Source organism: Benincasa hispida, chromosome 2 (genome assembly GCF_009727055.1).
Source record: "Benincasa hispida cultivar B227 chromosome 2, ASM972705v1, whole genome shotgun sequence".
NCBI classification, from domain to species: Eukaryota; Viridiplantae; Streptophyta; class Magnoliopsida; order Cucurbitales; family Cucurbitaceae; genus Benincasa; species Benincasa hispida.
In genome coordinates this window covers 44,327,425-44,471,603 of record NC_052350.1, presented here as the reverse complement: position 1 = coordinate 44,471,603, position 144,179 = coordinate 44,327,425, and the positions used below count along the sequence as shown (strand labels likewise).

The following is a 144,179-nucleotide window of genomic DNA, read 5'->3' as shown; positions in this document are numbered from 1 at the left end:
AAAGCTGCACACCACCATATATTCCAATCACAATTACATATAGTCTGAACATCACTCTTTCTGCATTTGGTTTACTCCCCTCCTGAAGAGCTTTCCTGTAACAGAATAGATAAAAATAAGACTAAACGTCTTGTGGAGAAAACAAGACAGCAAAAAGATTAACGCAAGAATACATACACATAAAGAAAGGTTATCGAAGCTGATGCAATACTGAACCAAAGAAAACGCAGAAAAATTCGAGAAACAGCAAGACGCCTTGAAGTAGAGTATGCACCATACATCATTAGGATATCGAGAACACCTGGGTCAAGTACATGCAGTAGAATAGAAAATTGTTAGAACAACAAAGAAAGTTATTTCAATCTATTGCACACAAGATAATTGAACACATCAGCTTCAAACAATTCCAGTAGAAACAACTAGAACAGCACATACTCTCAATAAACTTCATTACAACAAATGTCGGACCAAGACTCAGAACTTCCAGCAGTGTCTTTATATTAAAGCTTCCATCGTTAAATGCAACTATGGTCAGAGCCTGTAAGAATAACAATGTGATAAATAATAATTAAATGAACTTCCAGCAGGGTCTCTCATTTCTCACTTATCACCAGCTTCCCCTTTAAATGAGCATTTGGAGAAAGCTTTGTGGAAATCTAAGAGTCCTCATTGGGTGAACATAACGGTTTGGATTATGCTATTTGGGTATTTAAACTGCTCTTCTATTATGCAAAAGAAGCTTCCTTCACATTGTTTGTCACCACACATTTGCTCTCTCTGTTTGGCAGCCGGGGAGGATTTACAGCATGTGTTTTTTGTATGCAGCTATGCTGAGAAGTGTTGGCACCGTCTTTTTGCTTGTTTTAACTTAAGATGGCCTTTTGGGAATGATTTTCGTGAGAATGTTTTGCAGATTCTGGTTGGTCCAAAGCTCAAGTCATCCCCAAAACTACTTTGAAATAATGCGGTCAAAACCTTGCTTTGCTGAAATATTGTTTGAAAGGAACCAAAGAGTGTTTCATGAAAAGAACACTCCTTGGTTAGATCGGTTTGAGGCAGCTCGGCTTAATGCTTCCTCTTAGTGCACCATTTCCAAGTCTGCAAGTCTTTTGCAGACTTTTCTATCAAAGATCTAAGTCTAAATTGGAAGGCTTTTATTTTTCCAGCACATTAGCTATAGTTTAGCAATTGTTTCTAACTTGGCATTGTAATGGAGGACATATTTCTAATATTATCATTGTATGTCCGGTTGGTGATTTGTATTGGAGATGATGGCGATGCTAAGGGCGTATCAACCTAGTTGAGATTCCTAGGTGCACCTTCTGATCTCTAGGATTGTTTTGGTTGTTGGTTGTTGTTCTAGTTTTTCTCTTGATGTATGTTTTTTCATTATATCAATAAAAAGCCTTGTTTCCTTTTCAAAAAAATAATGATAATTAAATATATGAAAGTACAGATATCCCAGTCCTAATCCTTTGGATTAGATTTCTAGGATCACCATCTCTTTTGTCATTTAGGCTAGGGGTGAGCAAGCAAATCCAAAAAACCGAGTCAAACGACCAAAACCAGCCGAACCGACGACAGTCGGCCGGTTTATTAGTATGAGCCGTCGATGGTCGGTTTTATTGTGTAAAAAACCAACCAGTCCGCCGGCCGGTCAAGGAAACTTTCAATTTCCGACCACAACCGGCTGACGCTATTAACAGTATCAAAATAAAACCCTCCCGTGGTGATTGGCTTCCCAATGCATGCAGACCATGGGAAGACGATCTCTTCCCAAGGTGAGTTTCATTTAAAATATATATATATTAATTTTATTTTGTTTTATGTTATTTTATTTGTTTATTTTATTATATGCTTAAAACATTTTTATTTTTCTAAACTTTCCTTTATCACGTTTTTTTCTTCTATGAGTTGAGTTCTTCCTCATTTCTTTCTTTTTTTCAATTGCTTCTCTATTTGTTCTTTCCTTTTTCTCTTCTTCCTTTCCTTTCTTCTCTGTCCTTTTCTGGTTTGATTTTTTCATCTTCTTCCCCATTTGTCTTTTTTCTTTCCTGTTACCTTTTTCTCTGTTTTTTCCTTCTAGTTTCTTACATTCCCTTATCAAAATCGTGAAAAACGACCAAACTCAACCGACCGTTAATGTATTCAAGACCGAGGGGAACCGACCGCCCGAAACCAATTAGTCAGTGGTCGGCACCGGTTTGAGTCCAAAACCGACGTCAACCGACAGATGATCACCCCTAATTTAGGCTACACCACATAAACAAAAACAAAAGAAATTTCCCAAGCATCAAGACACAGGTTAGCAAATTTTAGTTATCAGGACTAAGGATAATAAAAAGCATTTAAAAAGCCCATATACCTGGAACATCATAACCAAAAATATCCATAAACGATGGAAACTATGATAAAGATGAAGAAAAGTCCGATGCTCAACAAATGACGTTTTCCCTTGATGACGACTTCTACCAAGCATATTCTGAAAAAGAAATAATAATGATAAGGAAAGGGAAAATTACTCAACATTCTCGTATGAGCACATCACAAAGAAAAAATTAAAGTACTAAACATGCCATGGCTAATGCACCACACTGAAGGCATGAAACCCAATATCACGTGGTTTTTTCCAATATATAATTTCATCAGGAAACTAAACATTTAAATGCAAAATAACCCTCACAGAAAAATAAATAAAATTAAGAAACTAATTTTCAGTTATAAAAGAACAAAAATAAAAGCACGACCGGTAAAATGTTTGTTAGCCAACAAGTACCTTTTGTTCATCAGAATCACGATAGTTCTATTAATAAAGAATAAGATATATGTACACAAATAGAATTTGGCTGTGATAGACAATGACACCAGTCTCTTGCTCAACCAGAAGCTGCGTTCAACCCGATGCATTTTTTTTTTTCAAGAAACAATTCCTTTAATGGAATTGATGAAATTACAAGAAAGGCCAAGCCCCAAGCCAAAAGAAGTTTAAAAAAACCCTTTAAATTGGCAGCAAGAAACGTAATGCTGTAGTTACAAACAGGAGGTGATAATTTACAACATGGAAGAGCTGGAAAGGTAAGTGATTCAAAAAGACCTATCAAAACAGTCCCATTTTTCGTTGAAAATCCGATGGCTTCTCTCAAGCCACTACGACCAGTAAAAAGGATGACTCATAAAACCAAAGGCTATGGAAGTACATAATTGAACAGAGAGAATTGATCTTCAACAACACTGTGAGCATTATTGGTAACAGAATTTGTTAAAGCTCAAGGTGCAATGGTCTTCTGGAGCTTAAGCGCAAGCTTTTTTTGTGTTTAATTAGGATAACAATAATCTTAATCATCTTCCATTTCTCCTTGATTAATTAGGACAACAGTAACCATAATCATCGACAATTGCATCAATATAGACCAGGCCTAAAAGCAACAAAATTTCAAAATTAGGGCAAAGGGTGAGGGTAACAAGCCTAAAAGTAGCCTACTCAAATGAACCACCAATAGTTTGATATTTCTCTAAGTTGGAGGGTAAAAAATTGTATATGCACACAGGACCACCTAAAAAGTTGCATATCGCAATTCAAGAATTCTTTGGGTTCAAGAAAATAATATAGATTCAAAACCCTGAAAACCACCTGCTAAATCAGACTTTTCACTCCCAAATGTTTATGAGAAAACAACAATCTCACGTAAGGAATTATACAGCACAGAAAAATCTATCTTCGCCAACTCAAACCAATCAGTACAACAAATAGTTTATAAATACCACAGTATAACTGAGTTGAAGGAAAAAAGATAAAATAATAATAATAATAAAAGAAGTACAAGAAGAATGATAGGTTTTGTTAAAATTAAGCAAAGCATGCAAACCACCTTCGACTTTGGTGTTGGCTTTTGGAAAAAAGATTTGCCTTTATGCCATGGCCAACTGAGTTCAAAGCATCTAAGCGACCTGATAAAAAAAATGGACAGCACTCCATAACTTCATCAGTATGAACTGTTCATTACAAATCAAACATACAGCATTTTGCAACTAACCAGAAATACTCGTTAAAATCGTCATAGTTTCTCCATGCAGAATGAGGTGCCCGCCCATTATTATTGTTTGCAGCTTCCTGAGAATTTAATAATTAGGCCTTATCAATTGGCAGCTCAAGAAAGCAGACTAGATATTCAAGGAACATACTTCAAATATAAAATTCAATTGTCTTTTCTGTGATTTTGTGAAATCCCACTAAAGCGCGTTACTTCAACAATAAACAGGGAGAGTACACCTCCATGAAATTGGAAACCAGTTCTTTAACTTCTGTAAACTTAGCACCTTGAAACTAACCTTTCCATTCCTTTTTCCTTGTTTGAAGAAAACAGAAACTTCTTAAAATGAAAGACTACAATAATAGATGCAACAACTCGCAAAAGAAAAGAGAAAAAAAAAACCCCCGAAAACAAAAATGGATTAAAAAGAACCCCAAAGACCCCTCCATACATAAAGATCACCCACGGAAGAAAAATAAAACCAAGAGAAAACACCAAAGAATTAAACTGTAGCTGAACCACGCCTATCAGAAAATTTTCACCTTTTGAACTCCATTTCTCAAATTTTAGCAGAAGATTTCCAGATGCCACTCGAGGTCAACTACTCATATGGACACATTCACTCCTAATCTTTTGAGAAAAGAAAGAAAAAAAATCCTACTGTTCCATTAGAAATTTTAGGAGACAAGAAATAGAAAAGAACATACCGCAGCCAGAACCTCATAAAGAGGACAGATAACTTGATCAAGGAAAGAAACACCATCTTTAGACTCGCAGCTCTTAGCTGGCTGCGCAATCTGATGCCTCAATATCTCATCCATTTCCCGAACCATCTGGATACAAATTTAAGGGTAAGACAATGAAGCTCATGGGAGAAGATAAAAATTACATAACTACAAAATATAAAAAATCATCTAGGGAACAGGTGTGGAAATGGAGACATCCAAATACATGTGCAGCACACGAAAAATGGTATTCGTTTTTAAATTTTCAAATATGTTCAGAACAGGTCAAAATGGGGAGGCACGTGGACACATCAACCTGAAACAAATTTGATGAAAGAGAAACAAGCACATCTTTTAGAAAATCAAGCTAGTCCATTACTTACCTTACTACTCTCCCCTCTCATACAAGAACATTTTGTGGAAAATCAGGCTGTAATTTAGTGATCTTATTCAGCAATTATTTCCTTGTATATGCTTATAGTTCTCTTCCGGTATATATTTTTTGAAACAGAAACAACCCTCTTCATTGATATAATGAATGAGACTAATGCTCAAAATAGAAGGTAAGGAATCACGGAAACAAAAAGGGACTAAAATCAATGCTCAAAGTACAAAGTAAAGAACCAAGGAAACAAAAAGGCCCTAGAACCAAAATCAAAACACTAGGGATCAGTAGGTGCACCCAGGCATCTCAACTATGTCGACACTCCAATAGCATCCTCCATCATATCCTAATTTTTTTTAAAACGGAAACAAGCCTCATTCATTGAATTAATGAAAAGAGACTAATGCTCAAAGTAAAATAAAGAGATACAACGAAACAAAAAGAACCCAAGGATCAGGAAGTGCATCCGAGAAACTCAACTAGGTTGACACCCCTAAACACCCTCATCATGACCAAGCAAACTATTCAACAGACAAAGCATTCCAAAAAGAGCAAATACAACTCAACAAAATAAAAGGACAATACATCACAACTGTAACCCTAGCTATAAGAAGAAGTTACAATAATCTGGAAAGATAAAAGTACTCCAATTAGGACAAATATCTGACATGAAGAAGACTTCAAAAGATTTGGAAAGAGAGCACCAAGCAGAAGCGTTCAAGCGAGCTATTCCGAGTTGATCTAATCAACCAAATTTACTATCTTGAAATACCCTTTGAATTCTTTCAAACCAAAGCTTCTCAAGCAATTCCTTAGATGCATTAGCCCAAAACAACCAAGGGCTCTTCTTTAAAGCTGGACCAATAAGAATCTGCACAACATTATCACTGAAGCTGCTGCCAAACACCCACACAATATTGAAAACAGAGAACAACCAACGCCAACAACCTTGCAAACATGCTTGAACAAAAACCAAAAATGCCGTGATAATCCAGCAGAAGCAACCAAGACAATGAGAGGGGGGGGAAAGGAAAAAGCTCTGCTGAATTATTGCAACTTCCCTCAACGACCCCATCATATCCTAATACAAACTAACTATCAATGTAGTACATGAGGCGATCCAAAAAGAGACAGGACAAGTCAATAAAGACAACATTATGATGAAAAAATGAAAGCTATCCGATTTGGACATAGATCTTGAATGGAAAATTTTGCAGGAAATGCAGGACATGCTTCAACAGTTGAGGCTCGATAAGAAGAAGATTGGGAAGCTTTTGAAAGCCAAAGATGAGATGCTTAAACAGAAGGATGAAGAGCTTAAAACGAGAGATAAAGAACAGGAAAAGCCTCCACATCGAATTGAAGAAGTTGCAGAAGTTGAAGGTGCAGGACATGCTTCAACAGTTGAGGCTTGATAAGGAGAAGATTGGGAAGCTTTTGAAGGCCAAAGATGAGATGCTTAAACAGAAGGATGAAGAGCTTAAAACAAGAGATAAAGAACAGGAAAAGCTCCAGATCGAATTGAAGAAGTTGCAGAAGTTGAAGGAATTCAAACCAACTATGAATTTCCCTATGATTCAAATATTGAAAGACAAGGAACAAGATAAGAAAGAGAAGTAATGCATAGAAAAGAAGAGACCGGCTCCACCTTACACCTTATAGTGCAAAGATCAATGGAACAAGATCAAGAAGAAGAATCCGAAGGTGGAGTTTAAGGAAATTTCAAACATTTTGGGGGCAAAATAGAAGAGTGTTTCAGCAGAAAAGAAGAAGCCAGATGAAGAGAGGTATCAAGCTGAAAAAGAATACTATTTGCTAATCACTTCTAAACAGAAACGTGAGAGTGAGGCGATGAGGTTAGAAGAAGAGCAGAAGCAGAAGACAGCCATGGAACTACTTGAGCAGTACCTTCAATTCAAAGAGGAATCAGAGAAGGAGAAAAAGAAGAAGAAAGAGAAAGATCCATTGAAGCCTAAACAACCCATGTCTGCATTCTTTCTCTTTTCAAATGAGAGGCATGCATCTCTTCTTGCTTAAAACAAGAATGTTCAGGAGGTAGCGAAGATAACAGGGAGTGGGAGAAAATGACAGAGGAGTGGAGAAGTCCTTACAAAGAGATGGCAAAGAAGAACAGGGAAAAGACTTACAGGAAATGGAAATTTCCAAGCAGAAAAAGGAGGAAGAAGCAATCCTGAAGAAGGAAGAGGAAGAGCAAATGAAGGTTCAGAAACATGAGGCTTTACTACTGCTAAAGAAGAAAGAGAAAACTGTAACAATTATAAAGAAAACAAAGGAGGAGCACGGAAGAAGACTGTTAATCATAATAAAAAGCCTCGGAAAACATAAGCACAAGGGAATCAAACATATCAATTGATCGTAAATCTAAAATAACCAATTCAAAGTTTGGAATCAAAGGCCTTGGGATTGAAGGGTTGTGTGTCCAACATAAACTATCAACAAGTGAGTACTTGCAAAAGAATCTCACCGACTCACGCCTATGTAGAATGTAAACCAAAACATCAACCATGCTAGCCATACTAAGAAGAATCCTTCACAAACTTCAAATCAGTAAAGCATAAGGATGACTTTAATCAAGATCAAAGTAAAAAGCGAGACAAAACCAAGCTCGCAACATCTAAATCTCCTCAAACATCAATCAACACCACCACAAACACCAAACATGTTAACACTGTCAGACGAAGCCAAAACAAATCTCCAAAAATGACCGGAACAAAAAAGAACTCAATCCACAAACTTGATCTTATGAATCACCCCAATCTTCAACATTGTCTACATTGGAATATAACAAAAATAAAAGAAGAATAAAGCTTTCTGCCTACTCCTCGGGAAAGATGAAGGTAATCTCTTTAAATTGCATACTATACACCCCTTGATTAAAGAGGAAAACCTTTTTCAGTTGGGAGTTCGTAACAACTAAAGTTCAATCCTCACCTATATCTTCTTCACAAAGACTACTATGATGTTGAAAGTCAATTTCCACGCTACTTACAAAGCTACACTAACATCATATATACAATCCAAGTCCTCAATATAGGGAGAAAAGATCATTGTGGGGTGAGTTTTTTTTTATAGAAACAACTACTTTCATTGAGAAAAATGAAAGAATATACGGACATACAAAAAATCAAGCCCACAAAAGAACCCCCTAGAGAAAGGGTTTCCAACTAAGCAACATATTACCTATGGAAGATAATAAAACCTTATCAAAGAGTGAACCATTGAGCCTAATATTACAGTGTTCCCCACTTAGGTTATGTGATGAATCCTGAGGAAGTTCTTGCTTTGAGTTTTCATACAAAGTTGTACAAGCTTCTTCAACGATATCGCCATTAAGTAGGGAGACAGTTGGATCTTGAGTACACTAAGGAACATGGTCTTTTTTACAAATGTAAGATTTAGTGAAGAATTCACAAAAATGATCACTGCTTTCTTTGATCCTCTTTTATTCTTGTAAATGCACTTTGTTGTGCATATTTGCATTAAACATTACAACTTTTGATCCAATAACTTATTCATTCTCGATTATAGAAATTCTGCACCATTGAAAGATCATTTTTAACCTCCAAACATGGTTAAAATAATTAAAAGAAAACAAAAGACGGCGGCAGAAAGCAACTACATCAGATGGCGACAACGACGAAGAAGACGACTGAAGCGACGTGAAGGTCTAGGCGGAAAATCTTTTCCTTTGAATGAAAAGACTTTGGTATATAGCGATTATGAAATTTTCATTAAATTCTGGATGTGTAAAACTGTAACCCAAATTTTTCATGGTCAGGTGGTTAGGTCTATTCTCTAAGGGTTGTTTGGATGGGGCAATTTTTCATTCCAAAAAATTAGATTAGATTAAAAAAGTGTCACAAATCAATCCAACCCATGAACATAATTTATAATTACGAAAGAAGCCTTTGCAAGAAAATAAATACTGAACATAAATTTATTTCAAGTCGTATGTTGGATCAACTTCAAGGTCAAAAATAAAAGAGGTGAACATAATCCAATAAAATAAAAATTGAAGTCCACAGTTACATACATGGTGAAAGATGTAGCATAAGCATTCGGGAAGAAATCTGACGTTGGATGCTTCCCCCCATATCAGAAAGTACAAGGAAATAAATAGTAGCTTTTTTTCCTTGCTAACAGCAGACAAACTGCAAAATAAAAAAAAAAAATAGAATACTTGTAATAATTTTTTTTGGAACTGAAATAAGACTTAAGACTCCATTCAAAAAAAAATTCTTCTACGAGGAATCAAATTCACAAATTCATTGTTGAAAAATAAAAATATGAGATAAACTTAAGACTCCATTCAAAAAATAACAAGAGTAAGTTACAAAGACCAAACCTGCTCCAAACAGGTTGAATGCATAAATATTCACACCATTTAACGTAGTTTTCCAGAGACTTCTTAAAAACACCCTCCACAGCAGCTTCGTCCAATTTCTGAAGCCAGGAAAAATAAAAAATAAAAAATAAAATGAGAGCTCTAGAAAATAGATGTACATTTCATAGTTGAGCATCTGTACATTAATAATTCACATGAACTAAATTTATGGAGGATATTAGTTTGAGCACTAAGCACGGGTGCTTGTGAATCCATTCAGTGAATAGACCTTTTATTTGTTAGAAAGAACATAAAAGCGAGAGCTAAAAGTTCTGTAAACTCAGAATTTTTTTGGTTGTTACTATGCTGTTTGCTCATGACAGCCTAGTAATGGATGAAATAACTCCCCAATGTTTAATATTTTGGAAAATGAAAGCTTTTTAGGTAATTATCATTCGAAAATTCTAATGATGTGGAAAAAAGCATTCTCGTCCAGATTTAAGTGAGGGGTATGGAGGTTGGATCCCTATTAAGAAGTAACCTTTTCACTTGTTGGGAACATAGCACTTTTGAGGCAATACACAAATACCTTGAAGGACTTGTTAGTATCTCTTCGAAAATTAATCTACTGGATTGCACTTAGGCTTGCATAGAAGTCGAGAAAAAAATTTGAACAAGAAACAAAACTTTCCATCGAAATAATGAACAGAGACTAACCCTCAAATGATACTCCTGAACTTCAAAGGTTTCATTAATACCCTTATCTCCTTTCAAAGGTATTCAGAAGTCAACCCACCATTATCACAATGGAAATAGATAATATTTCAGCAGATAAACTTAATTTGGAGGTATTGTCAATGTTACTCGATGGGCTCCAGAAAATTTTCCAATAGGAAGCCAAACTAAAGGAATGATAAATTTTAACAAATTCATCAATAATTCGGACTTTTGGAGACGCCTCTCTTTATTGGCTGGTTAACTTGGTCTTGGAGTTTTTAGAATTCTACTCATTCCCTTATTGATAGATTTTCTGTCTCTAAAGAATAATATCCTTGGGTCTCAAAGCAAGCTACAACTTTTTCCGGATCATTTTCCTCTATTTTTGGAAGCTGGTTAAGTACAGTTGGGTCCTTCACTTTTTCACTGTAGTTGGTCGCAACCCTTATGATTGAGAATTCTCTGGTAAAGATCACGTGTTTGGGCCGACCATGTTATGAGTTCTAATCTCAGAAAGATAAAATATGTATTTAATTGCTGGTTTACTGGTTATGAGGTCAATCAAAAAACAAAAAGGAAACGAAAAGAAAAATCTTTTTGCTGAGCGCTTGAGTCTTTTTATGCTAAAGAAAATTCTACTGAGATTTCCAAATCTCATTGGAACGTATTATTGGATAAGCTATTAAAGGGGAATTCGTTGAGTTATTTTCCACAGAAGAAAGGAATCCAATTAAAACATATAAGCTTAATTGGTTGAAGTTAGGAATTGAGATTCCCAACTTTTTTCATAGTTTCTAGGCGGCCAAAAAAAGATGTTTTGGATTACTGGTCTTTTATCCAACAATGGGTTGAGGCACTAAATGTGAAAGTTTGGGCTTTTTCTCATTCCTTATTTCGACTGTCCTCTCTGCATGGCGAATAATAAAGGGCTTCTACATCTTTTTTTTAGTGCTATTATTGGTTGTATCCAATTGTAATGGTTGTAATTATTTTATTTTACTTTATTGTGTTTCATTGCATTTTAAGCACTAGTCTCTTTTTATTTTGCATTTTGCACTGACCTTATACTATGGAACACCAAAGCAAGTCTATTCCTCCAGTTTCATTATTCTTCTGTTCCTTTTTTCCACGGTAGCCTTATATTATTAATGAAATGAGACTAATTCTCAAAAAACAAACTAAGATACAATAGTACAAAGAGCTACAGGATCAGTGGACACATCCATGAATCTCAACGAGGTTGATAATCCCATAGCACTCTCATAATGACCAAATACAAGAACCAAGTTATCACCAATGGTGGACAAAGGAATACAAAAGAAAAGGGAGAAGTCTTTACAAGGCCCAATTCTAGACCATGTGCACTGACCTTACACTATGGAACACCAAAGCAAGTTTATTCCTCCAGTTTCATTTTTCTTTTGTTCCTTTTTTCCATGGTAGCCTTACACTATTAATGAAATGGGACTAATGCTCAAAAAACTAACTAAGATACAATAGTACAAAGAGCTAAAGGATCAGTGGACACATCCGGGGATCTCAACTAGGTTCACAATCTCATAGCACCCTCATAATGACCAAATACAAGAAACGAGCTATCACCAACAATGGACAAAGGAATATAAAAGAAAATACTAATATCCAACAATACAATTCAAAAATATCTTCAATACATCAATAATTCGAAAAAGTAAAATTAAAGCGCTCCAATGTAAGGCACAAGACTTGGATGGAGAGATCAACAAAAGCTTTGGAAAGAGTACACCACGAGGAAACACTAATCCAAGCAACTTCAACACGAACTGTCCAAGTAAGGACATTCCATGAAACACCAAAGTCTTGTGTTTAGTAATTAAAGCAAGTAATTATACTATGGAACACCAAAGCAAGTAATTATTCATTCACTTTCATTATTCTTCTGTTCCTTTTTTCCACTAACTCCGCTCTTTCTAGGCTTCCAGCAGACATACACTTAATTTAGGGTCAACTTTCCTCTAAAGACTCTAAGCCTCTCTCTGATTCTCTCTTACAAAATTAAATCCCCCATTCCCTCTCAATCTCTCGTTCTTAAGCCAAAAATTCTTTTATGCTCTTCTAAATTTTTGTGGTTTTCAAATATTCTCCTGTCAGAGAGCACCAAGAAGAAGCACTAATCCAAGCAATTTAAGAATAAATCTTGGATGGAAAGCTCCACAAAAAAAAAACTTGGAAAGAGAGCACCGAGGAAGAAGCATTAATCCTAGCAATTTCAAAATAATCAATCCATGCCAATGATTTATTTTGGAAGACTCTAATTTCTTTCGAACCAAATTTCAGTAAGGATTGCTTTAATCATGTTGGACCATAACAACTAAGACTTTGGCTTTAAAAAAGGACCAACCAAATCTGAATAACATCATCTTCAAACTCCTCATAAAAACACCCACTAAATATTAAAATGGAGAGCATACGACCCCACAACATCTTGAAAAGCTGCAATCAAAAAAATGGTACAGAAGATCTTCACCATTTTCCATACAAAGAAGACAAATAGAAGGTGATAAACTGTGAGAGGGAAACTTCCTTTGAAGAGTGAAGGAGCAATTCAAAGTTCCAAAGAACGATATCCAGTTAAGAATATTAACTTCACAAAGGCTCTTAGAGTTCCAACGAGCTTTAAAAACCACCAAATCCAAGGGATGAGAAACCTTCAAATGATTAGAAAGAGATTTTACTAAAAAAGTTCCCAAAGGCTTCAAAGACCAACCAAATACGTCGATCAGGTTGAGCAACCACCATTCTATCATCCTGAGTCTTATTTTTTAAAAGGAAACCAATCTTTTTATTAATGCATAAAAAGAAAGTACAAGAGATGTATACTTGAAAGAGAACGATACATGACTCGGGATCCGGAGACGCACCCAGGCATCTCAACTAGGTTGACACCCCCTTAGCGTCCTCATCACATTCATAATAACTCAAACACATCGGAATGAAAAGATCTTACAAAAAGACTGAATACAAAGAAGAGGGTGAATCCTCCTTCTAAAAACGTAATACAAGGCAAAAGAAAAACAGGAACATAAATCTAAGCTACTTGAATCCTCTTGATTGGAGAGGAGTGACCCTTCACTTTAAAAATCAATCAATCTGGGTGGATGAAAGCTTGCCAATTTAGACGGATGTTTTGGAGAGAGTATGCTGCAAAATATTTAGAAAGAGAACACTATTGGGAAGCATTTAGTTTAGCAGCCTCATACGAGTGAACCAAGGATGTTCTTTATCTTGGAAGACTCTTTGATTTCTTTCAAACCATATTTCAACTAGCAAGGCTTTTACTGCATTGATCCAAATCAGATTTGAGGTTTTTTTTTAGGATAGGACCTATAAGAATCTGCTGCACATTGTTTCTAAAAATGTTGTCGAATGACCAGCTCATGTTGAAAGTTGTAAAAAGGGCTCTCCAACAGTTTCTGGCATAAAGACAGTCAAAGAACAAATGTTGAAGCTCTTCTCCTTCTGATTTACATAAGACACACTGATTGGGAGAAAGAAAATGGGAAGGCAGCTTGTGTTGCAAGACTGAAGAGCAGTTTAGAGCTCCAAAAAGCATGATCCATACTGTAATGTTCACTCTTCGAGGGCTATTGGACTTCCATAGAGCTTTTTGTAGGCGAATGTCAAGAGGTGGGTCCAAAGCGAGATGGTTAGTTAATGATTTTACCGTGAAGGATCCACTGGCTTCTAAGGACCAAGTACGAGAGTCAGATCTGTTTGAAGGCTCCTTGTTGGACACCAAGGAGAGCAGATTCTGAAAATCTGAAATTTCATCTTCTTTTAAGAGTCTTCTAAAGAATAAAGACCAAGAATGAGTTTGAGAATCCCAATGATCCAAAACAGAGCCATTTTGGTTGGAAGCAATTCTGAACAAGGAAGAAAAACTGTTTTTGAGGGGAGTATTATCAATCCAAGGGTCATGCCAGAAAGCAATGCTGCTGCCATTTCCTAGATTGAAGACTGCCAATGATTCTACTTTCAACCAAATTTGTGAGATGCTGATCCAAGGGCAACGAAGACGGCAAAGTGTCTTCCCAGAAGTGTGCCAATCACTAATATTTCTGCTGTGAATACTCTTAACTTGTCTCCAAAGAGAGGAGTTATCTTGCATAAAGCACCACCCCCATTTGGCTAGAAGAGCCAAGTTTCTTCTTTTTAAACCTCCTAGAGCCAGACCACCATCTTCCATCTTTTTAGAGACAATTTCCCATTTTACCAAATGATTTAGCTTCCCACCTTTATGTCCTTCCCAAAAGAAGTTTCTCATAATTCTTTCTATATAAGAAATTACCTTTTCTGGCATTAAGAAGGAAGACATAATAAATTGGTAAATTTGAGAGAACTGAATTGCTTAAAGTTGCCTACCACCTCTTGAAAGGTTATACCTTCTCCATTTGTCTAGTGTACACTGAAGTTTATCAATAACCGGCTGTCAAAAGTCCACTCTTTTTGGATATCCACCCAAGGGAAGACCTAGATACAAAAAAGGAAGCTGCAAAGTTTTACAACCTAGCCTTGAGGCTACGGCTTCTTGCTTGGATTCTTCAATGTTGATTCCACAAATGGCCGACTTTTCCCAATTTATTTTCTGTCCGAAGCACCACTCGAATAGTGCAAGAGTTTTTCGAAGAGTCTCTAACATTCCATCATCATATCAACAAAATAAAAGGGTGTCATCTACAAATTGAAGAATGGAGATATGGATGTTATCATTTCCTATCACAAAACCTTCAAACAAGCCTTTTTCATAAATTCTGTTGACCAGAGATGTTAGGACTTCACTAACTAGGAGAAAAAGAAAGGGAGAGAGTGGGTCTCCTTGTCGAATTCCTCTTGTGGCCATAATTCTTCCTCTAGGTCTTCCATGGATGAATATGGAAAATTTAGGATTGGATATGCAGTCCATAATCCAAGAAATCCATTTTCCTCAGTCTGATTGGAATGCAATGGTGATTGTCCAACGTTGGTGATTCAGGTCAGAAATTCGAGAATCCCACCAAGCATCTCTCATCTAGCTGTTCTATTAACCCTCTCTCTAATGATAAAGCCATGTTTTGAGTTTATGGTGCAGAATTATCTCATAACTGTGTACAAACAGGGATTGGATCACCATAGACTAATGGAAACTTATGTTTCTTTCTCCATCCTTGCCCTCACCATTTCAATAGCAAATGGTCACATCAAATGTTGGATGGATTGATGTCTTTCATCTCCCAATTATTCACCGGACAGAAACCATCTTCAGATATATTGGTGCATGTGTGGCGATTATCTTCATCCATCCAATCAAATGGAAACAGGTTTCTACCTCTCCTTTGCACGTTTAAAGTTAAAAGAAAATACTAGAGGCATCATTCCGTGTGAATTGACATGGAGTTGGCCGACGTCGAAATCAACATTAGAATCCAAGTTGTGGTTGTCGAAGCACAAGGCTGACAGAGAGAACCAAAACCGTCACAAGAATTAGCATTAAACAAGACGCTGAGTTTGCCTTGATTCGCCGGTTGAATCAAATCATTTAAATTTGCCCCCTCACTCTCCATATTTAATGCATCAATCAAATATCCTAAAATAAAGGAGCATCCAAATCTACAATCTATCCTCTCTCCTTTGCCTAATCCTTCGGTGGACCCACCAAATAATTCATTAATTCCCCCCAATTTAGCTGAAAAGCCGAGCTCTTCCATGCTAATCAAATCCACCCCCACCCTTCAGCTTTCAAAACCAAAACCCTAATTTAGTCAAAAACTCTAGCTCTACCTTACTAATCGAATCAATCCCATCCTTCAGCCTCCAAAACCAAAACCCTAGCCCTAGAAAATCGGCTTCTCCATCGTTTACACAGCCGTCTCTCTCCACTTTCACTTTTGGAGAGGGACCAAAGATAGGGCCGAATCAAAACCCTAGCCTTAACAATTCGGCCTTCAGTGACCATTGCAATTAAATCCTTAAATTTTCAATTTTAATATCGAACCTTTAAAATTATATGAGTGTTAAAACTAACTAATATAATTGTATAAACTATAACGTTTGCATAAGTATGAGGATTCAAGTTTTATTATTTATGGAACACTTCCTTGTCACAACCCTCTCTTTCCACTATTACCTTCCGGGAAGGCCCACCACCCTCCCAGCTAGCAACAAATTTTCCACCTCAGCCAATAAAACTAATATTCCATTTGCTAGTTCCAATACAGAAGGATATCTATCTAGCCCTACCAAAGATCCAGATTTTACCAAACATCCTCTTGATATGACTATCTTTGGAGACGAATCAGATGAATCCAATCAACTGCCATTATACTCTCTTCCTCCCCTCCCAATGGACTTAAGTTCTAGCCACACCATCCCTTCGCCAATAGATGACAACCAAATTGTTGCTTTGCTATTGACTCACCACATTCATTCCCCCATTCTTTTACACAACCACGGATCATGGCCTCACCTTCCTTACCTTTCAGCCTTCGAGATTCAACTTCCTTATTGACTGAACATGGCCTTTGTGTTGCAATTTCAACCAACCTCCGTCCCTCTAAAACCAAGAAATCGCAAACTACTGTTGGCAAAAAGCCAAAGCTTCAGAGAGAATTACAAGGATTATACACATCGATCCACTATGACAAATCAGCCACCTTGGCTGTTCAAGAGGGTGCATCGAATCACCAATGAAGTTCCTTACTTGGAACATAAGGGGCCTCAATTCTTGGAGGAGGAGTACCTTGGTTTTTCAGCACAACTATGGCATTGTTCTCCTGTGTGAAACACAATTTTTTTAAAAAAACATAAACAATCCTTTCATTAATGTAATGAAAAGAGTCTAGTGCTCAAGGTACAATGATATATAAGAGCTAGTTACAACTTAAAGAATAGAGATCAGTAGGCACACCCGGCTATCTCAACTAGGTTGACACACCCATAGCGCCCTCATCACATCCCAATAGAAAGAAGTGCATCAAAGAGAAATACAACTAAAACCATAACAAAAGTCTAAAACAGAAAATATAATTAAGGTGAAACAATAAAAGCATTCCAATTTAAGTAAATATCCTGGATGGAGTAGTTCTCGCAGGCCTTGGAGAGGGAACACCATGTAGAAGCTAAGAGTTGAATAGTTCCATAACGGCCTGACCAATCTGTCGTTTTGTCATGAAAAACCCTTTGATTTCGTTCAAACCATATTTTGGAAATTAATGTCTTTATAGCAGTAGACCATAGCATTTGAGCTTTGAAAGATAATCGAGGTCCCATCAAGAGTTGAAGCATATTATCCTGTACTGTGTTGCTGAAAATCCAATGGAGATTAAAGGATGAAAGTAGTTTTTGCCAGCAGCTACTAGAGAAGGAACAATCAAATAATAGGTGGTGTAAATCCTCACTGTTTGCTAAACAAGGACAAATAGTTGGGGAAAGATGGTTTGACTGTGGTTAAGCAATTGAGAGAACCAAACAATAATATTAATCCTTTTTGGACTTTTTGATTTCCATCGCGCCTGAAATAATTTTTTGTCAAGGTGACATGTGGAATTCAAGTGCCTTGAAAAAAATTTGACAGAGTACTTACCCGAGGCATCCAAAGACCAGCTTCTAAAATCAGGGAAATATGATGGAGATTTACCCAATAGGCTTTTCGATCAATTACGTGAAACACAATTGTCAACAGGGGATTCCTTTTCGATCAATTCAATATGGAGCTCTTCTTGCATTAGACATCTTGGCTCCATTGTTGGTGGGTCATCCTTTTGGTGGTACAAAAAGACGATTTGGTTGGCTCTGACACGTGCTTTCTTTTCGAGTTTACGGGGCAAAAGGATTAGAAGCCTTTTTTTCGTGATTCTTTCTCTTTTCTTTGTTTTATGGAGTTCGTTTTGTCTACTAATATTCATGGTGTAAATCAAACACACTTTCTCTCATGTTACCTTATCTTTTCTAGTCATAAATTGGTACTCTCCTTTGTGATCACCTTTAGGTGTTTGGGGTTCTCCCCTAATTTCATTCATCAGTGAAATGTTTCTATTACAAGAAAAAAAAAAAAAAAAAAAAAAAAAAACTACTCTAAACCACCTTACACCAAAGAGAAATTTCTACATTGTAATATCTCCATCCCCATTTAATAAGTAGTGCCACATATCTTGCACCACCAAAATCGAGACCACCATCCAGAATAGAATTGGAGACTAACTTCCATCCACATTAACTTTGTTCCCTTCCCAAAAGAAATTTTTCATAATTCGCTCAAAGAAGGAAATAACCTTAGAAGCCATTAGAAAAGGAGACATAAAATCTCTTCCATCTATCAAACTTCTTTAGGATCCTATTCATAGCCGGCTGCCAAAAAGAGACCTTTTTTTTTATACCCTCCAAGTGGAAGATCAGGGTATGAAAAAGGTAGATGCTCAACCATGAAATGCGGATGAGCTGCGATGGATAACTACTTATCTGGATGAACTCCACATAAAGCTGATTTCTCCCAATTTACCCTTTGCCCGGAACACCATTCACACACCTCAATCGTTCTGATAACAGTGTCCAACATTCCATCATCACATTGCAAAATAATAAAGTATCATCGACAAATTGTAGGATTGAACATGAATCTTGTCTTTTCCCAGAATGAAACCCTCAGGCATCTCTTTAAGCTTCACTTACTAAGAGAAATAGAAAATGAGAAAGAGAGTCTCCTTGCCTAATTCCCCCAAAAGCAACAATTCCGCACCATGGTCTGCCATTAAATAAAGATTGAATATTTAGAGTTTCGAACAGAACCCACTGTCCATGTAAACTATTAGGAATTGAAACCTTTCTAAACTAGATTTTCTCAAGGAAGTTCCAATCCACTTGATCAAATGCTTTTTCCAGTCAAACTTTAGAAACCAACCTTTTTTTTTTTTTTAACGACAATCCTCCACGAGTTCATTTACTACCATAATAGGATCCAAGATTTGCCTCCCACCAGTGAAAGTACTCTGAGAAGGTGAAATAATGCTTGACATGACCCAACTTGAACCATTCTGCAAGAACCTTAGCAATAATCTTGTAAATTGAGATAGTGAGGCTAATTGGTCGAAAATCTTTAACAAACATCTTTTTTTTAATCAAACAAATAACATTTTCCTTAATATAAGCATTTAATCGTCCATTGCCTTTTAAGAGCCTAAATGAAACAAATCCCAAACTTTGAGAAAGAATTCCATAGTAAAGCTATCTGGAGTGGGAGCTTTATTCTTGCCAAGGGCTTCCATAGCTTTTCTAATTTCATTAGAAGAAAACATTCTTGCGAGCATAGCATTTTGAGCTTCAGTAACTTGAGACCATCGAACATTCATAGAACTAATCAAAACCCCAGAAATTACAAATATAAACAGGAGAAAACCCCCAAACATTTCCACTTCAATATCACGAAAAGAATTGATAGAAACCCCTTGATTAGTTATTAACTCTGTGATCAAATTCTTTCTTTTCTTTGCTGAGCTCCATCAACGCGACTTTAATCATAGCTCTAATGTCCATCTCTAAATTAGAAAAACCAGTAGTTTCAGCTTAGTATCAAAGAAATTCAATTCAGCCAGAAGAATTTTTTCTTTTCTTAATTTGAATGCCATGATTTAATAGCAGCTTTTATTTTCCTAAGCTTAGCATCCATGATAAAACCCACCCATCCTTGAACACTAACTTCAGCAAAGGCTCGTTCAACAGCAGAACAACAACAATCTTGGTTCAATAACCAGCTATTACAAAAGCGAGAAGGTGAAGGACCCCACTGAACAACCCCAACTAAAAACCAGTATTAAATCAAGAGCCTTTAAGTACCATTCTTCCAATTTCGTCATTGTTGTTAATGATCCTTCTCACAACCACGAGGCATCTGTGCTTCCAAGACGCCTTTTAACATTCCATTTTTGTTCCTCGATTCAACAAGTCCATAAAGTATACAAGAAGTCAAGAATCCATTTATTGAAACTTATTCTCTGTTTTATTCTCGGTAAAAAGGTGTTGACTCTTCGTTTCCCACCATCTTTAAGAACACTACTTCAATTCAAATACAATATAAGAATCACGTTCAAGTGTCCTGGTTCCCCTCACTTAAGCACACACTGAATCGACATACTAAATTAATTGAGCCCCCATTGAAGTTCCTTTTGTTGGTTTGGAGACAATTTTTCAAAGGAGGTTTCCGTCCATACAAAAGACCCCTTTGTCCCTCAATCTTCTTCTCTTCCATGTGCAGATGAATCTGACGTGGACGTCAGCATGAGTAACATGGAGTTAGATTTGCAGCCTATGTGTAATGTTTTAGATGAAGCTCTTGAATTATCTTATACAGAAGCTTGTGGGTTAATCTTTAAGGACTCTGGACAGGAGTCGTCTTCTCCTAAATTAGATCTTCCTAATTCTAATTCGAATGCTCCTACATCAACTTCAAGTAAAACCAAACAAATTTTTATACCTCTTTCGAGAAACTCCTTCCATGTTATCAGAAGAGGCACAGATGGTCTGCTATTCGTGGTGATTACTTTTTTTATAAGAAACAACAACAGAATATATTAAAAAAAAAAAAATACAGCCGTGGTTTAGAAGATGCTAACAAAATGCTTTTGTTGAAGAAATTTCTACAACAGTAGCTTTCAAAGTCATTGGAACGTTTGGCAACCTTTTGCAGCTTTAATGACTGTTGGTGGAGGTTGAGAATTTCTGGCCAAATTTGCATGGGTTGCCATTGGTGGGAGGTGAGGTTTTAATTGGTGAGTTTCATTCTGTGCCATGGGTGAAAGTAGTCTCAGTTGGTGTTTTGCATGAAGAGCAATTGGTGGAAGCTGAACCAATGAATGTGAATTCGTTGGTAAAGGCAGAGAATTTTTTTTCTAGGAACGGAAACGAACTTTTCATTGATATGATAAAAAGAGACTATTGCTCAAGATACAAAGTTCAAAATGCAAGATACAAAATGAACATATAAATCTCGAGATCTGGGGATCAATAGGTACAACTGGAAATCTCAATTAGATTGACATCCCCATAGCACCTCCATCATATCCGTTTACAAGATGGAACTATTAAAGCAATAAACAAGAGACAAACTAGCTTGATTACAATGGTAAAGGCAGAGAAGTTAATAGGTGCTTTGCATGACGAATTCGTCACCAAGCTTTAGCACTGACGAAGGAAAAATAAACTAGAAACTAGATATCAAGTACCCAATAAACATAATATACAATTAGCCAACAACTGATACATCAATTAGTTAAGATAGAAAACAACCTTCAATAGAACGACCTCATAGAAAGATAGTGGCTTGAACCTCCGACCAGAGCCAAATTACAAGAAGCAGAACCAATTGCTAACAATTAAAAGTACACTAAACCATCCATCAATGTTCAGTGATGAGAATATAGCACTTACTGGTTCAGTTTCTTCAGGAATACGAAGGCGCGATTGTTCGTTGGCAAGTAGGTGCACTACATGTTCGCGCTGATTAGACACATTGTCTTTCTAAAAGCCATCAAATTTCAACGTTAGATAAATTAAATTAACTATTAAAAGAAATAACCAAGCCATGCAATTTCAAAGTTAAACATATTAAATTAAACATCCAACAGAAACAACAATGGTTACCAATAAAAACCAATAGACTACATGAGGGTAAATAAACATAACTCCATTCCAATAGCAAAGGTGTAAAAGTAACAAGATTCAGAACCATAGAATTGTCAGAGAGGCAGAAGTTTGGCCCTCCAACTTGAGTTGAGTTGGTTAAAAAAAACCTAGTGTTTGGCTCACCAACTTCAAAACTCAGTGTTAAATAACTCAACACCACCAACTTCAACAGTATTGACTACTGAAGTCGGCACATTTATCTACAAACTTCATTTTCATCTCTTTCTCTCTCACCCTCCCTCCAATATTTCCAATGATCACCCGCCAGCCTCCAGCAACAACCATCGTTGGTGATTACTGTCGCCTCACTCCGACAACAATCATTGTAGATAACGTGCTTTGTCAACCACCTCGACTGGCTAACTCCCACGACGAATACCTTCAGTGAATACCACCTCCAGTGATCAATTTCGATGACCACCTCTAATGCCAAACTCCAGCAGCCACTTTGACGATCACTGTTGACAACCATCTCCAGCAACAACTAACGTCAGCCACTACCGTTGCCTCCCTCTAACAACAATCATCACCAATAACATGCTCCAACGACTAACTTAAGCACCAACTACCTTCAACAAAGGCCACATTTGACGCCAAACTCCTGTAACTATCGTTGCCTCACATTGGCAACAATCATCGCCAACAACATGCTCCAACGACCACCACCAACAATCACCTCCAACACAAAGCACATCCGACAATCGATTTCAGTGACCTCTACTGACACCAAACTCCAACAGCCACCTCCGATGTCCAACTTCGACAAACGCCGTCAACAACCAACTTTGACAACCACCACCGTCAGAGACTACCACCTTCTCACTTCAACAATAAAAATCACCAATGATATGCGCCAACATCTAACTCTAGCGGTCAATTTCCACGATCACCACCAACAACCAACTCCATTAATCATCTCCTACAACTAACTCTAATAACCAACTCAGTCAATCAGATACCCCCCTCCCAAAAAAAAAAATCGATTGGTGGAAGTTTTATAAAATACAAATTTGAAAGTATTGTTTTATAGCATTTAATAGTCTTCTTTTGTAGTAATTTGACATCTATAGATACACTTTGAGTATATATATAGCAAACCAAACAAACTTGTTTTTAACGACACTTTTTGAGAAAATGTACCCAAACACATAAGTGTTTATTTTAAACAATTTTTTTCCCTAAAAAAGGGGTTTAAATGAAAATGACCTTTTAAAAAACATTTTTCCCCCAAAAATCCAAATAGGCCATAATGTAAGTTTCTATCATGTAAAAATAAAAACAAATGGTATATTAAAAAAGAAAATCAACATTCCCTATCTTTTTAACCATAAAGATATTCTATATTTCATAAGAAAATTGAGATGCATTTTTTAAAACATGCATTCTCAATTTGACATAATGTTGTCAAAATTTCCTATGGCATGTTTATGAATAGTGACACATATAATACTCCAAACCAACAAACATACATGCATGCTAAACTTACAATTTGACATAAGATGCCATAAAAACCCTACAACCTTTTGATGACCTACTTCTTTTTTCATTTAGGGTGTGCATATACATACATTCTATGTGAAAATATATTGTAATTTTGTTGTTCGTATGAAACGAAGGTATTTTGTTGCCTCAAGTACAATGTAACCAGAAAATTGTAAAATATAAGCAAAGTTTTTAAATTGATATATCACCCTGAGTGTTGAAAATTTGGAAAAATATGTGTGGAATTGAAGTGATTGAGCAAAAGGTTAATATTAGAATCGAAGTTTCATTTCACACCCACAAAAATTTGCACATTGATTGACATTGAAATATATGTATATAAAGTGTAATGATGTGTACATAAAAGAGTTGGAGAAGAAAAGGAAACTCAAATTCTAAACCTGATCTTCTCCTACATTCCTACACTGTTTTTCTACATCTTTCCTTCCCCCAAATCTCCATTGTTCAGGTTCCCCAGTATTTTTGTTATGCTATTGCCTTCTTGAAGAGCCATAGCATCACACAAACAAAAATAGCCAACAAACTTTTTTAGGTTGCAAAAATTTGCACAAAATGCCCCTAACTTAATGACTCAACTCTACACCCCCAACACAGACTTCCTAACTCCCCTTTGTTCCCTCAGTTCCCTCAAAGATAAACAAAAATAGTTAACAGAATGGAAGTCTAGCTTATATAAAATCAACTTTTAAAGGATGGTTGTCTCGTTAATCAGAAAATAAAATTATACAACAGAAAAGTTCCTTGAGGGTTATTATATCTTTGAACCTCAGTCTATTCAAGTGGGCTTTTAAATAAAATGGATCGTCAGATGGACTTTAAGTGGCTAGGCTTAAATTTGGAAAAAGAAAAATAACACAATGCATCCCCTTCACATATCTAGAAGGATATACGTGTATCTAAAAATTAGAAATAAGAAAAATATACATAAAGAAAATTCAAATACTTCAAATCACGTATCAGCCACGTATTTGGACGTATCTAAATCAAATGTATATCTAATACCGATTCTTTGTACAATTAGAAGTAGTTCAATACAATGCAATATAGTTAGTAGACTGGATTGGGTTCTATACAACCACCCAACATAGAAATTCAAACCTGAAATCCAAAAATGAAGTGTAGAAAGTCAAGTATATCAGGACTCCTGGTCTCCGGAATTGAAAATTCTGCAGGCAACTTTGGAAGGCCACTGAAATACTTTAAAGCTGACACTGCTGCTTGCACCTAACCATAAAGTTCAGTTTCAAGGTGAGAAGAAACGGGCAAAACTTTCACAATCCAAATAAGAAAAATGTAATCTTAAAGACCTCAGCCAAGGACCCAATAGCATTTGTCGTAGAAGGAGCATCTAATGGAATAATATTATATGCAATTAGGTCCTCTGTCATTGCTGCATCCGATTCCATGAGTCTTTTCATCTGCAAGAAAATAAATCATATTAATTATATGAAGAGATGCAAAACGCAGAATTTATCTTTTCAAACAAAGGAGACACATAGATCTTCCTCCCTATTTTTCGATGATGCATCTAAAGATGAACAGCCCACATCAAATGCATTTCACTGAGCCAATCTAAAGCATCAACGTTTTAGTTTTTCCTCATTTTTCCAATCATCATCCATTTCTTTTTTTTTTTAACAAGAAAATAAACTTTTCATTGATAAAAGGAAAAAAGACTAATGCTCAAAAGATACCAACTTTAATCATCCAATATTTCGCTCAGTTAGAACAAAATTCATCATACGAGCGGGAGTTTTCAAACAGAGTCTGCCTTTGTGTCCTTTGTTGACTCTAAGTTCCCAATCCGATGCCCACTCAAAATGATAGGAACCGTACTAACTGCAATGACACTATGACATTAATAGTTGAACTCCAAGGAGAACCACCATAGCCATTTAGCCAAATGGGCCTCATCACATCACCTCAAGTTACTAATGCCTAGGTCCTCAGATCAAACAATCTCCACGACTACCCAACTTAGACAGACCCCTCAGCTTCAATGAAACCCTTCCCACAAAAAATCTCCCATGACCTCCAAAGTTCTTGCTAACCACGATAGGGAGCTGAAACATGGAAAGGAATGTTGAGAAAACTTAGATGCCCCATGTCCACTTTAGCTCAACGTAAGCATAGTTTTCTTTTTGGAATAGGCTAGTGAGAAACAACTGCATCTTTAACTAGATATTCAAGTCTTTTGAATCCTTTAAGTTAGATCGGACTTTACATCGCATTTGTGTAAATGTAATCCTCAATTTTGCAAATGGAGTCTAAAAAAATCTTTTGGCCAAATGATTCTATTTGTAATCCTTTTGGCTTCAGGTATCTCCCCCCCTTCTGTAACTTCGTTTACTAATGAAATGATTATTCATTTCTTACTGTTTTCTTCGTTTAAACAAATATTATAAAAAACAAAAACAAAGGTTCAACTTTATATTTACAAAACAATGGTCCTTAAAATACTTACACCAATCATTTTTATATACGTATAATACCAAAAGATAATTGTAAGGCCAACCTCTTCAGGGATTGCATCACTGAGCTGCTCCAGTACCATGGCTAATACTTTCAGGGTTGCAAAGACTTTTTTTCGCTTCAACGTTTTTCGTTCCAACCTTAAAAATTAATTGAAAACAAAATTATTACCCATCCATCATACAAGATAATTAACTACTCAGAAATATATGTAGGTCACAAGTGACACGTGTTAGCCAAGAACCATGTATGCAAAATAAACTAAGAAAAATTTGGGGAGTTGTCTGGATGTATTTTCAAGACTAGTTTTTCATTGCATATCCGTACTTTTTTTATAAAAAGATGTTGGATAAGAAACAGGTAACTTTATATTAAATATCCAACAGAAAACAGCCTAAGGAGTTTAAGAAAAGCAGAAAATGCTTTCAAATATTAACCAGCCTATAAGAGATATGTTGCTCCCCTGCTTTTTTTTTTTCTAGAGTGCAATTGGGAGTAGGGAGATTTGAACCAAAGATCTTACAGTTAGTAACACATTCATATGTCATTTCAGCTATGCTCACTTTTTTCCCTGCTTTTTTTTAATAAAAATAACGACTTTAAGGAAAAATGAAAGAATACACGGGCATACGAAAAACTCTACCCACAAAAAACACCTCCCCTAGAAAGGACTCCAACTATGCAATATAACACCTATAGAATAGTTACCAAAAGATCTTTGAAACCAACGCCCACAAAGAATCATGAAAGCTAACAAGGGACCAAACCTCACTGGGGTCCTTGACACGGAAAGGTTTTCTAAGTTTGAAAATTAGTGTGAAAGTTTTTCTATTGCAACTTTACACGGAAAAGATTCATTGAAAAATAAAGTTAAATAATAAATAATAAAATGAAATAATTCTAAGGTACGAGAAGCAGAAACCGAAAAGGTGCATCAATAACAAGAGGAAACAAAAAAGTTCTAACCAAAGGAATATTTATCTCATTGAACCTCCAAAATAATAAATGTTCAATCCAAACCATTAAAAACCAGGAATACCAACAAGAGTACATAATGCATGGGGGTTAGGGCCTAGATAACTGAATAACACTAGTTGTGTTGCAAAAGTTTTATAGTGATTTGCCTCCAATCATTCCATCACAAGACAGAAACAACATTTAATGTTATCAAATCTAATAAATTTCTTAAATTGCATGACCCATATAAATATACCGTTGAAAACTATTAACTTTTGTAGAATTTTTAAAAAGACACTGCAATAGAATCAATTATCACGGCAGGATTATAATAAAAAAAGAAATTGAATAGAAACTTCTTGTTAATGTTTGAGAAGTTACAATAAAGAATAGAAGTCGAATGTAAAGTAGTGAGACGTGTTCGAGAAAACAAGAGTAGCTAATAAAAGACAGCATGAAGGATGACAAGAGTTTTGTCAATGAACTTACTCTCCAAGATTACCACTGAAAGCACCAGATTCCCTCAATTTCATTTCATCTTCCCGAAGCTTATCTACATTGTTTTTCTCTCGGTATAGTTTGTAGAACTCCTGTAACCGAGTAATGTCCTGGCTTCTATCTATGGTTCCACCCTCCCTCTTGGCTAGCTTTTGCTGAAAAATATCTCTCAAACAATCAAGAATTAGACAAGATTAAAATAAACGATAACATAAGTCAAAATGGCTACCATATAAAAGTCAAAAATGCAAACAGGTAGATGGCTCAAATTCTCAAACAATAAAAAGTGAAAAGCATAAATTTTATGTGAAAAGAAAATGATAAGAGGTTGACAAGATATCTAACCACCATAGATCAACCTACACTCAAAAAATTTTACAACAAAGAACGTACCTTGATGACAGACATCAAACCAGTTTTGAATTGCAAAACACCTCTTCCTTCACTATTAGGATCCAGATTTTGCGCAAGTGAATATGCATGCTCACATACTACAGGCAAACAAAATATAGAATCTTATATGAAAGGAAACAAACGAAGCTTAAAGAGCTTAGGAATGATATAGATGTATAAAAACAATAAAATATTGTATCAAAGGAAAGGAAACATAAGGAGTTCCAAGTGTTTACAAATTGTACATCGAATCTTATTTTGCAATTGTTCCAAAATGATAAATTATAATTGCCAACAGGAATGTTTGCGTTTGAGCTCCATTTCTACCCTCCTATTGTGAAAGGGTACAAAGTAAACTTAAAACCATCTCACTGGCCACTGCTAATGCCGAAGAAGCAAAATACAAATAAGAAAATTTATGGATTCAATTAATATATTTATAAATCACAATAAATAGTAAACCCGGCCTACTATATAAATTATAATAATAAAATATAATTTTATAATTATATTGATTAAATTAATAGAAGTTTTATTTAAGAAATAAATAAAAAACTTACCTATGGAATGAATGAGACAAACAACAAGTTAAGTGGAGAAATCTTACACCCAGTCACCGACCAAGAGGAAATGATGACCAGGTGAAGAAACCTTACACCCCACTCACCGCTTGGCTAAAATATGAAGGAGAAGCCGAAAAGTTCATGGCAAGGCTTTATGTAGGCCTTCTTCCTGGGCTTAATAGATTTGGTTTATTGGTTAACAAGCATATGGGGGAAAATTGCAGCAGAATGGTTGGGTACACACCTTCGCCAATGGCAAAGGTGCCCAAAGGCACATTGAGGCACTGTCGAGCGAGCGCCTGATTGAAGATGCCCATCCAGGCACTTCAAGAGGATACCAGACCCCAGGTCACCTCAACTCTTGCGTTAGGTGTGCAACTGGGGTCGCCTTAATAACACTGGTTTCAAGAGGAGTAGAGAAGGGTCTTATCATGGCCTTTTAGGTCAGGAAGGAGAATCACACCTCCAGTTGACTGATGACACGATTTTCTTCTATTCAAGGAAGGAGGAGTCCTTTATTAATATTAACCAAATTTTGAAATTCTTTGGCTCAACTTTTGAGGTTTTTTTTTAAAGGAAACACAGCTTTTCATTGATAAAATGGAATAAACAAAACGACGCAAATACAACCAAATAAAGCCCATGACTGCACTTATCCAAAAAAGTAAAGAAAAAGTCAAATACAACCCAAAATGGAACAGGAGGGCTCTTGAACAAAAAGCACTAAATCTAAAACTATTAGAACAAACAACCATGTGATGAGGGCAAAAAATAAGAGGCAGACCAACAGAGACAAAGCCAACAAGAAAACCAGCAACCCATAAAACCAAAACCATATTTGAAGACCAACTCAACAAACAAAACCATTGAATTATAAGCAGCTATAAAAACCAAAAGAGTCCAAAGGAACTTGAAGAGGGAAGAATCCATCCATCAACTTTGACAACTCAATAATAAGGCCACTCTCATCAAGCAAGAGAAATATCGACTACTTGCCCATAGAATTTGGTGTAGATGTCTGAAAGCTCCAATAAGTGTTGCTCGAAATTTTCAATCTTCAGTTTGAGGAACTTTATTTAACACAGAAGCTTCTCCTTCTACATTTGCTCCAATTCTTTGTCAAGATGAGCTATCCATACCGATAAGGTTAGACTAGGATCAATATTAGATTCCATAAGAAATTTTGGACATAATACCGATAAGGTTAGACTAGGATCAATATTAGGCGGATGAAGGAAGAACTCCCCGATCGCCACTCTAATATCCCGCTAACCAGCTATCTTAACGTCAAATTCCTGTAAGCAAATCCACTCAGATCTTGCAAGCTGACAGCCCCAGAGCAGGTGATCCAAGTTTTCCTACACCTTTCGAAAGAGAATACAGCAGAAATGACCCATTGACGAGGTCATCTTCTTAGCAAGCCTATCTAACGTGTTCACGCGGCTAAGCAAGACTTGCCAAGTAAAGAACTTAACTTTTTTTGGTATCATAATCCTCCACATCAAGTCAAAGACCGACTCACAAGCAGGAGAGGGATCCAACAAATGTCTAAAAAAAGATTTACAAAAGAAGCCTTCAAGAGGATTAGGCTTCAAATCTGAATATCCCTTTTCCCCTCCCTAAAATTGCACTTCTCCAACAACGAAAGAAGAGAGGCCACCTCCGTCGTATCCCTATTGACAAATGATGACGAAACCCAAAAGAAAAGGACATTGAGCTCCTCGACTAAACCAAAAAGTCAGAGACTGACGATTTTTAAAGGAGGATAAGTGATAAAGATGAGGGAACACAAAACAAAGGGGGCTCTCCCCAACCCAATGATCTTCCTAAAACTACATATCCTGACCATCCCCCATAATGCAATGAACCAAAAGGGAAAAAGTGGGGAGCTCAATCACGATATCTTTCCGAGGATTCCAGTGTGTGTCTTTAACCCCTTCGCCACCCATTCTAAGGGATGAGTACCGTGCTTACTACCTATGATTTCACGCCACAAGGATTCAAGCTCAAGGGCAAAACACCAAAGCACTTAACCAACAGAGCTTTGTTACGAAATCTTAAACACCTTAAAAATTATAGCCCTGATGATTTGAATAATGTAATGATGATGTGGGTCATGTGACATTCTCGCTTGTGATGTTTAACGAACTTAAAGATCTTAAAATGATGTTTTGAAAATTATAACTCTAATTCATTCGTCTTCAATGATTAAACTAGACAGACTTTTGTTCAAGGTCTTATGACTTGTTGAATCCATGTTTCCCAATATTCATGAAAAAATATTTTTTAAAAAAAACAAACAAACAAATGTTTAAAAAGTAATATAAATAAATATTTAGAACTAAAGGATAGCATACATATTCTCGCGATATTGGGATCTTCATCTTGGATTTCATCTGCAGCTCTCAAGATTTCATCAATATCCCTATTGTTTGCAAGTGATGATGGTACATTCCCAGCAATGCCACTTTCAGGCCGTCCATAAGCATCAATGCCAATTCTATCCCTTCTTAAGGCAGCTCGAACTAAGCGCTCCCACAACTCCTCAACTCGTGTCATTCTCTATTGAAATAAGAGAGAACTTTTAAAACAAAAGGTAATAATAATTTACCATATGAAAACACCTTATTGAATCAAATAAAAGATAAAGTAAACAAATACCAAATCAAAACAAATTATGAAAAAAGGCAAAGATTGCAGTTAAGAATTTGATCACACTTCATCTATGCAGAGTATAACAAACTGAAGCAAGAAACCAAAAACCAATTATTGCCAAATTGTCGTCAAAGCAAGCCCCAGTGCTTAAATATTTAATCATGTCCTGGTAAGTTCAATATTGCTACATCGTAACAAATATAATACAGGGTTATCCACCGGATAAATTCACTCTAGCCACCAAGCTCAAGTACGAACTTTGTACTGGGGGAATATGGCATTGGTTCAAGTGCCCCAGTAGAAATATTCCAAGGTATCACTATAGTTTTTTCTCGAATAAAAAAAAAAACAGCATGCATTTAAGTTAGCCACACTCCAAACATCTCCCAATATCACAGCCCCTCCAAATTTTTTCGCTCTCTCTCTAACCACGATGCTAAATTGTAATGAACAGCGTCACTAGCCGAAGAAGATGCTTTCTGTTAAAGCAGGTGAACAAGAACCTTCTCCCTCGTATTTCATAAATCTGCTTGAAGACTAACACTAGAAGTCTTGAGAAATCTACCCAAAGCTTGCATCGAAGTAAAACATGATCCACTATCTTCCACAATGTAGTTTCTAAGTACACAATAGTAAAGATGCTACTTTATCGCACTTTCTCAACTCAATATGGTGTCCCGTACACTAACAAAACACTAGAAGATTACCATCAAACCTCAACCAAAAAGATCCAATAATTACAGAAACTTCCATCCATCCAATAACTAAAAGCCATGCCATACTGATGCCAATCGGCTAAAGCCCAACTTACCAGCATTTAAAAACTAGAAATAACAAAAATCCAAAAAAATGGCGGGTAAACATCACTGCATTTCCTCAATTTTTCAACCTCTACATATCATTCTCAGAAAACCATACATGAGCCCGCAGAAACAAAAACATACATAAGAAGAAAACGCGAAAACAAAAATGATTCAACATACGTGATTCTGATTAGATGGTGCAGAACCCTACAGAGAGAGATAGGAGAAGGAGAAAAAGTCGAAATGGAATCGAGCTCGTAGATTCAGAAATGGGAGTGGGAAAAGGCGGAAGGCGTAAGGAAAAAAATGAAACGACGGAATGTGGTGGGAAGTGGAAAAATGAATCACCGGTTATGACCGGGTGATGGGTTTTGGTCTTTGATTGATGCGGACGCGGAGACGAAAAAGAAAAATCTTAGGGCCACGTCCACCGGAATTTGCAGGTAAATTTCCTGTGTCTCTTTCTCCTTTTTGTCCCCTTTTTTTAAATTCCCCCCACCCCATTAAGCAACCATGTGTCCGGTTTCTTAGGGTGTAGCTAGAATTTTATTTACTTTTTCTTGTTGGGATATTAGTTGATTCTAACCATGTACAGGGGCGTTTTCTTTTCAAATTTGACTGTTATTGTCCACTTAACAGTCGAAGTTTTCATTTATTATATTTAGTACTTAGTTATATACACATTATTTGAAAAATGTAAATAAGAGTGTAGCTCAACTAGCATTGTATTCATACTATCAACAAATAGTCTATATTCAAACAGCTTGATGGGGTTTCTTTATATTTTTTAGAAAATAATTTTTTGATAAATTTCAATCCACTTTATTTGACTTTTTTTTTCAAGGTACCTCTAATCAACTAGCACTATTTTGATTTGAACCTCTTCTTTTTATAGTACAACAACGTGTGACAAGAGAATTTTGAACTTCTAGGTTGCAATTTTTCAAAATATTATTCTTATGCTTTCAACAAAGTTTTTCTCGAGACGACTGGTAAAATAACTATCGCTTACACTAACAGCACACAACTCCTAATATAGTGACGAAACTATGACTGATTTGAAAGGTTAGAGATAAAATTATAAACTAATTTCAGAGTAACATGATTAAACCATTACATAAAGAAAAAATAGCACTAAATGTATGCATGATATTGCATGTATGCATGCATGTACACGTGTATACATGAGTGTGTATGTATGCATGCGTGTATGCATGAGTATGTTTAAAATTTAATTTTTAACGAATATAATAATTTAATATAAACTTATATGATAAGTAACTTATCATATAATATATATATTAAACCATATGTTATATCGTATATAATACATAACCTATAATTTTTATATTGCATCAAATACAATATAACCTATAGTTTCTATTTCTCTTATGCGTGTATATTATTTAATATAAATCACATTTACACTAAATTTAATTATATGAATCCAATCCATATAATTTATATTTGAATCATATTCAAATATTTCATTCCTCTCAAAATAAATTTTATATCATAATCTTCTGTATTAGCATGAAATCAAGGCAGCTTTCGTCACTACCCTTATAACTAAACTTTCCCTGATCACCAATTCCAATACGTTCAATGGCATAGATCAAGTATGGATGGATAGTATGGAAACTACATGTAAAGTGATCTAGATCATGCTCGTTTTCAACTAGTCCAAATTCCTTTGTGAGATCATTCTTAAAAACTTTATGCTAAACTACATTTGCCAAACCGCATGCACGATAAACAATTTCAGGTAATAAAACATAAACCATCAACTTTATTCTATATAGGAAATAAACAAAATAAGGCTAAATAACATCCTCAATGACAAACTTCTACTAAACCATGGAATAAAAAAAGTGACTAACATCCATGTAAGCAACATGCTCATAAAAAACTTTAGGCGGTAAACTTTTAATCAATGGATCTGCCACCATAGAGTTTGTTCCTATGGTTCTATCAAAATTTGACCATTCTGAAACTTTTCTTTAACAACCAGAAACTTCACGTCTACATGTTTTGACTTTGTATTGCTTTTGTTGTTGTTAAAATACATCACTGTCGACTTATTGTCACAAAATAATTTTAGTGGTCTTTCTATGTTAACGACTATCCGCGGTCCAGTGACAAAATTTTGCAACCATATTCCATGATTGGACGCCTCATGACATGCTATAAACTTCACAGCCATGGTAGAAGAAGCCATAAGTGTTTGTTTAGCACTTTTTCAGGATACAACTCCTCAAACCAACATGAAGATATAGCCTGAAATGGATTATAAAGTGTCTTGACATCTAGCATAATCGGAATCAGAATACCTAATGATCTCCAAAACTTCTGATCTTCGATGAGTGAGCATATAATCTTTTGTTTTCAGTAAATACCTCATAACTTGTTTGGCTGCCTTCCAACGATCCATTCTCGAGTTGCTCAAATATCTGTCTAACACTCTAACTATGAACGCAATACCTAGACACGTACATATTTGAGCATACATTAGACTTCCAACAGCTGATGCATGAGGAACTTTCTACATCTCCTTGGTCTCAAGTACAGTATTAGGGCATTGACCTAAATGAAATTTATCATCTTTAGCGATCGGAATATCTCCTGGTGCACAATATTTGATGCCAAAACTCCTCAAAATCTTTTCAATGTAGTTCTTTTGTAATAATCTCAAAATACCTTGAGAATAATCTCGAAGTATTTCAATTCCTAATACAAAATAAGCGTCGCCAAGATCCTCCATCTCAAAATTCTTTTTGGGAAACCTCTTAGTGTCGTGTAATAAACTTACATCATTACTTGCTATGAGTATGTCATCAACATATAATACCAAAAAGATAGGTTTACTTCCACTGAACTTATGATATACACATTCTTCCACTATATTCACTTCAAAACCAAAGGAGGTAATTACTTCATGGAATTTGTGATACCATTGACGAGAGGCTTACTTGAGACCATAGATGGATTTATTCAATTTGCACACTATAGACTTTGAATTACCGGACACAAAGTTTTCTAGTTGCACCATATAAATAGTCTCATCAATGTTACCATTGAGAAACACAGCTTTTACATCCATCTGGTGTATCTCTAAATCAAAGTGAGCCAGAGTCATGATTATCCTAAAAGAGTCTTTCGATAAAACCTGAAAGAGAGTTTATTTGTAATCAATGTCTTCCTTATAAGTAAAACCCTTTACAACAAAACGACTTATATCCTTCGATATTTTTGTATGACTCCCTTTTGGTTTTAAGTATCCATTTACAACCTATGGGTTTCACTCCTAATGGTAATTTGACAAGTTCCCAAACAGCGTTATCTTTCATGGATTTTATCTCCTCTTCCATAGCATTTACCACTTTTGAGAGTTAGAACTTTGTAGAGCTTGTTGGAAGTTCATTAGATCATCTTCCATTATGCTCGCATCATTCTGATGTTCTTGAATAAATACAATATAATCATCTGGAATTGCACTTGTTCTTTCTCTAGTGGATCTTCTCAGTGGCACTTTTTGAAGTTGTTGAGTTTAAACTTCAGGTTCAACAACGGGGACTTAAATGTTATATTATTCTATAATTGGTTCAATAGTGAAGTCAAGAATTAAAGCTTGAACATCATTTATAACCACATTAGGAAAAGAAACAAATTCCTCTTCAAAGACAACTTTCCTTATGTTATCTTCATCTGAAACTCAACATCCTTAAGGAATCTAACATTTCATGTCTCAAACAATGATCTATAAGTGGGATCATAAAACTTGAAGCCCCGAGAGCACTTAGAATAACCAATAAAATAGTAGCTAATAGTTATTGAGTCCAATTTTCTTTCGTTAGGCCTATAAGGCCTAGCCTCAACTAGACAACCCCAGATGTGAAGATACCTAATACTAGGCTTATTTATTGTCCACAACTCATAAGGGTTTTAGCTATTGCTTTACTAGGTACCCTATTAAGGATATATGTTGAGTCTTTAGTGCCTCACCCCAAAGGGATTCTGGTAAAGAATAATGACTAATCATAATTCTCACCATATCCTCAAGTGTTCTATTTCGCCTTTCCGCCATACCATTCATGATGGGTTTGCCTAGCATAGTGTATTACGAGACGATTCTACATTCCTTTAGGTATTTGGCAAAGGGCCCTAGACATTGTTCATCTGATCCATCATATCTACCACGGTATTCACTACTACGATTAGATTTGACAGCCTTAATTTTCTTTTCAAGTTGAAGTTCAACTTCAGCTTTGAAAGACTTAAAAACATCCAAAGATTGAGACTTCTCATGAATTAAATATAGATATCCATATCTTGAATAATCGTCTATGAACAATAAAATATTGTTGCCAATTCCAAGAAGTCGTAGGGAATAGACCACAAATGTTTGTATGTATTAGTTCTAAGATGTTTGAGCATCTGTTGGCGCCTAATTTTCTTATATTTATCTTTTTTCCTTAATACATTCCACGCGAACGTCAAAGTTACTTAAATCAAGGGAATAAAAAATTCCATCTGACACAAGTCTTTGAATTCACTGTTTAGAGATGTGACCTAAATGCTTGTGCCATAACATAGCAGAATTCTCATTTAATTTATGATTTATACCACATGAATTCAATAATGGGATCTTGTTAAATGAAGCAAAATAATTAAGCTTATACAGATTATCAATTAAAGAATTGGTACCAATAAGCTTGGAATATTGAAAAAGACTAACTTTATTATTTCCAAAAGAACAAGTAAAATCAAATTTGTCCAAACTGAAAATAGAAACTAAATTCCGTCTAAATGACGATAAAACAAAAGTTGTTAGGGTTTGTATCCTAAAGTCTCGTGTCCTGTAGTTTGTAAACAATTTTGTATGAACGCTTGTGATGTATAATATATATGATATTTACTTCACTTCTTGACTTTGCACATTTATATGTTTTTTTATTTTACCACAACCTAATAAACTTAAAATCCTTGGTTGTCTTTATGTAACTTAAGCATGTATGTAGTGATATACAAGTGAATCATGTCTTAAGTGACAACCAAAATAATCTGTAGTATATAGATATAGGAGGGAAACCTTATCCTAGTAACACTACGGACGCAACCCGCTTTGTGCAATAGTTACACGTGTTGAGACTTGTCACAGATGGTCTGATCATGATTATTCGTGTAGGGGACATGCGAGCGGGGGTGTCCTATACAAAGAGTTTGTATAAGACCTGACCACAAAGTGTTAACGTCTCGTCATATAACTCCGTTCATGACAGAGACTTCACTTCACTAAGATGACCATATGTAACATGACCTCAATCCTAAGTGAGTTGGGAACTCCTGCCATTGAGGGCGATCCTTTAATTTGCATGGATGCGAGTGGCCAATACGCCAACTCAAACCTACCATTTTAGGGATTCGTCTGATTTGGGACCTGGGAACTCATCTTCACGAGATGGAGTTCACTTCTTCTCTCAAACAAGGGTAAGTAGATAGATTACTCCCTTAAGGGCTGATCTCGGGGCTTGAATGATGTGGCGCCACACACCTTCTCATGGCCTGAGAGGTGTTCACACATAGTAGGACTATGTTGTATTGTTCATTAGAGGGATCAGTGGTACTTAAGAAGTAAGATGTAACAATAGGGGTGAAATAGTAAATTGGCATAGCTGTACTTATGAGTAACTGTGAAGGGTCATCGTACTGATGATTGGTTATATCTAATGGACATAGAAATATACCTATGGTAAGAAGAGTTCAACTGTCGGTCTTTAGTGGAATGCCTGGCAGTTAACAGATAGTGGATATCGTGGCTTAGTCAGTTATTCACGTACTGTTGGAGCTTCGAGCTATAGGTTCATAAGGTCCCCTTGGTAGCTTGGATAAAAGTTGAGAATCAGTTTTTGGGTTAGTTTGAAATATTCAAATTGATGAGAGAGAGTTTGATTATATATGATGTAATTGAACAAATTAATTATATATGATATAATTAATTTTATGTTTGAGATAAATTAATTTGGAGGAAATTGGATATAAATAGGATTTATATCTAGTGGAGGAAAAATACTATGGTTAATATGTGATATTAATCCATAGGTTATCAATATAATGTGATTATATTTATTGTCTTTTAATTGGACGGTTAAGGGATAATTGGTCAGTGTCTCTTCTATTTTCATAATGGATGAGTAAGATGAAGAATCACTTTGAGACGCTTAAATAGCTCACGGTGTGTTAAGCATTGGATGTGCGAACATAATGTTGAAGTGTGTCATCGCTTAGTAAAAATCAGAGCCTATACGATAGTGCTGAATGATCACTTACCTATACGATAGTGCTAAGCAATCGCTTAATGCTTATACCCATGCATGCTATTTACTACATGATCGCTTACCTTTTACTAAGTGATCATTTAGCGCCCGAGCTTTACTAAACGATCGCTTAGCTTTCCCTACATGATCGTTTAGACAATCGCTTACCTTTTCCTACACGATCATATACTTCACCTAAACGATCAAGCATTTTGTCTATACGATAGACGAGCCTTTCTCTCACTTGCTTGATCGTTGTATACGATCTCCCTTCCTCCTTCCCTCTACCAAATCCGAATAAAGCCCACCCTTTGGATTCTCACTCTGAGAATACTAAGGGCTCTGAATGGTGGTGTCGTCCCCGTTTTCTTCTGTTTGTGTGGAGACTGTTCGAGGTAGATGATTGGGATTTGCTGAACGATAACTTGCCGTTTCAGCAAAAGCGAGATTTGCTGTGAAGAAAAAGTCTTCAACTAGTATGTTCTCTTGGTCTCTAGTTTATTGTTCCTTTAAGCATGCCAGTAATTTAGCATTGTAAATGCATATCTGTTGAATGTATATGTGGAAATTCAGTCACAATGAATTGGAAAGATCCGCTTCCACTCATAGGTACTATTGAATAAGAATTCCTTCAAAAGTCTCATTCAAATCCAAATAACTATGAATAGTCATCGACTCCCAGGAAAGGATAGAAGAATATTATGGGACATATAATGCATTACAGACATATGATCATTATATTTCATTCGGGTTATTCTATTCCACCTCTTAGATAAAAGGAACTTAAATCAAAATTCTTAATAACATGGCGATACATTTATATAAAACTTCTACCCTAATCATATGCAATAAAGCTGTAGACGGTCAAGTAAAATCCAATCCACAAAATAATTTGATTAATGAGGAACAACGTTGTGGTAAAGGTCATAATGCCAGGGGAATAATTACCGTAGGGCATAGAGGGGGAGGTCATAAGCATTTATATCGTAAAATCGATTTTCAAAGAAATGAAAAAGATATATATGGTAGAATCGCAACCACATAATACGACCCTAATCGAAATGCATACATTTACTACATTACCATCCATATTATCTATGGAATTCGAACCCGAACTCTATTTATGAGTCATTTTTTCACTTCATTGCTCCTTATTTCTTATTTTATCATATCGATTTAGGTGTAATCTATTAGTTTTTCTTTTATTTTTTTCTACCTATACCCTTTCTTTTTTTTTTTTCATAGGAATTCCACTTATTTTCACATCTAGGATTTACATATACAACATATGTCACTATCACGAGTGATTTTTTTTTTATTTCAATATTTTGACCAAATTTTAAACGTGATCTAAAATTATGAATAGCTTCAATTGGAACTGCTTTGTCATCGCCCAAATAGATGAATCTTTCAGCATCACTTGGTCGTCGGTTCCACAGGTAACCCTGCATTGTTATACTTATATGAGTAGTAGCATTAGAATTTACCCACCAAGTATCTATAGGTACAAAAGCTAAATTAGCTTCAGAACAAACTAAAGTAAGAAGGTTACCCTTCTTTACACGCCACTTGGCGTACTTGGGACAATATTTTCGGAAATGACCTTTTTTTTTGCAGAAAAAACAAGGATTTTCAGTAACTTATTTATTTCTTTTATTCTGCTGAGATGTCCCTTCTACAGTACCCGTAGATTTCCTTTTCTTCTTATCATGAGAGTCGGTTGCCAAATGGACACTTCCTATCATTCCTATCTTAATCCTATCTTCTTCTTGCACACATTATGAGATAAACTCATTAATGCTCCATTTATTCTTCTGAGTATAGCTTATCTTAAACTGAGTGAATTGTGCAGTAAGAGAGATAAATACCAGGTGTATGAGTAAATCTTCATTTATCTAGATATCAAGTGCCTTTAATTTACCTGCAAGATTAGACATTTACATAATGTATTTCCTTATGTTCCCATTGCCCTTATACCTCATGGAAGTTAAATAAGTCAAAAGATTATTTGCATCACCTTTTTCATTTTTAGCAAAATATTTCTCAATTTGAGCAAGGAGATTATTGGCATTTTCATTTTTTGTGATAGAGCCCCGAAAAGACTTGGGAATGGAATGCCTAATGATCATCAGACACATGCGATTTAACCATTCCCACTTCTCTATATTAACCGTATTTGGCTGTTCTTCAGTAGAACTAGGTTTGTTGGTCCTTAATGCAAGGTCCAAATCCTTACACCTAAGAAGTATCTCAAGGTTTTCCTTCCAAATTTTGAAGTTTGATCCATTCAACTTGGGGATTGAACTCAAATTTCCAGATATTAGAGTAAGACCAACTGAAACAATAAGTAACAAAACATATACTCATAAATAAAATATATCAAAATAGTTTTACATATGTGGTGGGCCCCTTAACAAGATACCTAGCACACCATTGATGTCCATTTTTTTGACAAAAATGCCAACTGTAAATGGTACTCTCAATGCAGTAATCAAAGTACTTACCATAAACTCTGTCAAAAAATAGTCTTTCTTTGGACATACCATTTTTCACCTAAGAAATCCTTATAATTGTCATATACTTATTACCACATGTATATCCACAATTTGACCAAATAATCATCTTCCTTTGAGTCGATAATTATATGCATAAATTCACGAATATGCATATCTTATATTTTATAATTAAATTATTCTAGATAACGGAGACTACTTTGATAGCATATTATTTTGACCAATTCAATCCAAAATGTAAGATACATATTGTACAAAAATAATAGAAGAAGAACACCATATAGTCTTTACCAAAATTTCACCCAATAATTGCATATACAATTATCAATTAAAATTGAGATTTAAATCCACATCATCACCAATTTAAAAAATTAAATCTTAAAAACACAAAAGTATTGATTTAAAACCTTATGTTTTTTTAAAAAAACATTAAACTGTCGATCTAAATTTACAACAAAATCAATAAAGCCCATAAAAAATATAATCAACTGAATTCATGAATAATGGCACCGATGGTGTAAAAATGGATTCCAATTGAAAACTAATAGTTCAAGCCAAGAGAGCCGTCTACATCCTTCCAACTCCTTCACGTCGGTGACCTAACTCCCTCATACCAACAAGGCTTGCAATTGAACTTACAGCAATAAACAAATGAAATCCTACTGCTAATCAAATCTGTAATGTCGAAAACCTCTGACTGTATGAACGACACACCTACTGTTGTCGATTACTTTCTTGCCTATTACTGACGTGGAGTAAGGGTTTCAGCATTCTCTCCATTTTTTTAATCTTCAAATAATCTTTAATCATTTAACCAAAACCAAAATTTAATCAAAATCTCAATAGAAAACAAACCTAAACCAATAATTTACCATGAAATTCATGCTCTTATACCACTTATTAGCAAAAAAAAAAAAAAAAAAACATTAAATCTATATTTAATAGATCAACTCTAGGATCATTCTGTTGGGGTTGATGCTCTAAATCTCGTAGGGTCCTGTAGTTTGTAAACACCTGTGTGAACAAACATTTTGTGATGTAATAATATGAGATATTTTATTCACTACAGTATTTCAAATATGAGATATTTTAGTTGCATTAACCACAAACCAATAAACTAAGCTCTCTGGTTATCGTTGTAACTTAAGCATGTATGTGATGACATACAAGTGGATCATGCTTTAAGTGATAACCTAAATGGTTAGTAGTATATAGATAAAGGAGGGAAACCTTATCCTGATGACGCTACGATTATGGCCCGCTTTGTAGATGTTACAAATATTGTAAAGTGCTACAAATGGGCTGACCCTGACTATTCATGTATTAGACATGCGAGCGGGATGCTTATACAAAAGAGTTTGTATAAGACTGAACCACGAAATCTTTAGTCTCGTTATATAACGTCGTTTATGATAGAGACTTTCACTTCACTATGATGACTATAGGTAATATGACCTTAATCCTGAGTGAGTTTGGAACTCTTGCCTATGAGGGCGATCCTTTGATTTGTATGGGTGCGAGGGGCCAGATCGCTGACTCAAACATACCACTTTGGGGATTCGTCTGATTGGGGAGTTGGGAACTCAGCTACACAAGATGAAATTTACTCCTTCCCCGATTCAGGGATAAGTAGATAAATTGCTCCCTTAAGGGCTAATTCCAAGACTTGAATAATGTGGCGCCACACATTTTCTTGGCCCAAGAAGGATTTACTCATAGTAGGACTATGATGCATTGTTCATTAGAGGAATCAGTGGTACTTAAGAAATTAGATGTAATTACAGGGGAAAAACGGTAAATTGATCTGACTGTACTTACGAGTGATTTGTGAAGAGTCATCATATTGTTGATTGGTTATATCCAATGGACATAGAAATATATCTATAACACGAAGAGTGCAGCTGTCGATTTTTAGTAGAATGTCCGACAGTTAACGGATGGTGGATATCGTGATTAAAGAGTTTAGTCAGTTATTCACGTACCGTTGGTCAAGCTATAGGTTAAGGTCCCCTTGGTAGCTCAATGGTTCATGTGAGAATCAGTTTTTGGGTTAGTTTGAAGTGTTCAAATTAACAAGAGGAAATTTAATTATATATGATATAATTAAATTGCATCAATTATATGAGATATAATTGACTTAATGTATTAGACACATTAATTGGAGGAATTATTATTAAATGCTATAAAGGAAAAAAAAAAACTATGGTTTATATTGCATGAGATGTGATATTAAAACTATAGGTTATGAATATATTATTTATTTGTAATTAAATCAGTTATGGGATAACTGGTTTCAATTTTTTCTCCCAATAACTAACTTAGTGGAAAGTTGTGATCAGTTATGGTTACTGATGGATAAAATGAAAATCATTTTTATTTTTTCACTATGCGATCATTAAGTGATTGATAGTCTGATGCACAAAATATATAGCTATACGATGGCTTGAGAGCATAAACGATCGTGCAACGAGTTTGCTATACGATAGTCACTTGTTCTCTAAACAATCAAGTACTGAGGTATCAGGTTGTTCTGATAGTCGAAACCGTGAGTTTTATGTAGTCTGCAATGTGTTTAAACATTAGATGTAGTTGTGGATGCAAGTCGATGGACGTAGTCTACAATGCATTTAAACATTAAATTCCTACATATTTAACTCAAAATTCATATTACATTTTATTTATACAATTTAAGACATTATTCCATTTTCAACATTTTCTATTTATAGCTTTTTTTTCTTTTTATTTTTGTATAAGAAGTTTTTTTTTTCACATGGTAGATGAAATGTTTACTATAAATCAAAACAAACAAAAGTTTAGATTTCCAAGAGGTCACCCAACATAGGATTGTTCCAAGCTAGGCATGTTTAACTTTGGAGTTTTTATGATTGAGCCACCGAAAAGGAAGGTACACCTTGTTCATATAGGTAGTAACTTTCAATTCTTTTAAGCCTTTCTTAGCCATACTTTCATGTCCTCATGATCCCTCTCATTCGGATGTGATATCGGTTTATTCATGTACCCCTCCTGAACTCGGGTCGTTACAATATCGATATTAGTTACCTGAAGTACTACGTGGCTGATAGTTGCACGACGACTCTAAGCATGTACAATAATCAAACTACCCACCAACGAGTTTCTAAAACGTGCATTTGTTTTGGTTTTAACCTCCTCTTTTCTATCTTCTCAACTAACAAAAACTTACATGGATGTCTTAAAATACCTCACAGAGGAATGAGTAAGAAAAAATATGCCTTATGATATTGCAACAAAGGTGATTCGTATCTTTATTAGCTACCTTATGTAGCATGTGACTGATAGTTACACGTCAACTCTAAGTTGATTGTTGTATCTACTTTGTTTTAACTTCACGTATCCCGTTTTCTCGACTTAATAGAACATCACATGGATGTTTTAAAATATTTTATAGAAGAATGGGAAAGTGAAGATTGCAAGATGGCTTGTTGTAAAACATGCAAGAAAAATGATGTCTTTATGGTATTGCAACGCAAGTGAGCTAAATCAATAATGGGTGCTTTAAGCAACATGTGGTTAATAATTACACGGCGACTCTAAGTAGAGACAACAATTAGAGTATCTACCAACAATATTTTAAATCTTGCATTCTTCTTTGTTTTAACCTCATCTCTACTATTTTTTCAATGTAATGGAGGGTTATATAGTGTCGTGACAAAAATAAAATTTGTTTACATGTTTAATTAAATTGTTTCTATTTTATTTTATCTCTGCATTTTAACCCATTGTTCTAGTTGCAACATTTATTTTTATATTACAAGTTCATTTCTTGACAAATGAAATATTTGCTATAAACAAAACAAAATAAAATTTGATGCCTTAAAATACTTCATAGAGGAATCATCAATCGAGAATTGTTAAACAACTTGTTATAAAATAGATAAGAAACTATGTCCAATTGTACTGCAACAAATGTGAGTCATATTCATGTCAACCGCTTTAATCACAATATGACTTGCGGACGAGCAACATCTCTGAGAGGGCAAATGATCAAATATCTAAAATGCAAGATTCTATTTTTTCATCTATTTTCTCAACTTAATGAAAGATTACATGGTGTTGTGATATGAAATGGAATTGGGCAGCATATTTAACCATATGTTTTTATTTGATTTTATTTCTACATTTTAAGACATAATTTATGTTGCAACATTTTTTGTTTGAACTCTTTTTTCCATTTTTTTTTATCATGAGTTCATTTCTTATGTGTGGCCAATGAAATATCTGCTATAAATCTAAACTTAATAAAATTTGATACCTTAAAATACTTCATAGAGGAATACAAATCTAGACCATGATTGTTTTCCCAATTGTACATCACGCATTCATTGCAACTACGTCCCCCCTATTCTAAGTCAAATCCTTAAATGATAGAACTCTAGCATTCATTGAAGTCACCCATCCTTTAAAAATCCATTCATTCAAGTCTATCACTGTCTATCTCAGATAGACACTGATAGTACTTTATCTCTGTCTATCTTTGTCTATCTCAATTCGAAGTAGACAAGTATGTATTGATATTAAAGTTTTTCTATAGTTGCTACAACTCCTAAGGTAGATAATGATAGTAGTCTATCACCATGTATCAATGATAGACTCAGATAGACAACTATGTACCAACAAGTACATTATTAAATAAGCATTGATGCACAACAACACAATGAACAAAACATTGTAATTTTTAAATTCCAAGAGTAGTTGGTTGTCAATAAGTAGAAACAAACTTACGAATTGTATAAAGTAGAAAACCAAGTACAAAGAAATATTCAACTTGAAGCTTTACAAACTGGATAAAGTAATTCTATAATCAAGATTGAGACTGAGATTGAGATTGAGCTTGAGAAATGTTCAAGCTGAAGCTTGGAGTAGTGTTCGTCATCAATTTCACATATTCTTGAGTTGAAGTTCGAGGTTGTACTTCGTTCTTCTTCTCAGGTTTCTTTCTTTCAGGTTTCTTCTTTGAAGAGACATTTTTCTTTTTTTGATTGTCTAATGCTTTTTTGGTTGGTTTTCGCTGTCTCTTTGGTCTTTCCTTTTGAAAGTATGTCTTTTAGCTCATTTGGTCTAAACTTTTTACGCTTCTTCTGCTCCTGCTGCTTTCCCTTCCGTTTTCTCTTTGTTCCTTTTATTTGAATCTTTTCATCTGCATCCTCTTCACTATCAGTTTCTTCTTTAACAACTTGCTTTCGCTTCTGGTTTCTGTTTGGTCTCTTCTTCTGAAAAAGAATCTCTTCATTATCTTCCTTATCAGTATCTTCCTCTTCATTGTGCTCTTTTGAACCTTTTCCTTCTCATTTTGCTCCTCTTCTACTTGATCTTCATCAACTTTCTCTTAGTCTTCTTTTACTTTCTCATGATCTACTTTCTTTTGCTCTTCATCTTCCTTCTCTTTCTAAATTTGCTCATCTTCATTTATTTTCTACAAGAAAATATTGCAGTTCATAAGAAGAACATTGAATGATAGACTATTATAATTGTCTATCATCATGTATATAGACAATGATATTTACCTTTTTCTCATTTCTATGTTTTGATATTTTTCTTCTTCTTTGATTCTTTTCTTTTTCATCTTTTACTTTTTCTTCTTTATCAATTTCAACATCTTCTTCCATTTCATCTCCTTCCTTTTCTATTTCAATTTCAGCGTCTTCATCAACTTCATCTACCTGCAATCACGTGATAGAAAGTAAGAATCTTAAAAAACTTAATATTTATATAGGATGTGATACTATCAGTATCTTTTCGTGGTAGACACCAATAGTAGTCTTTCTCTATCTGTCAACTCTTGTATTTGAACAAAAACTAGCTTAAGAAAGGAATCAAATCTAAAGCAACTCAGATAGACAACTTAATGGAAAAAGCGGAAGGTGACCATTGCCAAATTTGGGGGTGTTTTCTTCTACGTTTTTCTTCTCCTTTGTACTATCACATCACATTATCAATTAAAGTCTAAATTTATTATTCAATTGCCTACTTTTCTTTGCCTTTCCTTTCTGTTTGTATCTTGCCTATACTTTTGATCGCCTAAGTTGTTCAATTTTTTTGTTGCGTTTTAATAATGACATCAATGATGATATCTTGTATCAACACATTAGTACCTCAATTAATGTTAGTATTAAGTTTTAGGATTTTTTCCTAGGAAACATTTTTAGGATTTAGTATGCGTGCAAGCTTTACTTCAAACCTCTTTTGCAAAATCTTTCTGACTCCATCGCATAATTCAATTTTCAGCAATGAGAACCTTGCTGCTCTCTAAATTTGGGGGTGGGATGTTTGAGTGAAAAGCATTCAATTCTAGTTCTTAAAAGCCCTAATCTCCTTGATTTCATTCAATTAAAAAAAAAAGCGTTGTGATCGGATCTTGCTCATAGTTAGATGTCCGCATGGCACCCATGGGGGAAAAGCCAAGATAAAGGTAGGAACCATGATTAGCACAAGAAATAATTGATTACAACTCCTTTGCCATATCAAATTACAAGGTATGAGTTAAGACTGAAAAAACATCTTACTCGTAGTTGGATGTCCGCATGACACCCGTGAGGGCAAGCCAAAACAAAGGTGAGACGCTCGGATCAGCGCAAGATCAAACATAATGAATATATCAAGGAGAATTTTATTCTATTTGAAAAAATCTCAAACCAAAACACATTTCTGAAAAGTGAAATATAAGACAGCTTTGGGAATGAGTAAGGAACTTTTGAAGAATAAAGCTTGTAGCATCTTAAGATTAGAAATATTTTCATAGGGAGAAGTGTAAACTCAAGAAAGCTTTAGTCTAGAAAATAAGTTGAGCACTTTGAGAGGTCTAAGAGATGTAACAAAGTGATCGGATTTGCTAAGAGTCCTAAGTATATGCTTGAGGACAAACATTGTTTTAAATTTGAGGGTGTGATAACTTATAGAAATACAAGTTATTCTACCTCTTTTATCTAAAACTATTAGGAAAAAGCTTTAAAAATGTGACAATTTGATAAAGAAAATTCATAAAAATAATTGCAGCATACAACTGCCACACTCAATGCCTAATCTTTCTATTTTAAAGTTAAATCATTTTGTTTAAGTGCAGAATGACTAATGATGCGATCGAAGGAGAAATCCCAATGCTTGCACATGATCACATAACTATACGAGTTGGTGACTCCAAGCGATGAGACATGGCGCAACACTTGGGCGGTGGAGGTCAAATCAAATATCGTGTTGGTGGCTGATAGCAAAGCTTCACTGTAGAGCCAATGAACTTCTAACGCGCAGCAGATGACACATCAAGGTATGGAATTTAATGTACCTTATCAACACAATCATAAGTAAGAGAAGAAAAGCTATCCTCGTCATCTATAAATAGCCATGAAATTTCCATGCAAAGGAGAATCGGCTAAGAGAAGAGTCAAGAGTACAAATTCTGTAAATGGAGCCCTTTCTCTTACATCCATTCAAAAACCTTAATGAGAGCTTTGGTTTCCTGTGGGAGTAGAAGAGGAACTCCATCTTTCAATACTTATAGTGAAGTAGTCATGGAGGAAGCCGAGGGAAACAAGAAATTGTGCAGCATGACTTGAATCCCTTTCCCTATTCTCTATCTAAAGTGTATTTGTATTGTGCACCACGACTTGAACAATCACCGATGTTGGATTTAAAGGCCTCGCCTACTCACCTTAAATACGCATTACTTGGACAAGATGAGATCCTGCCAGTTATTATCTCAGCCTTACTCCCAGAACAGAAAGAAGCAAATTTATTAAAAGTCTTGAAGAAGTATATCAAGGCAATTGGATGGACTCTTCTTGACATCAAATGTAGTCCATCTTATTGCATGTAGGTTAAACCGTCGAACCATAAAGAGGATCTGTAGAACCGTAATGCAGGTTGAACCCTGCGATGAAGGAAATGGTAAAAAAGGAAATTATCAAGTGGTTGGATGCATGTATCATTATCCCAGTTTCAGATAGCACGTGGGCCAGCCCAGTGCAGTGCGTCCCGAAAAAGGGCAGAATGACTGTTCTACCCAACAAGAACAACAAGTTGATACCCATGCATACAGTCACTAGATGGGGGATATGTATGGACAATCAGAAGCTTAATGCGACAATAAAAAAAGATCACTTTCCTTTATCGTTCATTGATCAAATGTTAGACAGATTAGCATGGAATGATTACTTTTGCTTCTTGGATGGTTACACAGGGTACAACCAGATAATGATCGCATCAGAAGACCAGAAGAAGATAACCTTCACATACCCTTATGGGACATTCGCCTTTCGGCGCATGCCATTTGGGCTGTGCAACGCTCCCAGCACCTTTCAAAGGTGTATTATAGCCATCTTTTTGAAATATCTCAAAGATCATTGAAATATTTATGGACGATTTCTCGGTATACGGCAGGACATACGAAATATGTTTGGAAAATCGCGAGAAAATTCTAAAAAAATACGAGGACACAAACTTAGTTTTGAATTGGGAAAAGTTCCGCTTCAGGGTAACTGAGGAAATAGTACTTGGGCATCAAGTGTCCAAGTCAGGACTAGAAGTTGACAAAGAGAAAATCGATGCCACCGAAAAGTTACCACTGCCAATCAATGTTAAAACCTTAAGAAGCTTTCTGAGGCACATCGGTTTCTACCAAATATTTGTAAAGGATTTCTAAAAAATTGCTACATGATTGAATCTATTGTTAGAAATGGATAGACCTTTTGATTTTGACTTGAACTGTCTGAACACATTAAAAAAACTAAAAAATTTGCTAGTCACAGTGCTCATTCTGATCACATTTGACTGGACGAAGCCATTCAAATTAATATGCGATGCTAGTGACTATGCGATGGGAGCAGTCTTAGTTTAGCGCATCGATAAAATTTTGCACCCTATCGCCTATGCAAGCAAAACTCTTAATAACACTCAAGAAAATTACACCACAATTGAAAATGAGTTGCTTGCGGTGGTCTTTGCCATGGTGAAATTCAGACCTTACTTATTAGGGTCAAAAGTCATTATTCACACAGACCATTCAGTAATTAAATATCTGAAGACGAAGAAAGATGCCAAGCCAAGGTTGATAAGATGGGTATTTCTTCTGCAAGAGTTTGATACTGAGATTGTTGATCGAAAAGGATCAGAAAACAAAGTCGTGAATCATCTATCGCGACTTGAAAGTCATAAAGCCGATTGCACCTAACCTGCTATAAATGCTTTCTTTCCTAATGAACCGATATTGAAAATTGACGAATATTTGCTCTGGTTTGCAGACATTGTCAACTTTTTGGTCTGCAAACAATTCCCTGAAGATTATACATCACAACAAAAGAGAGGCTCATACATGATTGCAGTTATATTACTGAGATGAGCCCAACCTGTGTAAAAGAGGCCTTGATCACATTTTTAGACAATGTGTCCTCGAAACGACATTTCATTGTATTCTCTACCAATGCCATGAGTCGCCCTATGGTGGCCACTTTGGGAGCCAACACACGACCGCAAAAGTACTACAAAGTGGGTATTACCGGCCCACCTTGTTCAAGAATGCCCAAGAGTATGTCATGAAGTGCGATAAGTGCCAATGCACAAGAAACATCTCTGAAAGGAATGAAATGTCTCTTAACGTTATTCTGGAGGTCAAGCTATTCGATGTATAGGGAATTGATATTATGGAACCATTTCCACCCTCTAACAGCAACAATTACATCCTGGTGGCTATCAACTATGTGTCAAAATGGGCGAAGGCAATTTCATGTGCCTCAAATGATGCAACCACTGTTCCAAAGTTCCTACAGAAGAACATATTTACCCGCTTTGGCATTCCTTGTCTTATTATAAGCGATGAAGTTACTCACTTCATCAATTGGATCATCAGTAAACTACTGATCAAATATAATGTTCATCACAAAATCGCCACACATTACCATCCCCAGACAAATGGTCAAGTTAAAGTGCCCCCACAGGGAAATTAAGACAATACTTGAGAAAGTTGTCAACTCGACAAGCATAGATTGGGCACTCAAGTTAGACGAAGCATTATGGGCATACTGTACTGCATTTAAAACACCTATAGGAATGTTCTCATATGCGTTGGTCTTTGGGAAAGCATGTCATTTACCATTAGAACTTGAACATAAAGCATTTTAGGCCACAAAGAAACTCAATTTCAATATGAAGGTTGCAAGAGAGGCAAGGAAACTACAGTTGCTGGAATTAGACGAGTGGAGATTGCAGGCGTATGAAAATGCCAAAATTTATAAGGAGTGTAGAGTAGTGTTGGCACGACCAATGCATCTGTAAGAGAAATTTTGAAATCGGTCAAAATGTATTACTTTTTAACTCAAGATTGTGTTTGTTTCCAGAGAAATTGAAGTCACGTTGGTTATGACCTTTTATCATTAAGGAAATCTACCCATATGGAGTGATGGATCTGACAAATGAAGATGGTACCAACGCATTTAAGGTGAATGGCCAAAAGATAAAACCCTACTATGGAAGCGATTTCAACTGTGAAAATACCTTTATTGACTTGGGAAAACCTGAGTGATGAAACACATAGAGTCCTTGTGCCAAGAAGCGATGAAATCTTTTTCAGGGACATCATATCCTTTTTTTTGTATCCTTTCTTTTATGCTCTTGTTATTTAAATCTTTGGTAATTTTATGATTTTCTTCTTTCTTTTGCATTTGTGATCAATGATTGTTGAACAATGGGGACAAAATATGAGGGAGTTTAGGGTTTTTATGTGATGGGTCTGGTGGTGCATAGGGATTATTCCAATGCATCCCAATCAAGCTCATCGCAAGTAAGGGAATCATACGTCAGCCTTTTGTTAGGGTACTGAAGAGACGCACTGCCTGACATTCCATCAGATCTCATTTATTACGTGTGCATCATAATTGCCTTGAATCGTGAGCGTGGCCGTTTGTTTCCTCTCCCACTCATGTGTCTATTTAAACCTTTCCCCTTTGGCCTCCCAAGGCTTCTTATGCTTCATTTAAACCCTAGCTCTCTGAAATTTTGAATTTTCCTAAGTTTTGTGCTTTCCAGGAACCTAAACCCCTCCGACCAGCCAATTTCTTCTTAAATCCCGAGCTCACTTCACCCCTATGGTTCATCAAAGCACACATTCCTCTGTCCGTGCCTCCACTCTCTCCACTTCCTACGAAGTGGTTGCTCCCTTTTCAAATGTGTAACTCATTGCCTTCCCGATCGCCTTCGCACCGATTTATGCACCACCACCCACGATGGCATCTCCTCGCTCAGCCTTGTTCTTCTTCAGCCTGCGCCAACGCTATCGTGCTCTTCATCGCCTCACGATCGTCTACAACCAATTGTTTCCAACACCAAAGAAGCAAAGCGACGAGATGAGCGAGAAGTTTACGGAGATATTTTGAAAATTTTGAATCCGCTCGAATCCTTAGACAATGAAATTGTGAACCATATAAGCAAGGAGAAGGTTGGTGCTCAAACGTCTCCACATAGTTCTGGCCATGTGATGAGTGGCTCTGAGACACTGGCATCTAATGTGCCTAGCCCAATTAGTGTCAAGGAAGGGCTTTTGGAAAGAATATTTGCTTCATTCGAAGAGAAAAAGGTGAATAAAGAAAACAACAAGACGAAAGCGAGACGAGGGGACGTGATTGATGTAGAAGAGGAGCCCCTGTTGAGGAAGAACGCAAGGCCGAAAAAAGTAAGAGAGGACCTTAGTGAGATAAGGAAGGAAGCAACAGTTCTTATTGTTGCAACGAAACTTCACCATGAATTACGCAATGAAGAGCTTGAATTACACGATAAGTCATTAAACAGTGCAGATCGTGCCACATTTAAGTTTGAGAAAGAATTGCACAAGGAGAGGGATGAGGAGAAGAAGGCTTAGTGCATAAAGCGCCATTTATAGAAAATTCAAGAAGAAAATAAATTGTTGAGAGAAGAAGAGGAGAAGGAAAAGAAAACAGAAGCAAGTGGCACTTCAAAGGAGGAAGTTGCGCCAAAACGTGCATCTGGAAAAGAAGACAAGGGCAAGGAGCCAACGACAGAAGAATAGAGAGCTCCTAAGAAGAGGCCTCCAATCCTGATTTAGAAGGGCTTCTACCCTGAGAATGCTTCGTTGCCTCCCTTCATCACTGACACAATCGATGGTTGGGATGGAGAGATTTCTGCAAGGGGCCTGGGATGATCAATCCATCTGTAGTGACCACATTCTATGAAGGGAAGCCTCATAAAAATCACTACCGAGCAGATGTTAGAAAAGTGACAATTGGATTCGATATCAAGAAAATTAACCATTTGTATAATTTGGAAGATATTTATAACGCCAAAGGTAATAGCATCATAGTAGCTCCAACACCTGAAGAGCTGAAGGAAATGCTGAAAGTGGTCGCACTACCTGGCACAAAATGGACCACTTCAGCAAAAGGGGTCAAGATATTGTCGCCTCACAGCTTAACGCTTGAAGCGAATGTGGTTATACTTAATGACAAAGAAGGACGCAAAGAATTTGGTATTGAGATAATTGATCGGAATGGGACAGAGAATCAAGTTGCGGATCACTTGTCCAGATTGGAAAATCCTCAGGTTGATCGCAATGAATCTGAAGTGAGTGCCATGTTTCCTGACGAGCAACTGTTCCACATAGAAGAATTGCCCTGGTATGCAGACAATTATTTGGTTTGTGAACAATTCTCTGAAGATTACACCTATCATCAATAGAGAAAGCTCAAGCATGAATGCAAACATTATTATTGGGATGAGCCGAATCTATATAAAAGAGTTGCAGACCAAATCATTCGATTATGCGTACCAAATGCTGCTCAACAGTGCATATTGTCACAGTGCCACGATTCGCCATATGGAGGGCACTTTGGAGGGCAACGCACTATAGCCAAGGTTTTGCAAAGTGGATTCTTTTGGCCTTCATTGTTTAAGGATGCTGCCGACTACGCAATGAAATGTGATCGGTGTCAACGCACCGACAACATTTCATGGAAGAACGCAATGCCAATGAACACTATCTTGGAGTTAGAATTATTCGACGTATGGGGGATTGATTTCATGGGGCCATTCCCTCCTTCGCATGGAGGCACTATATTTTATTGGTCGTCGATTATGTCTCTAAGTAGGTAGAGGCAACAGTATGTGCCGCAAGTGATGTGGCGTTAGTCTCCCAGTTCCTCAAAAGAAATATTTTCACATGTTTTGGCACTCCCCATGCCATCATAAGTGATGAAGGATCATACTTTGTTAATCACAATATACTCCACAAAGTGGCCACCGCATACCATCTGCAAACGAATGGTCAAACTGAAGTGTCCAATCGAGAAATTAAATTGATACTTGAGTAGGTAGTAAAGCCTTCACAGAAGGACTGGGCAACAAAGCTTGACGATGCGTTGTGGGCATACCGGACCACATTTAAAACACCTAAAGGTATGTCCCCCTATGCATTGGTATTCGGCAGGGCGTGTCATTTGCCTTTGAAGCTGGAGTATAAAGCATTGTGGGCGGTCAGAAAACTGAATTTTGATTTGAAGAAAGCAGGGGAAGCGCGGAAAATGCAACTGGTCGAGCTAGAAAAATGGAGGAACAACACATATGAAAATGCGAAAATTTATAAAGAGCGCACCAAGAGCTGGCATGACCAATGCATATGCGGTAAGAACCTCCAAGTCGGGCAGAAAGTTTTGCTTTTCAATTCACGTCTGCGACTCTTCCCGGGAAAGCTAAAGTCACGTTGGTCTGGACCGTTCATAATTCGATAAGTTCTTTCGCATGGCGCGGTGGAATTATCAAATGACGACGAAACCAACATATTCAAAGTCAATGGGTAGTGAGTAAAGGCATACCATGGAGAAGATTGGCATCGTCAAGTCGACTCCATGGAACTAAGAAACTTTGAAAGAAGAAAGAAGTAGGTGGTCCGTACGTTATCAGATGATCGCAACTTATCAGGGACGCAAGTTTTGGGAAACCTCAAGTCTTCAACTCTTCTCTCCATTACTCGGAATTTTCACTATCGTTTCTATAAAAAAAATTGCGATAAAGAATTTTTTTATTTTGTTTAAAATAATTTGACCCTATCTTTGTTTTTCTTACAACGATCGAGGCGCTGGATTGTAGAAATGCTATGCGAAGTAGCAATCATCTTATTCCATCACCGCAACCCAATGAAGAGTGATCGCCACAAAGATGGATGCGTCAATACAATGCGGGCGACAACGCAAAATTTGGGGATGTACTCTTCCTTAGCTTTATTTCCTATTTTGTGTTATCACATTGCATTTTAGTTTTCAAAATTTTATCATCGCATCCTCTTTAATCACCACAATCATTTGCCATAGATAAATTTAGTGAGTTATCGCATTCTGTTTCTTATCCAAGTATGATTTCAATGATGATAAATATACTTCTATTTCTTTCGTATACACTAGAGACAACGTAGTCTTAAAATAGTCACCTCATGAAATATTTCTAGAAGTTAGGGGTTTGCTAGCTTTCTTTCAAACTCTCTTTACAAGCATTCTATGACCATTGCATGACCTATTTTAATTTCTTTTGGTAATGAGGACATTGCCGCATTTTAAATTTGGGGGTGAGGTATTTATTTTTGACCTCGCTATTTTCTACAAAAAAATATTTTTGAGAATAACAACTCCACTGTCAATGCAATGGGAAACACTTGTTGATAAGAGTTAAGTTGTGAAAGGCACTTATCCATAGTTGGATGTCCGCATGACACACGTGGGGGCAAGCCAAAACAAAAGTAAGTCACCAAGATCAATGCATAAAACAATGACCGCGACTCCACTGCCAAATCGGTATGAGTTTAGTCTGAGAAAGAGTGCATTGATTGTAGTTGTATGTCTGCATGACACACATAGGGGCAGGCCAAAACGAAGGCAAGGCACTCGGGTCAACGCAAGGTTAGAAAAAAAATAGCAATGAAGAAATTTTTTGTGCAAGGATAAAATCATTTGACACCCTAGAAGAAAATTTTCTTTTAAAATAAATCATGTGATGTTCCAGAATTTAGTAAAGTTCTTTTGAAAGTTAAGCTTGCAATCCCTAATTCTTAGAAATATTTTAAGAAGAGACTTGAATAAGACTTAAGAAAATTCTGGTATATAGGATTTGAATGAAGTATCCTTGAGAAATCTAGGGAAGAAAACTTTGCGGTTAACTTGCTAAAGGAATCTTTAGCTTATGCTTAAGGACAAACATTGTTTAAATTTAGGGGTGTGATAACGGGGAGAAATGCACGTTAACATTGTACTAAGTTCTTAAACAATGTTGGATTGTGTCGATGAAATATGTTAAATTGCGTCCATTAAGTATAAATTCTATAACATTGCGGTTGCATGCATCCAACGCATTAGAGCAGTTGATCTTTACATTTTTGTACAGAATATGCGCTAACGCAATGCAGAGAGTGCGATCACAGGAATACATTGGTCGAGTGCACTTCACCATAAGACTTTGCGTTGATCGTGCTCGCAAACATTTGCCCAAGAAGAATCATCGCAACTTGGTCAGCGCAACATGGTGGCGCATCCAAGTGAAAGGATAATTAAGAACGATGGGACAGAAAGCTAATGACAGTCGGATCCAAATTAAGTTGACAACCGATAACGGTCATAAAGTACATTCAGCTTTATCGGTATCAACCATCCAGCGCATCAATCAGGAATTAAAGCTGTCCCATCTGTACAATCGGGAGAGAGAAGCCGTCTTTCACCTTTGATGCCCTATAAATACCAAGTGCAATCTTCAGAAAAGGGGTTGATCAGTTAACGAGTTCACCAGTGCTTCCATTCATAGTTTTCTTTTCCATTTTACGGCAGAGCAAGAGAAGAGTGGTGACGTCAGAGATCGCCTAGAGCAGCTCGAGAGAGAACCTTAGGCCGTAAGAGCAGAGAGCGGGCCGACTCTCGCGAGAGCAAGAATATCTTTAGAGCACGAGTAGAAACAGTGAAATAAAGAAAGTGAAATACAATAATGAAAAGAGATAGAACAGATACAAACAAGCCGATTAGGCTGGAGATTTGCTTGCCGGATTGGAAGGATCAGATGGATGGATGAGCTTCCCTCTCGGGCTTGCTCAACTGGTAGCAGGGTTCTCAGCACAGAGCTTCACGGCGGGTATTCGGCAGAATAGAACTGAGACTTACCTTTCGGCCTTGTCTCGTTTTTTTCTGGATTTCTTCAGTTAAGCACCCAGCTCAGCCTTTTCTCTCAACACTTTAGCAGCAATTAGCCCCGTATCCAGTAGCATATGTTTCTCTGAAATCTATGTGGTATTTATAGGTGAGGATCTTTGACTCCGGCCTTGGGGTCCCCACTTGTTGTTATGGAAATTCCGAAGATGGAAGGATATTATTCCTTCTGTTATGCAATCAGACCGTCAATTCTGCACAACCGTTAGTTGTACACGTGTCTCAATCCTCTGCTTTTGTGTTGCTCAGCTGCATCTTTCGATCGAGTGTTCGCATATGGTGTTTGTTTTTACTATCGCAAGCGGTTGAAAGTCAGCTCTGGATCGACTATCGCATTGCGCTGTCATTGCGTTAATCATCTCTTCATTGTTGATTGACGAGTGCAATGTGACAGAGATNCATTGCGCTGTCATTGCGTTAATCATCTCTTCATTGTTGATTGACGAGTGCAATGTGACAGAGATGCATTGATCAGTTCTTCTTGACCCTTTAGCGCAAGCGGTGACTTGGTTTCCTACAAAACAAAGTAAAATCTCCCTTTCTTCCATCTTAAAGATGTTAGTGGGTGTAATTGCGATAATTCATAATTATTGTATTTCGAAGCTAATTTTCATACAATTGACGCATATTCACTATCTTTTGGCCGCAATATCTAGATAAGGCAGTATAAATAACTTGTATTTCTATAAGTTATCAGAGAGTTTAACTGTCGGTCTTTAGTGGAGTGTCTAGTAGTTAACGAATAGTGGATCCCGTGACTAAAGGGTTTAGTCAGTTATTCATGTACCGTTGGAGCTTCGAGCTACAGGTTCATAAGGTCCCCTTGGTAGCTTAATGAATTCAAATTGAGGATCAGTTCTTGGTGTTTATTTGAAATGTTCAAATTGACAAAGGAAATTCGACTATATATGATATGATCGGTGTGATGTATGAGATACATCCAGTGGAGGATTCATGTAAATAAGATTTACATTAAGTGCCATGGAATAGAAAAAGAGTTATGGTTTATATGTTTCATGAGATAAAATATTAAAACTATAGGTTATAAATATAGTATGGTAAGTGGGTTATCGTATACATTTATAATAATATTAATTATTGGATAATTATCTCTTTTTCTTTAATAATCAATTGAATGGGAGGTTATTGGTAGTTTCATGGTAACCGTGAGATAAAATGAAAAATGTTTTTCCTAAATTTAGTAATGTTGAAATGGGATTTCCATTCTCAGAAATTACTCAAGGAAAGGTTGTCAAGTAAATAAGATTTACTAAACGACAACTTGGAGAGACTAGACGATCGTGGAGTGTTTCTATACAATAGACACTCAGCTGGTTGATTAGCTAAACGATCTTGCAGCATTTGCTCAACGATCGCATAGCTTTTGTTAAACGATTGGGCATCATCTATACGATAGACCTTGTCATCTCCCACTTACTCAATCGTTTACATGATTGTTCTCCTTCGATCTCTGCCTTTAACCAAGTCCACACAAGCCCACACTTCTGGATTCTCACACTGAGAATACCATGGTAGCCATTGTGGTGATATCATACTCAATTCGACATAGTCGAGGTTATTTGGAAGTCATTCGTGGTGTTCGTGTGGAGTCTGCTGTGTTCGTGATCTTGGAGATCGCAGTGTTAGAGTTCTTTGTTGATCGTGTTGTGTTGCGATCGTGGTGGACGAGCGTTTGTGCGTTACAGTCTTGGAGTCTATTCGAGCGTTCTTGATCAACGGAGATTGGGTATGTGTATTCTTTCCCTTGATCATAGTAAAAAGTATGTTGTAATTTTGTTTTGTGCATGACCGCTTGTTTCCGTTTGTGTACTGTAATTGTGAATGTTCATATACGGTTGAAATTTGGAACGATCATTACCTTGCTAATGGAAATCTTCATGTTCGATTTTCTTCAATTGGTTTCAGTGCCAGGTGGTTCTGATATTCCAAACTTCACTTCTGTTTTGAACTTCTTTTATAGCCGTGGTGGGTTTTCTACATTTCGTTTAATTTTCAAATGCGTTTGTGGATGGCGTTGATGAATGTTTTTGGGTTTATTTGCCTCTGTTTAAATTTTTCTTTAAATTACAAAGTGTTAATTTGTAAGGGCCCATGGGTTTTTAGGCATAATTAACATGCAATCGAGTATGTAATTCAAAGTGTTTGAGTTAGTCAAGATATTCGTAATGAAGTTTATAAGAATGGAGAAGCAGTTCTCAGGGAAGAAGAAGACCAAGAGTTGGTCATGTCGTGTAGCCTCAGGTAAACGATCATTGGGATTTAACTAAACGATCGTGGAGTATTTACTAAACGAGAGTAAATTGTTTACTCTATTGTGTAACGTTGGTTGTTCAATTGCATAGATGCAATAACGGGTAGAAATGCACGTTATTACAGCGCAAAGTTATAAAACAATGAAGGATAGTGATGGTAAAAATATATGAAATTGCGTCCAAAAGCGTTAAGTTTATAATATTGCTATCGCATGCGTCCATTGCATTAAAAACAGTTAACTTATGTATTTTGTGCAGAAAGACGTTGGCGCAAGGCAGAAATGTGATCCGAAGAAATTAACGTTTGAGCGCATTAAGAGATTGCGACTGCAAGGCTATACGATCATATACGCTCACAAAAATCTACTCAAGAAGGTGGCCGTATAAAGCCGGTGCATCAAGGTGAAAGCTTAATAAATCACGATGGGAAAGAAATCTGATGATGGTCGATTCCGAATTAAGTTGACAAGCCGTAACGACACATTGTAGCAATTATACTCAACTTTTCGATGACAAATATTCGACGGATCAGATAGAGAATTAATGACATCCGATCAGTGCAATCATTCGAGAGAAAAAGTTTTTCACCTTGAAGCTCTTAAATACGAAATGTCACCTTCATTGAAGGAGTTCGCTCAGTTTAGAGAGTTCACCATATAAACGATAGTTAGCCTTGTTCTTAGTTTCTTATACTTAGAAGCAAGAAAAGGGAAAAGACGCCGAGAGATTGTCCTAGTCAGTTTGAGAGAGTGCCAGGGAGCGTAGAAAACAAAGAGAGGGCCGACTCTTGCGAGAGTAAGAATATCTTTTGAGCAGAGTAGAGAAGAATAGTGTAAAAGCCTTGGGATGCAAGAAATTGCTACCAGGCTCTTTATCTTTATTTCACATTGTCATTCTGTACTTCGATTTCATATTTAGATGGAACTTTCATTTCTACATTTGTTCACTCTCTTTAAAATACGCATGAGATTTCTAGTGAGACTGAGACTGCTGAGGGTTCAACAAGAGTTGTTGAACAGGCCGATAAATCAACAAGAGTTGTTGTTGTTGATGCATCAAGTCAACCACCTTAAGAGTTGAGACTACCTCGACGTAGTGGAAGGGTTATGAACCCTTCGGATCGCTACATGGGTTTAACTGAAGCCTAGAACATCATTTCTAATGATGGGGTTGAGGATCTATTATATTTTAAGAAAGCTATGGAGGATGTTGATAAGGATGAATGGATTAAAGCCATGGACTAAGAGATGGAGTCTATGTATTTCAATAACGTCTGGGAGCTTGTGGATTCGCCTGATGGGGTAAGACCTATATGGTATAAGTGGATCTATAAGCAAAAGAGAGGTGTAGATGGAAAGGTGCAAACCTTTAAGGCTAGACTCGTGGCAAAGGGTTATACCCAAGTAGAGGGAGTTGACTATGAGGAAACTTTCTCACCTGTTGTCATGCTCAAGTCATCAAGATACTCCTGTTTATAGCCACATTTTATGATTATGAGATATGGTAAATGGACGTCAAGACTGCCTTTCTTAATGTAATCTTGAGAAGACTATCTACATGACTCAACCAAAGGGGTTCGTAGTTCCAGATTTAGAGCAAAAAGTTTGCAAGCTTAATAGGTCTATTTATGGGCTGAAACAAGGGTCTAGATCATGGAACATTAGATTTGACACTGCGGTTAAGTCGTTTGGCTTTGATCAGAACGTTGATGAGCCTTGTGTTTACAAGAAGATCAACAATAGCTCAGTAGCTTTCCTAGTACTGTATGTGGATGATATCCTACTCATTGGGAATAATGTAAGGTATCTGACTGACTTAAGAAGTGGCTAGTTGTCCAGTTCCAAATGAAAGATTTGGGTAAGGCATAGTACGTTCTAGGGATCTAGATCATTCGAGATTGTAAGAACAAGAGGTTAGCCTTATCTTAGACATCGTACATCAATTAAATGTTGATCAGGTACAGGATGTAGGATTCTAAGAGGAGATTTTTACCCTTCAGGCATTGAATCGTATTGTCTAAGGATCAGTTTCCAAAGACACCTCAAGAGGTTGAAGAAATGAGACAGATTCCCTATGCTTCAGCTGTAGGAAGCTTAATGTATGCAATATTGGGTACCAGACCCAACATTTGCTATGCAGTAGGGTTGGTCAGTTGGTATCAGTCCAATCTAGAATTTGATCACTGGACGGCGGTCAAGACGGTCCTCGAGTATCTTCGGAGAACGAGGGACTACATGCACGTGTATGGAGATAAGGATATGATCCTTACAGGATATACAGACTCTGACTTTCAGACGGATAGAGATTCTCATAAATCGACATCGGGGTCAGTTTTCACTCTGAATGGAGGGGGTTGTAGTGTAGCGAAGCAACAAGCAAGGATGCATCGCGGACTTCACTATGGAAGCTGAATACATACCTACTTATGAAGCAGTTAAGATGGTTGTTTGGCTAAGGAAATTCCTTACAAATTTGGAAGTTGTTCCAAATATGGATTTACCGATCACTCTTTATTGTGATAACAGTGGGGTTGTGGTAAATTTGAAGGAACTAATACGTTATTTTATGCGATGAAATAATGGTGTAGAATGCGATGGTGGGATATGCGTTGTGCATGCAAGTTTTCTCAGCAAGACCCAAGCATAAATCCTACTGAGTTGCCTGGTAAGCCCAGGGTCGAGCACAGAGACTAAGGAAAACAGTATGTGATGGTAAATTTCGACTACTTTGCGATAACAAATAAATCAAGGTGTTGGTTGGTTTGTTATTGAAGGTATAAAAGTGTATGTGACGGATTTAAGAAAAGAGTAATTATGCGACAGATACAATTAGTATGCGGAGGAACGGGTTGAGAAGGTCTTTAGCTAGCGTTTCCCGGGAATGCGTTCAAGGTATGCGAAAATACTACACTCATGCGACAACAATTCATTTTCCAATGCAAATGTGATAGCTCCTAATCTTAGGACGCATGCGATGAATGCGATAATATCGATAGAGCTTATTCCTAAGTCTCTACTTCTTCCCTATGCGATGATGAAAGATGCACACAAGGACAAGGTGACCATATACAATCATATCCTATCTCTAGGGTGCATGCGATGCGTTAATAGCAAACATAGCTTATATCTCTTGATTATGCAGTTCTAATCTGACTCTCTCGAGCCTAGATTCTAATTGACTTTTCCAAGCCTAGGTTCTATCCTTATACTACCCTTCCGAATATCTCTAGAGGACGAATGACACATACATAATACAAGATGATTGCATGAAGTGAAGATCCCAAGTTATGCTAGCTACATGCTTCTCAACCCATTCGACAGATTTAGCTACTCATGCGTAATCTACAGAGAGTGGACAGATATAAAGATGCAATTTCCATTTTATAAATAGATTCATAGTACAAAATGATAATGAAAAATAAGGGTAGAAAGCCTGGTAGCAATATCTTGCTTCCCAAGGCTTTTACACTATGTTATCTTTATTCTGCCCAAAAGATGTTCTTGCTTCCGCAAGAGTTGGCCCTCTCTCTGTTTTCTACACTTCCTGGCACTCTTTCGAGTTCACCAAGATGATCTCTCAGTGTAATCTCTCTTCACTCGCTTCCACCCTCTAAGTAAAAAAAAAAAAACTACGAACAAGGTTCTATCTATATGGTGAATTCTGTAAACTGAGCGAACTCCTTCAATGAAGATGGCCTTTGGTATTTATAGAGCTTCAAGGTGAAGAGCTTTTTCTCTCATATGATTGCACTGATGGGATGGCATTAATTCTTTGTCTGATGCGCCGAATATTTGTCATCGAAAAGTTGAGTGTACTTGCTACAGTGGGTCATTAACGGCTTGTCAACTTAATTCGGAATTGACCGTCATCAGCTTTATGTCCCATCGTGATTTATTAAGCTTTCACCCAGATACGCCCACCTTGATGCGCCGGCTCTACGTGGCCACCTTCTTAAGCAGATTTTTGCAAGCGCAAACGATCGCATAGCCTTGCGGTCGCAATCTCTTAATGCACTCGGACGTTAATTTCTTTGGGTCGCATTTCCGCCTTGCGTCAATGCATTTTCCTGCATAAAATACATAAGTTAATTATTTTAATGCGATGGACACATGCGATCGCAATGTTGTGAACTTAATGCTTTTGGACGCAATATTGTATATTTTTACCATCGCAATCCTATATTGTTTTATAACTTTGCGCTGTAATAACATGTATTTCTACCCGTTATCAGGAACCTCGAGTCATCGTCGGGGCAAGCATATAGAGCGGAAACACCAATTGATCAGGGAGATTGTGTATCGCGGTGGTGTGATAGTCACGAAGATCGCATCGGAGCACAACGTTGCTGATCCCTTTATAAAGACTCTCACGGCTAAAGTGTTCGAGGGTCGCTTGGAGATTCTGGGTCTGCAGGACATGCGGCATCTTGTCTAGGGCAAGTGGGAGATGATACTGGGGTATGCCCTAGTTTATTGTATATTGTACATGTTTTTGTCTTGTATTGTACATTAATCTCCCGAGGTATTAGGACAAGTGAGAGATTGTTGGGATTAGTGTCCTAATTCTCCCAGTCTCGTTGTTTGCAATTATACACATTGTTATGAATAAAATAAGAGTTATTTCATTCTGGCATTTACTCATATCTAATAAACAAAGCTTCATGGTTATTGTATGTAAACTTAAGCATGTATATAAGATACACAAGTGGATCATGCTTTAAGTGATAACCTAAAAAGATTTGTAGTATAAGGATCAAGGAGGGATACTAAATCTTGGTGATACTACTGATACGGCCCGTTTTGTAGAGGTTTACAATTATTGTGAACTACTACAGATTTTTTATCTTGACCATTCATGTGGAGACATGTGAGTGGAGGTGTCCTATACAAAGAGTTTGTATAAGACCGGACCACGAGATGAATAGTCACTTTATATAATGCCGTTGATACTTGAGACTTACATCTCACCTAAACGACCATAGGTGACATGACCTCAATCCTGAGCTTTTTGGGAACTCCTGCCTTTGAGGACGGTCCTTTGATTAGTGTGGGTAAGAGTGACCAGATTGCCAACTCAATATGCCTACCTTTTTGGGGACTTGTCTGATTTGGGAGCTGGGAACTCAGTTACACAAGATGGATTTCACTCCTTCCCCGAAGCAAAGATAAGTAGATAGATTGCTCCCTTAAGAGCTAATTCCGAGGCTTGAACATAGTGGCCACAACTTCTCTTTGGAAGAGAGGATTCAATCATAGTAAGACTATGAAGATTGCTCCCTTAAGGGCTAATTCCAGGGCTTGAACATAGTGGCCACAACTTCTCTTTGGAAGAGAGGATTCAATCATAGTAAGACTATGACTTATGTTCATTAGAGGGATCAGTGGTACTTAAGGAGTTAAATGTAACTACAGGGGCATAACAGTTATTGGCCCAGCCGTACTTACGGGCGATCTGTGAAGGGTTATCACACTGTTGATTGGTTAAGATGGACAAATAATATATCTGTAGTAAAGAGAGTTCAGTTGTCAGTCTTTAGTAGAGTGTCTGGCAGTTAATGGATGGCGGATCCCATGATTAAAGGATTTAGTCAGTTATTCACGTACCGTTAGAGCTTCGAGCTACAGGTCCATAAGGTCCCCTTAGTAGCTCAATGGATTCAAGTTGAGGATCAGTTCTTGGTGTTTATTTGAAATATTCAAATTGACAAGAGGTAATTCGACTATATGTGATATGATCGGTGTGATGTATGAGATACATTTAGTGGATGATTAATGTAAATGAGATTTACATTAAGTGCCATGGAATAGAAAAAGAGTTATGGTTTATATGTTTCATGAGATGAAATATTAAAACTATAGGTTATAAATATAGTATGGTAAGTTGGTTATCATATATATTTATAATAATATTAATTATTGGATAATTATCTATTTTTCTCTAATAACCAATTGAGTGGGAGGTTATTGATAGTTTCATGGTAACCGTGAGATAAAAGAAAAAATGTTTTTCCTAAATTTAGTAATGTTGAATTGAGATTTCCATTCTCGGAAATTACTCACGGAAAGGTTGTCAAGTAAATACGATTTACTAAACGACAACTTGGAGAGACTAGATGATCGTGGAATGTTTCTATACAATAGACACTCAGCTGGCCAATTAGTTAAACGATCTTGCAGCGTTTGCTAAACGATCGCATAGCTTTTGTTAAACGATTGGGCATCATCTATACGATAGACCTTGTCATCTCCCACTTGCTCAATCGTTTACACGATTGTTCTCCTTTGGTCTCTACCTTTAACCAAGTCCACACAGAGCCCATCTTTCTGGATAACCACACCGAGAATACCAAGGTAGCTATTGTGGTGGTATCATACTCAACTCGACATAGTCGAGGTTATTTGGAAGTCGTTTATAGTGTTCGTATGGAGTCTGTTGTGTTCATGATCTTGGAGATTGTGATGTTCGAGTTCTTTGTTGATCGTGTTGTGTTGCGGTTGTGGTGGACAAGCGTTTGTGCGTTACAGTCTTGGAGTCTATTCGAGTGTTCATGATCAAGGGAGATTGAAGATGAGTCTTCAAAGGTATGTGTATTCTTTCCTTTGATCGTAGTAAAAAGCATGTTGTAATTTCATTTTGTGCATGACCGTTTGTTTCCGTTTGTGTACTATAATACTGAATGTTCATATACGATTGAAATTTGGAACGATCATGTCCGATTTCCTTCAATTATAATATTAAAATAATATAAATAAATCACTTAAAGAAAATAAAGAAAATAAGAAAATTATAAAATTATGAAATTTTCTCTAATTTTCCTCCAAAAAGTTGAGATTTCTCACCAATATTCACACACCCATATAAACCAACCAAATGCCTCTAGGAAGTAGGAGATGAATTTATTTGGACACTAAGAATGTGTAGCTACAAATGGTCAATATGTACAGAGATATATGGATACATGAAGGATGAACATCTATTTATTTTTATAATAATTTATGATTTATATTGAATTTCAAAAGTTTTAGTATACATTAGTAGTTTTTGAATCTTCTTGAACTCCTGAAACTATTTTCCTTTTTTCAAAAAGAAAAAAAAACTCTCTTTTACTTTAACTTTAAAAAAAACAAATAAAATAAAATAAAATATGTCTTTAATTTGTGTTTGAGGTGTAGATAATTATAGCTTGAGTTGTAATAATATGTGTTTGAAAATAAAATAGTAAACACTATAGTAAAGAATAAAAAAATTTAATGAATGTAAAATAGTAAAAACTGTAGTAAATAGTAAATACTATAGCAAATGGAGGGTTTGAAATAACATTGACGGTAGCTAATTGATGCATACAAAATAGTATTTACGGTAACAATAGGTGTTATTATAGTCTTAAGATAGTCCTTACTTGAAACCCACTCTTAATATTAAACAAGTTTGAATATAAAAGTTCTTTTTTCTTTAATTCATTTCAATAACACAATTCTAGAATTTATGTCTTTCTTAATTTATAGCTTATTACAGAATGTCAAAAAATTTAGAGTTTTATGAGTTTTTGTAACCATCTCCACTCCTAACACTATAGTAAGAAGTTGTCATGTGAATTGTTTACACGATATAAAAGGGTTGTGTTTGTTATATACTCATTTGTGCTTCTTTCTTAAAAAGTTTATAGATTTAGTATATCTATGCTCACAATATAGTATATTAAGATTCCGTTTAGTAATCATTTTTTTTGTTTTTTATTTTTGAAAATTAAGCCTATAAATCCTTTTTATACCTCCAAAATTTTTTAATTTTTTCATTTGTTATCTACTTTTTACCAATGATTCTAAAAATCAAGTCAAATTTTTTCTCCGACAAAATGCGTCTAGCAACGTCACCACCCCAATTGAACTTCAGATGACTTTTGGTGCTTGACCCATGCTTCGTTTGGCCTCAAATTTGAACCTCAAATTGCAAATTTAGGATTCAAATTTGCAAGCTCAAACACCAACCAGCAAGATTTGGAGTCTTCTTGGTAAGATTGGGTATGGAAAATTACTTTAATTTTCTTTCTCATTAGATTTAAGTGTTTTTAATGATATCCTGAACTTTTGGAACTCTTTTATTGTTATGTTTGGGTTAGTTTTGAAGTGTTGATTTAGGTTACCGCACTTTGGACTATTTCGAATCCTAATTAAAGTATGTTTCAACCGTCTCTGACTCATGAAGACTTGTCGTTTGTAGTTTTGGACTATTTTGGGGTGATCGCTTAATGTTTATGGTGGATTTTGAGTAAGAATATTTCTCCTGAACAATCTTGCATATCTATAAAGGTTTTTGAATTGAGTTCTAACATACAAACATTGAGTTTGTTGTTTAGTTTTCTATGAAGTTGATGTTTGTTCAAGGAAGTCGGATCGAGAAAGTTAATTTCTATATCTCTTCCAAAGTAGAAAATTGTTTGAATAAGTATGTTTTGACTATTGTTTATTTAGAAAGTATTTGAAAGCATGTTTTATGTAATTTGAGAATTGACTGAAATTGTTTGGTATGTTTTTATTTGTCTTCCCAAATGAAAGTACTTGGAAGTCTTTTTTTGGTTGATTTCAAATTGAAAGTAATTTTGTGTTGGCTTTGGTACTTCCTTTAAATGATTGTAAAGTTTGTATTAATCGGTTTGATGAATTTTGGTTTCGTAAAATTATCATTTGAAACCACATGTTCTTGGTTTAAATGTTTATTAGGAAATATTTTAATAAGGGCTATCTAGATATGTCAACTCTCGTGTTTGGAGACTTGTATGCTTATTTTTGTAGTAGCCAAAATTGGAAACAATGACAAATTAGCTTATTGAAACTTATTTGTAAGAAGACACATTTTGTGGTTTGGCATTTTTTTAAAATGAAGATTCGTGTATGTGTTGCACTTACATGACTTTGCACTTAAGTAATTGTAATGAATGTTCTGATCGACTTTTAATCAACATATCTAAATGAACGAACAAATGATTGTTGTTGTTGTTGATGGGAAACCACATATGCTTGAGATATTTCAATTATGCATCTTTCTCACTGTAGGTTGAAAGTTTTATCTGATCGAAAATATTGAAAGTTTTGTTTGACCCTTTTGGTTTTATTGAAAAACTATTTGAAAGTTTTAGTATGAAAAGTATAGTTTTAAAAACTTATTTAATAAAAAGATTTTGGTTTTGAATGTAACAATGTTTTGATAGAAAGTTTTGTGGAGAATTTGTGTTTTCGATTACAAAAGTTTTGAAAGAAAATGAACTTCAAAACTTGATAGGAGAATTGCTTACGATATTATTCTACTCATTTTTATTTTTCCAAAATATTTCTAGATGAAGGATTAAGTGGTAGTTTTGAACGAACTCAAGTTTGGCATTTTGACACGATGTATCAAAAGATATTTTATTTTAAGATTTTGAGAAAATATTTGTAATGATTATTTCCTTTAGATGAATAGTGTAAGTTGTTTCTAATAGTTGTATTGGAAAATATGGATTGTTACACAAGTTTTGTTTACGAACTTTCAAAACAAAAGAAACAAAATGTATGCATGTGTATGTTTAAATTCATCTTCCCCAAATCATTTGGTGCCAAAAATGCAAGTCATAACCAAATCGTTTATGCATACTAGTGTATGTATCATTTGACTCTATTTTTCCTATTTTCAAACTTCATTGAGAATGTTAGGATTCTTTACAAATGTAGCACAAGAATGAAGAGATAACCCAATTGCTTTTTTAAAGGACCAAACTGAGAGCTAGTTCATGAGGTCCAACAAAATACTCTGCAAGATTCTAAATCTTGCATTTTTTTCTTCCTTTCTTTTGTGTTTTAACCTCATATGTCCTGTTTTCTCGACTTAATGGAAGGTTACATAGTGACTTAATGGAAGGTTACGGTTACATAGTGACTTAATAGAAAGTTACATAGTGTTTTGGTGTGAAATGAAACTTACTGAATATTTAACTCAATCGTTTCTATTTTGATTTATTTCTATATTTTAAGGAGTTCATTTTCAAAATATGGTAGATGAAATATCTGCGATGAATCAAAATAAACGAATTTTTGATGTTTTAAAATACATCACGAAGGAATGAGAAAGTGAGGAATGTAAGATTGCTTGTTGTAGAACATGTAACAAAACAATGCCTTTTGACATTGCAAGAAGGTCAAGCATACCGATATCAGTCGCTTTTTGCAACATGTGACTAACAGTTGCATGGTTGCTTTTAGGTGTAGACAATAATCAATCGGGCATGGCCAAAGCTGCCCCCTCCAAGGCACTATGACTATTTTATGTGGAGACAAGAATAAACTTGATCTAGTCAAAGATACTCCGAAGGGCACTACCTCAACTCAAAACTTTGATACCTACTGCCAAGATCTTGTCTTGATGGTCATCGTGGGCGACCATTGACTTGATATTGTAGAGCACCCATAGTTTGTTTTGCAAAAGGACTTCGACCCAAGTTCACCATAAACTTCAATATTATTCAAATGTTCTCTCTAGAAACCTACATGGCAAGAAGTGATTCTACTCAAAGTATTTCCAGGGGAGATATCCCTTAGTCTACCTATGACAATCTCCTCGATAAGTAGGATATGTAACGAACAATTAAGGTGAAGCTGGGTCAGGAACAACGAATCTTATCGCAACAAGTTTGATTGACATGGAGTGGAGGTTGCACAAGTGTCTTTTGAATGGTATATTTTAACTAAATCCAGATTCACCTAATGTTTTTAGCTATGCACTTGGTATATGTATGTTCAAGTGCAGATTGAAAAAGTTGTTCTCTCTCAAACGTTGAATGATGTTACCACAAATGATATGAGACACTTGGTTTCCTCAAATAGTTCAACATTATTCAATGGTCGACTTCTTGTTCGATGTTGTATTTCTCGAATGTTAACTTAGATTACAAAAGACTTATTATGCATAAGGGAGAGTGTAGTAACTGAATTTCGATGCATGGTTGTGATTACACTAAATGCTCGTAAGGAAATATTTCAACTCCTCGTGCTAACTAAAAGCAATCTTTCGATTGATATTGATGATCGAACGTAGTGGACTATCGCTTACAATATGTTGGTGGTCACTCTGGAAATGCTTGGAAAATGTTATTGATACAAATGAACCATTAAAAGGCCTATCAGAGGACTATTGGAAGGGAGTTGAGGTTACTAGCAAACATTTGAAGTTTGAAGTTCTTATTTGATGTAACAAACATGTTTACCACTACAAATGCTCATGTAGCTATTGGATTTGAATGTATATGAAATATATATTTAGAACTGGGTGTTGCAAGTGTAGGCGATGATTATATTATGAGTCACCTCAAGAGAAATTTAATGGTAGTATTGGAAAAATATTTGAAAGATTGCATCATAATTTTAGGAGTCGGTATTGCTATGGATCCTCGCTTCAAGTTGAAGATGATCAAATTTGGTTTTGAAAAAAATCCACAATGGCTCATCAAAATACATCCTAATTGTATTCAGAAAAATTCAACAACTTTGGTGAAAATGAGGAATTGCCGACATGCCTTAAGGTGTAGGTTAATGAAAGTGACGGTGAAGAAATATTGGAGGTTCGTTGGTATTTAAGAGATCCTTTAACACGCACCAAGGAGTAAGATTAGATTTGTTGAATTGGTGGAAAAAGGGTCGGGCTTGTTTATCCTATCTTTTCAAAGGGGCTTAGAGAATTTTATGCATATCATTTTCTACTGTCACTTCTTTTGAGTCAGTATTCAGCGTTGAAAAGAAAAAGATGGCTAAGAGTATTGGAGCTCATTGCCTCCTTTAAATAGATGAAGCAAGAATATGTTGCTAAGACTCGAAGATCGTTAACATTTTGTAAAGCAATTAGTTAATTGTTGGTCACTAGTTAATATTGTAGGTATCAATTTGTTAGGTGGGTCTAGAGATTTCAAAATAATGAAATAGAAGCACCTATATTTGATGTTGAGTTATAAACATTAATGTCAAGTTTCTAGATTTAAAAGGTGCATTTGAGGTATGATTTTCTTCTCAAACATCTTACTAAGGCCAAAGATGAAAAATGAGAAGAAAAGTAGATCATCTAAATCTAGAAACCTGACATGAATGTTTCTAATCATTATAATCATGAATGCTTCTATTTCATTACTTTGAAATCTCTATAGCCACCTGACAAATTGATGTAACATTATCCTCACAATATGAACTACTAACAATAGAATGACTAATAGTCAATTAATTCCTTTACAAAAGGTTAGAAGCCTGAGTCTTTGCAACTTATTATTGTTTCCACCGTTAAAAATAATGTGGATGAAATCTATGAGCCACCTTTGAAAGAGTAGGATAGACAAGCTCGACCCCATTTCACCAATACAACAAATCAAAGTCTTTATCTTTAATATGTATTAGATAAATACTGACGGACCTCAATTGCAATGGATAACATTTTAGAACTAATAAATAAGTGAATAGCAACATTTTAAAGATTTACAGTAAAATCTACTAGTGATAGACTTATATTAACAATATGATCTATCGTTTATATACTCTGAGAGTTAGATCTAAATTTTGCTATATTTACAAATTCTTTTGCATTGTACTATATCTAAAAATACTTTGGTTTGATTGAGTTAATATTTCATCTTCACTCTCACTAACATATGCCTCAAAATCTGTAAGAAATATTGGCAATTCGATATATTCAACATATAGTTGCTGAATTCATCGTACACCATTTGGATGTATTCCGATGACTCTTCCCTATAGATTTTTTTAAAACTATATTTAACCATCTTTAACTTGAAGCGAGGATTCATGGCAATAATGATTCCTTAAATCATGCTACAGTCCTCCACATATTTTCCAATGATTCTATCAAATTTTTCTATACTTGCAACACCATTTTGAATATATATTCCATGATGTTCAAGTACATCAGCGGAATGAGCATTTATTGTGGTGATTGCATTGCATAAGAATTTCAAATGTTTGCAAAGAACTTCAACTTCCTTCCAAATATCCTATGATAGGTCTTACAGTAACATTTTTCCAAGCATTCTCTCATTTCTAAGGGACCATCAACATCCTGTGGTGGTATTCCACTATGTTCAATCATTAATATCAATTTCAATTGAAGGTTGTTTTTAATTTGCACGAGGAGTTGAAATATTTTCTTACGAGCATTTTGGAGTATTTGTGTTACCTACTATGTGTCGGGCTTTGGTTATTGCACTCTCCTCGATGGATAATGAGTCTTCTCCAATCTAAATCGATGTTCAAGAATACAACGTCGAACAAAAAGGACCATTGAATAATATTGGACTATCTAAGAAAGCAAGTGTCTCATATTATTAGTGATAGACTAATAGCATCATTAAATGCTTCATTAAAAGTGAGAACAACTTTTCCAATCTCCACTCGAAGATACATGTATCTAGCACATGACTAAAAACATTGGGTGAATCAAGAATTGGTTCAAGTGTAACGTTTAAAAGGAACTTACGCAACCTCCTGTCAATATCCATAAAGCTGTGATAAACACATACCATACATTTAGAATACTTCAGTGGAAGATTAACAATATATATGATATATCGTTTTTAGCTCTCACGTCTTCAAGAGTTCACACCGTGAGATCCATGCTCGGCTTCGTGTCGATTTTACCTCGACTGCTCCATTCGCAAAGTGTTTGCATGGGGTAATAACAAGGTAAATGAGGGAAGTAGTTCATAATAAGCGGGTGAAGGAAATGTGTCAACATATTCTACAGTCTCCTCCATTAGTTTGAACTGCGAGATTCCTATATTGCACCTGCTGTCGTTTTTAGGTGGCACTAGCTAGTCGTTAACAGTGGTGATCCCTTCGGAGGGTTGTAACATAGGATTCGGAACAATCCAAGCTTCAGAAATGAATAGGGTTTATAGTTCCATCTTGCACACTGACTTCCAATTCAGGGGCAAGTTCATACTGTTCTATAAAGTCTGAAAAATGGCGGGTCACACTTACAGAATTACTAAGTGTTAGAAAGTTCTTGACCGAAAAATGGTAACTAAATGACTGTCAGAATATGAGTTATTCTGGAGACAGTGTTTAGTCAAGAATGTCTTGCTTTAGTGAAGGGATATTTGACTGCCTCAAGTAGCACTTATTGTAAATCACTATACTATCATTGCAAATAATACAAATCTATGAGCACTTTATTAGTTTTTGCTAAATATTGGATTTGGGTGCACTTTAATAATGGAATTTGTTTATTTTTTAGCATGTCAAACTCAATTATATAACTTCAAGCTTCTGACAAATTTAACGGAGTGAGTTATTCCAACTGGAAGTCAAATTTAAACACCATATTAGTAGTTGATGATCTGAGGTTTGTGTTAACGGAGGAATGTCCTCCTATTCCCAGTTCGATAGCAAACTGAAGAGTTCAGGATGCATATGATAGATGGGTGAGGGTGAACGAAAAGGCTAGGGCCTATATCTTAGCGAGCATATCTAATATGCTCAACAAGAATCATGAACCCATGCCCACAGCCCGTGAAATTATGAAGTCATTACAGGATATGTTCGGACAACTGTTATCTTCTGTTCGAAACGAGGCTATAAAATTGAAGGAATATACAAGCATGCAACGAAAGCAAACATAATCAATAAGCACTCTAATTATATTTAATTTGAGTTCTAAAGCATGCATATTCAAGTGAGTTCCAAGTTACATACCTTTTGATGAATACATCAAATTCCAAGCTGCTCTTCATGTTAATTCAACTCTAAATCGACAGTGAACCACCAAGAGATCTTCTCTACTATTCCCAGCCTTGAATTTGAGTGGTGGATCGGATTTGAGTGAATTTGATGAGTGTTTTTGTGAGTTTGAAGAGAAAGAAGAAGTTGAAGCAGAAACTCACTTTCAGCCTTCAATTCGCAGTCCCTTCCTTTCCTCTCAACCAATTTTTTGAAGTGCTTTATTACTCAGCTACATGCAAGTAACCTCAATAATGGAATTCGCCAGTAGCTACTTCAATTGGAGAGTGAATTTGTGTGAAGATGCATGAGTTGCACCTCATGCTTCAAGATAAAAGTGGGGAAAACCCATTTTCATGTTTTTCCAATTTCCAATTTTTTCTTTCAATTAATTCTACAATTAATCTAAATTTGATTTAATTAATTCTTAATTAATCAAATCTAAATTTAAAAATCCAATTTCTTAAATTGAATTTTAAAATTAGAAATTAATTTTATTTTTAATTAATTAACTAATTTAATATCAAATATCAAATTAATCACACATTTAATTTAAAACATGAATCTAATTCATGTAATTAATATTTAAATCAACATTAAAATATTATTAACTCTCCAATTTTATTTAATTTCAACAAATTAAACTTTAATTATATCAAATATGATTATGCAAACCCTAATTTAAATTTGAACTAATTCAAACTCAAAAAAACCCTATTTTCAATTTGAACATTTTCAAATTGAAATTTTATTTGAACAATTCAAATTGATATTATTCTAAATTCACTCAATTTAATAATTCAAGGTGTTCATGTTTTACGAGCTAGTAGAGGGACCTTATGGACCTACAGATCATGAGCTCCAACGATTAAAATTAATTGGCTAAACTCTTAATTAATCAGTATTCGTTAACTATCGAGTCACACCACTATAGCTCGATAGTTGCACTCTCCTCACTGTAAATATATTTGTGTCCACATGATTTAACCATCACCAGTAAGTCAATTCTTCACAGGTTGTTCGTAATACCGACTGGGTCAATGTGTTGTTTTACCCTCGATATTATGTCTTGTTTCTTAAGTTCCAACTGATCCTCTAATGAGCAATTGGTTTATGATCCAATCACTAAATCGGATCCCTCTCGAGCCAATGAGAGGGTGGGGGCTTCTTATTCAAGACCTGGATACAGTACTTAAGAGAACAACCTTTTTACTATCCCTAAATCGGGTAGGCGTGAATTCTGTCTTGACCCTATGTCCCCAGCTATCTACCCGTGTTACCCCTGAAATGGGAAGTTTATTGAGTCGGCGCTATTAAGTCAACCCTCACCTACGCAAATCTAAGGATAATCTCGAATAAACAGGAGTTCATAGTTAGCTTGGGATTAAGATCGAGTCACCTAGGTCATCTAAGTGAAATAGTCAGTCTTAAACAGTAAACAACGTTATAATATAAGCTAAAGTGACTTATTTCTTGGTTCGATCTTATGCAAACTCATTGCATAGGATGCCCCCTACTTCTCATGTCAATACATAATGAATCTGGATCACTTCGTTTGTAATATTTTTTATAACAACTTGTAACAACTACAGAGTAGGCCGCATCCAATAGTATTACCAGAATAACGCATCCATCCTTAATCATGTACTATAGACCGTTTTGGCTATTTACTCGAACTTGATCCATCTTTATATCTCTACATAAAGTTCAAGTATTCATGTAATAGCCATGGATCTTAGTTTATTGGATTTAGTCTCTATGAATGCAATTTATAAATTTATTGAAGAAATGTTGAATAACATCTTTTCTTGATAATAGAATATGTTTAACTTTTACAAATTGTGAGTTTTAGGACATAAAACCCAACAATATTCCCACTTGGACTAAAACTCCAATGGATCAATATATACAAATGTACAATGTTGAGTTACACTGAGAGAACAAAAAATATAAATACAATAAACTAGGGTATTAGATACCCATAAATTCTCCCACTTGACCTAGTGATAAATATCTCGTAGACCTACTCCTATTAGGTAACCCTCAAACACTTTAGCCGAGAAGACCTTTGTAAATAGATCAGCTAAGTTGTCTTGCGAAGTTATCTGCATGACAATCATGTCTCCTAAGACACCTCAAGAAGTCGAGGAAATGAAAAGAACTCCATATGCATCAACAGCTGGGAGTCTGATGTACGCTATGTTATGTACACGTCCTGACATATGCTTTGTAATTAGAATCATCAGCAGATTCCAATCTAACTCAGGCCACAGTCATTGGACGGTTGTCAAAAGCATCCTCAAGTATCTTAGGAGAACAAGGAACTATACGTTTGTGTATGGACCTAAGGATTTGATCCTTACAGGATACACTGATTATGATTTTTAGACTGATGTTGATTCCAGGAAATCTACCTAAGGATCAATTTTCACTCTTAATAGAGGAGCTATATTGTGGAGAAACATTAAACATAGTTGTATAGCTGACTCCACGATGGAAGCGGAATATGCAGTTGCATGCGAAGCAGCTAAAAAAGCAATGTGGTTGCGCAAGTTCCTGACAAATTTGAAAGTCATTCCAAATATGCATCTGCCCATTACTCTGTATTGTGACAATAATGGTGCAGTTGCTAATTCCAAAGAACCTAGAAGTCACAAACGTGGAAAACATATCGAAAGAAAGTACCCTATCATCAGAGAGATTGTACATCGAGGAGACATGATAGTCACACAAATAGCCTCAGAAGACAACCTTGTTGATCCGTTTATGAAAGCCCTCTCGACTATAGTGTTCGAAGGCCACTTGGTTGGACTAGGACTCCGAGCAACATAATCTAGGGTAAGTGGGGGAATGTCAAAGGGTATTTTGGATGCCCTAATTTATTGTATTTTTCTCTCTTTATTTCTCAACTTTATAAACACTATATGTTTATATATTTATCTCACTGGAGTGTTAATCCAAGTGGGAGAATGTTGAGAATGGCCTAAACTCGCAGTTTATAAATATTGTTAACATATTCTATTTATCAATAAAAATGTTGTTGAGTTTTTTATTCAATAAATTACTATTGATATTGCATCCTTTTATAAAAATCCAATAAATGGATCCATGGCTATAACATGAATACTTTAACTTTATGTGGTGACATAAAAATGGATCAAGTTTTAGTATATAACCAAAATAGTCTATAAGTATACGGATGAGATTGGATACCTCATCCTGGTAACACTATTGGATGCTACTCATTTTGTATAGTGATACAAATGATGTGATCCAAAAATCATTTATGTAGAGACATGTGAGTGGGGCATCTTGTGCAATGAGTTTGCATAAGACCGGACCTCGAATAGTCACTTTTCTTTATAACATTTGTTTGCTGTTAAAACCGATTATCTCAAACTCAATGACCTATGATAACTCGATCTTAATCCTGAGCTAACTATGAACTCCTATTTATTCTGAATTATTCTTTGATCTGCATAGGTGAGATTAGTCCAACAATACTGCTTAATAAGCCTCCCATTTTAGAAATAAGATCGAATAAATAGCTGGGGACATAGCTTTGCAATATAGAATTCACTCCTAACCAATTTAGGGTTAGCGGATGGGTTGTTTTCTTAAACGCTGATACCTTGTCTTGAATAATGGTGCATTGCCCTCTCATGGAAGAGATGGCTATGATTTATAAGTTGAACCATAAATCAATTATTCGATGGAGGATCAGTGGGAGCTTAAGCGGTAAAACGGTAATCTTTGACCCAACTGTAAATACGGACGACCTGTGAAGGATTGACTTACCAATTATGATTAAAATGGACAGTGAGAAGAGTGCAACTATCAAGCTATTGTAGAATGTCTTGGTAGTTAACGAATAGTAATTAATTGGTTAAGAATAGTAATTAATTCAGTTTAAAGAGTTTAACTAATTAATTACAAGTCGTTGGAGCTCATGATCTGTAGGTCCATAAAGTCCCTCTACTTGCTCATAATTTGGATTAGTAAATTGAGTAATCTTGATAAGATTTGAAATTAAGGTTTAGAATTTGAAATGTTCAAATTCAATTAGGGTTTCTATTTATCGTATTCGATACAATTGAAATATTTAATTTTATCGAAATTAAACAAAATTGGAGATACGATTAATGTTTAAATTATGATTTAAATATTAATTTAATTATGATGGATTTTTTTATTAATTTAATATGAGATATTAAATTAACAAAATTATTTAAAAATATTTAATTAATTAATTTTATTTAAAAATTAATTAATTGAATTAATTTTTTATAAAACTAATAAATCAAAATAAATAAGTTTAATTTAAAAAATGATTTTGGAAATCATTTTTGAAAAAAAATTTGAGAATCAAAATTCAAAGTGGAGATTTCCAAAAGCCACTATGTAATAAGCCACCTTATTCACTTTTTTCTCCATGAAGTAGGAGTTGGTCTTCATGCAAGTTATGAATTTGCATGATGAAAGCTCTATAAATTGAAGTGTGAGTTGAATTAATGATTCATGCTCACAAGAACTTCTTGAAGAACTCTGTAGAAACCTCCAAACCCTCTTCATATCTTAAATACATCCAGCTCAATTTAGTGTTTCTACCACACAATCCTTGTAAGAGAATAGTAGAGAAGAACTTGGTGGTGGTCTACTTAAAAATTGAAGCTCTTTCATGTGGAACTCTACTGGTATTGAAGAGGATTCTTCAAAGGTATTGTGTTCAGCAAACCCTCTCATGTAAAAGTTACTTAGAAGCATGTTTTAAACTCAAATTAAGTAAATTAGAGTGTTTATCGATTCTGTTTTTCTCCGTTGCATGTTAATATACTCTAACAATTGCAAGAATAGTGCTAAATTTGTGTCAAATCATAGAGATGTAAGAGATATACATGGGAAACTAAAGTTTGTGCCTACATGTCATTTTTGTTGAGCTAAAAGTCATATTAAACCAAATTGTTTTAAACTAAAAAATGCTCCTAACAAAAATTACTTGAATAGAAATAAGGTGCAAAATCAATTAGTTAAAAAGAAAATTTTGTCCAGTTTTGTATGTTATTCATGTGGCAAAGTTGGACATAAATTTGATACTCTTATTTTTCAAAAATGAATACTAGTAATATTAGAACTAAACTTAAATAGATTCCAAAATTTTTGTTAACTAACAATTAAGAACCCAAGAAATGGGTACGAAAATCTTTTAGTTGAGCTTTCTTTATAGGTGCGATTTTAAGAAGCAATTGGTTGCTTTGACTCCAAATGAGCAATTAATTCAAATTGGAGCAACTTTTATGGCTTGTTTGAATCCAACAAAGGAAACGGCGTATTTGGTAACTTTATATGTTTTATTGAATTGTAGAGATAAGTATTTATATTGGTTTCTTTTGTGAAAATGTAATTTATTGAATGTCTTAATTGACTTATTGAATCGCATCAATTAAGGGATTTAATGCCATGAAAAATGGTTATATATCTATCTATGTTGCACTTATCTTTATTTATTATATTTTGGCCAATTAGATGTTTTCTTTATGCTTATGTTTTTTTTTTTGGAAAGTTTTTATCAAAAGGATATCGAGTTTGAAATATGTTGTTTATCCTTGAGATGAAATTGATTAGATTTTCATTAGATGTTCTTTTGAGCATGAGTTGAATTTTACTATGACTTTCTTGTTGGATGAAAATTAGTTTGAGTTATGTTGTCTATCCTATGTTGAAAAGGTATGGGATGTTGCAATGTTGTTTGGAAGGGTTGTTAAATTCCTTTTCATAAGGTGAGTATTTGAATTGATTTACTTTCTTGATCTATGTAAGCATTTGGTTCAAAATTATTATAAATATATTTTTAATGCTATACCATGCCTATATTTGATCTGTAATGATCTCTTTGTGACACAATAGGTGATAATGTTGATTTGCTATTATTTGATATCATTTGTTTTTCAATAATTAGAGTTTATTTTATAATATTTGACATTTTGGTATCTCAATTGCTTGAATTTTACTTGAATGATTTTATCTCCTTGGTTCTTATTGATTTCTTATTAAAAGAAGAATCCTTGATTTTGGGGGAGTTATACATATTTATCTCTTTTTATATATGAATTTCATGTATGAATGAAATTGATTCTTATATTACTTTATTGTTGTGTTACTCTCTTATTCTTATTGTTTATCCTTTTAGGGGGAATTATTGTATTTCCAGTAAAATTATGTTTTGAAAATTTATTTGATATTTATACTCTCAAATTGAATTATGTGTTAATGTCTTTTGTCCCTCATTAAGGGGAGTGTTCTATAGATTTCAAAAGGGAAGAATTTTGTGAAATTAATTTTAAATAGAATTAACCAAAACTTTGTTGAGTCTTTATGGTGCCTCTAAAATTTATAATGTTGTTGCTTGTTATTTTTTTTAGAAGGCATGTAAACAGGAGAGAAATGCAAAGTATGTGTTCGTGTTTTACAGAGAACTTTCATGTTATTATTTATTCGTCTTAATTATCTTTTTTTTATTGATTCCAAAAGGGGGAGAGGTAATAAGAAAAATGAAAGCATGGTGTTATTGAATATATTCTTTGTGTTCAAGTGAATTGAAATTATATATGTGTCAATTATGCATCAAGAACATATTTCATATCACACACCTATTTGAATTTCATTTTTCTTGACTTATTTGTCATCATAAAAATGGAAGATTGTTGGCTTTTTGGCCCTTATCTCAGGTTAATCAATTCTAATTAATTAATTAATACTTTGATGATAACAAACTTAAATTAGTTTATTAACAGTTTGGGTGTTTTGAAGTGTCTGTTGCTTAGGGTTCGAAACAACGATTCTATCACAATTTGAATCGCCCAAATCGAAGCTCAAACAAAGAAGATATAGATGAAACAAGCTTAACAGAAAAAAAAAAATTTGACATTTTTTTTTTTGGACTAATTGAAAGGTGTTACTTAGAGCATGGGAGAAGTAACACATGGTAGGCTTTTGATTTTTGGATTTATTTTAAAATGAAAATAAAATTAATATTATTTTATGTTTGTGGCTAACGGCTAGTTAGACACATATTGAACTTTTACTTTTGGTTGAGTTTTAAAAGAAATGATTTAAAATATATATATATATATTATATTATATTATATTATATTATGTTTGTATTTAACGGTTAGTTGTGTTTAAATATGTACCATTCAATTTTCTTTTCCAAGACCCAATGGTCCAATTTAGATGTGGTTTCCAACAATTTTTCCTCTTTATTTAGACTCATATTCTTCTCCAAATGTTTAGAACAATTTTTATAATTTTCAATTCTCTCTAAAAATATAAAACTTCTATTGTTGCTCTCTCCAAGCTTCAATTTTCTTCTTTTCATCTTCTATTTTAAGTTGTGAGGATTGATTTATTGAACATTTTAATTTGTAAATCTACTCTTTGAGAGAGTTTTCCTAATATTGTGCTTTATTTCAAATCTATTGTAAGGTTTGCTCTTGATCCCAGAAAAATAGTTGTAACCGTTTGTCCTCAACCATAGAAATGATCGGGTTTGTTTTTGTGTCTGAAAAAGGAATGTTGTAACTGTCGACTCTAAGTCGTGGAAAGAGTAAATTTTGATTGACAAACGAAGAGGAGCTTGAGAAATGAATGTAGATCGGTTGTGTCGAACCACTATAAAATTCTCGGTGACAATTACTCTATCCAACTATTAAATTTTGCAATTAATTTATTCTTAAATTTTATTGCTTGAAATATTTGAAATTTTTGTTCTTTAATTTAATTGCTCATATATGTTTATTTTGATTGGTAGTTCGTAAATTTATATATCATTTATCAATCCTTTTATCAAATTTAAAAATTGTGCTTTAAAGTGTGATGGTTAATTTCTTATTTAATTCAAAGTGAAATTATTTGTATAAATATACTGTTTAAATTACTCTTTAGTAAAAAGTTTGTTAATTTGTTTAATTGGGCTCACATTAGTAAAAAGTTTTAATTAGTTTGATTAAACCCTATTAACCCCCTCTAGGGTTGCCATAGCGATCCTACACTTTTGATGGCCTATGTAGAGGATAACCAAGATAAATTGTTATTAAAATCCTGCAACTTAAAACAATAAGGTCTATTGTGACTTTTTTTTCACCATAGTGATGATATATCCACACCCTCTTGGCATGTTTTACAAACTTCAGAGAGAATGCAAGAGCAAATGTTGAGGACACATGTGCTAACATCTGCTTCTAGTCACAACCAGCAGTAATCTTTTATTTTCCCTTAGAAATAGCTTATCATCAAATCTTCTCTTTGTTTCAGAGTTTCCAAGACCTTTCCACCAACTTTTTTCTCTTGACACAAGATCTTATCAAGATCATTCGTTTCTCAGTTCAACATCTTTATGCACTTATACATAGATTCCAACTCAATCTTGGCTTGATTCAACTCACGTTTAAGTTTAGAGACAGTGATCATCAATCTATGATTATTAGAAATAAGTGACTTAATTCTTTCTTTCTGAATACCCACGACTTTTACATCATCTAAGCATTATTGATGTAAAGTATGATAAAAAGTTTAAATTGGTTCACGAGAATCTTCATCTTCTTGATTACTACTGCCCTTACAAAACTTTTCTTGATCTTTACCCCTATGAATGTCCTCGGAAATGTTACTAACAAGGGCTTTGACATCTTCTTCAAATTCACTTGTATCTTTAGAGTATTTATCAAATAAAATTAACACATAGCTCTTGTTCTGCTATCTAAGGTAATTTGGACATTTAGACCAATAATGACCATATCCTTCACATTTCCTACACCAGAAGGATTCTCTTTTATTTTGATCAATACTGCTTGAATTATCAACATTCTTCTTCTGATTCTGAGATCTATACGGATTTGAATATTTGCTTCCATTTTCTTTAACATGTTGAGGCACATAATTCTCGGATTTATTTTCAAAGTGCTTTGGAACCTTGTTAAACTGTTCATATAGCAAAGATATAGAGTCTGCAAAAGATTATTCTAGTTCTACAATTTCCCCTTCAAATTGATCTTTTACAGGGGATTGTGGGGCAATACCTTGGTTTCTTTTGACATGTTTCCTTTCAAAATTCATCTCAAAAGTAACTAAAGATCCCATGAGTTCCTAAGTTTCACATTGGCAATATATTGAGCTTTTTCGGTAGGTTTTACTTTCATATCAAATCTTTTAGGCAAAAGTTTGAAAACTTTTCTAACCAATTTCTCTTCAGAGATCTCACCTAAGGCTTGATTCATTAGCAATGTCAAGTAAGCAAATATTAGATTCAATAAGTGTTTCACTTCAAGCATTTTCAAACTTTCAAAATTAGTGGTCAACAACTAAAGTCTAGACATCTTGACTCTTGATGTTCCCTCATGAGCAACAACCAAAATGTCCCAAGTTTCTATCGCAGAGACACATGTGTTAATCAGACGAAAGATAATTTTATCCACACCGTTAAATATAGCATTAAGGACATGAGAATTCCCTGTGGATGCTTTGTTCCCAGCATCAATCTATTCGACTTCAGGCTTAGGAGTGTTCCCAACATTAGGAACAATAATCTAAGGAGTCCATCCAATTATCATTGCTTTCCAAATTATATGATCAATAGACTTCAAAAAGGCAGTCATTCGAGCTTTCTAGTATGAATAGTTTGTTCCATCTCAAACAGGAGGCGAATGGTGGAGTCACCTTCTTTGATTCCATCCATGATCGAGGCACCCGAGATAAAGGTGACCTGCGCTAATACCAATTGAAAAAGTGATAAGATGACTCGTCACTCGAATACGAATGTTAAACAGAAAGTACAGACAAGCACTAAAATGACAAAATACCAACAACAGGAGATCAAGTAAAGACACACAAAAGTTGGTAACCCAGTTCGTTAAAAATCCACCTACTTCTGGGGGCAATATACTCAAGAAAGATAATCCACTAATATTAAAGAGTCAAGTAATCACAACGTAATACTTATCTGCAATACATCGACTACTACAGCAACTCACGTAGAGCCCAACTCACAGATCATCTAGGCTACTCCTAGATGTGAGACTCCCCCTCAAAAGAACTTAGGCTCCCCTAAGTATGATAGTATTAATGTTGAACACTTCAGCTTCCAACAGTGTGTGAGACTCCACTCCAACTATATTATCTTCCCTCTTACTCAATGAACTCCCTTCACCGACGAATCTTAGGTACTCCCTAAGATGGAGAACCTCCTTCTCGAAACGAAGTCTTAGGCTCCTTTTAAGATCGAGAATCATTTCTCTACAACAATACCTTAGGCTCCTTCTAAGTTTGAGAATTCCTTCTTAAAATAATGAAGAACAAATCAATAAGATCTAGAGAAACACTCAAGGTCGAAATGGCAAAAGCCTCACAATCTCACGGATTGACATACTTGTGTTTTCGGCACAAACACAACACAACAGCACAAATATTCTTCAAATCCTAAAATTGAACAAAACACAAACTTTGAGAATATTTTTTAGAAAGAATAAATCAACCATGCAAGAAAAAAAAAACAATAGACAATGAAATTTAAAAAATCTTGCTGACAGATAAGAAAAAAGCCTTCTATAGTACCTATGTCTTTTATGTTACAGATGTCATTGAAAGAATCATAACATTTATGAGTCATGTTATAAAAACTTGTTCAAGTTTTGCTGCAAAGTATACATTTTAATCATATCTTTTGTCCATTAAATTAAACGTTATATGAGAAATGACTCATTTAATATATTGGTTGTACATAAATTAAAAATTTGTTAAAAAAGTAAATTAATGGAGATTGAAACAAAGGGCGGAGAAGTCTTCCCATCCATTTCCCGTGGACATCTCTATTAAAAACAATGTGATTTTGGATATTTTTCTTTATCTAGTTTTCTTTTCTTTTCTTTTTTTTAAAACAAAAAGATTTTTAAATGTCCAATTTTAGTCTTCATACTTTAAATAAAAATAAAATAAATTTAATACCTACGGGGGATCTTTTCCAAAAAAAATTTATAGTATAAATTTTGAAACACACGGTATATATACACTTTAGATTACAAGGGAGGGTATAAGTAATTCATAAAGATTTTTCAGACATTTATGTAAATTTTGGTGGATTTGGACAAAAATAAAAAGTAGGTTCACATTAAAGGCCATTTTTGTTGCAATCCCTAAAACGGAGTGGAGTTTTGAATAATGTTACTAATATCTTAACAAACTCAACTACAAGCTAGTAAATTATCTATTTTCCCAATATTAATCATCACATTAACCATCTACTCAATCAAGGTGATGAACATAGTAATTTGATTACNCAGTAATCTTGGCTGATAAATTAAACGATTCAATAATGTTAACAATCATCTTTAAATACAAAAAGAAACCTGATGATCCGGAAAATATAACCCGTTCATCTAGCAAGGTTACATTTTCAGCAGGGGAACAGGTCATGCAAATATAAAATATCAACAAAACCAAAATTTGCAGCCATTAAATATTAGTAGTGCACTCTACTACCTACCCATTGATTACAACTCCTAATATAATATAAACAAGCCTCTCGATGCAACATCATATGCAATCAAGGAACTGAAAAAAGGTGATTGTTGTCTTACAGTGTTACTAATCTTTGTTTCGGGACGACCGATCCTTCCGATGACCACCAAGAATACGAGAAATCTGTAAACCTCTGCTGAATGCTTGGTTGAAAAGCATACGAGTCTGGAATTCTGAAACAAATGGAAACCAGGCAAGGAATGCGACAGGAGTGAAGAGAAGCAACCCCATGATGATCTCGTAGCCCCGAGCAAGTGTCCTTACGGATCCCCAAAAGCCAGCTCGCTGAACAAGTGGTTTCAATGCTTGTGCGATCTGGAAACAAAAGAGAGGGAAGATGAGATGTAGGCATTCTTGCTTGATACTAAGGGGCTATTTGGGACAAGAAGTGAAGTTGTAAAGCCTAAGGAGTTGTGAACTCTTGGGAACCACGTTGTAAAGAGTTAGACAAAGCATAAAATTGATGTTTTCTAGTCGTGGAGCGTACGAACTCCTTGGCCATATAAGGAATGGAGTTCACAACTCCACTCTTGGTCAAACACTCCTACAATTGCTTATTTCAACCTCTAACAGTAATGGGGAAAAATAAAATTGAAACAGAGATACCAATTGATAGAACTTAAAAGCATGGATTCAAAAATGAAATTAGGAAATAAAGAGAAAATCAATGTTCTAATAGACTTACCAAAAGCATGCCCCAACCAGTTGGCATGAAAGCAAGGATGCAAACAATGATATCCTGCACGGTCATATGAGGAAGAGCAATCAAGGTGACGAGAATTGAGACGAACGTTAGAAAAATTAGACCCTTGATCAAACGGAACACAAGTTGGAAATCTGCACTAAACTTTCGCCTTCCAACCGATACAGTCTGGGGAAAAAAGGGAAAAAAATATATCAGGTTAATATTGAATTCAAAATAAGAGGAAGTTATTTTATCCGAATTACCCTTAAAATAGCAAAAACTAGTTACCATGTAGGATACATATATATAATCTGACAAAATCATGTGGTAGCATTAGATGCTTGCATATTTGTTATGAACCATGTGAAATGCTAAATTCCCTTTTTCTTCAATGGTAAATTCATGATTTCACCACAATTTAGTATAGACAGCTTTAGTTTATATTTTGTTCCCCCCTTTCCGAGGGCAAAAAGTGAAGCCAGATCAGATAAATCATGTTCTACTGTGCCAAACCTTCAGCAACTCACCTTCATTACAAACAGTATTAGAAAGATCACCAGCCATGAAATGCCATATACCTGTGATCAAATAAGGAAAAGAAGAAAGGACGAGATAATTAATGATGATATTCCTAAAGGTTTAAACATAAATAAGGTGGATAGAACATGAAGGGTTGATTTACCAGGAAACTTTTAGTATTTGTGCGCTGAGTAATGCTAAGATGATAGACCAAACCATACTGATAGATAAAGAACCGAGAAGCTAATAATATTTCAGCTACTAGACCTCGCTTTCCAGAGTGGCGTAAATGCTCTTGTTCTTCCTCCCACCATGACTCCCAACTTTTTTCTGGCGGAACACCAATTCCACCACGATTACTTATCCATTTATTCCAATCCGTCCAATCATCGACAATCTTCTGCCACTCAAAACCAGAAGGATTGAATAGGAAGGGAGCAAACAACCATGTGCCGACCATAAACCACATAGATACAGTAATCAACACATAAGCAACTGCACTTCTGTAAGTGTGACCAAATATCTGGTACACAAGAAGTAGAATCATGAGCTCAAGACCTTTGACGAAGTGGCTACGGGAATAGAGCCTGTAGTTATCAGCAAACTTGGCATGAAACACCACAAATCCACGACCTGTAGGCCTGTATTTGGCGCCTCCGTGAAGTAAAGTTCTCCCATAATAGTGGGTCTTTGTCCCAAGAGAGAAAGTAAAAAAGACGGGAGCTAGTTGTAATTGCATCAATACAAATTCACTCAATGCTGTGCGGAATCCCCTTTCCAAACCAATTTCCATCAGCATAGGCAAGGCCATCAAGAATCCAATTTGGACAAAGGATTGAGAAGCAAGGGCAACTTGCAGAGGTTTATTGTCTCGAATTGCTGGTTGGGTGCTCAAACCTTTTTCAAGTCCACTAAGAACAAGATAAAGGCGACCATAAAGGAACACATATACTGTGAGTACAGTTATCTGCAAGAAGAGAAATCATAAAGATGAAGCAGAAAGTGAAGTGAAGGAAAAGTAGAAATATTACCACATATAAATATGTATCAGAGAATTAATGTACATTTAAATAGAGCGAAAGGATAAAGAGCCCATACCAGAGTACTAAAATAGAACCCAATAGTCGTAAAATAACAAGATAACATTCGAAAGAAGTCAAATCGGTGTCCAAGACGGTATATATCACGACTTAATGTCTGCTCCCCATTCCCATTTGCTATTTTTGCTTCAAACATTGAAATCTGATTAAGGCCCACATCTCTCCCTTTTCCAACTTGTATGTACTCATGATGAGTGACATTGCCTTCACGAAGAGTTGAATTAAAACCTGAAATTTATAGATACATTAATAGCTTGGTAAAGCCAAATCAATCAAAATGGTTTTAAGAAAAGTCATTGCATACCAGCAAATATGTCTTCGCTCAAATTGATAACCTTGGAAGCTTTACTGACGCCCCCTCTAGTTAGGTGGAAGAGCCTATCAAACACATCTGGATGTCCATAGTGGAAACGAACTCTAGACAGAACAAAAATATAAACACAGTTAAAAAATGTCATAAAACTTGATTTAAAAATCCAATCAAAATATGAAGTTCAGTGGACAGTTAACAGAACCTAATTCATAAACATCTTTATAATTGTCAAAACATATAACTGAATCGAGACAACCATATCAGGGAATTCATGTGTTTGGCTTCATCAACTTCCAACAAATACCCATCATACAACCTAGTGTCACAACGCTAAATTCTTAACTAAAACTTTTACCCTCAAAAGTCTTGACTATTGAGTACCGTAATTCCCCCCAGAAACTATTTGGTCCTATTTTATATTACCCTTATATTTGTTAATTGAGAGATCAAGTATTATCAGATTGTAGAGCCAAAACTGTACACAACTTCTCGATCTCAATTGACATCAGTACTAGATTCTGTTCAGCTGGCTAGAAATAACTAGATTTTTTTCAACTGGTTTGTTAGATTTTAAAAGTTTGCTTTTTGTTGTCTTCTCCTCTTTGTATCTCAATAGTATTTTTTTTTCTCCTTGTTTTTTTTTTTTTTTTTGCATTTTCTCTAACCTCTTGAAGACTATTGTATCTTAGAACATTAGTCCCTTTTCATTCTGCAAATGAAAAGTTATGTTTCCTTTTAATATATATATATATATAGATAGATAGATATAGGCAATTCAAAATCTGATCAAGCAGTATATTATCAAACTAAAGATTTAAAAAAGAAGAGGACAACTTACTTCAGAGGGTTGGCTAGAAGTCTCTGACCAATGGTAACAAAACTAGTTTCTTGATTAGACATGAACCAAGCAAGCGATGAAACACTGCATTCAGAAACAAGAACAATGAAGAAAGCACAAAACTGGCCGTGAGAGGAAAAATGAAAATAAATAAATAAATAATGATGGATCAGGAGAGAGGAAGAGAATTTGCCTTCCAGTAAATATATGCTCTCTAAGTCCAAGAATAGAGGGGTGTCTTATACCATCATGCTTTTTGAGAAACTCTTGCAACAAGTTCCTCATCTTCATTGCTTCTTCCATGTAGTTATCCTACAAACAACAATATAAATAATCCAGAAATAACATGGTAAGAAGAAAATCCATTACATTTAACTGAATATACCTGATTCATGTCGATTGTTTGCAAGCCCTCACCACGTGTAAATATTATCGCATGGTTCTGATTTTCTGGCTTTCCCTCACCCAAAATAGCAGGACCCGGGAGCTTTATTTGATAAATAATCTGTACAAAGCAACAAACTACTTTTGATCAATAATTTGAAGAAGTATTATTTCCATTTTAATAAATATATAAATATATATATATATTTTATAAATAATCTGTATGCCAATTTTGTAGAGCACTAATGGTTTGTAATTAACATTGAACAAAATAACAGTACCAATTATTTGAGCATGGAACTAGGCCATACAAGATCAACATCAGTAACTCTAACCATGTCAAACTGAACCCAAGCATGCAATCACTTATGATAACCAATACCTCATCCAATTGCACATGCTCAGAAGCATTAATAGATTTCGGTGAAGCAGCCTTCACAAGAGATGAATAATATGTCTTCTGGTTTTTCTTGGATTTATCTTTACTAGGTTCTTCTACCTCATCAATGTATGCCACTCGAAGGGATGGGTACCTGCAACAAATATATTTGCCCATTAACTACAATCCATATCTAGAAGTATACCGGGTGATATTGCCTAGAGGCTATACTTCAAAGTTGTCGAACATAAATACACTCGATGCTTCATTCTTCAAAATAGTATACAAAACAGAAAATGGTAGTGGCGATGATTCAGCATGAGAAAATGGAGACATCTCAAATTTTCATGTGTTTTCTTTATGGATAATAACATATGAACCTGTAAGCAATTAACTTCCCTTTTCATAATGGAATGTTTAACTCAATTACATTTAAAACTTTAAAATAATAAATATAATAATAAGAGTGCATTAATTGAAACTTTAAAATAAATTAAGAGTGGGTTAGACACAAGAAAGTCTTTTGTAATTATTGCATGTCCATGATTCAAAGCATTTGGAAACCTCTCCTTTCAGTTTTTTTCTTTTAAGTCTCTTTATTTCTTCTATCTTCTTAATGTGTCTAAAGTTTCTTATACCAACGAATGAATATTGAAGAGAAGGAATTTAGGGCAGTTCCCTGAAATAGAGCATGAATGAGAACCATGCAAAACCTTGAGGCTGCCCCAAAACAAATCTCGGCCGGTATACCAATAAATGAATAAAAAGTAAACAAAGACATGAAGTCAAAAATAAAATAAAAAATAAAAAAACAAAATACGCTTGTTGAACAAGTAGTAATGGTTTCTAAACACAGTTTTTTAAAGTAGTTGTATGGAAACAGTCCTTCACATACTTTGTCATTAGTTTCAAAATGTCCTGGGCGCGAGCATCACCAGATTGCTTTTGAATCCCATACTGCTGACATGACACCACATAGGTAAATTTCATGTCAGATATTGCCTGACAATGTGCCCATAATGACCTATCACCCTTAGAATTTTCTTCTGAGTTCAACTCCACCGCCTTGTAACCCTCCATTAGGTCTTCAAAAACATAAAATCGAAGTTAGAAGAAAACAGAAGAGAAGCTTGAAACAAATAAAAATGCAAACTTCCAAACTTCAGATAAAAAAAAGATGTGTTTGAAAAGAGTACCTTGATCCTCAGCAGTATCAAGAAAAGCTTGAAGCTCTAAAGCCTTTCGGTAATACATCATTCCTCTTACTGGGTATCGATTAAACACGGTGTTAGATGAAGAACATTTCATAAAGAGAGTTAAAATGGAATGCAACTGACAAAAAGAGAGAGGAAGAACCTGTTTTTGTTAATGTTTGGCCTCTATAGGATGCCCAAAGTCGAAGTTCTTCCTCAAGCTCACTCACTCCTTTTAATTCCTCTTCACTAGTGCACTTCACTCTTTCAAGAAAGTTTTTCCATTCATCTAAAGATATACAAACAATTTGTTCATTGAAGAAAATTGAACATGGGTAAAACAACAGAAGTACCGGTAAAACAACACAAAAACAAAACAAAACAAAAATAAGACCTGGATATATCTTTTGTAGGTAGAAGAGAATTGAAACCCCGTCCTCATTTGGCTCTTCTAGATCATGCAATGAAAAGAGAACCTCCTCCGTGTAGTATGGAGTTAGAACACTAAATTTAACGTTACAGTGTCAGAAAACAAATAAGGAGAAAATGAAACTAAAGGTCCAATGGATAAAAGGTAAGAAATCTGCCTAACTTAAAAAAGAAAAACTCCCCACCTATACATCAGTAATTGAAAAAAGGGAGCATGTGAAAGTAATATTAAAAGAAAAAGTCCAGACTAAGGGAAGAAATTTTTCCTAATTTTTTCCCCAATTGAAATGAACATTCCACTTCACAGTAGCAGTATATTCGGGCAGTGCCATCAAAAGCTCGTATTCCAACTCATTTATGTGGGTACAAACTGAGATGAACTGACTTGAAATGAACTCAAGAGTTGATCACGGTACAAATTCAGTTATCACGGCAACCAATATTCGGGCAGTGCCATCAAAAACTCGTCAAGAAATTGAAAGGTCCACATTTATGTGGCTTAGGAATAATTTCCCTTTATAAAGCATATGATGAATCATCACTAAATTTACACAGAGGGTTGAAATTCCACCAAGTACTATTGACCCGCTTATGCACAGATTATACATCAAGACCAAGACCATCCTCCTTGACCATCAAATAACGTTAAGCCACAACTCGTCCTTCCCTGAAAGCACAATATCAGGGGGATTTAATATCTCCCTCCCCCTATGTCCGACTCTCAAATCCTCACTGGCAAAGATAGTTTGCCTGACGGAATACAAGCCAACTCAACTCATTCACTTAACTATAACTTGTTGGGCCTAATATGTCTCCTCTTTTAAATGCAACATCTACAGATTAGGGGTGAAAGTTTCCAGTGCTCACTGCTCAATAGACTAGAACTAGGACCAACACAATGTTGACCATAAATTGGACAGCTGTAAAACAAAAACTTCTTTTCTAATAAAAAATCATAAATTCATAGATCAAATAAAAGAATACACAAGCATAGCCAAGACCCCAAAAAGAAAAGGAGTAACTAGGAAAACCCCTCAAGCTAGGACCAAAACAGAATACAGTCCAGGCTGAGCATACTACAGCTAGGACCACAACCCAATGTGTCCATAAATTGGAGAAAGCTAGAAAAACCAAAACCTTATTTCCCAAATAAAGAAACCAATTTGAATTTTAACTGCAATTTGATATTTAAAGGACTTTTAGTTTATTCATTGAGGCTTTGCTATAGCTTCTTCAGGGGTTATTATTTCCTTGGTAGCTCAACACATGTACTCATAAGCCCAATACTTTACTATTCAAACTACATTATTCCATCATGTGTTCTTAATTTCCTGGAGCGGATATTGGCAATCAGAGGATCTTTGAACGAAAGCAAATTCATTGGCAAGATTGATTTGAAGCTGCTAGGCTCAAGGCTTCCCTCTATGGTATTCTCTTTCTGATCTCTTTTTTGCCTTCTCTTTGCAAGGCATATGTTTGAATTGGAAAGCATTTATATTTACTTTGTAATTGTGTTTCATTGTTCTTTTTTTCTTTCACTCCCTTCCTGAATTGGAAAGAATCTCTTTTCATTTCTTCAATAAAAAGTTGTGTTTCTAAATAGATGTATAACATTTCAAAAGGAAATGCAACTAAATAAAGAATAAAATAACCATGGTCGCGAATGAATTTTATGTTTCTAAATAGATATATAACATTTCAAAAGGAAAAAAATCAAAGGAAATGCAACCGAATAAAGAATAAAATAACCATGGTCACAAATGAAAAACTGAATAAGGCTTACGAGAAAGAAAGCATGTTCCGGACTTTAGGCGCCGTAGGCATGTCCATAAATAATGAATTAGAAAAGAAAGAGATGCGCCTTCTTGCTTCTAAGTTGGACGGTACATCCATGGCAGATTCCTTGGTTATAAGCAGTAGATAGAGTCGTTTGATCTGAACATAGAAGTATACCCATTACACTTCATGGCATAGACTAGTCCACAGAAAATAAACTGTTAAAATTCTCTAGTAAGTCTTAACTATGTACCTGTGAACCCTGTCCAGCTGCTTTATTCATTTTTTTTTTTTTTTTTTTGTTCAACATCATGATGGGGAGGGGTGATTTAAACCTTCTACCTCTTCATCGATGGCATATACTTTAATTAGTAGAACCATGGACATATTGCAATTAACATCAAAACTTTTGACCTGACTTCTTATTCTTTTCCCGGCAATTAACACCAAAACTTTAGGAGATACCCACTAGGCTTTTCGTCGATAGCATTTACTTTAATTAGTAGAACATGGACATTTTGCCATTAACATCAAAACTTTTGACACCTGACTTCTTATTCTTTTCCCAGTAATTAACACCAAAACTTTAGGAGATACACACTAGGCTTTTCGATGTTGATTTTTTCCATTTTCTTGTCATAGTATATTCTTCAATTTTAGGAAATCCCTTATCGTAAAAGTACACAATCATTTCTCATGCAATTGCATACATATGAAGGCAAGGAGGCACGCCTCAAATGCTCCTTCTACTAGGAAAAAAAAAGAGGTGTGAATATTTCTTAATCAAGCACCAACCTTTTCCTTCCATGCTTCTGTCTGGTCAACAGGAAACTTTATGGCTCCAGTGGATGCAAATAGTTGATATTGTTGATCCAAAGAAGTCATTCCTTCATGCCAAGATCCTCCATGGAGTGTTTCAAGCAAACTATTTAAATTTTTCATGTCAGATACTTGATATAAGGGGGAAAAAAGTATTTAGAGGCTTTATTTTTCTGGGACATCACAACATTTAGATCAACACCTGGATATATGATCCTCATTCATGATATCTCTTGTTACATCTTCAAGCATGTCCTGAAATAAAATCACAACAGCATCCTTGTCCTCTTGCTTGTTATCCAACTGAGATTTTACGATATTTTTCACAGTTAGACTGCACAGACCTCAATGAATCAAAATGGATAAACAGGGCTAATTATTAAATATTACCAAATACTTCGTAAGTTTGACAAAGCGATGATAGAGCTTTGGAAGAGCACTCATCTTGAACTCGCTTATTAAGGTATTCTCTTCTATGTGTTTGTCCACCTCAGTAAATATATAATTTATAACCCTGGTAAAATTCAAATGCTGAAGTTAAAAATACGATACCAAGAAGGGGCTAATTACTAATTAAAAACCAGTTGATATCTACTTGTATATTCAATATGTTACTTAACAACATCATATGTTGGACTGAAGACTTACTCTTTCTCACGAGCACCTTGAACTAAATGCTTGATTATCTTCTTGAATGAGGCATAACATTCACGAATAGCACTGGACATGTAGCTATCAGCATCGATTCGCTTTTTCAGCTCCCGGTCCTTTCCATTGCTATCTTTAGCCATGTCTAATGCTATTGGAATCTAAACAAAGAATAATCAACACTGCATGGTCATTAAAGCCAAATATATTTTTCCAACAACCAAGGTCTACAAAATGGATTGAAAAGCAGCACAGACCTTACTAGCAAGAAGAAATGGAGGCCACTGCATGAGGCCTAATTCAGTGTCTGCCCAATAAGGGACGAGCAAAAGGTCCATTTCCCTGTGATATTTAACAACTTAAGCCAATGACATGCTCACCGAGAAAATTCAAAGAATTGCATAAAATCACTCGCAATAGCAAAGGACCGAAGGAAAATAAGGACAACCCAAACCCATTATGGGTTTAATCTTACAAGTTTACCTATCACTTATAAGATCTTCCTCCCTAAAACTGCTGATTATTTTATTCCACAGTTGAGCAAACCTTGCACCCTCTTTCTCTTTATTAGATGAAATCTGCAGGATGACCAAAATTTTCAGGAAAAAGAAAAAAGAAAAGAATTGGCATGCCAAAGTTTGGGACAAAGAAAAGAATCAGAAAACTAGGAAGTTTAAGGCAGAAAAAACTAACTACTGAAAAGTTTCGGGAAAGAGTGGCCTTCAGTCCTTTCTTCTTGGGTTCACCCTGTTCCTCTGGAATCAAACAGGCATTAAAAGCTCCCGGCAATGACTCAAAACGAGACCTAAGCATTCCCAATGTACGAATCTGAAAGAATAATAACATTCTCCTTAAAGAGTGGGAAGGAAAGAACAAAGCAAAAGGCAGTGTATCACATTTTATACTTAGGAATGATGTTAAAGAAATTTAGCATTTCCCATCAATTTAAGTTTTTGAGTTTAGTGGTGATTTAACGTAATATGAGAGCATGAGGTCTTATGTTCAAACTTTTACCGTGCCATAATATTTATAATTAATATTGATTTTCAAGCCCACAAGTGAGGTGAGTGTTAAAGAATTGATATAATTAAATTCAGCGCAACTCATCGACTTAGGCCTTTGAGATTAGCGGTGATTTAACAATACAAACGTATAGACATTGGAAAAGCATGACAAAGCCAAAGGTTGATGTTAACTTTAAAGTTTAAATAAATTAATCGGCCAAAGAATAACATAAACAGGATACTGAAGGATAGGATTTTTTTGTTTTAGATCAGACACGGAGCACTAAGAAAATAAAAGCATATAGAGAAGGAAGATAGATCATTTTAACCAAAGAAACGAAGCTGTCCTCAAGTTTATTTAATCACAAAAGAGGAGATTCAACTTTACTGAAAAATTGTGAGAATTTGATAAAACTGCCCTTTCTCCATCTGTTTTTTTTGAAAAAAAAAAAAAATATGTGAAAATGTGATAGAATCTGAAATGAAAAATAAAACAAGAGAGTGAAGGTGCAGAAACTCCAAAAAGAACGTAGCCTTGGGGCTCTTTCTCCATCTAGTTTTAAAAACTAAAAAATGTGCAAAGTTTATAAAATCCAAAGCGAAAAACAAAACAAGAAGGTGGAGGAGCAGGATCACCAAAAAAACAAAGCCATGGGTTTTATCCTGAAGGAATATGTTTTGTCAGTATTCTGCACAAGGTGGGCTACTACAGGCGCTGAAGGGTTGGTACGTGAAAAAAAAACCTAATATTTTGTAGAACTGTGCAGCTAAGGCACCTTTCTGCAACATTTGGATGGAAAGGAATCAAAAGGCATTCAAAGACAAAGAAGCACCCATTGATGTTTTTTGTAATAGTGTACAAATTACCCAGGTGGTGGCCCAACAGACATAGAAGATTTTATGTAATTACAATATCTCAATGATCACTTGAAATTGGAGAACTCTTCTTTGTTAGCTTTGTAGGACGCAGTTTTTTCTATCCAGTCCTTAGGCTGTTGCTTCCTTTTTGTTTCAGTATATCAGGTTTCTTATTTTTCTATAAGAAAAGGATAAAAAATAAATCTTAAAAAGCCATACAAACCTCTCCCAGGCGACGAAATGCACCATAAATACCACCAAATAATGTGGAAAATATGGCATACCAAATCTGGGCATCCATAAAGTAAACCTGAAAAAATCGAACTCATTAGGACAGAACACAAATTTAGACGAAGCAAAAAGTGAAAAAGAAAATGCGTTATTGAGAATGGACAAAATGCATACAAGAATAATAGGAGCCCAAAGTGCAATGACAACGCCAATATTGTTTTTTGCTGCAGAGAAACAAAAAGACATTAGAGCATCAAAGTTAAAGAGAACAACTCCTTTACATATAATTCAATCACTCACCCCGAGGAAAGAACTCGTGCCATTGGAAGACAGTTATTCGAACATTCATAATTGCTTTTGTTGGACCTACTAGAGGCTTTATCTGTCAAGAGAAGCATCAGAATAAGTGAAAATAAGCAAAGGCATTGTTGTTTGTGCTACAAGGAAATAAGCCAAAAATAACACATCCAAGTAAAGTAGTAAATCAAAGAGGGAGCGGTCAACAAAATTTGGCGTGTATAATTTAATAATGAGCTGACAGTTCATAAGCAACACAAGCGGTACAGGAGAAACACCTCTATATAATAACTGAATGCCAACTTTGTTGCAATAAGAAGCACCCAGAACAATGTGTACCTAAGAGTTTGAAATGAGATTGATTAGAGATGGAGAAAGATAATAGTTAAAGCAAGAATCATTATAATAATGAATTCTTACTTGACAAGAGAAAATGTACTTTCATGCATTCCTCTGCCAACATAAAGTCGAGGCTGCAAATTTCAATGCAAATACCATGAGAAACTGATATTGCAGAACAGGAAAATGGAACATAATACAGTAGATATCACTCTACCTGTGACCACCACATCATGAGCATCACAATTCTGTAGTTGGATCTCTCAAGAAACCGACGAATAAAAGGGAATAAAAAGAATACACCAGCTAGCATATTTGGAGACAAATAGATCACAATAGCCAAGATAAACAAGGAGGGTGAATTTGAAGTGTTGCCACCAAACCAGCCTTTGATAGTTTGGGCAAACCCAGATGGATTTTCCCAGCTATAAGCATAAGTCACGGGAAGAATTACCACCCACGCAGCAGCTGAAATCACCTTCAAGATATATCTCAACTTAACATAAAATGACATACTCCGGTGGGCTTTCCAACTAAGAATCACATCAAGGAGAGCTGTAGAAACACGAAAAAGACACCAAGAAATAAGTATTCTGTTCGACTGAAAAGCTGCATATCAGGAATCAATATAAATAGCCCATTACTAGACCAACGAGGAGAGGAAACAAGTCCTCAGTATATCAAAAAGATAAATAACATGTTGAAATAACTAGGAATACACAAACAAACCACTCCCATGAATCAAAGATAGAACATCAATTCTAGGAGATCAAGTTGGTCAATCGTGCAGTAGTTATTAACATATAGGTAGACTACCTGCTTCAGGTACATTGAGGACAATCATTTATTTTCTGCATGGGAAAAAAACAGAAGAAAAAGCGGGAGAAAAAATATATATATAAATCATTTTAAAAAAAAAAAAAAAAAGGAAAAATGGTCTATTTTGCAATCCAAGAATCAAAAGATTTAAGGTGTAAGACCTTAAAATCCAAAATTGAATTCGGTAGCAAAATCTAGAAGTGGTTTAAAAATATTCAAATAAGTATGACTCTTTCTGAAATACTTAGATTTTAAACAAGGTTAAAGAACATTTTTGGCTCCCATACTTTTAGGGGATGTTTGTCCAACCAACTTGAGTTGGGTGGAGTTGCTTAATAACCTACTCCTTGTCTGGCCCACATACTTCACACCAGTGTTAAACTCCACTCTGCCAATTTAAACCGTGTTCACTATTGAAGATTGCACATTTATGGAGGAAGTCCATCTGCCTCTCTCCTTCCCTCCCATATGTTTTCAATAACCCCATTAAAAGAAATTTTAAAAAAATTTTCAAAGTTAAATAATTAAATATTAAAACAAACTTGTGAATCCTAATCAAATTAGGAAGTTTGATTCAAATCACAATCCACATATTAGTCAAATTTAAATCAAAAGACAAGGAATTCTATTGAATTTGGGCATGATAAAATCTTCATCCCAAATAAAATTCCAGAGTCTATCTGAGAATTCTATTCCAAATCTAAATCAAATGGAATTTGGGCATAAAAACTCTTTTTATTGATACAATGTTGGATTTGCTTATACAAAGAGTTGGCTTTTGTGAATGGTGTTCCGAGCAGAAAGTTAATCGGGAGAAACCAGCTCTTTATGGAGACAACATTGATGAACCCACTCTGTTTTCTACTGCTGCCCGTATAGGTTGTAAGGCTGGGATGTTTCCATTTATCTATTTGGGGCTACCTCTAGAGGATTACCCAAAAAGACATTCATTTTGGCAGCCTATAATAGACAAAATTCATTTGAAGCTTGAGCATTGGAAGAGATGCAATCTATCTCAAGGGGGCCGGCTAATATTGTGTAATGCTTTTTTTTTAAAACGTAAACAAAATATCAATGAAAAGAGTCTAATGCTCAAAGTACAAGAAACAGAAGAACAAAAGTACAAAGAACCAAAGAGATCTAGGATCAACAGGCACACCCGACTATCTCAACTAGGTTGACACAACCTTAGCACCCTCATCATATTCTTATACAAAAGAATTTCACTTGATAAAACTAAATAATGCCTAATAAAACTAAAGAGTACGTGATTACATAGAAGAGACAAAAGTGTTCCAATGAAGACAAATGTCTTGAATAGAGTAATCGAAAAAAACTTCGATTAGGAACTCCAAGACGAAGCTAGTAAACAAGTAGATCCAAGACGATCCGTCCAATCCAAGGTCTTATCATGAAATCCTCTCTAATTATGTTCAAACCAAATTTCTGAAATTAGGGCTTTAACCGCATTAGACCAAAGAATTTGAGCTTTAGAAGATAGGAGAGGACCAACAAAAATTTGATGCATGCTTTTCTCAGTAGACTTCCGCAAAATCCAAGATAAATTGAAGAAGGAAAAAATCTTCCAGCAGCCTTTGGTTGTATATGAAAATTAAAACAAAATATGCTGTAAGTTTTCTTAATTTGCTACCTTATGGAGACTTAGCCACTAGAAATAATCTTGAAAATCTCTCCTGAAATGTGAAGTCCGAGCACCAAGCATCATACCAGAAATATATATTTCAACCAAAGCATCATGTATACTTTTAACCACCCTACACCAAAGCGAATCTTGCTCATTCATGAATCTCCAATTCCAATCCCTACTCCACCATCTTGAATAGACTTTGAAGCAATTTCCTTCACCAAATGATTTGATCTACTACCATATTTTCCTTCCCACAAAAATCTGCAAACATGATTCTCTCACTTTCTGCTACAACCGAATTAGGAATATGGAAAATTGACATATAATAGGTAGGAAGATTTGCCGAGACAGAATTACAAAGAGTTAATCTACCACCTCGAGACAAATTGTACCTTTATCCAGTATTTTAAAAAGCCCTACTGGGAGGCGCGCGCCTTTTGTGAAGCCTCAAGGCTCAAAGTTGTGGACCTTGGGGCTTTTTCATTATTTTTAGAAAATACTAATAATTAAGGATTTTCCTCCTTTATTAACTAAAATAATCGAGTTTACTAAGGCTAAATGCAAAATTTCTTGTGTTTAGTGTTTTTTTTTTTATATTTCCACCTCGCCTATGCTTTCTCTTTTTAATGTAATATTTTTATATAGTGTGCCTCACATAAAAAAAAAAGCTCGCGGAATTTTGTACGCTTTGCATCTCCAGGGAGCCATTATGCCTTAGTGCGCCTTGGGCATTTAAAAACACTGCCTTTCCATCTGTCTAATTTCAAGTTTACCTTGTCAATAATTGGTTGACAGAATGAGTGCTTTTTTAGGTAGCCTCCGAGAGGTAAACCCAAATATATAAAGGGTAGTTTGCCAGCTCTGCACTTCAACCTATCCACTGTAAATTTCACTGTGTCTTCATCAATATTCACTCTAAATAGTGTTGATTTTTCCCAATTAATTTTCTGACCTGAACACCATTCATAAAAGCCAATTGTTTAAATAAAGATGTCTAGCATAGCCACATCATATTTGCAAAAAAGAAGTGTATCAACTGCAAATTGCAGAAAGGACGAATGTACCTTGTTCTTTCCTACCAAAAATTCTTCGAACAAACCATTGGCAAGAATTCAGTTTATCAAAACTCCAAGCACCTCACTAATAATGAGGAAAAGAATAGGAGATAATGAATTCCCTTGGCGAATTCCTCGGATGGCTTTAATACGCCCTCTTGGCCTACCATTAATGTACACCAAATATTTCAGATTTCGAACACATCCATTGATCCATTCAACCCATTTAGGATGAAATCCCATAAGTGTAAGAATTTTCTCCAAAAAACTTCAATCAACTCGATCAAAAACCTTCTCCATATCTAATTTCAGAAGCCACCCTTTCTTCTTTTTAGCCCTATAATCCTCCACAACTTCATTGGCAATTAGGACCGGATCCAAAATCTGTTTTCCCCCAATAAAAGCACTTTGTGTATCGGCTATAATACTTGCCATTGCTCTTCTTATCCTTTTGGCTAGGACCTTAGAGAGAATTTTATACATAGATGTTGTAAGAGTTAGTGGTCGAAATTCTTTAACATAAGTCGAGTCATCAATCTTCGGAATTAGTCAAATAAAATTCTCCTTTACACAAGCATTTAGCTTCCCATTTGTATGTAACTCATCCAACATTTTCTGAAAAATATTCTTGATGTTCGGCCAATATTCAATAAAGAACCCAATTGTGAAACCATCCAGGTCGGGTGTTTTGTTCTTCCCAAGTGACTTGAGTGCATGTAAAATTTCATCACTACTGAATGGGGCTATAGGGACAAATTCTGAGCAATTAAAACCTACTGCCAAGGGATTCCTATTGGAATGAATCTAGAGCCTCAAATTTTAGTGTACAAAGCAGCAAAGTATCCCAAAATTTCAGATTCAATTTCTCGTAATGATTGAAGCACCACATCTCCATTAGAAAGTAATTCCACAAGCATGTTTTATCTCCTTTTGGCTGAAAGAAATCTGTGAAAAAATTTGGTACTCTCATCTCCCAACTTCAACCATTTCAACTTACTCTTTTGAATCAAATTTCTTTCCTCTGAATAGTATAAATTCAATAAATCCCCTTTGATGGCCAGTCTTATATCTATTTCAGCTATTGAGAGTTCTTCCATTTCAACCTTTGTATCAAAGAATTCCAACTCCGATAATAAATCATTCTCCTTTCTCTTTCTTTCAAATTCATACTCCTTGAACCAGGCTTTAATTTTTTCCTTCACCTTGCGCAACCATGTGGTTGATCTTCCCTCAAAATCTACTCTTAAATCAGTGAACAACTCATCCCACTCCTTATTGATTAAGAATCGATCAATAAGAGAATGTGATCTTGTAGTTCCTTCCCACGACCAAGTGTAACTTCTATTAGATAACGGTACTTCAAGCAAACCAGCTTTTTAAATAAATTTGTTAAATTTTGTCATTCCTCTAGTGACTCTTTCCACGGAAAATCGTTCATGAATCCATCTAGTAATTGAAATCTCCTCCTATGCACCATGCTTCCACACAATAATGTGATAATGATGTAAGTTCTGGCCCAAAAAATCTTCTTTCTCTATAGTCTGTTGCTTTCTAAACGTTTGTCACCCAACAAATGTTCCTACACTGTGTCCAGAGTTTAACAGAGAGTGGCCACCTTAAAGGAATTCCAAGGGTGTGACTTTACTTTCATCCCACATGATTGTTAGATCTCATGATTTTCCATATGCCTCCACAAAGGTCCAGCCAACGCCATTTGAGCTTCAAACTGATTTGTTAAACTGATGATCAAAATCTGGTTTCTGGGTTTCTTGTAACATCACTAAATGTGGATGTTGATTTTGTAAATGATGTATTGCCAAACCTTCCAACATATTATATGTCAATCTTCCATATGCCCAACGATTTATTAAATCAGTTTGGAGTTCAAATGATGTTGGCTGGAAATTTCTGGAGGCTTTTGGAAAATCAAGAGGTTTATTAATCATGTGGGATGAAAGTAAAGTTACACCTTTGGAATTTCTTAAAGGTGGCTATTCACTTTCAGTTAAAATACGGACACATTGTAGGAACATTTGTCAGTGACAAACGTTTATGGTGCAACAGATTACAAGAAAAGAAGATATCTTTGGCTGGAGCTTACATCCTTATCTCATTATTGTGTGGAAGCTTGGTGTTTAGGAGGGGACTTCAATATCACAATATGGATACATGAAAGATTTCCCATCGGTAGAGTTACTAGAGGGATGAAAAAATTTAATAAATTTATTGAAGAAGCTGGTTTGTTAAAAGTGTTGTTATCCAATGGAAGCTACACTTGGTCAAGGGAGGGCGGGCAACACGAGATCTCATTCTCTTATTGATCGTTTCTTAATCAATAAAGAGTGGACTGATTCAAGAGTTAGTAGGAAAGCAAGAATCTTCTCTGACCAATTTCCTTTATTACTAGAAGTTGGTGTGGTTACCTGTGGTCCTTCTTCATTCCGTTTTTGCAACAGCTGGATGTTAATTAAGGAGTGCTCAAATCTCATTAAGCAAGCCTTGAGTGTTGATCTTTCAAATGGTTGGGCAGGTTTTATCATTGATCTAAAGCTGCGTAAGGTGAAGGAAAAAATTAAAGGTGTGAAAAGGAAGATCTATCCACAATTGAGATGGATATCCGCTTGGCAATTAAGAGGGACCTAATAAATCTATATATTTTAGAGGAGAGGAATTTTATTCAAAAAAGAAAGTTGAATTGGTTGAAGTTGGGAGATAAGAATACAAAATTTTTCATAGATTTTTTCAGCAAAGAAAAGAAAAAATTTGATCACAAAATTATCATCATGTGGAGGCATGGTGCTTCATTTTTTTCGTGATATTGAGTCTGAAATTTTGGGTTACTTTTGATACACTACTAAAATACCAGGCTCAAGATCCATACCAATGGATTTACCATGGCTGAAGGTTTCTTCTTCTCTGAATCTGTCATTAATAGCTCCTCTCCGCAGTGAAGAAATTTTTCAAGCAGTTAAGTCACTTGAGAAGAGTAAAGCTCCAGGCCCCGATGGATTTACGGTAGAGTTTCTTATTGAATACGGGGCAAAATTCAAAAATATTTTCCAAAAAGTGTTTGAGGAGTTCTACTTGAATGGGAAGATAAACGCTTGTATTAGAAAGAATTTTATTTGTTTAATTCCAAAGGCCCCATAAGCCTCACACAACATACAAAATACTCTTTGAGGTTCTTGTAGAAAGACTAAGGAGAGTTATGCCAAGCACTATATCTAATACACAAAGCGCTTTTATTGGAGGAAGACAGATTCTAGATCTGGTCCTCACTGCCAACAAAGCTGTTGAAGACTACAGGAAAAAAAGAAACAAGGGTGGGTGCTGAAATTAGATATGGAGAAGGCATTTGATTGAGTGGATTGGAGTTTTCTGGAAAAAATCCTCAAACTTAAGGGGTTTCATCCTAAGTGGGTTGAATGGATCAACGGATGTGTTCAAAATCCAAAATATTCGGTGTTCTGATCAATGGTAGACCGAGAGGGGTATCAAAGCCACCCAAGGTATTCGTCAAGAGGACCCCTTCTCACCTTTTCTCTTCCTCAATATCAGTGAATTGGCTGGAGTTTTAATATCTCGGATTCATGATCTTGGTTAATTTGAAGGATTTCTGGTGGGTAAGGACAAAGACCATTTGTCCATCTTGCAATTTGTGGATGATACACTCCTTTTCTGCAAACATGATGAGACTATGTTGGATACTTTAATTCAAACAGTTGGTTTGTATGAATGGTGCTCGGACCAAAAGGTTAATTGGGAGAAATCAGCATTATATGGGGTAAATATTGATGATGATACTTTAAATCTCACAACGGACAGATTGGGCTGCAAAGCTGGTAAATTTCCCTTTCTTTATTTGAGATTATCACTTGGAGGATACCCAAAACAACACCCTTTTTGGCAACCAATTATTGACAAAGTGCATATGAAGATTGACAGATGAAAAGGTAAATCTAGAGGAGGCAGATTAACTCTTTGTAATTCGGTTTTGAAAACCTTCCAACCTATTATATGTCAAATTTCAAAATGCCCATTTCAGTTGCTTCAGAGATTGAGAGGATAATGTGTAGATTTCTGTGGGAAGGCCAAAAAGGCAGCAAGCTCAATCATTTAGTAAGGTCAAGATGGGAAATTGCTACAAAGGTTGTTCGGGATGGTGGCATTGGAGTGGGCAATCTAAAATACAGAAATACAGCTCTTCTTTTCAAATGGAAGTGGAGATTCATCAAAAGCATTCATTGTTCAGATCCTCAGAATTGGCATACGTCTAGTAAGCATGGATTGAGTTTGAGAAATCCTTGGATCGGCATATCAAAGCTTTGGGACAATTTTGGTGGCATTGGAGTGGGCAATTTAAAAAACAGAAATACAGCTCTTCTTTTCAAATGGAAGTGGAGATTCATCAAAGAGCCAGATTCGCTTTGGTGTAGGGTGGTTAAAAGCATTCATTGTTCAGATCCTCACAATTGGCATACGTCTAGTAAGCATGGATTGAGTTTGAGAAATCCTTGGATCGGCATATCAAAGCTTTGGGACAATTTTGGATCCTTAGCACATTTTAAACTTGGAAATGGTAGGAATATTTATTTCTGGATGGATGTTTGGTGTTCAGGTTCCTAAAGGTAGTATATATGATCGTTGGGATTTTAATACGAATTCTTGGAGTTTATTACTCAGAAGGCAGCTCAAAGATAAAGAGCTCTTTGAACTCCAGCAGCGTTTGTCTCAACTTGACAGCAGAAGGTCAACCAAATTTCAGATTCTTGGGTCTGGGCTCTAGAGTCTTTTGGTAGGTATTCAGTCAAATCCTTCTCCAAGTTTTTAAGCTCTTCTACCCCTTTGGACAAGGGAATTTACATAGGCATTTGGAAATCCAAGAGTCCCAAAAGAATTAATGTGTTAATTTGGATTTTATTTTTTGGGACATTAAATTGCTCGAACACTTTACAGCACAAGCTCCGGGACCAATTTTTATCTCCTTCCATATGTCCCTTGTGTCTAGAAAATGGAGAAGACCTTCAGCATCTTTTGTTTGAGTGTTCTTACTCAAGGAAACGTTGGTGGAAGATTTTTTCTTTCTTCAATGTATCTTGGGTTCTTGGGAAAACAACTAAAGAGAACATGCAGCAAATCTTGGTTGGCCCTAGCCTCTCACCTAAAGCTCAGATCTTTCGGTCGAATGCGGTTAAAGCATTTTGAAATAGTTTCTCATGATAAACCTTTGAATTGGACGGTACATATTGGTTCTACTTGTTTATTAGCGTGTACCCAATCGAAGTTTTGTGCTGATTATTCTATTCAAGACATTAGTCTTAATTGGAACGCTTTTATTTCTTCGATGTAGTCATGTACTCTTGGTTTGACATGATGAGGGTGCTATGATTTTGTCAACCTAGTTGAGATCACCGGGTACATCTACTGATCCTAGGATTTTTTAGTTAAACGTTTAGTTTGTTTCTTAAATTCCTATTATTTGATGTCTCTTTGTATTTGAGCATTAGTCCCTTTTCATTACATTAATGAAAAGTTTCATTTCCTTTTCAAAAAAAAAGTTGTCTCGAGGTCTCTAATGTTCCAGGAAATTATCTTCATAAATTAAAACTCATAATGGAGGGGATGATAGAGGGATTGCTCGAAGTTGAATACCACAAACAAATCTTTACAAGAGACAAATTTTCCACGAACTGAAGGAGTGAATTCCCCTTCCTTTTTTAGATCCTTCCAAGAAGTCCATTTTCGTTATCCATGAACAGATCACCAATGGCTTCAAAGAAATAATCCTCGATAAGTAATCCATTAATCTTGGTTTCAAACTGATTCGTCTCTTTAATAAACTGATCTTCTTCCACACGATTCAAGCTTATAATTGATCCCTCGTCTGAATCAATAGGTTTGGACAAGACTTGAAGGATTGAATTTTTTTCAAAAGTCACCTAAGCGTGTGTATGGCGAAAACAAAATTGTTATCTCTATAATCCAATTCAACATGATAACACGAAGCATATCGAGGTCAAAAAATACATCATGAGGAAAAATTGGAACTAGTGTGATAAGAATCCCCTATCTCCCAAGTGTGGGAGCAAATGATTAATATGTTGACCAAAGGACTTCCAAAAGTAAAATTCGAAATATTGAGAGCTAATGAGAAGTTCCTTATCTTGTTTTAAAAAAAGACAGATTGAGGGTGGCAAGCAAGCTGGCAATAGAAGTTATATTCAAATTTTAAACCAACCTGAGGAGGAGTGTTGGTTGTAAATATGGTAATGTAGTTAGGAGTAATCATTAATGATTTTATTTTATTCTTGTTCTAATTCTTTTCTTCTATGTATTTTTTAGGGACAATCCATCTAACCCTACAATATTTGGGTGTCAAGGAAACTCGTAAGATTTTAAATCCTAAGTAGGTGACCACCATGGATTAAACCCATGACCTCTTAGCCCTTTATCGTGGGGAATCCAAGCAAAGAAAGACAGAAAGTTTACCAACCTTGACAAAGCTTCAATATGGCTGCAGTAATGAAGACACTTAAAACTTTCATGAACACATCAACATTAAAGATCGCACTTGGTTGCCCAGAGCCATTCCAGGCTACAATTATCATTGCCTGAAAGTAAGAAGTTAAAAGTACAAAGTAATTTATATTTTTTTGACAACATCCAAGTGTGTAAACATAAAATAAAAATACTATCCAACCTGCAAGCAAAGTATAAAAAAGCTCCACATACGATCAAAGCTTCTGAATAGATGCCAATATGACCTTATTTCAACAAAATTAACTTTCCCCACCCATCGATCTTTTGAAAGAGGCTTGTTCTCCTGGATATCACAGTAAAAATAAATTGAGCTCATTAATTGTAAAATAGTTGCAGTATATCATAAAATATCAAAAGTGCAGCCCTAGCAGTATTCAGTTGAAAGAGTAGAAAAATAAAACCGTAGGTGAAGAACAGGCTTCATTTTTTCATCCATGCTATCTGGATTTTTGAAACATTATCAAGTACAAACTTCTTGTCTACAATTGATTTTTCCACTGGTTCTCACACTAACCCATTCAAAGCACATTCCAGTATCTTAAATATTAACAAGTAGAATTACCAATACTTTACATTTCGATACAAACAATTATAGAAAGTCCCAACGGGAATTACAAAACATGCTTCCTACTACATCAACATAAAGATTAGAATGGACAGAAACAGTTCTGTAAAGTAAAAGGTAAAACCATATATGGGATTACAACTATATGGAAATTATCCCTAGAATAATACGACTTATTTAATTGAATGAGAGAAAAATGATCCAGTAGATATAATTTTCACAAAAGCTTGCAGCAAATATTTACCAGGGTGTAGCAGGGAACAAGAAAAATGTTACAAATACATAAAAGGAAATCTCAGTTCAAAATGGAAATAACTCACCCCACTTCTGTCTGCATGAATTTGATCATGAGGAAGGCAAAAGAAGTCTGCATCTGCACGCATTGGCCACCCTAGACAGAAACAATCAACTGACCTACAGTTATAGAACAGATATCATATAGCCTAATCAGAAAAAATATGCAGCCCAATTACTTGAGCCTTGAAAGAAAGATACCACAACGAAAAGTTACCAGAAATATTCATTTAAATCATCGTAATTCCTCCATTGGGAATGTTTTGATTTCCCTTGTTTGCTCCTTGCAGCTTCCTAGAAAATTGAAAAATAACAATATTATTTGGTTCTTATCGACGAAATTTGTCTCTTATCAACAAAATTTGTTTCTTATCAAAAAATAATAATAATAACAATATTACCAAATTGAAAAAAGCCAAACTAATATGTCAATTAGAACAAGCATAAAAATAAATAAACATAAATTAATGGCACAAAAACCTTTGCAATCACTTCATAAATAGGAGTCACAACTTTACGCAAGAAAGCTTCATTTTCACCACCATAGGCTGGCTTGACATTTTCTCCTGTCATAGGGCTGATATTCCCAGCTAGCATGCCATATAATTCAAACGCCATCTTCAAGAAACAAACAATTAATTTTACAACAAAGAGGCATACTATTAATAAACATTGTTCATAGTTTTTATGACGGTATATAAGCTCTTGCACCAAACATCTATGCAAGGGAGTTCAAGCTTCCAACTCCCTGAACTTACGTAAAGAAACGTCATATACAACTTTTAGTACATACTACTGCAGTTCACAACCAAACATCTGATGTAGAGTATCTTTCTAAAAACTCATTCTCGTGTATTTCAAATTCCACTTCTTCCAAACAGGCTTCTAGAAGATCCCACACATTCAATGTGTTGATTATCCCTCTGAATGGTTGGCATCTAAGAGTTTTATTAAAAACTCATTGAAAAAACTTAGCCAGAAAAAATAGTTCCAGTCCTGATCGAAAAATCGATGACTTGTATTCACCATTCAGTAGCTTCCCCCAGAACAAAACAGCAAAGAAAAACTAGCTTTCATAAACCCTAAGCAAAAATTGTAAGGATCAGGTAAGAACCAAACGTGAGGGTACCTCCTCTCTAGATTATTCAACTCAACAGCAACTTTGTACTAAATCATTTTTAGAAAAGAAATTTATCTTCCTTCGAAAAGAAACTTTGCAGCACTAAATCATTTCAAAACCAAAAAAGGGAACTTTTAGCCTCCATATCCCCATAAAAGTAGTACAAAAAGGATTTTGAATAGAATAAATATGAAAACAATATTTGTGCCATAAAAAATATAAAGAAAAAAATCATCAAAACAATCCTCAAATCCAGTTCAAGAATTTGGTGAAAGCTTCTTGAGTTTACAAAAAATAACTTGGGACCGATCCCTATAATTAAGCTCCAAAAATATAGAAACTTAAAATAAAAATGACCATAATTTGGCAACCCATCCAATTTCCTAGATGCATTAGGAGGAAAATCATCAAAATATCAATCTCATCAACACCATGTATAAGAGATCTTCTACTGAAAAAGTAAAAGAATGGAGTAATGAGGCATACATGATGGTATATATAACAAAGACACTCGGGCATGAATCTCAAATTTGCCGCTTCTCCCCAAATTAGAAGATACAACGCCATGTATAGAAGTTTCCGCTGTTGCACTTCCTGCTGTATGGTAGGTAACCTGAAGTGTCAGAAGCTCAAACATATGAAATGATGTATGGCCAATTTCGTGATATTATTACTAACTTAAGAAATGTAACAGAAGTCACAAGATTAAGTACTTACAGACCAGAATTTAGAAATAGGATTCAAAAATCCAAATAATTTTTTAATGCAAAAAGTAAAAACATACCAAAGACTACTTTTACGATCCAAATACTTGCACCATTTTTTGTAGTTCTTGAAAAGCTTCTTCATTACTTCAGTCACAGCACGTTCATCCAGCTATATAAGAATAATGAACAACATATAAGAGATGAAAAGGATCTAATTTGACATTAACCATTACTTTCTTTACATTCACTTTCCGTAACAAACTATTACGAAATACCCACACAATAAACTTTATGCTGCAAGCAAACTAACACAATTGCTGTAGTGTCCATATTCCAAAACTTTGCCACTTTTGGCTTCCAGTAGCCGGTACAGATTAGTATGGTAACGTGTTTGGTAACATGGTGAACATTACTGACATTGGAGTTGAAGATGTTTCCGTCTGAGAGTAGATGACAGTAGATAGTACAAACGGAATCTATGAGAACCATAGGTTTGATTCATCATCTCTGTTGTTGTAAGCTGAGAAGCGTAGGTTTAATTCATCTACTGATGTAAGCTGAGGAATATTGTTTGGTTGAGAAATGAATTGTTGGCTGGGAACCATATCATTGTCAAATGACCAGTTATTTTCTAAAAAACGAAGGGTGCTGCACCTATATAGCGTTGCTACAAGTCTCCACACTCTCATGGACAGGTTTAGAGCATTATTAACTGAACCATTTAAGAAGAGGACATGAATACTAGTATATTTTCTTTATAAGTTTCTCTTTCTAGAGTTAAAATCCAGAATGTCACATTACCTAAAATAACCCTATACCGATCTGATAAGTCATCAATCAGAGCATGGGATCAATTGAATAACAATCAATGGATTCAAAACTATCCTCATCAATTTCATCCAAAAATGATATCAATAAAAAATCCCAATAATGCAGAATTGTCTCTCTTCATAATAAGGAACACTTGCAGCAGCTGCATCATTTGACTTCCAGTTGGCCCTAAAGAAAACTGCAGCCAACTTTAAGCCTCTTTCCTAGTTATCCTGAAGCAATAGATTCCCGAGGCAGTGGCGATCTCAAGAATGAATGAAGTTGCAAAGTGCAAATATAGAGCATTAGTAAAAAGACAATAACCAAGAACAACCAGATTCTCATCAACTAAAGGTTCCCCATCATTAAGCCTTGCTGTGAGAGCATTTGCAATGGCAAGAGGAAGAAATGATAGTGACATTCACATTCCAGTTTTCAAGCCCTTGGGTTCATCACAAAGGTGGGCTAGAATCATTCTACCCGCTAAGAATCCAAAAGCAAGTCCAGTTCCAGTTATAACCAGATGCGGATAGCTTCCAATAATGTCAGAAGGTGACAAATAATCCCATGCTAAGAATCCTCCGACAAGTACTACAAATGGGTAAAGCATCGCTAATGCTAATAGCATGTTTCCTTTTCTTGCCTGCACAACCTTGTAAACATTGTACACATTGAATGCAACTGTTGGAATGACACCAAAAGCAGCCAATAAAATTAGTGCAGCCATGAATGTAGGGATATCATGGAAAATAGGAACCCAATTAAAAATTGGTATGGACTTCCCGAACAGCTGAGTCCACTCATGGCCCTCTTTGTTAAGTTTAAGAACATGGACTTGGTAGAGAACCCACCAAGAAATCAACCTTCCAATGGAAACTGTCCTCGTTTTTGTCCACCACCCAAGAGTTCAACAATTGACCAAGAGCGATGGAGCTTCCCATCTCTCTATCGAAGAGGCTTCTTCTAAACCCCAAATCCAAAACATTTCTTTTATCAATCTTTGTTATGGAATTCCTCTACTTGGCCTTTCATTTATGAAGACTGAAGTTTTGGTTGTTCAGATGCACCCCATGATTCAGCTGATCCATTCCTTGCCAAAGCCTTCTTTCTTCTAGACTTTTTGCAGAAATATCCCGATCAACCCAAATTTTCAGTACTTGCTCTGTACACATACAAAATTGGGAGGCAGCCATCTCAACATTTGGATGCCCCTGGCTCTTCCCAGATATACTCACCCAATGCTATCCTTAATCTTACTTGACCACCATCTCCATGATGGAAAGCAGATTCTTGGGCATCCCACAAAGCTTTTTCTTGGTCTCTCTCAAAATTTATCGATCTCCTCTTTTGTCTACATTTAGGATGCCCTATTGAACACAAAGATGTTTGAGTGTTCTTCCTTTTGTTGGTCACCGGGGTGAGGAATAGCCAAGTTTGGTCTTTTGGACTTCCTCCGGTACATCTTGCTTTACCTGTCTTATTTAATTCTTCTGCCTTCCTTCCACTTTACTAAGCTTTAGAAGGTTAGCATCCCAAAAAAGCTCAGGTTCTTTTCTAGTTTGGTTGCACTTGGAAGACAATATTGTTGAACACTGCTGTCATCTTAAGGTGCTAGTCATCTTTCTAAGTAAGAGACTAAGGGTATGGTTCACATCTCCTCTGAAGGTACGCTTTTGCCATTCAGTAGAGCCACATTCTTTATGATGTTGACTTTGACTAAAAGATGTAGTGTGATGGAGGAAGTAGCATAGGGCATAATTCATCTACCACACTTCCATGCATGATGTATTTCTTTTACTACTCTTTATAACATTCCGTTAGAGGGAGGAAAGGAAAATTTATAGAGCACTTAAGGTTCTCGAGAAAGGGTATGGAGTACATAACCCACATTATCCACATTAATTCTTGGAGCCTTCTCTTGGAAATTTAATTCTGGTGGCTTCAGTTTGTGGGATCGACCTGCCTTTTTGGCATGGCATCCAGTTTCAGCTTCACTTCCTTTCTTCTTAAGGAAAGCAATTTTCTTGAAGGGGGAAAAAGAAAAAAATGAAAAATATGGTTTTACCACTGCAAATCTTAAAATACATTCACACACATGTACATAGGTTTTATAACGCCACAACATCTACTCTATGTATTTGCAGTAAATTACTACCTTGGGCTGTTGATCAGACTTTGGAAACTGCCGAATGTGTACATTTGCAAGTAATAGAATAAGGTGCTCCCTTTGATTTGCCACATTGCCTTCCTGCATTCGTGTCAACAATAATCAACATATATGGCTCAATTTGTTTCAAAGGAAATATGCAATTCAATCGGATTTCAATTAATGATTGCATAAAAAAGAAACACCACAAGAGTCAGCAAATCCCTAATGCAACATCAAATACAGAGGACAGAATTCAGCTCATTCTGTTACCTGAAACCCAAACATTGCTTGGAGCCAATCCAAGATATCTTCACCATCTTTCCTCTTGTGATCAGTTGGCCAAAGAAGGCCCCTAGTGTTACGAAGAGCAATAACTGCAGCTTGAATCTGCAGTAATTTTTCAGAAACATTTAATCAGAAAAGAATTTCAGTATACCAATAAAACCACCAGAGCAGATAATAGAAAACTAATACCAAACCTCATGATATCTCATAATCGTCTGATTTGCACTATCAGGATCAAGAGGAAGAATATTATAGGGAAGAAAGATCTGTGTTTTCTGAGCAACTTTATCTTGTGCTTCCAGAATCTATTAAAAGAAAAAGGATTTCAATTATATCAGCCACAGCGGATACCAGAAGATGATGCTGAGATGCAGGTATTGACTACAAAGTTCACACACATCACTGTCCTACAAGTTTCAAGTTTGCCTCTTTCCCAATAAATTTTAGGTTATTTCAGGAGGGCAAAAAACAACCAATAAGATTCTCATAAGAACCAACAAAATGGTGGTAGACAATATTTCTCAGTTTCACCTCACGATCAACTTCGATGGATTGGGTCATGTTAACAGCCTTCAAAACTTCAAAGAGCACATTAGCAGTTTGATAAGCCTTGGTAAGCTGAGCACTGAATATACAGAAAAAGGAAAGGTTAGTTCTCCATTCAAACATGCAAATAGAGGAAATAGAGGAAAGAGGGAGGCAGTGTTTGTAAAGGTAGGAGAGAGTAAAGTTGAGAACAAGAAAGATACACCAGCGTTTAAGACCAAGAGGCCTAGGGGATTATACACAAGCAAGATAAAAGGGCTGTTTGGAGTATTTCCACTATAATAGCTAATTCGTAAAAGTTGTTTCGAGGAAATATTTTTAGAATGCGATATCAGTGAACACATAAGAAATTGCAATTTCCAATATGAATGATAACTACTACAATTTGCACAGATATTCCATAAAACAATCTGAAAGAGACCAAATTTTAAGAGTCATCTAAGAATCTCTTCATCAAAACATAAGAAAAAAATAACAGTAAGTGTGAATAAAGTTAAACCGAAAACCGACCAAACCGACGGCCGCCTTGCTCGAAACTGACACCAACCAACCGATGAACACCCTAAGTAACAATAATAACTTAAACCTAAACAGGACCAAAATTATATGCAATCCCAAACAATGCCTACAAATTCTCTTTTTCCTATTCAAAAACCTCTGTTCCTCAGCATCTAAACTTCTCATGCAGTAGATAATCAAGATGAATTAAACTGCAATAGTTAGCTAAAATATCACAAGCTAACAAAAAAAAAAGACATACCGATCAGCTTTATCAGCAGCACTTTGCAAAGCTTGGATATACTTCTTATAATAATGTTGATAGAAGCTCTGCATTTCACGGGCATCACTTTTCTTTACTCTTCCCATTAAGGTTGGATCATTCTCCTGCAGTCAGAGAATAATAAAGTGGATCAACAAATAGAATTAGCAACCAAAAAAGATATAGCAACAATGAACTGCACACAAAAAGAAACATATGAAAATTTTTATATGAAGAAATGAGGACCGCAACAATTGAAATTTCCTAAAAATAAATTTATGAAAATTTATAAATGTTACCAAAAACGAACATTTGACAAAACCCGAAAATAAGAATTGTGACAAAGAAATAAAATGTTTCCAGAAAAACCTTAGTGAATACACATAGATAGTCTATGCATGTTTAGAAAAACATTAGAAAAGAGAAAAAGAAGAAGAAATGTTAACATAACCATTTCCGAATGGAAAATACATAGTGCATGATCAACTATTCTAAGATGTAAACTAGTCAATTGAAAGAAAGTCATTATTATTTTCTACAAATGGTAAATCGCGTATCCCTAAAGGTAGCAGGCTGTTTCCTTATGGCATACCCAATGCTTGAGAAAAACAGAAAGTCTAAAATACAACTGCCTTAAAATAAAGGATAAAAGATGCTGGTTTTAAGAATTTGTTTGAAAGGATATCATCGGGATACCTGAAAATCTACAAATAGTCCATTTTATTTGTTCGTAAAGAAAAACTAACTTCCCTTTCTTCCCTCATGGCCAATCCTCGTTAATCCCTAGGGACACTTTGCCATCCCAAAAGCCAGCTCCAGGAGATTTGAATTATCAAGTTTCCTTTTTAGAAGTTTGGACTTAGAACCTTGAGAAGTATCTTCAAACATACTCATGGCCAATTCTCATTAACTCCCAGGGAAAGCAGCTTTTGATTTCGTGTTTGGAGGAGGTTGTTTTCTTAGATGCAGTTTTTGTTTGCAATTTCTCCAAGTCTTTCTGGCGAAGGTACTGAAACAGCTCTTTGTTCTATTAATGCTTATATTCTTGGCTTATTTTCTTCATGGATGGTGCTCTGCTTGTTGCTTTCTCTAATCAATCTAAACCGGCCCTAACTTTTTTCTACTTTTTTTTCCACTCAAAAACCAACTTTCACGGAAAATAAAGAGAGCACAAAAGCAAGTGCCATATAGAAAGACACAACTGCAAAATAAGGAGCCAAAGATACAAAAAGAAACTCCAACCATTAAGAATTAACGTCGAAATATACTTGCACAAAAAAATGTACTGGAAGCTAAGAGGAGCTATAACAATGAGCCAGAGCCGAACTCCAAGTCTAATCCATTTTTTACGGATAGTTTGAGCTTTCATTTAGAAGAAATAAAGGAATACAAGGGCATGCAAAGAAAGAGAACCCAAAAAAAGTGAGACAAACTAAAAAGGGCCTCCAATCAAGAGAAATAAGACCGGCGTCTAACAATACTCCAGATTTACTCCTGACCAACCTCCAAGTTCTAGAGATTTTTTTATTCTTCTTCTAACCGAAAATAATAACTTCACTAAAATAGGACCTCAGAGTTGAGTTCATGGCCCAATGATGTGAATACTACTTCTTATTTACAATCTTGGAGTCAAATCGACCTTTTGCACCTCAAATTGTGTGCAGAATTAGACCTCTCGGTGGTGTTCTTTGCATTCAAAATTATTTTATAACAACAACATTTTGATGATTATTATGATTGGGAGGCACTCATCGTTTAGTTCTTCGGCAGGGGTTCCCGCTCCCTTCGCCCTTAGGCTGTCACTCCCCTTTTGATTGAAGTTAAAGTTTTTATCGAAAACCAGAAAAAAGGACCTCTCTTTTGGCATAGTCCATAATCCCAGGTTCAGGTTCAGGCTCAGCCAAACTAGTCCTAAAAGCTCCAAGAAAACGTATTCCAATTTTGGGTTTCAAAATAGTACTAATGATCTAACCAAAATAAACACAACTAGCATACAAACTCGAGATGATGTCTCTAGGTAGTTGAGAGTCAAAGTAGTCCTCTGAAAAACAGTAGAATTCAAATCAGGAAAATAATCATCCAACTCCAAAAGAAATGAAAACGAGCATATAGATCCAAACTACTCATATGAAGTTTTTTATTTAAAAGAAAAAATCAGATGCAGAGAGCGCTAACCCTTTCAAGCCTTTGAAGTAGAGCAGTTTTAAATTGCCGAACACCACGCCCGCTAGATGTTGGATCTAACCTATGAGCTTTCTCAAATGCATAGAACCGACCTACAATTAACAAGATACATTTATTAAAAATATAACCCAACAACTTCGAGAATCTAGAAAAGTTACAATGAATGGATAGATAATCAATAAAAAGTATCTCATATCACAAATGCGGGAAAAACAGAAAGGCTAATGAATGGAAACAACCCAAAAAATTCAAAAAGTACTGATTGATACCACTATAAGTACAGTTATTTCCGGTCACTATATACGATTTTGAGAAATATTTTTTATTAATAAAGTTGCAGGAAGATATAGATCTAAATATTGTACACAATGCACCATGTCCACGAACAAAATATAAAATAATCAACTTCGGAAGCATTGAGATATTTTCTTTTTCATTTTCTTTTCTAACTTTTTTCCTCTTTTATAAGAAACAATTTTATTGATGTACGAATTTACGAGCGCACGCGCGAGCGAGAGTGAGAGTCAGAGAGAGAGAATGAAATTACGACAAACATTTCCAATTGATCAAAAGTAAGAATTATTGTCAATTTGAAAAGGCTAGCAATTCAATACTCATTCCCTTCCAAATTGAAAACAAAAATATCTCCATACTCAACTTTTTAATAGAAACAACAATTTTCATTGAGAAAATATGAAAGAATACACAAGTGCACAAGAAACCAAGCCCACAAAAGAAGAGGCCTACCAAAGAAAGGGACTCCAACTATAGAATCTATAGCATAGTTACAAAAAGTCTTTGAATATCAATCTAGAGGGAAATATAGTACTTAGCAAGGGACAAATCATCACTGGGATCTCCCTCTAGCCCTCTAAACACACTATTATTTCACTCCCCACAAGGAATCCAAAAAATAGCACACACCCAACAAGCCACAGAAAACAACCCTTCTCACGAAAGGAAAAATGGAGGAAAGAACTTCCAAATTATAACACTGGTGTCCTCGGGCGGAGCAAGCAAGAAACCAAACGTTTGAAATAATCCCGTATGGATCTCATAAACTCACAACTTCAGAGAATGTGGTTGAAGTATTCCTCCCCCTTCCAACAAAAAATACAACGAACCGGCCGAACTAGCGAGGGCATCTTCCTCACAAGCCGATCCAACATGTTCACATGATCATGTGATGTTTTCCAAGTAAAAGAGTACATTTCCCTCAAAATCATAATTCTTCAAAGGACAAAAAAGAACGACTCGCCAACAGGAGAAGGATCGATCAAGCAACGAAAAAAGTATCCCAATACTCAATCGTCCATACATTTGATATGAGACCCTCATGCTTGGAAAGTTTCGATGCATATATTGAGGATCGAGGGTTCAATAACGAATGTTGACATCTACATCTAGCATAGATGTCACTCATTGTGGCTTCTTCAAAATACAATCCATTCTCATCCCAAAAGGAACAGACATCTAAATCAACCACCGTAAACCAGAATAGTATCATTGTCTAAAACCAGTTAGATTACTTGTAGTACATTCACTAGAACCAAAAAGCAGGTTTAGTTGCACACTATATGAATCAATTCATTGACTTGAAGTCAAGTCAATACCTCATAGTTTCAACTAATAAAGCTAGCAAGCAAACATAATGGAAAACGTCAACAATTTTCACTTTGAAGTATGGTGAAGTTTGCAAATCCAAATGGGCAAACTGACAGAAACCCAGAATCAGAATTCGCTTGCACGAAGGTGACACTAGCACAAGGTAAAAGTACATAGTAAACTTGCTTGTGCAGCCTCCTTAGTGTAAGATGGCACTGTGCCAGTAAGCACTGGATAAAACAGACCAGCAGTTTTTCGGTACGGATATAACTAAGCACTTGACTGGAACTGGCACCCAAAATTAATCAAACAATTGGATAGTGCTGGAGTTTGTTATCAAAAAGAAATCGAGAAGAAAAATAGATATTTTTCGATATAAGCATTGAAGTACTTATCTATGATACTCAAGTTCTGCATCCACTAAAATAATGACCTATTAACAGTACAGCATTGTTTCAAACTTACACAGATATGCCACTCTGGGATTGCTAGACTCAACCTCATTAGCCACACGCAGGATTGGCGCGATCTCCTTCAGTGACGACGGTACAACTTCACTGTCGAACACCGACTCACCTATATTCCCCGTCGTCTGTGTCCTCGTGATCCTCCTCTGCAATGGAGGAGGCTGATCGGACCCCCCTCTCGACGACATTTCGTCCCTTCAAACTCTCAAACTCCAAATCTCCCTGTTCCCTTCGCAAAATTTCAAAGAACAAACTTAGAGACACAGAAAAAAAAAAGAACAACAACCAACAAGACAATAAACAAGAAACCCTAAAAAAAGTAGCACATTTCAAAACAACAAACAGTAAAAAAGAACACAAAAAACGAGCAAGCAGAAAACACAGACCACTAAAACTTTAAGCAAACCCAATCCACACAAAAGTACAATAGTTACCTGCTGAATGTGACAACTTAAACGCAAAATTCAAGCATCTAGAACACAAAAACAGAAAAGGGGTATCAGAAACATTGATGCATTTCAAAGATATACAAAATGTAGATGAGATTAAGAAGCATAGAGATTAATCACCTGTGGTAATGGAGATTGCAGAAGAAAGGGCAAACCCTAAACAGAGAGAGAGAGAGAGCTGAAAGTTTAAGCTACTTCAGAGAAAAGGAAAGAAAACAAAAGCAAAGATGAAGATGGAGCCAAGAAAAAAAAGAGCAACTTTTCTTTTAGGTGTCAGTAGCTCTCTGCTCGTGCTTCTACACTACAATACCAGAGAGGGAAAGAATTACTGCTTCTGTGGGGTCCAATTTTATTCTTTTTGAGTCTATTTTACCAAAAGGGTAGTATTTGTTTCACGTAATTACGACAGTGCCACTCATTTGTTTCACGCTTGTCCGATAATTGAGAATTTGTGTTGAAATTCAGGTTGGGTTATAAATGCTTTTAATTCAAGCACTTTTTAAAAGTATATTTGAAAAAATATCTTTTTGATCCTCTAATTTTTAGTGAGAAGTTGATTTGTCTCGAAATTTTTTTAACTTTATTTTTCTGTCTCTAATCTTTTAAAAATATATTTTGAGTTTTTGTTATATTTAATAATATAAATCTACAATGCAAGTTAAATTTATAATTTATTTTAGTACATAAAGAAGAAACATGCGTTAAAATATTATAATTAATTAAGTTTTTACATTGTTTTACCAATATGGTATCAAAAATTTAAAAATAAAAGGCAACATAAAAATATGAGATTTTTATCTATTCAAACATATCTTCACCATTAGTTTTTTTATGTTTCATAAATATGGTTTAAATCACATTCATGTATAAGATATATCATTTCAACCTGAATAGTTGTAACGTGGCAAAATATGTGATTGCATTCAAGCATATCTCCACGTTTGATCGTGATTTTTCATATATGTGGTTTAACATCACACTCGATACAAAGAGATATAGCACTTCGACCTAAATAATTGCAATAGAGAAATGTGATTGTTCTTCAAACATGTCTAGCATTAGATCGATTGTTCTTCAAACATGTCTAGCATTAGATCTTGATGTTTCGTATTCATGGCATAGATCACACATATACATAAAAGAATACACCACTTCGCGTGTAACTACCTTAACTCAAATAGTTGTGACGAATGACAAAATAGAAGTTATGAAAAGTTGCAAAGGCATAAAAATGATGTAAATATTTTCCAGTCATAGCTCCACTTTATATATAGTATACTTTTTTATTATTTTAAATGTTAGACATGTTATTTCTCTATTCTCAGAGTCGTTTGTTTTATTATTGTCCCTTGATGTAGTTATAAACTTATACAGGTTAGATGGGTTATGGTTTATTGAGAAAAGAAAAACAGTAATAAATAACAATAATAGTTAAAAGATAATAAATTCTCTCTCATTCTTCCCCTACCATTCCTTTCAAGAGCACTATTTGAATATTTCAGAACTTTTTTAGAAATCATTTCCTCAAAACAAACACAATCGTTTAAAAATGTGTTTGATATTATGATTTTAGGTAAATGAAGATACCGATTATCTAAAATCTCAAAAAATATATAGCTCTCAAGTGTTGGTAAGCTATAATTACAACTCAAGATATTTAGAACATTAATTAAATTATACTCAAGTATGACTCCTAATCTATAGAGCATTAATTGATTTATAAATTCTGATTGACGGAGAAATATTATAACCAAACCGTTAGGGGCAATTCCGTCAAATCGCTGCAAGGGAACACAAGCTCTAAATGGCAAAGTAGAGTAATAAGCGGAAAACGAGAAGGGTATTTCGGTCAGAAAAATTCAAAATTCAAAAAAGCCGCGTCGTAAGAAAAAGAAACGGAAGGACATGGAAATCGGAGAAGAAAAAGCAAAAGCAGCCATTCTTGAACACCGAGCGGACAATCATACCCTCCTAAGGTAAAGACGAAGAAGCAAGAATCAAATGGTAAAATGGTAAAATCACTTGAGCATATCGGAATTTTTTCTGGTTTTCTTTTTTTAGTTATTAAGGTCATGTTTTCAACGGTAAAAAAGTGAGCGAAATGAATCCATTACTTTTACTCAGTGATCTTATCGTTATCGTTATTGTTAATATTATCGTTGAAAATTTATCAATTTTGACATCTTTATTGTTATCATTACCATTATCGTTAGATCTTTAGAAATAGAGAAAATGGTAACAATAAATTTAACAAAATAAATACGATCAAAATCAATCTATTTACGTTTATAATTTAAATTTATTACCATTCATCTATCAATTAAATTTTATTCTGATTCAATTAAATTTTATTCTGATTCTACTATTACGATTTGAGATATTTCAGTTGAGGCAATAATTTTGGAAAGAGAAGAAGAGGGAAAAATAATAGAAGTGAACAAATAAATAGAGAGAAGTAAATTTGTGTTTATTGGGATAAGGGAATCTTGATGGTGTCGGTTTGATTTGTCTTTGCCTTTTATTCACTTTATGCGTTTTTTCCCCCTTTTTTTTCTTTTATTTTTTGTTACTTTTTGGATGGAGAGACTGTGGGAACGATCTGCCCACGTTGGAGTTTCTTTCGTTCTTCTTTCTTCTATACTTCGCTTATCTTCCACACCCGCGATATTTTTAGGATGGTTTGAGGTGGTTTTTTAAAATTAATAAGTTGTATTTTTATGGGTAAGAAATAAATTAGAAAGTTGTTTTTTTTATAGGAAGGAAAGTTTAATCTTTCAACTAAATTTTAAGTATAAAAATAAGTTTTTAATAATTATCTTTTAAAATTTTTAATTTTAATTTAATTTTTAAAAATATCGATAAAAAGTAAATAACATGATAATTTAGAGGTTGAATAAGTAAATGAAAAAATAGAAGACAAAATAGTTATTAAAAGGGACTATATATATAAGTATTGATAAGATAGATTATCTAATACATTTTGTCCCATTGTTTTAGTAGTTTATTTCAGTGCATCTCGACCAACGTCGAAACTGAGATCAAAACAAACATTTAACTTATTTAAATGGCACGTCGAAATCAACTTTTTTTCTTTTTTTTTGTTGCTTCCTTGGTGGAACCTTGGTAAAGATGAAGATGACTATTATTATGTTGGGTAACGATGTATAAACTAAAAACCAACTGACTAATGACACATCGACTGGATATAAAAATTAAAATACACGTTGATTGTATACCATAATAATGTTGAAATTGAAAAACAAGTTAGGTGGAATAACAACACTTATAAATTGAAATAACAAAAAATCTCAAGATGTTGTAGGAATGTCAATAGGTAGGTAAGGCATAGTTGATAAGCGATGTTCGAAAAACTATTATTCTCTTTGCACATCCTACAAGCAGACTACAACAATCATCTCAGCCGGATACAACAAATAATTTTAATATAACAGTATCGTCAAAATACTCGGATATGGCATAACACGTTGACACTTGCTCTTAAATCAATATCAAACATAAGAAAATAAACGAGAGAAAAAACTTTTCAATTTATAATGGGATACTTCAAATGAATAAACGAGTTGTTATTTATAGGCTAGCAACTTGATACTAAATTGAAACTTTTGCTAAACATAAGTCAATTGAGTTGTTATTTGACCAAATTCAAACATGACTCATCGAATGGAATAAACTTTAAATTTAACATATGAAAGTTAAATTTATAAATGAAACATCATCCAATTTGATTTTTCATTCAAATTCAAATGTTATGACATTAAACAACAAATAATATATCAATCCATGAATGTATCACCTTCTTTCCCAACTTTTTTAAATATATAAGATCCAACAAATTATACAATTTCCCATATATTAAGTGTTTGGGTTAATGCCTTAAAGTCTCGTGTCCTATAGTTTGTAAACAATTTGTACGAACACTTGTGTTGTATAATATATAATATTTACTTCACATCTTGTATTTTGCTCAGTTGCTTGTTTTATTTGCTTTACCATAAACCAATAAACATAAAATCTCTGGTTATCTATATGTGACTCGAGCATGTATGTGGTGACATACAAGTGGATCATGTATTGAGTGATAACCAAAATGGTCTGTAGTATATGGATATAAGAGGGAAACTTTATCCCAGTAACGCTACGGATGCGACCCGCTTTGTGGAATGGTCACAAATGTTGTGACTTGTCACAGATGGTCTAATCCTGATCATTCGTGTTGGGGACATGCGAGCGGAAGCGTCCTATACAAAGAGTTTGTATAAGACCTGACCACGAAGTGTTAACGTCTCGTTATATAACACCGTTCATGACAAAACTTCACTTCACTAGGATGACCATAGGTAACATGACCTCAATCATGAGTGAGTTGGAAACTTCTGTCATTGAGGGCGGTCTTTTGATTTGTATGGGTGCAAGTGGCCAGGTTGCCGATTCAAACCTACCATTTTGGGGATTTGTCTAATTTGGGAGCTGGGAACTCAGCTACACAAGATGGAATTCATTATTTCCCCGAGCCAGGGGTAAGTAGATAGATAGCTCCCTTAAGGGTTAATTTCGAAGCTTGAACGATGTGGCGCCACACACATTTTCTTGGCCTGAGAGGTGTTCACACGTAGTTGGACTATGTTGTATTGTTCATTAGAGAAATCAGTGGTACTTAAGGAGTGAAATGTAACTACAGAGGCAAAACGATAATATGGCTCAGTTGTACTTACAAGCATTTGTAAAGGATCATCGTATTCATGATTGGTTATATCTGATGGACGCGGGAATATATATGTGGTAAGAAGAGTTCAGTTGTTAGTCTTTAGTAGAATGTCTAATAGTTAACGGATGGTGGATCTCGTGGATAAAGAGTTTAATCAGCTATTCATGGACCGTTGGAGCTTCAAGTCACAGGTCCATTAGGTCCCGTGGGTAGCTTGGATAAAGTCGAGAATCATGTTGGGTTAATTTGAAATGTTCAAATTGACAAGATGAAGTTCAATTATATATGATATAATTGGACTGGTTAATTATATATGATATAATTGGCTAAATGTACGAGATACATTATTTTGGAGGAAATTAGATATAAATATGATTTATAACAAGTAAAGGAGAAAATACTATAGTAGATATGTGATATCAAACTATAGGTTAAAAATATAATATGATTATATTTATTAATATTTTAATTGGTTAATTATATGATAATTAACCAAAAATCACGTTCGGACGTGCACTAGTGGGAATTGCATCGGTTATTGTAGCCGATGAATTAAAATTAAATTTGTTCCATTTTGAATCGTCCGTCCAGAAAAAGACCGAAGAACGCGTTGGTCTAAAAACATAATCGGTCGCTTAATCTCGAGAGCCTATACAATAGTCGCTCTGTGCCTAAACAATCGTCTACCTAGCGCCTAAACAATCGCACACTAAGTCCTAAACGATCAATTAGCTTTTCTAAACGATCATATAGTGTGTCGTGTTTGCTAAACGATTGCCTTCTGTTTTCTAAACGATCGTTCAGTAAAATCTACACGATCATGTAGTTTCTCCTAAACAATAAGCATATTGCTATATGATAGCTTTTTATTCCCTCCCACTTGCTTATCGCTTACACGATCCGTGCTTCCTCCTTCCTCTACCAAACTCACAAAAGACCACGCTTTGGGTTCTCAATCTGATAATACCTGGGGCTCTTTTCTGGTGGTGTCGTCCTTGATGCGTTCGTGTTTTTACGGTTGTTCGTGCTGCTGTAGTCGACGCATCTGCTGGGTGTTGGTTAATTGGGTAGAGGTCATCCACTGCGTTGAGTTCCAAAGTTTGAAGACCGTCTTCAACTAGTATGTGAACTCTATCCTTTGTTATTTTTTGTTCAAAGCATGTCGTTAATTAATGTTTGTTTGCATAACTGTGCGTTTGAATGTATATTGTGTATGTCGATCACTGTGAAATTAGAGCGATCATAATGCGCTCATGAAACTCTTAGTTAAGGGATCCTTCATTAAGTACGTAACCTTCTTCAAAATCTCTATTCATAATCCAAATCTCAAATTCAAATTTTGATTCTCTCATTGTTACATACTCATTCCAATTTTTACATTTCAATATCCATTCGACTCCTCCTTTTTACTTCCTTCTCTAATTAAACTCGAAGGAATATTGAAATAGGGAATTTGAAGAATATTATGTACACGATTTATGGGAAGGATTACATAAAATATGGGGACATGTAAATAATAATAAATGTACATGATTTTCATATGGTCAAGATTCCATCAAGAAAGCTAAAAAATTGATAGTCTGGACGTGCCATTAAAAGATTTTTTTTTTTAGTCTCGTTAATGATCCAGGCCGAGATGCACCAGGGTGGCCTATTAAAACAATTGTCCGAAAATAGTGCTATTTCTGATGATTAACTTTTTTTTTTTTATCATATCCTCAAACTTTGAGAAGTGTCATTTAAATTTTTGGAGTTTAAAGTATGTTTAAAAATAATCTTTATACATTTTTGTTGTAGAGTTGTAAGATGGAGATCCTCGATGAATATGAAAAATTGATTAAGAGGATAAGTTGAAGTTACTCATTAAATGGGAAAAGTAGACAAATATGGGAAGATAGAGTTACTCGATAAATGTGCAAGCTTCATAATAGTGCACTATTGATGTTAAGTTATTTACGCGAGCATAAGAAGTTGGTAGGCCAAGTAGCTCATGAGGGGGTGTTTGGACCCCAACTTTCAGTGGATGAAGTGTGCTATTATATCTCACTCTATGTTTGGGGCACAAATTATAACACCAACTATCATAACCCAATTAACTACGATATTACTATTTTAAATATCTACTTGTTATGGTATTTACTATTTCCTACTCATCTTTTTTTTTTCCTATTTGTCACAATATTTACTATTTCTTACTCAGACTAAAATAGTTTGCACTCCAAACACATACTATTATAACTTACAAACTATTATAATAACTCACTGTTTATAATAACCAACTGAACACCTCAAATACCTCGTTATCTTGCCCTACCGACTGGTATTCTAAACTTGTCGCTTTCACTACCAGCGTGAAACCCAGACTTCGATTTCCCTACTTAAGCAGGTAGTTAAAGAAATTAACTAAGTATAAGTTAAATCTTGTGTCGAAGAGAATGAAAATTCTAAGTGTTTAAATAGATTTGTTTAGTAGCTTTGAGTTGAGCCTTAATTAGTGAAAATTTGGCTAAATGTGAACTAAAAAGGAAACCATATGTTTGATGTGAGGAAACTGTTGGGATTGGTATCCTAATTCTCCTGGAGTCTCGTTGTTTTGTAAAGATGCACATTATTCAATGAATAAAATAAGTGTTATTTAATTTTGGCATTTACTCATATCCAATAAACAAACCTCATTGGTTATCTTATGTGAACTTAAGCATGTATATGTGATATACAAGTGGATCATGCCTTAAGTGATAACCTAAATCGGCCTATAGTATAAGGATTAAGGTGGGATACCTGATCTTGGTGACACTACGGATACGGCTTGCTTTGTAGAGGTTTGCAAGTGTTGTAAACTACTACAGATGGTAGATCCTGACCATTCGTGTGGAGACGTGGAGCGAGGGTGTCATATACAAAGAATTTGTATAAGACCTGGACCACGAGATGACTAGACTTTGTATATAACGTCGTTGATACTGGAGACTTGCATCTCACCTAAACGACCATAGGTGACACGACCTCAATCTTGAGTGTTTTGTGAGCTCTGCCTTTGAAGGCGGTCCTTTGATTAGTATGGGTGAGAATGACCAGATTGCCAACTTAACATACCTACCTTTTGGGGACTTGTCTGATCTGGGAGCTGAGAACTCAATCCACAATATGGAATTCACTTATTTCCCGAAGTAGGGATAAGTAAAAAGATTGCTCCTTTAAGGGCTTATTCCCGGGCTTGAACATAGTGGCCACAACTTCTCTTTGGAAGAGAAGACTCAGTCATAGTAGAACTATGATTTATGTTTATTAAAGGGATCAATAATACTTAAGGAGACAGATGTAACTACAGGGGTATAACGGTTATTGGTCCAGCTGTACTTACGAGCGATTTGTGAAGGATTTTCGCACTGCTCATTGGTTAAAATGGACACATAATATATCTGTAGTGAGGAGAGTTCAACTGTCGGTCTTCAGTGAAGTGTCTGGCAATTAACGAATGGTGGATCCCGTGACTAAAGAGTTTAGTCAGTTATTCACGTACCGTTGGAGCTTCGGATCTACAGGTCCATGAGGTCCCCTTGGTAGCTTGGATTCATGTTGAGGATCAATTCTTAATGTTAATTTCAAATGTTCAAATTGACAAGAGGTATTTTGATTATATATGATATAATCGGTATGATGTATAAGACACATCTAGTGGAGGATTGATGTAAATGAAATTTATATTAAGTACCATGGAATAGAAAAAGAACTATGGTTTATATGTTTCATGATATGAAATATTAAAACTATAGGTTATAAATATAGTATGATAACTTGGTTATCATTCATATTTATAATAATATTAATTATTAGATAATTGAATATTTTTTCTTTTAAATAATCAAAGTAGTAGGTGTTTATTAGATCATGGTAACCGTGAGTAGAAAGGAAAGTGGTTCCTATTTTTGAAATGAGGTTTTTACAAAAGTTTGAAAAGGAATTTGAGTTTTCTCTTTGGCGAAAAGAAACTCACGGAAGTTGTCAAGTAAATACAAATTTACTAAACGACGGCTGAGCGAGCTAAACGATCGTGCAATGTTTACTAAACAATCGGATAGGCTAGACAATCGCTGGTCCAAGGTAAACGATCGTGTTGAGTCTGTAGGTGATAGATCGAGCTAGACGATAGAGCTAAGCGATCACATAGCTTTTTCTAGACGATCGCAATAGTTTTATCTAAACGATTGGGCATCGATCTATACGATAGGTCTCCGACTTCTCCCACTTGCCCAGTCGTGTACGCGATCGTTCTTTCCTCCATTTGTTTGCCTCATACCAAGTTCGAACAGAGCTCACCCTCTGAATTCTCACACCGAGAATACCAAGGTCGCCTTTGTTGGTGGTGTCACACTCAACTCGACACTGTCGAGGTTTTCTGGAGGCCGTTCATGGTGTTACGGAGGAGTCCGTTGTGTTGTGGAGGAGATCGTGACCGAGGAGATCGTTGAGGACGAGTGCGAAGTGTTCGTGCGATGTTGCAGTCGTGTAGATCAGGCGCTCGTGGTTGCTGTGTTCTATTAGAGTGCGCATCGAAGCGTGGAAACACTTCTGCATATGTGTGTAGAGTTTCCCTCTATACATTTGGTATTTGTTCATGTTGTAATTTCTTTGTATATTTACATAACCGTTGAAATCGTCTGTAAATGATTTTTTGATTCATGATTGTAATTTGGAATAGTCTTGTTCTGCTACTCATGGAAATCTCGAGTTCAATTTCCTTCAATTGGTATCAAAGCCAGGTTATCCGATATTCCAAATTACAGATCTGAATTAAACGCTTTTACAGTCGTGGTGGATTTCTGCATTTGTAGTTAACCGTTTTCTACATTTGTGGACGAATGTGATGAATGTTTCGGGTTTAAATTACCTTTTTGTTAAAAATTTCGTTATTACAAAGTGTTAATTGTAAGGGTCCCTGTGTTTTTGGGCGAAATTAACTTTGCAATCGAGTATGTAATTCAAAAAGTTCGAGTCGGAAAGGAAAGTTCCTACCCAACCAAGATGAGTGGTAATTCTATTTCTTGTATGATTGACTTATATATATGTGTATGATTATATATATATATATATATATAGGTTGGATTTGAAATATTTGCATGATCGAAAAATGTGTTTTGTTTGGATTTGATTGTTGTTGTTTGTTGTCATAATGTGTGTGTCATTGTGTTGGAACGAGATTTGTACCTGGGATACTGTTAGCATGCCTTGTGGACGCTTGGCTGAGATTATCAAGGTACTTGACTGGGATTGTCAACATACCCAATCATGTGTAGCATTATCGATATATTCGGTGGATTATAAGATTGTGTCCACGTTAGTCATTGCGGGTTATTCGCAGAGAGTACCCGGAGAAAATACATGACTATGCTAGGGTTGTCCAGCTGACAGGATGGAAAGGTTACAATTTATTATACAATCATTGTTTGATTGTGGAATTGTTTTCCCAAAAATGAATTTCTGAAATCAAACCTATTTTCGTATAAAGCTACCACTACTGAGCTTTGTAGCTCACGTTTTCCATGTTTTATCCCCCCTCCCCCCAAGTAGTTGAGGTTGAAGAGTTTCAGGATGTTGCTAAGGTCAAAGTCCGCCATACCACAATCACACTTTCGGTTTTTAAAGTTGTTGGTGTAAACTTTGTAGTTAAGCCTGAGAGTTGTGTAAACGTTGTACTGTTGGTAATAAAAGGAGGTTGGTGAAACAATTGTTGATTATATCTTTAGCTTAAAGTTTATTGAGTGTAGTAAGGTAGAGGTGGGCAGTAGGTATCACAAAAGGGTGGTATCTGCCGACCTCACACCTCCCTTCGGGCTCAAGAGGCGGGCTCGGGGCGAGGTGTGACAGCCAACCACTCCCTTGCTTGCAACTTTGGCACCAGCAACAGCCAGCTGCTCTCGGCGTAGTCTCTTCATCATTTCAATTGATCTAATTACACAATTTTTGTAAGCCATTCTCATGAAATTTCAATTTAATTTTAATTCAATGGTAGGTTTCAAAAGGAAGGCATTTGTTGAATGAGAACTTTGATCAATCACAAATTACCACATCATTTCTCAAATTAATGATGAAATTATAAATTATCAAATTTGGCATTGATTAAAAGTTAACATATGTCCCAAATTAAAATAAAAGAAAAAAAGAAAGTTGGCGGATCCCGATGATGTTATGTGTTTTCGTCTCAACCATTGAATCAGATTAATTAATTTGGTCCAATTAAATATTAATATTTGGGTACAAATTCAATTGAGCCTAAAAATAGATTTAATTTCACCCAAAATTAATTAATTAGACCCAAGGGTCAGACCCATTGACCAATTAAGCCCACTTAAGGCACGTGGAAACTCTACATATAGAAATCTTACCCTTCATTTTGAAAGAGGAGATGGAAAGTTACGAAGAATGAAGCTCCCAAGTTCTCAAGCTCAAAAGATTGGAGCTCTCAAGTTCAGAAGAAATCGAAGACTAAAGTTCTCAAATTATGAAGTTTTGAATACAGAAACTCCCGAGCTCTCAAGTTATGAATACTGAAACTCCCAAGTTCTCAAGCTCTAGAGACTGAAGTTGTAAAGCCCACAATCTCTAATGACTGAATCTCTAAATCTTCAAAGCTCTAAGTATCCAAAGTTGGGAAGAATTGAAGATTGAAGTTCTTAAGCTTTGAAGACTAAAGCTTCAAATCTCCAAAGATCCAAAGGTTGAAGCTCAAAAGATATGAAGAACATAACTCCCTCAAAACTTTGTAGATCAAAAGAAAGTCCAAAGATATGAAGACTAGAGCTTCAAATATCAAGTTTTGCTCTCATTAAGATCTAAAGACTAAAGATTTAAAGACTTCCAGAAGATCATAAGACTTTTTGAAACTCTTAAAGTAAAAAACACCAGAGATGTAGTATCCCAAAATTTCAGGTGAATTTAAATTAATTATCCTGAATTTATTGGATGTTATGTTTTCTTTAATTTTGGGTTTTGAAGCAAATTTTGAGAAAATAATTAATTTAGATTAATTTGTCATCATGAAATTATTGGAGTTAATTTGCTAAACAATTTGAGATATTGGAATTACTTTAAGGAATTTGGGATTTATTTTTCTTTTTTTTTTTTTTAAGATTTTTGGGCCAAATTAAGTTACTTTGACACCAATTTTGGAGGTAATTTGGTAAAAGATTTAGATTTTGACTTTAAATGTGGAAGATTGAGAAATTAAGGAGGAAAAGGAATATAGTATTTATATACTGACTCGAATTAGTCAAATTAAGGGTTTTGGTTATTGAGAGGTTATTTGTTTTAATATAGGAATTAGGTTTGAAAAAAAAAGGTAAAAGAAGGATAATAGGATAGCTGCCACCATCCCTCCCCCCATCACGTATATGTCTATTCTAGCATAAGCGTGTGATTGCCACCATGTCAGTGTTCATCTCCATTGGCACGACCCCAACACAGGGCCACGTCACATTATACTCGCGTGTCACTCACGATCATTTATCGTTCGTCATCTCCGTGCGAGCGTCAACGTCGTTAGTCATAATTAAAAAAAAAAGAAGACGATGAAACGATTGGAATGCCTTTCTTCTCTGTTTTCTATATATTGTAACGGTGAAATCAGCCCCAAATTATACACACTTTCCCCAATTTAGGGTTACAATAATGACTTAATAAAATAAGTGTAAAAGAATAAATCTAATTACATTTGACATATGGCCCAAATGAAGCTACAGGAGAATAAAATCAATTGAGAAGGCCTAACAGAAATTAATTCCTATTCATCAGTCTTCTTGGGTGGCACTCGATTGTGACGTGATTTCTTCAATCTGACGTGGCTTCTTTGACTCTTCCTTGTTGGTAATAATCCTAACATTGTTCATGTCGTCCATTTCTTCATGCCCATCGAGTCGTTTTAGATCTATCGTTCGCCGTTGATTTGTGGTTTTAGGTTGCTGTTCACGCATCCATCTGTGCTTCACTGCTTAACTCACGCGCCTCTAGCCACAACGCTTCACTGTCTATCAAGGTGCTCCAACTGCTGACGTTATTTGTAGATTGTGCCATCTAGTTCGACCCTTAGCATGTTGTTCATCAAGATTCAAGTGTTTCCAGTGACTTTTTGGTAATGTTTAAGGTTTCTAATTCATTTAGATTGATTCAATGGTGTTGTACATTTGAGTTTATAACCCTTAATTGTGGGTTTTGCATAGTTTGAAAGTATGGTTTGGAGTTTTGAAGTGAATTTGGAGCAAGCCACATTTTAGGCCAAGTGTTTGGAGTTATTTAGAATAAATCTAGGCTTTAATGGTCAGATTCAATTTTGGTTCTTGTTTAGGATTTGGGTCAAGTTTTCTCTAAGCCAAAACTGGACTAATTTGCTCGATCACTGGAAGTTTTCCAGGTAAGTGTCTTACTACTAGTTTGCCTTTAAACCAGTCGTCCTAACAAAAATGATGATGATGATAATGTGTGTTTAAATAGAATGTTATGGAATGGTTTGCTACGCTTCGATTATGCAACGATTGTGGGCGTTATGGTAATTCTTAAATTATGTCGTTGTGAACATGATACAGGATCTTATGTTTACATTCTGCAAATTGAATATGATGACTGTGTTGATGTGACTGTGATTGTAATACGAGGTTTATTGGTTGACTGAAGCATGCTAGAATAGATGGTAATTGTTAACCTTCTTATCGAGCGGTGTAAATTTTATGTTTGTGATCCTTTGGGTTTACATCTATGACTTATTTGTGTTCCTCGAGTTCACACATGTGACTGATTTATGATCCTTCGGGTTCATACCTATGACTAATTTGTGTTCCTTCGGGTTCACACTTATGACTAATTTGTGTTCCTTTAGGTTCACACCTATGACTGATTTATGTTTCTTCAAGTTCACATATGTGACGGACATGTGTTCCTTTGGGTTCATGCTTTATTTGTTATCCTTCGGGATCACCGTGATTGATATGCGATAGGATGTACACTGATGCCTGGATAGAAAGGTTAACATATTTACCTAGTAAGCCCAATAGTGGGTCACATATTGAGTATTTCATACTCATCATTTCTTATGTTATGTTTTTTCGGATAAAGGCAAGGATACATTAGCGACTGACAGGAAGAATCTGTGATCGTGCCTAGGGGACCAGACCAAAACTTCCGCACATATTTTCCTTTGTGGTTTAAAAGTTAGTTTTAATATGTTTATGTTGTAAATTTCTTCAGTGTTTGCACCTGAGAATGTAATGACACACTTGTGTTTTTCTAAGTTTTGTTTATTGTTTCCTAGTGGTACCCTCAACCTGGTTTTTTTAAAATGAACTTATGTTTTATTTAAACTACCTTTTTTGCTTAAAATGTTGAATTTTGGTTGAATGTGTTAAGAGTGGTTTTGTTTTGAATTTACACATGCATGTCATAATGATCGAGATGAGATCTCGAATTGTCGAGTTGTTATAGTTAGTATAAGAGCCTAAGTTTTAGGTTCTGTAGACTGACTTATATTGTAAGTCCAAAATGTCCCTTCTAGCTCATTAACGGATTTTTCATCATCGCCAGATACATCTTGTAAGTAAAGTTCTCATGAAAAGTTGTGCATAAAAATATTTGTTTCGTTTATACACTAATTATGTTCTATTGATTGTTTAATGACTTGAAATAAACTAGTATGAGATTATTGTTCAACTATGACAATATGGGGAAAAAAACTGAGGTCACTAGTCACTAGTTTATCTCATGGAAGGACTTTTTGAAAGAAACATATGTTTTAGTTCAAATATCTTAATGTACGATAAAACTCTGCGACAGTATGGTAGTGAAGATCGAAAAGGATGTACTTGTTTATGCAAGAAAACAAAGTTACATGTCTATATGAGAATCGATTAAAGAAATTGTGGTATGTTATAGTAGAAAGTGAAGTGATGGTGCTAACAGAAACTTTGTCACAATGAAGTACCTGCTTACATTTTAACTAAGGTAGTTATCTTAATCATGGGGAAGAGAAGAAAAAATTGTCTTAAGAGAACCAAGTTTTAGGTTGCTAGTTATTGAAGTCGTTGGCCTTTGAGTAAAGCTTTTGATAGGTTATAATCACTCTTGTGAAGTTAAGGTGGATGGACTAAACAAAGTATCGAAGACTTTAAGTGGAAAAATATTGTGGCCTTTTTATTGAGAAGTTACATCATATTATCATGGGTCCTACTCACGTTGTTGTTAGAGTGAGAAGGTTTGAAACTGATCGATTGGATCGAGAGAAAAACTTTTGGAGTTTAAAGTAAAACTAAGTAGTGAAGACAAATTCTACACAAGATGGAAAATTTGAGTTGAAAAGGTACGATTTATAGAGGAGTTTAGTATAGTCCCAATTAGTATGGATTTTATGTCACACTAAAGAGGAAAGCACCTTGAATATATTAGTCCTAACAAAGATAAGTGCGGGGAAAATAAGAGTACATAGGAAAGATTTTATTATTTTGGGAAGATCAGGGAAATTAATGTTTTAAGTTTACAGGTATGTAACTTTGATTTGGCTTTCTAATTTGGAATGGATGTTTACGAGCCTTTAGACTTGGTATAAGCAATCTTGTCACTATTTACAACTTTGGATCCCAGCATGTGTTGGTTTAAAGGATAGCTTGCTTAAGCTATTTATCATGGAACTTAGTATTAACATGTGAATTTTCTTCTCAAAATGAAAGATTAAGCAAGGCAATCAAGCGTTGGAACAGTGCTTGATAAACTTCCTTAGATTATAAGAGAGTTGGAGAAAATGATGTTTTATATGAGGGCGTTTCGTAACAGTAGTTGTCAGAAACTATTGATGCGGGAAGACAAAGCTTTGTTATAAAAAAGGTAAATCATTAAAGGTATAGGTGACGTTTAAGAAATTTTGATTTTGGGCACAAGTTAGAACAAGAAACTAGTGAAGCCATCAATTTGTTTTAAAGGTGAAAGTAATCTGGCTCTATGTAATGATCGCGATAGTTAAGGATAAGTAAGTAATCTAGAACTTCTAGAATGACCACTGGCACACAAGATGAACTTGTGAATAAAGCACTTTCATTTTTAAGGCTCCTTAGAGAGTGTATAGCAAGTCACAGATACATGCACTATTTATAGAAGTCTTTCTTTTCAGATGCCCTAATGTTTTGTCATTGAACACAATAGTTTTGTTTGTTAAGAAGAAAGTTGAAATCCATTTGTTTATGTATAAACTATCTTGAGAGTTGAATATGGTAGCGTAGCTAGGTCGCATGGGATGATGGGGTCGTTAGGTGCCGAATTCGAATTTCGAATCTTGGACTTGAAGGGCTATAGTTAGTATGTTTTCTCTTGCATGGACAATGAATTTACCAACTCTATGGAGAAGGATATTCTTGTTGGATTTTATGTCCTAAAACTCATGGTTTGTAAACAATAGAACTTATGCTGAAAATTCGATAAGGTTGTTATTGAATATATTGTTTTTTAGAAATCCAATAAACCTAAGTTCTTTGACTATTACATGAGTACTTGAATGTTATGTGGAGACATACAAGTGGATCGGGTTCGAGTAAATAGACAAAATGATCTATAGTATATGAATAAGTTTGGGTGTCTTATTCTAGTAACACTATTGGATGTGACCTACTCTGTAGTTGTTACAAAGTGTTGTAAAGTGCTACAAACGAAGTGATGCTAATTCGTTCATGTTGGGACATGAGAAGTGGGGGTATCCTGTGCAAATGAGTTTTGTGCAAGATCGGACCACGAAACTAGTCACTCTTACTTTATAACGTTGTTTTCTGTTTAAGACTGACTATTTTAAAGCGATGACCTAGGTAACTTAACCTTAATCTTGAGCTAACTATGAACTCCTGTTTGCTCGGGATTATCATTTGATCTGCAAATGGTGAGAGTAGACCAACTGCCTCAACTCAATAAGCCTCCCATTTTAGGGATAAAATCGGATGAATAGTTGGGGACAAGGGTGCAAGACGAAATTCACTCCTACCCGATTAGGGTTAGTAGAGAGGTTATTCCCTTCAAGTGTTAAATCAGAGGCCTCACCCTCTCGTTGGCCTGAGAGGGATTCAATTTGTTGATTGGATCACAAATTAATTATTCATTAGGGGATCAGTGGAACTTAAGGAACAAGATGTAATTTCAGGGGTAAAACAGATATTCGACTCAACCATTATTATGACCAACCTGTGAAGGGTTAGCTTACTAATCATGGTTATATCGAGTGGACATAATATATCTATAGTGAGGGGAGTTCAGCTATGGGCTTTAGTGGAATCACTCATTAGTTAATGAATGAGGTTTAGATCAGTCTAATGAGTTTAGCCGATTAATCTCGGATTGTTGGAGCCCATCATCTATAGGTCCACGAGGTCCCCCTACTAGCTCGTAAATGGATTAGCTCTAGAGAAGCGTGATAAGTTAATTTGAAGTGTTCAAATTAGAATAAATAACATTGGAGAAATAATATGTAAATATGATTTAAATATTTGAAGAGAGGAATTGTGTAAAAATTAATTTAATATTTGATACTAAATTAATTAGAATTATTTAAATTGTTTAAATAATTATTTATTAATTTTATTAAGAGTAATAATATTTTAAATTTTATTAAAAAATTTGATTTATGAAATCAATATTTGATAAATTGAAAAATAAGGAAAAATCACGAAATGGAAAAATTGAATTTCTCTTTTGTCTTCTTCCAAGTAGCTCACTAACAACCCATTTCAAGCTTCATTAAACTCTAGGCATGAGCTGCATCCCTTGCAATAAATCTCTTTGCATGAGTATCTGCAATATATTGAAGAGATTGAAGTGTTTTGAAGTAAGGCAATCGATCAAATTTTTCTGAAAAATTCGAGAGAAGAAGGGTGTTCTTCACGTTGGGTTGTTATTGTGAGTATTCTTTGAATTCTCTTAATTCAGGCTTATTTTGAGTCCCACTACTCAATCTATAACACTAAGAGAATAGTATGAAAGATCTTGGGGTGGTCTATAACAAGATTCAGAGGAGATTTGCAGCTGAATTCAAGCTTTGAGAAAGTTCTTCAAAGGTATGTCATGAAACCCATTTATTTCTATTGAAACATGCTTTCATTTATGCCAAAATTAATGAATTTGACTGCTTATGGACCCTGGTCACTTCTGCTACGCATTGGTATGATCCAACAACTGGTATCAGAGCTTCATATAAGCATTCAATTCGGTTTAATTTTAGTTTGGTGGGTGTTTTATATGAGGAATATAAAACGACTATACTGATATGGTTCTTTGAATTTTTGCTTTTAATTTCTCAATTAAATTTGTAATTGGCTCTTGTTTGATGAGCTTATATGTGTTCCCAAGAGTCTGTAATTTATTTGGAGTCATTAGAGTTGAAATTAAGCTGTAAATCGAAGAAACAAACGAATAGGCCGACTTGCAGATTCTAGAAAATCAACCTCTGTTAATATCGTAGTTGAGCTTCAATAGCTAAACGTTCATTTAGCTTTATGTGTTAGACGATGTGAAGAAAAGCTAAGTGATCGTGTAGGTCCGGGCCTTGATCGTTGAGGTGTTAGGCACTAGACAATTGTGTACCTATAGGAGCTAAGCGATGACATCACATGATCGTGTAGCTTCGGGTGGGAGTTAAGCGATGTGGTGAAGAGCTATATGATAGCGCTGCATGATCACTTACAACGATCGTTTACCTTTGATCGGGAGTTAAACGATGCGTTGATATGCTAAGCGATTGTTGACCTCTATACGGCAGCTAAGTGATGCGTTGAGATACTAAGCGATAACACTACGTGATCATTTACCTATATACGACAGCTAGGCGATGCGAAGCTATGCGATAGCACTAAGCGATCACTTACCTCGTGCGCACGTTAAATGATCAACCTCATGTGTTCGACGAAGGCGCTAAGCGATCGTGTAGTAATTGTCCGTGCTAAATGATGGAGCTACACGATAGTATTGGACACTAAGCAATCGTGTAGCGTCCTCTGGCACTAAACGATCATATACCACAAGTACCTCCCACTGAATGTTCTACCTAGGGGTTCATTAACCTAGACAATCCAACTACTGATTTTAGTCTAAGTCATCTTTTTAAGTCTGCTCATAAACAACTTTTGTTTATGAAAAATGAACAGGTTTAAGTAGTCACATTTAAACACTTTAATGGACTATCCTTAACTTGCATGCATGCATCAAATCTATCTAATTCACCTCTCCAAGTAAGTTCCCAGGTAGAGGTGTTGGCTCTAATACCAATTGAATGAGCACTTAAACAAGAGTATCCAGAGCGGGTTCAGATCTTTCCTACTTCATTGTGACACATACATTTTAACAAACAGATAAACATTATAACACTAATTATAGGCATGCTCTAACAATTAAAATACAACAGATTGAGTAATCATACCAATTGAAGACAATCTTTACTCAAACTCAATCTAGTGGAAGCCACTCCTCTACAGTTCTTATAGCCCAGCAATCAGTCGCCTAATAGCATCACAATCGTCTACACGAACGGCAGCGCACGTACAAGCAGCAACCGGGGACAACACCACCATTCGAAGCCCTTGGTATTCTCGGAGTGAGAATCCAAAGAGTGGACTTTGATGGAATTGGTAGAGGGAGGAGTAAAGGACAATCATGTAGTATGAACAAGCAACTGGGAGATAGTAGATGACTATCGCATAGTCGGGTGCTTGTCGTTTAGGAAAAGGTACACGATCGTGTAGGTTAGACTAAGCGATCGTCTAGTAATCAGTAAGCGATCGTTTAGATGAGCTCGACGTGTTAAGCAATCGTTTAGTACGCGGGTTTGTGATCGTTTAGGCAATGGGCGCTATCGCATAGGCTCTCAACTAAGCGATCGTGAAATTTCCACATGGTGAGCGAATTTTTGAACTCTTTACAAAAATGAAAACAATTTTCATTTTATTCTTTAGTTACAATAACTGAAATTGATCTTTCCACTTTCGCACGATTTAGAAGAAATTCTCTGACAATTATCTTATAACCGTCTTTTTAATTAAATAATGAATATAATCATATTTATTCTTAACCTATAGTTTGATATCATATATCTACTATAGTAACTTCTCCTCTATTTGATATAAATCATATTTTTATCTAACTTCCTCCAAAATAATGTATCTCATACATTTAGTCAATTATATCATACATAATTAACCAGTTCAATTATATCATATATAATCGAACTCTCTCTTGTTGATTTGAACATTTCAAACTGACCCAAAAACTGATTCTTGACTTTATCCAAGCTACCAAGAGGACCTTTTGGACCTGTGGCTCGAATCTTAAATGGTACGTGAATAACTGACTAAATTCTTTAACCACGAGATACACCATCCGTTAACTGCCAGGCATTCCACTAAAGACCACCGGTTGAACTCTTCTTACCACAGATATATTTCTATGTCCATCACATATAACCAATCATGAGTACAATGACCCTTCACAGATACTCGTAAATACAGCTGGGCCAATTTATCGTTTTGCCCTTGTAGTTACATTTCACTTCTTAAGTACTACTAATTCCTCTAATGAACAATACAACATAGACTTTAGGGCATCAACCCCAACAGTTACATGCAATTAAAGTATGTTATAAAATGTTATAATATATAGTATGCATGTTAGAGTTTCTTTTATTTAATATAATAGTTATATTAGATATTGAATGCTTATATTGTTTGTCGTGGATGTTTAACATGTCTAAAATTTTGTAAGCTGTTATAAAATTGGGTTAGACGTTTAAAATCAATAATGAAGAACAACTGCATGCACACTTAGGTTAACCACTTGTTTTAATAGTTAAAATAAGTCGTTAAAGTTGTAAAACTAGGGTTATAAACTCAATTAGTATATAATCCTATCTAAGGTTGGGGGTACCTAAGTTGGTCTACAAAACACCTCCTTCCTAGGGATTATAGCCGAATAATTGGGCGTTGGTAATCGATTTTATGAGCATATGTGAATGGTGTGGGGTAATAAAAACGGTTTATCACCTAGACATCATAGGTTTAAAATCCATCTATAAGTGTTATGCTTGGATAAACACCTAGACTTAGGGTTGTTTTTATTAGCCAAAAAAAAAAAAAAGTATAAATTTACCCAAAGATTTATAACACTTCAATGGGAGAATAAAAGTTATTAGCTCTCACGTCCTCAAGAGTTCACACCGTGGAATTCATGCTCGGCTTCGTATCGATTTTACCTCGACTGCTCCATTCGAAAAGTGTTTGTATGGGTCAATAACAAGGTGAATGAAGGAAGTAGTTCATAGTAAGTGGGTGAAAGAAATGTGTCAACATTGTCCTACAGTCTCCTCCATTAGTTTGAACCGTCAGATTCCTATGTTACGCCTACTGTCGTTTTTAGGCGACATTAGCTAGTCGTTAACCGTGACGATCCCCTCGGAAGGTTGTAACATAGGATCCAGAACAACCCAGGCTTCAGTAAAATGAATAGAGTCTTATAGTTCTGTCTTGGGCATTAGTCTTCTATTTCGGAGGCATACTCATACCGTTCTATAAGATCTGAAAATGGCGGGTCTACACTTATAAGAATTACTAACCGTTAGTAAAGATCTTGACCGAAAACGATAACTAAATGACTATCGGAATATGAGTTATTCTGGATATAGTATTTGGTCAAGAATTGTCTTGCTTTTGTGAAGGAATTCTTGACTGACCCTCGGTAGCATTTGTTATAAATCACTTAAATATCGTAACAAAAATAATTATTATGGGTACATTATCACTTTGCTAAAACTTGATTGGATTTAAATGCAATTCACTTATAGAATTTTTTATAATTTCACAATGACGAGTTCAATTATACAATTGTTGGCTTCAAACAAACTGATCAGGGATAACTATATGACATGGAAATCAAATTTGAACACGATACTTACGATACATGATTTGAGATTTGTCTTGACGGAGGAATTTCCTCCCATTCCTAGTTTTAATTCCAACTGAACTGTTCGGAAAGCGTTTGATAGATGGATCAGGGCGAATGATAAAACCTGTGCTCATATTCTTACCAGCTTGTATGACGTTTTGTCGAAAAAACACGAGAATATGAGTACTGCCAAAGAGATTATGGAATCTTTGAGAGGGATGTTTAGACAATCGTCGTTCACCCTGAGGCTTTATTGTATCAAATATGTTTATAACAGTCGCATGAAAGAAAGGATCTCAGTTCGTGAACATGTCCTGGACATGATGGTCCACTTTAATGTGGCAGAAGTAAACGACGCTATGATGGACGAGAGAAGCCAAGTTGGTTTTATTCTAGAATATCTTCTGAAGAGTTATCTGCAATTCTATATGAGTTGAGTATGACACCACCAAGAAGGTTACTTTGGTATTCTCGGTGTGAGAATTCAGAGGGTGGGCCTTATGTGGACTTGGTTTGAGGCAAAAAACGGGAGGAACCAAAATCATGTAAACGATTGAGCAAGTGGGAGATGGAACAACCTATCATATAGGTTGATGCTCGATCGTTTAGGAAAAGCTATACGATCGTCTAACAAAAGCTATGCGATCGTTTAGCTCATCGTCTAGCTGAATGTCTATCGTGTAAGTATACTCCATGATTGTTTAGCTACCTCTAAGTTGTCGCTTAGTAAATCTGATTTACTTGACAACTTCTCCGTGAGAATTTTCCAAGAATGGAATTCTCAAAAACACAAATTCCTTTCTTACTAAAATTACGAAAACATTTTTCCTTTTTCTCACGATTACCATGAAACCACCAATAACTTCCCACTTAATTGGTTATTAAAGAAAAAGAGATAATTATCCAATAATTAATATTATTATAAATATAAATAATAACTAACTTACTATAATATATTTATAACCTATAGTTTTAATATTTCATCTCATGGAACATATAAACCATAGCTCTTTTTCTATTCCATGACACTTAATGCAAATCTCATTTACATTAATCCTCTGCTTGATGTATCTCATACACCATATCGATCATATCATATATAATCGAATTACCTTTTGTCAATTTGAACATTTCAGATCAACACCAAGAACTGATCCTCAACTTTGAATCCATTGAGCTATCAAGGGGACCCTATAGACCTGTAGCTCGAAGCTCCAACAGTACGTGAATAACTGACTAAACTCTTTAGTTACAGGATCCACCATCTAGTAACTACCAGACACTCCACTAAAGATCGACAGTTGAACTCTTCTTACTGCAGATATATTATGTGTGCATCTTTAATCAATAGTGCGACAATCCTTCACAAATTGCTCATAAGTACAACTCGGCCAATAACTGTTATGCCTCTGTAGTTACATCTAACTCCTTAAGTACCACTGAATTCTCTAATGAACATAAGTCATAATCCTACTATGATTGAGTCCTCTTTTCCAAAGAGAAGTTGTGGCCGCGATATTCAAGCCTCGGAATCAGCCCTTAAGGGAGCAATCTATCTACTTACCCTTGCTTCGGGGAAGGAATAAATTCCATATTGTGTATCGAGTTCCCAACTCCCAAATCAAACAAGTCCTAAAAAAGGTAGGCTTGTTGAGTTGGCAATATGGCCACTCTCACCCATACTAATCAAAGGACCGTTCTCAAAGGCAGGAGTTACCAAAACACTCAGGATTGAGGTCGTGTCACCTATGGCCATTTAGGTGAGATGTAAGCCTCTGGTAACAACGACATTATATACAAAGTCTAGTTATCTCGTGGTTGGGTCTTATACAAACTCTTTGTATAGGACACTGTCGCTTGCATGTCTCCACATAAATGGTCAGGATCTACCATCTGTAGTAGTTCACAATACTTGCAAACCTCTACAAAGCGGGTCGTATCCGTAGTGTCACTAGGATCAGGTATCCCACCTTAATCCTTATACTACATACCTATCTAGGTTATCACTTAAATCATGATCCACTTGTATGTCACATATACATGCTTAAGTTTACATAAGATAACCACGAAGCTTTGTTTAGTAGATATGAGTAAATGCCATAAGAAGATAACAGTTATTTTATTCATAAAACAATGTGTATAATTACAAACAACGAGACTTCTAGAGAACCAGGACACCAATCCCAACATTACTAGACACATAAATTTCAAGTTTATAGAAGTGATAAGGTGTTCTTGAAAGTTTCTAATAAGAAAGGTGTTTTAAAGTTTGAAAATAAGGAAAAATTAGGTCCATGTTGAGCAATTTAAGATTGTAAGAGCGATTTGACGTTGTAGCTTATCGCTTAGCTTTGTCATCATCACTCCTTAAAGTTTACAATGTTTTTCATGTTTTTATGTTAAGAAGGTATATAGCGGATCTGTCTCATGTAGTGGTGATGGTATGTGCAAACACACACAATCGAAGTAATAAATCCCAAGTTGAGTATCGTCCTCAGGGATCGACGTGAGCAAAATTTTCCTAACTTAGCTATCACAATTCTTCGTCAATTTTATCCAGATAACCCAAAGATGATTTTTATCTATAACTACAGATAACAAAAATTCAGTCACACACAAGAATAATTTAGAGCAAAACAATTCCAGGGTGTTGTTTCATTTTTGGAATACAATGAATATGACATGAAATTGATTGAAATTAATAGATTGATGCTAGAAGTTCTAAAATAAGAAAATCCTCTCTTGAGCTCAAACCATCCTAATAACTACCCATCGACCCGAATCTCTTCTATCACTTGAATAGTTACAACTTTAAGACCCTTCAATCGTACCCCTTATTATTCTAAATTCACTTTCATGCAATTTCGAATAACAATCTAAATTATTGGGTCCAACGAATTAAATTCTCGCTCGAGACATCTAATTAACTTAAGTTCATTCAATTAGTGGTCAGTTAATCAAAAGCATTAAACACAAATAATTTATAAATTCATACAAAATCAATCAATTGTAAATTCAATATTTAAAGTAGCATCCCTAAGATCCATAAACATCTTAGAAACAGAGCTTAGCCACGTATGATTCCGATAATAGTATTCAACAAACAAACAATCATTATGGCGAAAAATAAATTAACAAAGAAGAAGATCTCCCTTCGATAGGTTTGAATCCCAATCATGATCTTCTTGACTCTTGCCAGGAATAGTGAATTGTTCTTCAATAAAACTACATGACCACGATCACGATCACGATCAATCTTCCTGTCATGATCAATCCAGAAACGCTCTCAGGTTAACTCTCAATCAAAATCTTTCTTCAATAATAAACGATCAAAAT

General features: G+C 35.3%; 2 protein-coding genes and 2 pseudogenes across 4 annotated transcripts in view; 1 reads left to right on the top strand and 3 right to left on the bottom strand.

Moving 5' to 3' along the window:
* The window catches only part of LOC120070710 (callose synthase 9-like), a 90,840-nt gene extending 58,703 nt beyond the window's left edge, over window positions 1-32,137 (bottom strand). The window contains exons 1-17 of one of the 2 annotated variants that reach the window (XM_039022559.1): window positions 31,916-32,137; window positions 30,635-30,839; window positions 27,715-27,812; window positions 27,313-27,476; window positions 25,910-26,006; window positions 24,702-24,812; window positions 24,493-24,618; window positions 21,637-21,726; window positions 9,508-9,605; window positions 9,196-9,313; window positions 4,739-4,864; window positions 4,035-4,111; window positions 3,870-3,948; window positions 2,366-2,482; window positions 436-538; window positions 178-301; window positions 1-95 (exon numbers count right to left, since the gene is read on the bottom strand). The exon at window positions 1-95 is cut by the window's left edge and continues 95 nt beyond it. In XM_039022559.1, coding sequence (XP_038878487.1) covers window positions 1-95; window positions 178-301; window positions 436-538; window positions 2,366-2,482; window positions 3,870-3,948; window positions 4,035-4,111; window positions 4,739-4,864; window positions 9,196-9,313; window positions 9,508-9,605; window positions 21,637-21,726; window positions 24,493-24,618; window positions 24,702-24,812; window positions 25,910-26,006; window positions 27,313-27,476; window positions 27,715-27,812; window positions 30,635-30,836 — 1,825 coding nt within the window. In that variant the 5' untranslated portion in view covers window positions 30,837-30,839; window positions 31,916-32,137. Of the gene's footprint in view, window positions 96-177; window positions 302-435; window positions 539-2,365; window positions 2,483-3,869; window positions 3,949-4,034; window positions 4,112-4,738; window positions 4,865-9,195; window positions 9,314-9,507; window positions 9,606-21,636; window positions 21,727-24,492; window positions 24,619-24,701; window positions 24,813-25,909; window positions 26,007-27,312; window positions 27,477-27,714; window positions 27,813-30,634; window positions 30,840-31,915 lie in introns of those variants that run through there. The other variant, XM_039022558.1, reaches the window with a different exon arrangement.
* LOC120070795 lies at window positions 4,871-7,515 on the top strand (annotated as a pseudogene).
* A 52,983-nt stretch (window positions 32,138-85,120) lies between the features above and the next one.
* On the bottom strand, window positions 85,121-119,457 carry LOC120071288 (callose synthase 3). Of its 2 annotated transcripts, none has more exons than XM_039023480.1 (44): window positions 119,297-119,456; window positions 119,162-119,199; window positions 118,726-118,956; window positions 116,647-116,747; window positions 114,472-114,596; window positions 113,697-113,790; window positions 113,360-113,470; window positions 113,151-113,267; window positions 112,887-112,979; window positions 109,999-110,090; window positions 109,701-109,827; window positions 108,575-108,712; window positions 108,312-108,388; window positions 108,121-108,214; window positions 107,396-107,518; window positions 107,189-107,306; window positions 97,391-97,728; window positions 97,255-97,307; window positions 97,113-97,173; window positions 96,838-96,919; window positions 96,712-96,761; window positions 96,530-96,616; window positions 95,138-95,272; window positions 94,928-95,022; window positions 94,702-94,786; window positions 94,445-94,605; window positions 94,187-94,310; window positions 93,999-94,099; window positions 93,773-93,902; window positions 92,985-93,136; window positions 91,167-91,276; window positions 90,936-91,061; window positions 90,776-90,844; window positions 90,475-90,664; window positions 89,583-89,733; window positions 89,202-89,321; window positions 89,010-89,128; window positions 88,817-88,900; window positions 87,970-88,082; window positions 87,664-87,893; window positions 86,729-87,532; window positions 86,574-86,624; window positions 86,047-86,232; window positions 85,121-85,676 (listed from the first exon to the last, which is right to left on the bottom strand). In XM_039023480.1, exons 3-44 carry the CDS (start codon window positions 118,913-118,915, stop codon window positions 85,428-85,430), a joined length of 5,856 nt encoding a protein of 1,951 aa, XP_038879408.1. In that variant the 5' UTR covers window positions 118,916-118,956; window positions 119,162-119,199; window positions 119,297-119,456; the 3' UTR covers window positions 85,121-85,427. The 2 variants fall into 2 exon arrangements, with proteins under 2 accessions (XP_038879408.1, XP_038879409.1); XM_039023481.1 differs by having other exon boundaries at window positions 85,428-85,676; window positions 118,726-118,949; window positions 119,297-119,457.
* LOC120071289 lies at window positions 110,098-111,626 on the bottom strand (annotated as a pseudogene).
* Window positions 119,458-144,179: the final 24,722 nt, after the last annotated feature.

Excerpts from the sequence above, each read along its gene's own strand:
- LOC120071288 (XM_039023481.1), bottom strand. The coding sequence starts at position 118,915 with ATGTCGTCGAGAGGGGGGTCCGATCAGCCTCCTCCATTGCAGAGGAGG. Across the intron at positions 112,980-113,150 it reads AAGCAATGTTTGGGTTTCAG|GAAGGCAATGTGGCAAATCA; the intron begins GTAACAGAATGA and ends ACACGAATGCAG. Across the intron at positions 86,625-86,728 it reads CAAATACTAAAAGTTTCCTG|GTATATGGCATTTCATGGCT; the intron begins GTAAATCAACCC and ends ATTTGATCACAG.